The 108,078-nt window shown below is 42.9% G+C and overlaps 2 protein-coding genes across 2 annotated transcripts; one reads left to right on the top strand and one right to left on the bottom strand.

Annotated features, from left to right (window-relative positions):
- Positions 1-24,506: 24,506 nt before the first annotated feature.
- RPL15 (ribosomal protein L15) lies at positions 24,507-76,020 on the bottom strand. The gene is made up of 5 exons (XM_087398046.1): positions 75,865-76,020; positions 75,621-75,774; positions 44,208-44,420; positions 43,848-43,999; positions 24,507-24,985 (listed from the first exon to the last, which is right to left on the bottom strand). The coding sequence occupies exons 1-5, from the start codon at positions 75,922-75,924 to the stop codon at positions 24,761-24,763; spliced, it is 804 nt and encodes a 267-aa protein (XP_087254172.1). The 5' UTR covers positions 75,925-76,020; the 3' UTR covers positions 24,507-24,760.
- Positions 76,021-94,874: 18,854 nt separating this feature from the next.
- LOC147885254 (aldehyde dehydrogenase family 2 member C4-like) lies at positions 94,875-105,129 on the top strand. The gene is made up of 13 exons (XM_087397289.1): positions 94,875-95,037; positions 97,708-98,054; positions 98,266-98,415; positions 102,226-102,517; positions 102,608-102,756; positions 102,965-103,118; positions 103,238-103,467; positions 103,574-103,663; positions 103,777-103,950; positions 104,055-104,192; positions 104,317-104,454; positions 104,647-104,708; positions 104,856-105,129. Exons 1-13 carry the CDS (start codon positions 94,911-94,913, stop codon positions 105,127-105,129), a joined length of 2,325 nt encoding a protein of 774 aa, XP_087253415.1. The 5' UTR covers positions 94,875-94,910.
- The last annotated feature ends 2,949 nt before the right edge of the window (positions 105,130-108,078 follow it).

Raw genomic sequence — 108,078 nt, 5'->3', positions numbered from 1 at the left:
TCAAAGATGGGGGAGGGCAAAGGCATAGATAAAACATGGTAGAAGTGCTTGCCTCTAGTTTGTATAGCATTTAAAACAGATGCTTGAGGCAATTGCCACTAAGGCAATACTCTATTCATGTATACAAGCCTATGACTCGCAAATGTGCTTTACTCATTGGGCATGAAGAGGATGCGCCCTTTTGTGTACATTAAGATTTTTGTCTCCTAATGCATTTTACTCGCTGTTAGTTATATCATGGGAATTTTTTAACTATTACTCTTTGAGTCCCTTACTGAGAACCAAAATCTTTTAAATTAAAGATACCAAGGGAAATGGGAATCCAAGTATAATAAGATCATACCCATAAATAAATCAAACCTACAAGCATAGGGCACTTCTATCATTGTCGGACTTGTATATTGCTACACATCTTTGAGTAGGTATTAATCTCTAATGGCATTGTAATATAATATCCCCATAATATTTCAACAAATGGTTGATTTTTTTAATAAAATACTTATTAATAGAGATATGCTTTGAGTATTTGATAATGTCTGGTATGTCACTTATCAATCTAGAATCTCCATCACATGGAAAAATCAATGTTCTTGTACCAACCACACTTTAACCATGCAATCCCTTACGTCTAAAATTAAAAGATGTTATACCCCTTAGGAATAAGTGAGATATCATGAGTGAGACAGCCTATGGAAGCCATGAAGATTGGGATGTGTGTAAGATGGGAAGTGGGAGGACAAAGGTGAAGCTTGGTAAAGAGAGTGTCTATAACACAAATGAGAGGCTTAATTGAGTCAAGGAAGACCCACTAAGTTTTGCGTTCTTGTAATCCTTGAAATTGACATAATTATTTAAATTGCGACATCGCATGGGTACCTTGAATGACTTTATCTCTTGAAACTTTGGTAATATGCTAAAAATCATCTCAAATAATAGAAGATTACTACAAACCTCCAAATATGTACTCAAAGGAATGAATTGGAGTTTAGATTGAAAACACAACAAGAACTTTAATCTCCAAGCTAATAATAAGAGATTAAATTCCTCTTTAACATGACAGAATAAGGAACCACCCAAAACACAATGCCTTTAGATTAAGCTAATCCCCTAGTGCATTCAATGTAAATGACCATAAAACTAAAGTATTATGCCTTCAAAACAATTACAATACATGCATGCGGTTGACCACAACTACTATGAAAGGAGACTTATAATATTTGGATCATGTAAAATAAGGCTAACTTGTGTGAGATCTAGATTTTGAAAACAATAATGTGTCACCATCCTTGGTAGATATATTGAGAGTGCTCTCAACAGAAGTAGAACGGAAGAGGGAGAGAGAGAGAAACAGAGAGCTACACAAGTTTTTGGGGGGTGCAGAACACCCTAATCTTCTTTTTCATTCATTTATATATGTGTTTGAGTATTGTACATAACCGGGGTAACGGCACAGAACCCCCACAACCTTCCACTTAAAGGACAATGTGCCTTTAAGGGAGAACAACCAGTCAGCATACTATCCAATGCCCATTAATACACGACAATACTGAAACCGCTGACTAGGTAGACTCTTTGTCAGCATATCTACAGGGTTATCATCTGTATGAACCTTGACAAGCTCTATGCGCTTGTCCTCAAGTACCTCCTTGATGAAATGGTACCTGACCTCAATGTGTTTGGTCTTTGCATGAAAGACCGGATTCCGTGCTAGCTGAATAGCACTCATGGAATCACTATCCAATGGTACCTAACCTCAATGTGTTTGGTCTTTACATGAAATGGTACCTAACCTCAATGTGTTTGGTCTTTGCATGAAAGACCAGATTCCGTGCTAGCTGAATAGCACTCATGGAATCACTATCCAATGTCAGTACACCTGTATGAATCCCCAAACCTCCCACTAGCCGATCAAGCCATATAGCCTCCTTGCAACCCTCTGTGGCTGCAACATACTTAGCCTTTGTGGTAGACAAAGCAATGCACTTTTGTGCGGGAGACATCCACGACACTGCACCACCTGTAAAGGTGAATACATAACCAGAAGTGGATCTCCTACTATCCACATGCCCTACATAGTCTAAATCTATGTACCCAAGTACACGCATGTCTCCTTTACCAAAGCAGATGCACATCTCCTTGGTACCCTTCATGTACCTCATGATGCACTTAACTGCCTCCCACTGCCTCTTTCCTGGATTAGCCATATACCGGCTAACAACTCCCACTGCAAATGGAATGTCTGGTCTAGTAGCTATCATAGCATACATAAGACTCCCAACCACTGATGCATAAGGAACCTTGGCCATCATGGCCCTCTCCTCATCTGATTTGGGACTATCTATATGACTTAGTTTATGACTCAGTTTCACATATGGAGGCAATGGAGTACTCACTGCCTTCCCCCCCTCCGTATTGAAACATTGCAATACTTTTATAACATACTCCTTTTGTGAAAGCCAAAGGAGTTTCCTACTCCGATCACGCGTGATGCGCATACCGAGAATATGACGTGCAAGTCCCAAATCCTTCATATCAAAGGCCTCATGCAACTTGGTCTTTAATGCATCTAGCTCATAAGTATTCTTGCTAGCCAATAGCATATCATCCACATATAGTGCTAGGAGTATCAGGCTATTATCCTTAGCCCTTTTAGTGTAGAGGCAGTGATCAATTTCACTCCTTCTAAAACCTTGGGACCGAATGAAAGCATCAAACTTCTGATACCATTCTCTAGGCGCTTGCTTAAGACCATAGAGACTCTTCTTCAGCTTGCAAACTAAATGCTCTTTGCCCTTTTCTTCAAAGCCTTCCGGTTGCACCATGTAAATTTCCTCATATAGATCCCCATGCAAGTAAGCTGTCTTGACATCCATCTGCATAAGCTCCGTATCCTCTGCTGCCACTAGGCCAAGCATGCATCTAAGTGTGGTCATCTTCACAATCGAAGAGAATATCTCATCAAAGTCCACACCCTTCTCTTGCTTGAACCCTTTAGCGACCAAACGGGCCTTGTACCTAGGCACATCATCACCTGTGACCTTCATCTTGTAGACCCATTTACATGGCAATGCTTTCTTTCCATGTGGCAAAGAAACCAAGTCCTAAGTCTTATTCTTCATAAGTGAACTCATCTCTGATTGCATAGCATACTCCCACTTGCATTGATCCTCGTGCATCATAGCCTCTTTGTAGCAAGAAGGCTCCCCGCAATCAGTAAGCATCACATAGTCTACCCCTGGAACAAACCTATCAGGCAGTGTAGACACTCTAGATGATCTTCTCAAGGGCATTTGAGCTTGCTATCCCACCTGCATATCAGCCACATTTGGCTCATCATTTCCACCAATAGATGATCCATCATCTACCCTTGATTGTATGCCTATGGGAGTACTTGGTGGTACCATTTCTTACACATTTGGTGCATGGACAGCTTGTTGTCTATCAACATATGCAAGTGGATTCATGACTTGGAAAGTGATTCTCCTCATTTCCACATCCCTCATGGGTGCCTTATGCATCTTCTTCCCATTAAAGGCTACATCATGGCTGCATATGATCTTCTTTGCTTCTGGATCCCAGAGATGATAGCGCATCTCTCCACTTTCACTATAACCCAGAAAGATGCATTTCCTAGACTTAGGATCTAGCTTCTTTCGAAGCTCTTTTGGCACATGTGCATATGCCTCACACTCAAATATACGCAAATGAGAGTAAGAGGGCTTCTTGCCACTCCATGCCTCTTTAGGAATACCACCATCCAAACTCTTACTAGGTGATCTAGTGATCACATGCACTATAGTCTTCATTGCCTCAGCCCAAAAACCACCAGAAAGACTTGCATTGGAAAGCATGCATTGCAACCTTTCTTGAATGGTACGGTTCATCTTTTCTGCAACTAGATTTTGCTCTGGAGTATGAGGGGATGTGAGCTCCCTCTTAATTCCACATGTATCACAAAAATGTTGGAAGTCATGAGAGAGATACTCTCTACCATTGTCAGTCCGTAGGCATTTAAGCGTTCTACCTAACTGATTCTCAACCAAGGCCAGCCATTTCTAAAATACCTGGAACACATCACTCTTCCGAGCTACTCTTCCGAGCTATAGCATAAGCCCACACTTTCCTAGTTGCATCATCAATGAATGTCACATAGTATTCAGCCCCGCCTAATGACTGTGTAGGCATGGGACCACATACGTCTGAATGCACCAAATCAAGCTTTTCAAACTCTTTCTTTCCCCTTCTTTTATGGGCTGATTTAGTCTGCTTCCCATCAAAACAGTGCTCACAAAATTCAAAATCAGAGAAACTTAAATGTGGTACATAACCCAAACGCCATAAGAGTTTCATCCCATTTTGGCTCATATGGCCCAACTGGCAATGCCATAAAGAAGTGCTTGGCTGCTCAGTTATTACAACAACATGATCAAACACCCCTGATACATGTAAGGGATACAAAGTCCCACACTTGGCACCCCTGGCCAAAAGCATACAGCCCTTCTGAATTTTCCAACTCCTAGAACCAAAGATGGTCTGAAAACCAACATCATCTAGCTGACCCATTGAAATGAGACTCTTGGTCAGCTTAGGCACATGTCTCACATTTTTCAAAATAAATGCAGACCCATTTGTAAAAGAAAACTTTATGTCACCTACTCCCACTATGCCACATGCATAGTCATTTCCAAGATGCACACGACCTGTCTTTCCACTGTCATAAGTGGAGAACCATTCCCTATGGGGAGTAACATGGAAGGAAGCACCAGAATCCAAAATCCAGTCTTGGGAATATGCATCATCTGAAGTGGTAAGCAACTCTGCAGATAAACTAGACATGAAGAGAATGTCATTGTCACTATCATATGTGACTGCATTGATCTCCTCGATCTTCACTCTTCCTTTGTCCTCCCTTGGATCTTCCTTCTAATTTGCACCCCAATTTGCATTCTTTTTCTTGTCCTTTTGCTCTCTTTTAAGCTTGTAGCAATCCTTTTTCATGTGGCCCTTCTTGCCACAATAGTGACACTCAATGTTCCGTGCCCTGGACTTGCTACGGGACTTCCCTCTTTCTTGAAACTTCCCCCTAGACTATGATCTACTGCCCCTTTGCACATTTAAGGCTGCATCCTGCTTGTTGCCTTCCATTGACTTCTGTCTAATCTCCTCGGCCAACAAGCTACCAACCACATCATCAAAGTTCAATACTCCACCAGGTGTAGAGTTACTGATAGCAGTATGGAAAGTATCCCATGAGGATGGTAATGAGCATAAGAGAAATATTGCCCTCATTTCCGCATCAAAATTTAGCTTTTGAGCTTGAAGCTGACTGAAAATGATATCAAATTCATTTAAGTGCAAAGCTATGGATACTCCCTCCTTCATGTGCAGCTCAAACAATCTCTTCATGAGATAGACTTTGTTTGAGGCAGTCTCTTTCTCATATGTAGCACACAGCTTTTTCCATAAAGCTTCCGTAGTCTTTTCAGTGACTACTGTGAAATAAACTGTCTAAGATGAAGTCTAACGGTAGACTTTGCCAATGCATCCAACTCATTCCATTCATCTGTGGACATAGCTGCAGGCTTAGCTGCAATCCCTTGCAAGGGTTTTATCTGCTTCTTTTGAATAAGCACATCCCTTAGCTGTTCTTTTCACAAAGAAAAGTTTGTCCCATGAAACTTTTAAATGCTAAAAAACTCCTTTTCAGACATGGAAGAGGATGCCATGATGCAAGTAAAGCAAAATCCCAAATGCTAGTGCCTGTAAGAGAGAATCACACTGAAATACCAGGTGCACCCAAATGTGTATGTCACAATAGAGTGAAATATCACCAAAACTCAAAGCTCAAAGCATCAAAAGATACAGCTGAATCATGTGCATGTACTATGCATCCATATGAGCAAATCTGGCCTAAAAGAAAATGCCAACTGCAATGGCAATCCAAAATGCCAATAAGTGCCAAATGGCTCAAGCATAAACATCGTCCATGGGCATATGCATCAATAATATCTCATCCAAGAGAGCATAACACTATCAGTGCATCACCTGCAATGTGTCAAATGGTTGTCCCTCAGCATAAAATAGCATCCATATGCAAAGCGTCCATAAAAATAGGGCAATCTGGGCTTGTCAGTGCATCCAATAAGGATTGCAATGCATCCAAATGGCCTATAAATCATCCACTACAACCCAATGCACACCATGAATGAGCGCACATGGCTCAAACTGCAACCAGAGTGATCTGCATAAGGTATGCTCGAGAAATCATGGTCCCACGGCAATGGCCGCTATTGAAAATAGAACCTGAGATGCCTCAAAACATGGGCGCCATTGCATAATCGCACTCAGCAAGACAATCTGCAAATATCTCTCTTCTACTAGAACTCCAAAATCCCAACCGATGAGTGAGAAATGGGAGTCAACACTTATCCACTGCCATGTGGCATAAATCTAAGGTTTCAAAACCTTAGAATGAAAAATGCATAACAGAGAGACGAAATCAAATACACAGACATCTATAACTATGAAAATCCTCCATCGAATCACGTAAGAATTGACAGGTAGGGGTTTTTAGGCATCCGGAATGCAATGGGACAGACGGTTTTGGAAACCGTGGTCTCAATCACTAGGTCCAACACACGGACTGAAAAACGTTTTTGAAAACAAAGCTGTTTGTAAACTCCACCGGAGTGCGAATTATGAGCAACATGGATGACAGCTATCTTTATGTACTCTAGTTAGTGGCTCAATTAGTATGCCACCTTAGTTAGCTGAGTTTGGTTTGAGACCCACATATAGGGTTCACCTATTCTTTGGTACTATGAGAGTTCTTTTGGCTTTCACAACTAAGAAGAGAAGAACTGTTTTCAGCCTCAACCTTTGTGTATATTCCCCCATTGTGTATGTGAGAAAGCTGCAAGTAAGACTCCTTCCTTCTCTCCCACTCTCTTCACATGTTATCAGAGCTCGATTCGTGGTAAGGAGCTCAAGAAAGCAAACCAAGTTCACGGTGTCCTAGTAAGAGGATCAATGTTGCTTTCCTTTTTTTCGAGTTTGGGAGCAAATCTCTGCAGGTAGCACATCCGAAAAGTGCAAGAGTGCACTATCTCAGATTGGGACACCCTTCGCGGTGTTGGTGGCGGAAATTGTTTTTTTGATTCAAGGTCATTTCGGGGCTTGCTTTGGTGGCAGAAGTTTTTCGTAGGCACTCAAAAAAGTGTCGTGTTTTTGCTGTGCGACCACTGTTCTGCAGGTTGATGAAAAGTTATCACAGATATCACATCGTATGCCTATGCGCAAAGATACTGGGAGTGATAGAATCATTCTTATTGCCTGTTGATGCATAATTGTCACTAGAAAGTGACTATGTGGTCAAATACCACTCTCGTCAGTTTTGCACATTTGCCCTTGTGAGGCAGAAGTTGTGTTTTTTTGCAGTGACAGAATATTTTGCAGTGTTCTGTAATGGCGTTTGATGCTCGTTCACAGATTGTCACCGAAAAGCTTGACAAGAACAACTTCCAAGCATGGAAGTTTAGAATGACGAATTTCCTTAAGGGAAAAGGCTATTGGGAGTTCATTACTGGAGCTGAACAAGAACCAGTTATTCCTAATGTTCCCAATAAACAGGAGTTGCAGGCATTTAAAGGTTGGCATGAAAGAGCCAGAAAAGTTATGTACTGGCTGTCTATCAGTATTTCAAATTCTATGATTGTGCATATTTAGGATGCAAGCACGCCGAAGGAGGCATGGGATACTTTGACAAAAATGTATAGCAGAAATACGCAAGCTAGGAAAATGTAGCTCAAGCACGAGTTGCATAATGTGCAGAGAGAAAATATGAGCATCAATGGCTACCACATGAAGGTAAAGAAGATTGCAGATGCACTTGCTTCTATTGGGTCGCCAGTGGAAGATGATGATTTAGTTTCTATGACCTTAAATGGTCTAGGAAAGGATTATGCACAATTCCAGACATCCATTGCCATCCGTGAGAATTTTCTTGATTTTGAGGAGTTGATTGCTCTTCTAATTTCTAAAGAGTAGAGAAATAGTGGTGCATCTTCTTCAGGAGGAACTTCAAAAGAAGTTGTCTTCTACTCAAATGCTGGAAGAGGTAGAGGTAGAGGTAGAGCAGGCCCATTTGGAGACCGTGGCAGAAATCAAAATATGCAGCAAATTCAAGAAAACCAGCCCTATGGAGGAGGACGTGGTAACTTTAGAGGTAGGGGGAGCCAAAGAGGTCGTGGTGGATGGCAGAGAGGCCAAAATGCAAACAGCAATGTTGAATGCTACTACTGTGGTAAAATGGGTCATATGGTTAAAGACTGCTATAAAAAGCAAAATGACATCATGATTGGAAAATTGCAGCAAGGCAATTATGCATCCTCTAGTAGACAGGGTGATGACATAAATGAGCATCTATTTATGGTGCAGCACATGACCAATTCTGTGACAAGTGTAGAAGAAAGCAATGATGTGTGGTATGTTGGATCAGGTGCGTCAAACCACATGACAGGTCATGCAGAATGAATGCAAGATGCAAGGAAAATGGAAAGACCAGGATTTGTGGGGACTGGTGATGATACTGTACATCCTATTGTGTAGATTGGTAAAATTCCTTTGTCTATGCAGGATGGAAAAAAGAAATACTTGTCTGATGTATTTCATGTCCCGAATATCACCAAGAACCTAGTTTCTGTTGGTCAAATGGTTGAGCAGGGCGTACAGGTCAGATTTAATCCTCATGGATGCTTTGTTGAGGATATGAAAAATAAAGGTCGCTTGATAGCAAAAGGGAAGAAGAAGGGCAGGATGTTTACGTTGGATGCAGACATGCCTGAATTGAGTGTAGCAATGTTTGCACATGGGAGCGGTGTAGTTGCAGATATTGATATCTGGCATAAACGCATTGGTCATGTTAATGTATAGCGACTTAAATTAATGCAGGCCTAAAATATTGTTGCAGGATTGTCGAAGTTCAAGGTTGCAGAAATGCATAAGGTATGTGAAGCCTGTTAATTTGGAAAACAGGCAAGGAAACCATTTCCTAGACATGTTCAAGAGAGTAGGAGGCCATTGGAATTAATCCACTCTGATGTGTGGACGACTAAAGCTGGATCTATTGGAGGCTGTCATTATTTTGTCACTTTTATTAATGACTACAGCAGAAAAGTTTGGGTGTATTTTATGAAAAAGAAAAGAGAAGTGTTTGGGCATTTCAAAGCTTTTAAAGCTATGGTTGAAAAAGAAATAGGCCTACAAATAAAATGCCTAAGGTCAGATGGAGGGGGAGAGTACCTCTCAAATGAGTTTGCAAGTTTCCTGCAGGAGCATGGCATAAAGCAACAATATTCATGCAGTCATACCCCACAACAAAATGGACTTGTAGAAAGGAAAAACAGGCATATTGGAGAGGTATCTCGTGCCATGCTTAACGAAAAAGACCTGCCAGATTATTATTGGGCTGAAGCAGTTGCTACAGTAGTCTACATAATGAACAGGTTTCCCACTGCAGCAATACATGGCATGACGCCAGAGGAGAGGTATACTGGTAGGAAACCAGATATTTCTCATATGAAAGTTTTTGGTTGCATTGCCTATGTTCATGTGCTCGATGAGTTGAGATCCAAGTTGGATCCAAAAGCTGAGAAGTGCATCTTTATTGGTTATTCTCTATAGCAAAAAGGGTATAGATGCTATAACCCTTCTACTCATAAGTTTACAGTGAGCAGAGATGTTTTTGATGAGATGAGCAGCTGGTATAAACTAGTAAATGTGATTGATGATATAGATGCACAAAATGGTAATGCTGCACAGAATTCATAGTAGCAATCACAAAATATTAGTAGACTTGTAGTGTCCTCTAGCAGTGGTTCACATACTTCGCCATGGATAGGCAGATTGAGATCAGGAGGATCTCCTCAAAGCAATGCAGATAGTGGTATGCAAGTATCACGAAAAGGAAAAGAGAAAGTAGATCAGACCATGGTTGATGTGAATGCAGGTCACTCTTATGTGGATGGTCAATCCAGTGGCGCAGAACAGAGCCTTGATGATGAGTTGGGTATTCCTTCTATTGTTACACCTAGAGTAAGGAAGACAAGGGATGTTTTGAGAGCACCTGGTAGTGAGCCTATTTTGCGCAGGTCTACCAGAGCTAGGTATCCTGTGGATAGGCTGAAATATGTTGGATTTATAGCCATTCACTATGCCTATATGGTCAAAGTGATACATGAACTAGAACCCACTTCTTTTGAGCAAGCCATGGGAAAAGAAAAATGGGAGAAAGCCATGGAAGCAAGCCATGGGAAGAGAAAAATGGGAGAAAAGAAATGGATGCCTTGGAAGCAAATGCTACATGGGATTTGGTGCCTTTGCCTAAAGACAAGAATGCAATTGGCTGCAAGTGGGTTTATAAGGTGAAGCACAATGCAAATGGTTCTGTGAACAGATACAAGGCAAGATTAGTTGTCAAGGGGTATGCACAGACATATGGCATTGATTATGAAGAAACATTCAGTTCAGTTACAAGGATGGCAACCGTAAGAGCAGTCATTGCTACGGCTGCATCAAAGGAATGGTCTTTACATCAGATGGATGTAAAGAATGCTTTCTTGCATGGTGATTTGCAAGAAGAGGTCTATATGGAGCAACGACCAGGTTATGTTCATGCTGTTCATCCTGTTGTTTGCAGGTTGAAGAAAGCCTTGTATGGCTTGAAGCAAGCACCCAGAGCATGGTTTGACAAGATAGGATAGTATCTTGTCACTATTGGCTTTCAGATTTCCAAGATAGATTTCTCACTTTATGTGAGAAAAACAGAGAAAGGCATTATGTTGCTTGTCATTTATGTTGATGATTTGATCATCACAGGTGATAATGATGAAGATATCTTTCATGTGAAAATGCTATTGAAGTAGAAGTTTGAGATGAAGGATTTGGGAGAGCTGTGTTACTTCTTGGGCATTGAGGTGATTAGATCCACAAGTGGGTTATGGCACTTGCAGAGGCAGTATGGATTGGACATGTTGTCCAAATATGGGATGACAGGCTGTAAGCCTATTTCAGTTCCTTTGGAGCAGAATGTGAAGTTGAGCACAGATGTAGGTGAGCTTCTGGAAGACCCTACTATATACAGACGCATAGTAGGAAGTTTGATTTATATGACTATTACCAGGCCATATTTGAGCTATGTTGTTGGGTTGGTAAGTTTGTTTATGCAGGTTCCAAGGAAATCGCATTTGGATGCGGCTAGATGCATACTGAGGAATGTGAAGTCCACATTGTAGTATGGACTATTTTATGAGACTGGGGTTCAGATACAGTTGCATGGATACACTGATGCTGATTGGGCTCGTAGTATTTTTTATAGACGATCTACCAGTGGATATGTGTTCTCTTTTAGGAGTGCTGTAGTCACTTGGAGCAGTAAGAAACAACCTACAGTTGCCTTGTCCAGCACAGAGGCTGAGTACAGGGGTGCAGCAATGGCTGCATGTGAGGCAACTTGGTTGCATAAGCTACTTTATGATATGTATCAGTACAGATGGGCCAGTTTTCATTTATTGTGACAACATGAGCAGTATACACTTGGCAAATAACCCAGTCTATCATGCTAGAACAAAGCACATTGAGGTGCATTATCACTATGTGCGGGAGAAGGTTCTAGTAGGTTTGATTGATCTAGTTTATGTCAGCACAGAGGATCAGGTAGCTAACATATTCATGAAGGCATTGGGTGCAGAGAAGCTGCGCAAGTTCAGAGACCTGCTTGGTGGTGTAGGAATTGGGATTGAGCTTGAGGGGGAGTGTTGAGATATCGAGCTCCATTCGTGATATGCCAGGGTGACCGTTGTGCATTTATGTCACCAACTTGTTATCTGTAGATGCGGTTGGTACACTGCCCATGAATAATAGCTGAATGACCGCTATCTTTATGTACTCTAGTTAGTGGCTCAGTTAGTATGCCACCTTAGTTAGTTGAGTTTGGTTTGAGACCCACATATAGGGTTCACCTATTCTTTTGTACTATGAGAGTTCTTTTGGCTTTCACAACTAAGAAGAGGAAAACTGTTTTCAGCCTCCACCTTTGTGTATATTCCCCCATTGTGTATGTGAGAAAGCTGTAAGTGAGACTCCTTTCTTCTCTCCCACTCTCTTCACAATTTCTTGGGCGGCAACATACCACCCAACAAAAATTATACTTATCCTTGGCTGCAACAACCAGTAGTAACCAAATGTTAAGAGAAAGGGATATGCCGAGGTATGCATTGCTTTCCAATAGAACTTATGTCGCATGTCTAGCCACAATTATACCCATCCTTGGCTGCAACCAATTGTAATCAAATGTTAAGAGAAAGGGATATGGCGATGTATGCATTGCATTCCAATAGAACTTGTGGCAGGTCTACCCAAGTAAAAGTTAAATACACTAAATTCAACTTCAAGATGCATGGATCACGACATGGTAGCAACATTCCAATAAAGCCACAGTGGGAATGCCATAGGAAAAGGATGCTTGCATGCAAGCAGCTAAGGTGTACAACAACCAAAGCAAAGAGAAGGGTGCAAATCCTTGGCCAACATATGCAACAATGCCATACTCATGAAGACTTGCATGGTAGAGAAGAAGTATGCTCAAGAATAGCTCATAGATACCATGTATAAAAAGAAGGTTTTGACGTTAAGAGAGGCATGATGGGATCCCTATAATGTATGAACCCGATAGGGTGTGGCTTTGCATTATGTACTTTTGGTTATATAAAATGGTCAAAGACTAGTGGTCGCAAGAGTAATAGATATCCCTAGAGCATCCTATGTGCATGCTCGTGCTCATAGTGTTTATGGTCGTCAAATGTCTATGGGAAATTTGTGACCAAAGGATAAACAAGAGGACCTAATGGGCACAAGGGCAAGTGAATGCATGGATGACACTTGGCACGATGCTAAGTTTGGGGATTTCAGGGGTCAACAAGATGACTCTAGAAATTGTGTATTCAGATTATGTGCACATTTTGAGGGTAGAAGTTCATAGAGCACATGAATCCCCCCAAAAAAAGTAGGCTTTAAGAAAGTACATCAAGTTAAAAGGGCACATGTATCCCATAAAGAGTAGGTTTTAAGAAAGTGCAAGCAATAGGATCCACGACATATGGAAGCAATAAGATGGAGGCATTGGATAAACAAGTGCAAAAGATGGTAAGCATTGCAAAAGGTCAAAAACATAGTAAATGCATGCAAGAGATTGTAACTATTCCAAATTTTGAACTTTGGAAAAGAAAACACGAGTACTATATCAAATAAGTAGCTTGGAGAGATTGATTTGATTTTGTAGTTTTGGAATTTAAAATACATTATAAATTTGATAAAGCTACAAAAATCAAAAGGAAAAAAAATTTGATAGCTATAGAAGGTTACTTATATATTGTGTTTCTTGCACAAAATTATGCTTCTATCCCAAATAAAGCATAGGCATCCTCAAAGGTGACCTTCGATTGTTAGGACTATTGGAACATCTAGTTTTAATTTTGCATGAAAAATATGGTAAACATCCAATTTTAATTTTGCATGAAAAATATGGTAAACATCTTATGAAAAGCTAGATTTCAAGCGCAATTGGCAAATGGACCATCTTGCCTTGTTAAGAGATAACTATGTTTCAAATTTCACAATTTGTTAGAATTTTATTGCTAATCTATTGGAAGTATTCTCTAAAGGAGTCCATGAAGGATCTTGATATTAACAAAAAAGGGAGCTCATTTTGGGGCCTTTTGGCCAAAATGGAAAATGACTCTCAACCAATAGCAAGAGGACCAACGTAACGTTGAGGACATTAGAAAAAATAGAAAAAAAACAAAAATGTCTGAACAAGAAATAATATTTTGTGTAAACAATTGTCAATTACTGATAAAAAAATATTTTCAAGATACTGAGAGGATTCTAAGTTTGACAACGTTTTATTTGAAAAAGATCATGGACCAGAATGTGGTTTTCCTCCCAAACTGGTCTTCCCACTCCCTCCATCCCTCTCTCTCTCTCTCTCTCTCTCTCTCTCTCTCACACACACACACACACACACACACACACACACACACAACCTCTTTCTATTCCTCACTCCTTTCTCAAACTAGTCTTCCCATTCGCTCTCTCTCTCTCTCTCTCTCTCTCTCCATCGCTTGCTCTTGCATCGATTAGCATGTTGAGTTGTACTTTCTGAAATGTGTGTTCCTTTCTAAACTTATTCCCTCACTTGTATTTCTCTACTTTCATCCACTCTTGTCCTTTGAGATTTTAGATGTTTTAGCTCTTAATTGGATTGTCTTTTGGCATTTTCTAGTGGCAACGGGAAATCACAATAGTACATCCTTGTATGAAATGTTGTGTTGATCTAGCTATCGAGGACCAAAGTTTATTTTCAACTTATTTCAACACGAGTGCTTTCCTTCGCAACCTGTTTCTTTGAGTTTAGAAATGCTCCAAACTGGTTGCCTTATTTTGATTTTTGGATGCTTTGGTTTATGGTTGGATTGTCTTTGACAAGCAAAGAAGGAGCTGGTGGTGAGGACAGCTTGAAACGCCAAAAAATTCTAGGTGCCTCATACTTTACCTTGGCTCTCATCATAAATGAGAATAGAACTTTCATTTTGGCTATAAGGCTTGAAATGGAGTGTTGATCATAGTGCCATAAATTAGGATATAACTTCTGGTCTTTGTATTGTCCATTTGTTTCTTTGAATTTTTAGGTATTCGAGACTTAGATTGCGCTATTGATATGTTGCTTTAAATTTTCAGGTGTTAGCATCTTAGGAATAGATAAACTTCTTTAAGTTTTCAATGGCTCTTTATCGAATTTGTAAAAAATGTTGTATCGCTCAAAGTGGCAAGGATGAAGATATAAATGTGAGCCCCTTACCTCACCAACCTGTCTTCTATTTCTTCTATAGAAATTGCCAACAAAATCACTCTTGAAGGTCACTGGCAAACATTGAGTATATCAATGGAGGTTGGGTGTTAATGCAACCCAATAGGAGAAGGAAAAGACAATCCGACAATAAATTTTTGACATCTTGGAAGGGTAAGAGTGAAACATTTTAGAACCATGGATGGGGAAAAAGCAAAATTGGAAATATTGATTCACCATGTGTACATATATAAGAGCTTGTCTTGTTGGATCATCCAAAGTATCTTCCACAACATAGACCAAATTGTAAGTGACTTCTTTGAGAGTTTGTACAACATACTCAATATTTTTTTATTTTTTATTGTCTCACTCGTTCTTTTCTTTTCCTTCAAATATATACACTTCATATTATGAGCAATGGCAACCGACAGAATGCATTTTAGGATTCATGGATGTGATACATGGATCTATCGGGGAAATATAATATGCAGGTAGATCTACAATGCATCTTGCCCAATCAGGCATCTATTGCTATGGTCGTTATTACTAATTACTTGGACAAGGCTAGCACACATGGTGTGTTGAAAAAACTAGACCTCCCAGCATGGAACACCATTGATTGGTTGATTCCTCAAGCTAATATGATAGAGAGCTATAGAGCCAAATTGTTTACAGAAATACAACGTTCCTTACAGCCAAGAATTGTAACTAGAATATGTAGAATAAACATTTGCGTGCCAATCACAGTCTTTGTTGAGCTAATAAGTCATTTGGTAATTAAAGTTTGTAAAACAATGCTCAATTATAAGGCCAATGGCACAGAAGATACTTGAAACTTCTTGGATGATGGTTGGGATAGGATAACATCCAACTTAGTAAACTATGAGGTCTTTCTTATCTCAACAACTCAAATACATGATTGCAACATATAATTTTAGGTTTTCCTTTTATTGTAAGCGGAGTAGGTTGATTGGAAATAAACTTATTCTTTTAGAACTCGTTTGGTCTGGACAACAAAGCAATTGACATTACGGTTAATGAGAATGGAAACTTGAAGAGTGTTATATCACTCAGACAAAAATGTACACTTGCACAATTGCACCACGACATTCACATGGAGACTAAAGGACGTGTTTCAGTAGGATTTGCATTCGTGCTCAAGAGTACAGTTTCTGAGTAGACATTTTGGATAAATGTTTCCATCACACCATAAGTTGATATGCTGTAAGCCTCCTCTCCTCATGTTCTCTCTTTGCATGCCACCTACATACTATCATTTTAGAAGTGGCACGCAATATGAAGATGGTGTTGTCGTCTCTTGTTGGCTTGTTTTGTAGTGTTGTGATTGGGTGTTGGGCGCTACCATTTTGAGAGCAATGTTTTTCCATTGCTTTGCAATCTCATCACCTTTTCATAAAGCAAAGAGTTGATGATGGTGGGAGCTTTGGAAAGTTAAAAAAAAAACAAGGCTATGGCAAGATTAGGTATGGTGTTGTGACAGAAAAGCTAAACAAATCGTTGAGGGGGTTGCAAAATCATTGGGAGAAAGACGTGGCTTGTAGGAGCATTGAATGCAAAAGCTCGTGGGCTACTAAGTATTGAATATAGAAGAATGTCTTTATTCTTTTATCCTCTGACATGTTTACAGTACTTGTGTGCATTTTATTGAGTATTTTATTATTTCTACATCTTTTGAATGAACAAAAAATAATAAATTGTAAATTAACTAGATTATTTCATGGCTCATTATTAGGATTATCACAAGTGAGGCATAATTTTTCATGTGATTTTGGGAGAATTTGCAATTCTCTCTTCTAGGCATCTTTACTTGCACACTCTTTCTCCCAATTTTTTATTTGAACTAATTGTGATTTTGGATGAGATTGAGATTGAGGATCAAAGAGACACAGAGATTGATACCAACAATCGAAGAGAAAATTTCGAGATTCTACTTCTCTGATGAGATATCAAAGACAAATGAACAAGGACTTCTTTCAAATCAAAGTGCAAGACTTTTGCAACAAGTATCATGTTGGAGAGAGAATGAGAATAAGATACCTACCTCTGGATTATTTGAGATTCAGAACAAGAACATGATTGTGTATGAAAATAAGAACAATGATTTTAAGGTTGGACACAGGGGTGGTGGGGTGGTACTTTATCCCTCGTAATTGGAGTTTTCCCTGCTTGAGCAAAATTGTTTTTTAGATCTAACGTAGAAAATGCAAATGCTGTCTAATCTTCAAATTTTTGATATTCTATGTTCTTTGAAAGTTATTGCATTCCACAATTTTAACCTCACAAGATCTATCACAGCAAGGTTATGGATTTTGTGAGGTGGGTAGTTGTCATGAATTGTTCTTGCAACCTTTTTTTGTGAAGATTGTTGTTGCTAAATTTATCACCTAAAATCAAAATTATGTGTTCCTATAGTCCAAACAATTGGAGGGAATTTTTAAAGGTCATCTATGCTTTCAATTTACACAAAGCAAACTTATTATTTTGTGCAAATGTGCCAAAAATAAGTAATCTACTTTAATAAAAAAATTTCTTTAATGCACTCTAATGCCACCAAATTGGTGGGTTTAGAGCAAATTCTCATGTTTGGATATAGAATCCAAGCCCCCCAAAGAAAGGTTTTTATGAGTGGTGGTGCAACGTTTTACAATTAGACATTGTGGCCATAGCACAAGGGCGGTGTAGTAGGGAAAGTTATGAAAACGCTAGCAAATAAGATTTTTCTTAGAGGTTGAGGAGTTTTTGGAGGGAGGGTTAAGGGTTTTGCAGGTTCCACTTAATCAATAGTGCTCCAATTTGTCAATTTTGTGGAGCTCCTACAAGTATGGAAGAACACTACAACAAAGATCCATTTTGGGCTCATCGTAAGTTGGAAGGCCTCCCTTCATAACATGGAAATGTGACCTTACATGGTATTAGACTTGTTTTGATGATTCTCCTTGTGTGGTGCTGACACATGGTTGGTGTTCAGACCTTGGGGATGGATTGTACTATGATGTCAATGATGCCCCACGCCTAACCAAAAAGTGGTGTATGCTCTCTAAGCAATTTTAATGATTGGTGCAAGGATGGCAGTCTATGGCAGATTATAGGTGCCTCTCTATGGGATCTTGATAGCCTACGATAGCATGCTTGCCTCCACAGTCCACACAATCCGCTTTTGAAGTAGCTGCACACCCACGGCTCAACAACCAGCACCTCTACGGTCTACCCCCCTTGGAAAATGGACTTACAGGTACTGCATTGGTCAACCTTTGCCATCATTTCCATGCACATTCAGTGAGACTGCGCCGCCCTCCTCTCCAATCTCGTGGTCCTCCACGGTGTCATTGATTACAGGTTCTTCGTCTTTTTTATTGCAAACCCACCACCACCCCCTCCTCTTCTTAATCCACATCCTGCCCCTCTTTGATCTTTACCTCTTAATTTTTTCCTCCTTTATTCCCCTTCACCCACCCCCTCCCTGTTCCTTCTCTAATTTTATGTCTAAATTCCCCCCTCTCAATATTAACCCCCCTTAAAAACTCCCTTAATTATTTATATTTACCCCCAGCTCACTCTCTCTCCCATTTCTTGCTCTCACTGTTGCTCTCTCTCTCGACTAAACTCACTTACCCACCCCCACCCCCCTCCCCATCCCCGACTCTCGCTCCTCCCATTTTTTCCCTCTTAAAGACTCCCTCTCCCTACTTTTCCCTTCTTTCCGTATCTATTCAATTTCTACATATCTTTTTATAATTCTTTTTATTTTCATACCTTTTATATTTATTATTATTATCCTAAAACTTTTTTTAAAATCTTTTCTCTAATTTTTAGTTTATTATTCCAATTTATTCACAATTATCTCTATCCTAAACCTCCTAATGTTACCCCCCCAAACCCCTCTAACTTTTACTCCTATTCTCTTGCCCGACTCCCTCAACTACATACCCTATTAAAACCCCCTACAAACCACCACACTTACCCATCTACTTACCCTTACTACCCCCCCCACAACCCCTACTGTATGTGCTCTCCTCCCACCCCGTACTGATCGCTGCCCCCTTGCCTGCATATTGCTCTAACTCCCTCGCAGTCACCTGCTCCATGATTGTTTATGCGCGTCTCTCCCGTCCCTCACTGGCTCGCCTAGATACTGCTGCTCTTAAAGTACCCCGTCGCCACTCCCTTATGTGAGTACTTCGCTGCATGCTTGCCTCCACAGTCCACACATTATGCTTTTGAAGCAACTACACGCCTGCGGCTTAACCACCAGTACCTCTACGGTCTACCCCCTTGGAAAATGGGCTTATAGGTACTGCATTGGTCAACCTTTGCCATCATTTCCATGCATATTCAGCGAGATTGCGCCGCCCTTCTCTCTAATCTCATGGTGTTCCACGATGTCATTTATTACAGGTTCTTCGTCTTTTTTATTGCAAACCCCCCACCACCCCCTCCTCTTCTTAATCTGCATCCCGCCCCTCTTTGATCTTTACCTCTTAATTTTTTCCTCCTTTATTTCCCTTCACCCACCCCCTCCCTCTTCCTTCTGTAACTTTATGTCTAAATTCCCTACTCTTAATATACCCGCCCCCTTAAAAACTCCCTTAATTATTTATATTTACCCCCATTCTTTAAAACATTATTTTTGGCTTACCTTTATTTGTTTACTTATTTCTATATTATCCATTTCTAACCCCCCTTTTTCATTTAAATTCTTTTCTTCTCAATTACCCATATAATTACACTTCCATCTTCATTATTTCAAATCCCCTCCACATCTTTTTACATTAATTAATCCCTTTTCCCCCCCATTATTTGTACATTAAGTCCCCACCCTCCTTTTATCCCCCTTTTTTCTATAAATTTGTATTATTTTTCCCTCTATTTTTAACTCAATTTGGCTTGGTTATTTAAAACTACACCTCCCAGCATCACTACTCCTCCTCCACACTTCTTCCATACACCCCTCCCTTCCATACTCTTCTCACTTACCCACCCTTCTAATAAGTTTTAATATTTTCTTCTTAGTAACCTCCCAACTCATTTCTCTACCCAAACAAATTTGTTTTTACATTAAGCTTGATAAGTGTATGGCCAAGTGCTAATTTTATTGTGACTCTGATAACAAGGGAGGGGTTTTTATGACACCTGTCTTCCCAACTAAAGTTAAAACTGGTTCTTACTGTTTTGCTTGTTGGATGGTGGCAGGTAGGCAGACTCCCCTCTTCAATAAAAATGATGCTTGCCAAGACTTATCCAAGCTCAACTCCTATACAGTTTCCACAAAGTCATTTCTACAAAATGGCCCAGTGCTGGTTTCCTTTATAAACAGGGATTCACCGACTTGTACAAACTTTTCTGTAAATGCAATTAGTCCTATTCCATTGTCTAGCTTTGCTCTTTTGTCTTTTCACTATGCAAAGGGGTGTTGTCAAATCTTCCACACACACACACACACACACACACACACACACACATGTACCTATACACAACACGCACATAGGTGCAAAAACTCACACAAAGAAAGTTGAGGGCTCCGCTCATCCAAAAAACACACACATTCTCCACCTAGAGGATCTAACAAGGCAAGTCAAATGAGAGTCACCCTAGCACATGGGCAAGACATGGCTTTGTCCAACAATGGAGGGAGAGAGAAGGGAGGGATAAAATTGTGCTCAATGTTAGGCAAACAATTCCTATGATGAAAAAATAAAGGACTGAGTTAGTATGGCACGTAATCCAAATACTTAACTAAATTGAAGAAGAAATAAGAAACTTAGGTGTAGGGTTATTGATCGATGTAGAAGTGCCAATTGCTTAAAGCATTCAACTGAGTTCATTGTTTTCATGTTGTACAGTCACACCCATACTCAAACAAAACAATTTTATCATAATAATACTTGTGGGCCTCCATTGAATCTTGCCTTAGCACTACAAATCCTAAGCATCAATATTTATAAAAATGCACCTAGAGCACCTACACATGAATCTCAAAAGAAGGATAGCAGAGATATGAGGCTAGTACTTTATGTTGTCTCATTAAACTAGATTTGTGGGTTTACAAGTCTACACACCTCACAAGCATAAATTTAGTTTCTAACATCAAATATTCACTTAAACCCTATCAAGTTTAATTATGACCACTCTCTCTTTAATGCAAAAGTCTATAGTTGCACAATCTTATAACACTTCAATTGCATAGTTGAAGTATTACAACATGTGCAACAATGGAGGGAGAGAGAAGGGAGGGAGGAAATTGTGCTCAATGTTCGGCAAACAAATCCTATGATGAAAAAATAAGGGACTGAATTAGTATGGCACGTAATCAAAATACTTCACCAAATTGAAGGAGAAATAAGAAACTTCGGTGTAGGGTTATTGAACGATGTGACGTGCCAATTGCTTGAAGCATTCAACTCATTTCATTGTTTTCATGTTGTACACTCACACCCATACTCAAACAAAACTATTTTATCGTATAATACTTGTGGGCCTCCATTGAATATTCCCTTAGCACTGCAAATCATAAGCATCAATATTAATGAAAATGCATCTAGAGCACCTACACATGAATCTCAAAAGAAGGATAGCAGAGATATGAAATTGGTACTTTATGATGTCTCATTATACTAGATTTGTGGATTTACAAGTCTACACAACTCGCAAGCATGAATTTAGTTTCTAACATCAAATATTCACTTATACCCTATCAAGACTAATTACAACCACTCTCTCTTCAATGCAAAAGTCTATAGTTGCACAATGTTATAACACATCAATTGCATAGTTGAAGTATTATTACAACATTGTGCAACTATATATATAGATGTGTGTGTGTGTGTGTGCACGCATCCGCATGCACACACACACACACACACGCACACACACACATCAATATGTATATATATAGGTATATATGTATATGTATATGTATATGGATATGCACACACACACACACGCGCACACACATATCAATATGTATATATATATAGGTATAGATGTATATGTATATGTATATGGATATGCACACACACACACACACACACACACACACACACACACGCACATGCGTGTGCGTGTGTGTGTGCATATCCATATACATATACATATACATATATACCTATATATATATATATATACACATATACATATATATATATATATACACATATACATATACATATATACCTATATATATACATATTGATGTGTGTGTTATTTTCTTATTTAGCAGACCTACTATTCCCAAAATTGTTGGAACTAATTGGCTTGCATGCAATACATGTGCTATAGCTATTAAGACTATGTTTATTCTTCTCAATTCGCACTTTATGTTCACATATATGAGTTCTCGAATAGGAAAATGAAATAATACAAATTTGATCAATACCTATCAACCACATGCTTAGAAAGCTTTTAAAGGAGAAGAATACTGCTGTGTGGAGTAAAGCTTGCCCTTATGCAATCATTTGAAACACTCAAAGATGGATAGCATTAGGTCAATGTGTCCACAAGAATGTCTCACAAAGGTGATTATTCAAAACCTAATTCTAACGGTAGGATTACTATGAAGAGAGTACCCTACATAAGACTCTTGACTCCAATCACCTTGCATTTTAAATAGAGCTACATTGTGGCTATCAACCCTAGCAACCAATATTGCAACCTTGTGTAGGCTATTTCAATTATTTTTCTAAAGGTGTTTGAATCCTTCATGGCTTTCACTTCATGTGCTTTCTTTCCTTTTGCATGATCACATAATTGTCTTCCACTAGCCTCTCCTCAATCATCCCACATCATCGTAGTTAATCTCGTCACACCATCTCACCACCTATGATCATATCCACTCATGTTTGTCTAACACATTGAAGAGCAATACAGAGAGAAAATGGACAATTAGGGCATATGGATCTTTAAGCAATTCAGAGATACCTAATTATTTTTAATCTTTCCAGCACATCCAAGAGGAATAAAGAGAAAAAACGAACACTGAGGGCATACATATCTTTGAACAATTTAGAGGCATACATATCTTTGAACAATATATATATATAGAGAGAGAGAGGGGAGAGAGAGGGAGGGGGGATGTGTGTGTGTGTGTATGTATAAATGTGTATAGTCTCAAGTCTTTGGTGCCTCTAAATTGTTCAAAGATATGTATGCCCTATATATATATAGAGAGAGAGAGGGGAGAGAGAGGGGAGGGATGTGTACACACACACACACACACACACACACACACATGTACACATCCGTCCCTCCCCCCCTCTCTCTCTCTCTCTCTATCTATAATAATTTATAGATAGAGAGAGAGAGAGAGAGAGGGGGGGAGGGACGGATGTGTACATGTGTGTGTGTGTGTGTGTATAGATAGAGAGAGAGAGAGGGGGGGAGGGACGGATGTGTACATGTGTGTGTGTGTGTGTGTGTGTGTATAGATAGAGAGAGAGAGAGAGAGAGAGAGGGGGGGAGGGACGGATGTGTACATGTGTGTGTGTGTGTGTGTGTGTGTATAGATAAAGAGAGAGAGAGAGAGAGAGGGGGAGGGACGGATGTGTACATGTGTGTGTGTGTATTATATAATAAAGGGAGAGAGAGAGAGGGGGGGAAGGTGTGTGTGTGTGTGTGTGTAGATATATAGATAGATATATATACATTTTTCAATGTATATAGGAACATACTCCCTCAACTTTATTTTATTCCTATTTGTTTTGGGCCATGTAAGCTAATTAACTTATGTTTGTCCATGGATTAATTAATTTAGTTGTGCGCCACATTAGTCAAGAGGGTAGGATTCAAGCCCACAATGTTATTTTACCCACATCTAAGTCCTACCACTAAGCTATAAAGTGAAGAGCCTACCTATTGCTAGCTAAAATATTATGAAAGGTCCCTCTTCCCCCTCTCCCTTTAGTAATTGCCATCTTCTTTAGCCACCTTCAAATGGTCCTATTCCCCCTCCCGGTTTAGCAAGTGCCTTCTTTTTTAATATGCCCCCTTCGTAAGTGGTCCCTCTTAATTGAAACTCCTCCTTCCCCCCTTTATCCCTTAGCTTAGTCATGCCCTTTCCCTCTTCCTTTTCACCCCTCTTCTCTTCTCCACAACTAATTAATGGAAATTTCTTATTTTTCAATGTCAAGGGGGACATACATACACCTTGGTAAAACTAGAATATATCCAATCTTATAGATTAAATTTTTTATGAAGCAAGCAAAAGAGATGAGAACTCAAGATTCCACTCCTATTGTGTGATTTGTTCTTATTTGCAAAATAGTTCACTAGATCTCATGCCACTTTTATCGTAGAATTATGACAAAAGTGCTTCACAAAGTTTCCACGAGCTTTTTGCTTGATGTATAAATTGAGGAAAAAGGTGTGGCTGTATGCTATTACCACCTAATGCAAAGTCATGTAGCTCAAAACAGGACAACCAGAAACTTTCAAGTGACGTACAACAGTAGACAGGATTATAAAATTAACATATGCTTCCATAAAGATACAACCAGACAAATCTTCGCAGTGGTAGGACCAAATGGCTTGCAAAGCAGAAGTACTTAAACATACAACCATGTTACAGATGAGAGGACAAAAGAACAGAGCATTCAGAAACAAATCATCAAGTAAATCCATCTTCTTGAATGAAGACTTGCTTTTAACAGCTCTTCCTCGACTTCAAGCATCTGTGACGCAAGCCGATAAACGTGGGAGTCTTGAAGAATGGGCTTCTTAACCAAACACTCTCCTTGTGGATGCAAAGAGGTCAATGGATGCCAATGCTACTGCTGATACCCTCGAACCACTTCAAACACTGGCCAACCCACCAAAGAGTTGTACACAAGGCAAAGGGGACATCTATTATACAGATGGAGGCTCCGAAGATGCCTCCCTTGGTCCAAACTTCTTCGCAAAATACTCAGCTGCACGGACTTGATTTTTAGCCACTGATGGTTTGACCCACTTTTTACGCCCAGGAACTGTTATCAATGTGCAACCTGCTGCTTCCAATTTCTCCTTTGCAGACCCTGAAAAAGCTCCAGCCTTCAAAGATAGTTTTGCGCTCAATTCTCCATCACCAAGTATCTGAAGAAAACAAAACAACATGATGAGCAAAAGCTAAAAAATGTCAAGTTTGTTAAAGAACTATTGTAACAGGAAAATGCAGTAGACAAATATATACCTAGATGAATCCAGGAACATTCCCAAACTCATCCTCTAAAAACACAACATAGTGCAGTTTCAATCTCACGATAGTCACTCATAAGATTGAAAACCATGAACTCCATCACGCATAGCAGGGACTAGCTACTATGACATCCCCACTGACGTCATCAGCGCCCAACAGTGGATGTAGACCATAGTATAAAAGTATGCTCTCACACATACAAATCCACACACCCACACATACTTGAGCATCCATTTATACAAAGTCTTCGTACTGAGTTTCTGTCGGCAGTCCGGAGGTGAAGGGCAAACTCAGCCATGATGAAGGCTAGCACTAAAGGAGAAGGCTAATCAAAAAGTAGTCCAAATCTCTAAACTACAACTGCTTGTGAAGTCTAAACGATTTCATTTTAGTCTCTCCCAAACGAGCATCTAAATCTAAATCTAGCTGATAGGGCAACGCAGTAGACAAAACCTAAAAAATGTTTATTGCAACCTTGAACTACATCTAATTGAATATACAGATGTTTACACAAATCCAGGAACATCCCCAAACTCCTTTAGTAAAACCAAGCCTTTTGGTTTCAATTTAGCCGCCAAGAAGGCATCAACTATTAATTATTAGCTGTTAATTTAGATCATACAAAAAAAAATACACATTTTAGCAGTTTATCCCCTAACTCTATAAGAAGTACAGGGCAGCACAAAACATTGCGATGAATTGGCTGTTCCCTGTTTATTTAGTTCATGCATGAGGAGTGAAAGGACAAGGATATCGAGGATGGAGCTTGACCTTAATGCTCTTGTTCTCCTGTCTGAAACAGTATCTAAAGCGGCTGATGGCAGTTCTATATTGAAGTGCTTGCAGTCCCCGTATTCATAACGATAGCAACGAGGACTAGCTCCTTCCCAGGAAAAGGGGATCTTGCTAATCAGTGTAGATTTACTAAGTTTTGCAATTTCTTGCTGTAAATCTTTTGTATTATTTTACAAAGTAAACAACCCATTGTCTTGAGACCATTAAAGAGGTTGATATGATGGAGATAACATACAGAAAACATTGTGTAAGGGCTCTTATGAATATTAGCAATTTACACTTTGGAGGTTGCTCAGACCATTCAGCAGAACAGGATTGTTCCTTTATGCTATTCAGACCACAATGAACTCGTCTGGGGCTCTTTGAACAAATCTAGCTCACAATGTTAGTTTATGCTTGCATGTCCTAATGGTTGGTATTGTGTTTCAACTCCCACCAGCATATTCGCACGTCAATGCTGTCCAGGTTGCTCTTTCAAACACTTGAAAGAGTAGGTGGCTGTGCCTCATGGCTATCTTTGCTTCAAGCTATCTAAATGTAGGTGGCCCCCCAGCTATCTAAATGTAGGAAGCTGTGCCTTCGTGGTTTTCTTTGCTTCAAGTTAAGCTTTCCCTTTCTGGAGGATTCCGGTCATAAGTCTGCATCAATGCTGCGCTGCTCTACACTATGTATCGCTGCAGTATTGGCAATCTTCGTCTAATTTTTCCTGCAGTCAACATTGTTCCTTACATCAATATTTGATTGTATTTGCAGGCGAACTCCTAACACTATTTTGATTGCATCTACAGGTTACTCCTATGGCTTCACGACGCACAAAATGACCTCATATTCTTTATCTGTGAGAGGAAAACCAACACAATAATCAGGACATATGGAACCCGTAGCTGCATGAACAGAGGATCAATGTCACAGCAGCCTCCACTGTTAGAGGTCAGTACCCACCTGTGAGCCCCCAATATGAGGAGGATAAGGGGCAGTAGACTAGGGTAGTCTCAGGTAGGAAAGCAAGGGGATCTAGGAGTGCACAGGCCCCAGTGTGAGGCTCCTCTGAACCACCTCAGGATGCTGAAAACGCAGCAGAATACCCCCACCTAAGGCATCTATTTATCATAGTCAGCCTTGGGGGGGCTGATCTGGGAAGATTTGCCAACGATGCAGCTTCTGGCCAGCCACAGAGTCTGAAATCATGGGTCTACAGACAGGGTCACCTGCAGCAGAGTTCATATGCAGAGTGTGAGCAGAAGACCTGATACCATCAGTAGATTTCAGTTTGCTTCATTAAATGTTGGCAGTAGGAACTCCAGCATATGTGCTGAAGACTTTGTGGTTATCTTGAGCTCACAGGAACAGCAGCAGCCAGGTCAAAAAACTCAAGAGTCAATTTTTTGGTCAAATGTCAACGCGTCTACTTTTTTGGGTCAACTTTGACCTGTTTTGGCCAACTTCATCAACAGTTGGCGTAGACCTGTCGACCAGGACGATCAGTCTGACCCAGATCCGTTCCCAGCCTACAAAACGCCCCAAACCAGCCCAGGAGCAGTCTTCAGCCAACAGTTCAGCCACAGCCCCAACCATATCAAGTCCTCAGTCTGGACAGCAGCAGGGAGAACACGCAGAGAAGCAGCCTGCCTCTCTCCATCTCCATCCTCACAGGAAGTCTCCCCCTTCGTTCCAGACTTTGCCTATGGGGACTGGGCAGCGGTTGTATTTAGCCTTTTGGCTGAGCAATAAAATACTCTCTTCAGGGGGGGAGGGCTGTTGCCCATTCTCACTCTCTCACAGCAAAGCATATGAGTATTATGTGCAACTTTCTCTTTGCAGTCCATTCATTCCGCTCAGAAGATAATAGGCTAGTAGAGAGAGAGGGAGAGTTAGTCATCTCACCTATTACACTAGTCTTATAAATCCTTGCAGTCTTAAGTGCTGCAGAGCTGCTAGCAAAGGCAGCCATGCCATGGGTTGTGGATGCCCGTGACAACCAGAAAGCCCATACAGTGGTCTTATCTCAAGAATCTAGATTGGCTCGATGGAAACTAACATAGTAGTATAGTACAAAAGACAAGAATACTACTCCTTGGGAGTAAACTTTGCAGGTCTTATAGTAGAGCGCATCATCCATCATCATGACTGCGACTACATTTTGTTGAAGACCTTGTCTGTGGCAGGCTCCTCTATGCAGAGGGGTATTACGAGAGCCTCTGTCGGTGACTCACTGACTGGTTGATGTGTCCACACACACACACACACAAGAATGTAATTGTTCGCAGAAATCAAAATCTGGTTTATAGGACCTGTTAAGGTGGAGGTTTTCTTGCTACAGCCCTGAGCCAACGCTCCCCGCACAGCGCAAAATAAGGACAATGTATGCCAAGAATCACACAGTGCTATTTCAAATCTCAGTTCTTTCCTTAATGTATACACTGTGAGAAAGAGAGAGAGCAACAGTGAGAGCAAGAAACGGGAGAGAGAGTGAGCTGAAAGCTTAGTTGCAATAGAATGAGAGTAAGAGAGTAATACAACTGAAGGAGTGAGATAAGGTTTTGTCCTAGTGACAAAACCTTAGTAGTCACTAACCATAGTTAGTGGACTGACTGCGGTTAGGGGGAAAAACCTCTTAAAGAGGGAAAAGTGCCCCTAACTAGCTTATTAAATTACATTGGTCACTACTGAACTATATCTATAATTCTAACACCCCCCTGCAGTGCCAATGTCATGTACAAGGATGATTAATCACCAAATGAATATAAGTTCAGGGCACTGCGAAATGCCTCAAACTTTTCACGTGGAAGTGCTTTGGTGAAAATATCTGCAACATTGTCATGTGTGGACACAAAGATCATATTGATCTCTCCTGCATGCAACTTCTCTCTGACATAGAGATAGTGAACCTCAATGTGCTTCGTGCCAGCATGAAACACTGGATTCTTCGCCACTGCAATGGCACTCTGACTATCAGTGAGAATTGGAGAAGGACCCTCCAATGACACATGAAGATCAGCAAATAGACGACGCAGCCAGACACATTTAACTGTTGCTGTGAGAGCTGCCCTCTACTCAGCTTCACATGATGAGGTAGCCACTGTAGATTGTTTCTTGCTCAACCAGGAAATGCAAGCTTTACCCAAAAAGAAACAATTGCCACTAGTGGACTGCCTAGTGTCATAATCACTAGCCCAATCTGAATCACTGTAGGCATGCATCTGCAAGTCACCCCCCCTGGGAAATAACAAGCCAAAAGACTTTGTGCCCTGCAAATAACGGAAGATGCGCTTAACTGCCTGCCAATGCATAGTTTTTGGGCTGTGCATATACCTGCTCACTTGAGATACTGCAAACTGAATATCAGGTCCAGTGTTGCAGAGATAAATAAGGCATCCAACAGCCTGACTGTAAAATGTCGCATCAACTGATTCTCCTACATCATGCATTGTGAGTTTCAGCCCCGGCTCCATGGGAGTGGCTATGGGCTTACAATCATGCATGTTAAATCTGTCCAAGAGTTTCTGCATATACTTGCACTAAGACATAACAGTGCCACGTCTCTCTTGAGAGAACTGGATCCCCAAATAAAAGTGAAGCAGCCCCAAATCTGACATGTCAAAGTTAGTCGCAAATCAACTTTGAAATCTGCAATATTATCTTCATTGGACCCTATGAGTAGTAAGTCATCAACATAAAGAATGATGACTAAAATTTCCCCCCCATCCTTCTTGATGTAGAGGGTGCTCTCAGTAGGACTATTGTGCAGCCCCTTGCTGGTCAAAAAGGCATGAATCTTGGCATACCATGCACGAGGGGCTTGTTTCAGCCCATACAAAGCTTTATTTAGCTTGCATACCTAAAGTGCATTTTCTGAAATTTCAAAGCCTGGAGGTTGTTTGACATAAACCTCTTCCAACAAGTCTCCATTTAGGAAGGCTGTTTTAATGTCCAACTGATGAACATTCCACTCAAAATGTGCAACCATTGCAATAACAGATCGGATGGTGGTCATCCAGGATGTAGGAGCAAAAGTCTCCTCATAATCTATGCCCTTTTTCTGAGCATAGCCTTTGGCAACCAGCCTTGCCTTGTATCTATCAATGGAGCCATCTGGCTTCCGTTTCACCTTGAAAACCCATCGTGTACCAATGGCATGTTTACCTGGTGGCAAGTCTACGACATCCCAAGTCTGATTTTTCTGAATGGACTGCAATTCATCGTGCATGGCATTCATCCAATGCACATTGTCCTTTGCTTCTTCGAATGTTGCAGGCTGCTCCTCATCGAGAAGAGTACCTGCATATGCTGATTCCACTGAATTAGTACCTTCCATGTGCCTTACTGCACTACGAGTCCTGCCAGGTAATGGAGCGTCAATCTTACTCTCCCTGAGAGTCTGTAACATCCAATTTGGGACTGTTTTTGCTGCATGTATGTCTGCAATTTCTTGCTGAACCACTTGTTCCACTGCCTGTGGAGGTGGCAAGACATCCTGTGGCTGAACTGGAGCATCGGGAGGTGGCTGTAAATTCTCATTTGCATCAGAAATATCAGCAGGGGAACCCAAGGCAATGGGTAGCAACCCCTCAAAAACATCCTTTGAAGAAGAAGGCATATGAAATTCAGCCTGAGTGTGAGCTGAATTTTCTGCAAATATCACATCTCTACTGACAATGATCTTGCGTGTAGCAAGACTGTAGAGACGGTACCCCTTGCTTTCTGCACTGTACCCAACAAATATGCACTTAATTGCCTTATCTGACAACTTATGCCGAAATTCAACTGACACATGAGCATATGCAAGGCATCCAAAGACACGGAAATGATCCACTGAAGGCTTTCTCCCATTCCAGACTTCATAGGGAGTTTTTGTTTTCAAAGCCTTAGTGGGAGACTGATTTAAGATGTAGTTGGCACATATTAGACCTTCAAGACAAAATTTGTGAGGCATGTGTTTGCTTTTCAGCATACATCTCTCCATCTCCATAAGAGTTCTATTTTTCCTCTCAGCTTTGCCATTTTGCTGAGGGGTCAGCCTCACTGTGAGCTGATGCACAATACCCTTGCCTTTCAGAAAAGCATCAAAATCTGCAGATAAGTATTCCCCACCTCTATCTGTGCGCAATGTTTGTATCTTGAGTCCAGATTCATTTTTAACCATGGCTGAAAAGTGTTTAAACACCATGAATACTTCTGATTTGCGCTTCAGCCCAAAGACCCAAGTGAAATTGGAGTAATCATCAATAAAAGTAACAAAGTAGAGATGACCACCAAATGATGGAGTCCTCATGGACCACAGACATCACTGTGTATAAGCTGTAATTTTCGGACAGCTTTGACTGAACCATCCTTTTTGAAGGGGAATCTATGCATCTTGCCTAAAATGCACCCTTCACAGGCATGTGGAGGAGGTATCTCAAGAGGTGGCAATGCATCAACCATAGAGTGCTTCTGAAGTGTCATCAAGCTGTTGTAATGCATGTGGCCATATCTGGCATGCCATAATTCTGCATTCTGCATGGTAGCAGTAGGAGTAGAAATTGCAAGAGCATGGGCTGCTCTTTTCTCAAAAAGATCAAGCTGAAAAAGCCCACGAAACAGAGCACCAGATAATCTCAAGGCATAATCATTTTCTCTGTCTCGGACAGTACATTTGTCATCCTCAAAGATGACCTGAAATCCAGCCCTGTTAAGAGTGGACACTGAAAGGAGATTCTTGGTGATACCAGGCACATACAAGACATGTGAAAGTCTGAAAACTGAGCCATCAATGGCGGTAAGCTCAACTTCTCTTGTACCACGAACTGAATATGACGAGTTGTTGGCACAAGTGACTTTCTTACCAACGGGAGGTGGATGCAAGGAAGTGAAGAGACACTTCCTAGAAGTGATATGCTTGGAGGCACCGCTGTTAAAATACCATGTATTCAGTGTTTCATTGACACTGAAAGCTGATGCATCCGTGGAAGGATCACAACTGCAAGTCAAAGCATATGTATCATCATTACAAGTGGCTGTACTATCCCGAGCATCCGGAGCAGCCAGCCTAGAATCTGAAATGCAAGATAAAAAGGCATAATCCTGTCCAACAAAGTTGGCTGCAGCATCCCCACTGTCAGATGCATGAGGAGCTGAATCTGAAACAGCCATACCGGAGCTGTTTTTCTTCTCTTTTGCAAGCCTTTTCCTGCATTCTGCAATGTGATGACCTGGCTTTTTGCAGTAATGACAAAAACCCTTCTTCTAGGGCTTACTTGCATCATTCTTAGCCTTTTGTGAAGGCTGTCCTGACCCACTGGAAGGCTGATTTACTGATGTCTTTGCCTGTCCCTTTCCTTTTGACTGAAGCTTTGAGAGCATAGCTTGTTCACCTGCACGTGAAGCCAAGTTTTTCCTGGTCTGCTCTTTCTGAAGCAGAAGCCCTATCAACTCATGAAAAGTGAGAGGATTTGCACCCCCCCTCAATGATAAGTTCAGCGAGGTATGAAAGCTGAGATAAGTCTCATGAAGAGAATTCAGAGTGGTGGTAATCATCTCTAAATCAGGAATAATCTCATCAATGTTCAATAATTGCTCTCTGAGATCCTGTAGCTTTGTGAGGTGGACGGACATGGAGTCACCCTCTTCCATATGTGTATTACTTAACTCTCTTTTCAAGAAAGATACCCTTGCATCATTCCGAGCTGCATACATGCTTTCTAAGATATCCCACGCTGCCTTCGAGGTCTTAGACGACCAGATATGTGGAATGATAAATCTTTTCACTGAGAGAGAGATGCATGACAAAGCTAAGGCATCCCGTGAATCCCATCTCTTTTGTTCTGGAGTGGTGGCTACAGCTGCACCAACAACCTGCCCTGCAACTGCACCCTGTGCACGACCTCTTCCTCCTCCTTGCTCGGGAGGGGTATTAGGTGCCATACCTGCTGGTCGGATCTCATCCCCATTCACATAATCCCACAAATTACGAGAAATCAGAATATTGCGTACCATAAAACTCCAGAGGGAGTAGTTGGTACCATCCAACTTGTCTTCCTGTGAAAGACCACCGAACTAGAAATCATTCTGATTTTGCTAGGCCATATCTGAGAAAGAGATTACAGCAAATACAAAACTGAATTCCCTTGCTGGGAATGAAATGCACAACTCCCAAAAAACACAGCCAAGCACTGGCTGAAAATGCAACTTAGATTTCTGCAATTTCTCTGTCAAAAATCTGTCAAAGCATCAAAACTCTCCCAAAATCTGCCAAAAGTGCTACAAAACACTTACAGAAAGGCAGTGTGAATTGAAATCTCCAAAATTGATCTCCCAACACAAAAGCCCCAAAATAGGCCAAAAATTGCAACCAGAAAGGGGCAAATTGATCCAAAGCCCCAAATGTTGCAAGAATTGCGCTTTGTCTGCAAAAGCCCCGAATTTCACTACGAAATTGCAATGTAATCACAAAATCCCCAAATTTCTGCAAGAAATTGTACTGCAAAACTGAAAGCCCCAAATTTCAAGCTTGAAATTGCAGCCAGAAAGGGGCAAAAGCATAGAAAGCCCCAAATTTTGCAATTTCAGCAAAAAGCCCCAAAATTTTGGGCTAAACCTCTGAATCTGCCTGCAATGTCTGCTTCACAAGCAACTACGAACCCGAAAATACCCAAATGACTGCAAAAGAACCTTGCAAGTAGAACCCTGCTCAAAAGTCCTGCATAAATGCGAATTTCCAAGCCCACCTTCAAACTGTACGGCAATTTGTACGCTAATGTACGAAAGATGCTTGAAACTAACTGCAGGTGTACGGCACCACACGTGTGGTACGGTCAACGATGTACAGCTGGCGACAACGACGAAGTGTACGGCTTGTACGGCTCTGCTGTACAGCGCAGTGCGGATGTGCAGATCGTGGAGCTCGAGCACATCTGCACGGTCGAAACAGCGTACCAAGCGTTGGTATGGTTCTCACTGTTTTGCTTCTTGGATGGTGGCAGGTAGGCAGACTCCCCTCTTCAATAAAAATGATGCTTGCCAAGCTTGACTTGTCCAAGCTCAACTCCTATACAGTTTCCACAAAGTCATTTCTACAAAATGGCCCAGTGCTGGTTTCCTTTATAAACAGGGATTCACCAACTTGTACAAACTTTTATGTTAATGCAATTAGTCCTATTCCATTGTCTAACTTCGCTCTTTTGTCTTTTCACTATGCAAAAAGGTGTTGTCAAATCTTAAGACCACACATAGGTCATTTCCCTTGCAACTTTGGACGGTTGCACATAGTGTCATTAAGGCCTTTTTGGCTTCTTGACTCCCTTCTTTAACTTGTTCTTTATTTGTTTTATTTTTTCTAATAAACATCTTTCTAATCCTTCTCTTGTCCTTGCAGAATTATTCATCGGATGTCACACTCCAAATCCAAAACTCTCAACTGCTCACCCCTAATTTCGGCTCCCACCTCCCAAGCAAAACATTTAAGTCATCATGGCTTTTGGCCTTTTGACTCCTTTCATTACACTTACCTTGTTGGTTTTTTCCTTTTTATATATAGAACTCTTCTAACCTAGATTGTTGTCATAATTGTCCACTACCTTTGCTTGCCTTAAATTACTATAACCACAACTTACCCTTATTTCTATTAAACCAATTTGCTTCCATATTGCTTATGTACCACACTCAAGTACTTCTCTTCCATTCCCTTTCCATTACTTCAAATTGCACTTCTCAATACTTCTTTTTCTCTTTGGGTAGACAGTAGGTCATCACATTATGTGATGACCTACTGTCTCACCTAGGCTTAGTTGCAATAGAATGAGAGTAAGAGAGTAATACAACTGAAGGAGTGAGATAAGGTTTTGTCCTAGTGACAAAACCTTGGTAGTCACTAACCATAGTTAGTGGACTAACTACGGTTACGGGGAAAAACCTCTTAAAGAAGGAAAAGTGCCCCTAACTAGCTTATTAAATTACATTGGTCATTGCTGAATTATATCTATAATTCTAACATACGCAAGAGCATACAGAGAGATGCAGACAGTTATTGAACTATGCTCATGAGAGTAGAACAGTAAATATATATTGATCCAAAGATAGACAAAACCATGTACAAAGGTGTGGTACACAGGTGCTGCCTAGATGTGGACCCGTCACTACAACAACTGTTCTCTACCTCCTCATGGCGTCTTCAAAACAGTCAACCTGCATGCTCTCCTAGAGCCAGCAAACAGTCGTCCTTGCTGCTCCGGTGGAGGACAGCCAATGGTGAGGCCCTGTTTGCTCCCGATCCTTGATGCATCTGACCCTGCAGTGTACTGCTCTTCACCCTTCATACGATCTGCATGCTGGACTACCTGTTGTGTCGCCGCATCTGCTGCTCCGAAATGATGCGCAATGTGAGGCTCACCCACAATGGTTGCTGGCTGCCTCCCTGCTGCTCACCTAGGTAGCCTTCAGTGAGGCACAAAGTGTGAATAAGACCTGACTCTCGCGGCCTTTTATAGAGGGCTGGATGCTCTGCCAACTCCCCTGACCAGTCTGCAGACTGGCCCACCGACCCATATTTGTAGGAGCAATGAGCAAAAAAAGCAAGTACATGAGTCGATGAAGATAAGCCGTCACGTCAACTAACTTAAGAAAAGAAAGTACAATGTACTTGAAGGTAGACCCTAGGACTAAGTGTCCTAGGTGTCACATAGGACTAAATGTCCTATGTGGCATAAAAGGCACTAAAGTACTAGAGTGCCTATTACTATGCCTACAAGGCACATACCAGGGCCCATAGGGCATCACTAGAACCGGGAGAAGATGGCCTACAAACCCCCCTCCATGGTATGGGCTGAAGTATTCTGGAAACGTCTCAGAATACCTGGTATTTTCTAGTCATGGTGGCACATGTTCATCCAAAAGGATATAGCCACCTATGAATGTATAAGGTATGTCAGATCATGTAACAAAGGGAACCAAGTGTAAAGCCTATCGGAAGACTGGTAAGTGAACCCTGATCACCATAGAAGAGGGCTAAATCTTGAGTGCCTCTGAGATATCTGAAGACTCTCTTCACTGCCTGCCAATGCTGTGAACTTATCAGCACTAAAAAATCAGATCCACTCCCACGGACATAAAGAGTGGGCTCTGTGGGGCTATTCTGAAAACCAAGGGATAGTAAGTGTGCGTGAATTTTGGCATACCATGCCCTGGGTGCCTGCTTCAAACCATAAAGGGCTTTTCTAAGCCGGCATACCTTGTTTTCAGAATTAACAACCTCAAAGCCAAGAGGTTGTGTTGCATAAACTTCTTCTTGTAGATCCCCATGAAGAAAAGCAATCTTGATGTCAAGCTGGTGCACTTGCCAATGGTGATGGGTTGCAATGGCAATGACACATCTAATAGTAGTAATCCTGGATGTGGGAGCAAAGGTCTCCTCAAAGTCAATGCCTTGTTGTTGGGCATACCCTTTTGCAACAAGACGGGCTTTGTGTCGATCTATACTGCCATCAGATTTCCTTTTTAATTTAAAGACCCACTGGGTACCAACGGCATGCTTGCCCAGAGGGAGATCTACTAATTCCCATGTGTCATTTTTGGCAATGGATTGTAACTCAGCTCTCATTGCATCCATCCACTCTTTGCTGTCAAAAGCATCTTTATGGCACAAAGGCTCTTCATTGCAAGCTGTAGCAATGAGTGCAAACTCAAGAAAGTGACCATGCATTTGTCTATTCCCTGATCTTGTCCGGGCAGTAAAGGGCTGATCTTGTTTGTTGTCCGTCAATGTATCAAGAAGCCATCTGGGAACTTGCCTTTGCTGTCTATTGACAGCTCTTTCTTCAATCATTGCATCATGAATAGTGGGATCATTTTGTGTTGAAAGAAAAACCTGCAAATCAGCATGGGGTATAGGCTGATCATTGCTTGTTGGAGGGTCTGCAAGAGGCTCATGTTGCTGGTCAAAGTCCCCCTCTGAGGAAGGAAGAGGTAACCAAGAGTCAAAGGCATCAAACATGTCAGCTTCTAGCTTAGCTTTGCAGTCCACAAGACGAGAAGCCGAATGTTCAGCAAAGATTACATCTCTACTCATAATAATCTTCCCAATATTTGGTTGGTATAACCTATACCCTCTGCTCTCCTGGCTGTAACCAATAAATATGCATTTGATTGCCTTGTCATCAAGCTTATGTCTCAGCTGAGATGGTACATGAACATATGCAAGAGACCCAAAAACTCTCATGTGTGAAAGTGAAGGCTTCCTGCCTTTCCATGCTTCATAAGCTGTAAGAGTCTTCAATGCCCTTGTAGGTGATCTATTCAGCACATAGTTGGCACACATCACTGAATCAAGCCAAAATTTATTGGGCAAGGACTTGGCCTTAAGCATGCATCTGGCCATCTCCATAGTGGACCTGTTCTTCCTCTCAGCAATAGGATTATGCTGAGGAGTGTGAGGAGTAGTGCATGAGTGAATAATGCCCTGTGAAGACAAAAATGCATCAAACTCCTTTGACATATACTCTCCCCCCCTGTCTGTGTTGAGGGTGACAAGCTTGCATCCTGATTCATTCTCAACCATATTCAGCCACCTCTGAAAGCATGAGAACACTTCAGATTTGGCTTTTAAAGCATATACCCAGCAATATCTTGTGAAGTCATCAATGAGAGTCATGAAATATTTGTACCCCCCAATGGCATTTGTCCTCATTGGGCCACAGACATCACTGTGCACTAGCTGCAATTTCCTTTGTGAGAGTTTAAGACAATTCTTTTGAAAAGGAAACCGATGCATCTTACCCAAAAGACAACCCTCACACACATCTTTGGAAACTGTGTGAGTTTGAGGTACATCATTTGCCATGTCCTATGAATGTAACATTGCAAGAGCTCTATAATTGAGATGACCCATTCTCTCATGCCAAAGATGAGTTTCAACAAGCTGTGAATCTGAAATAGCAAATGCTTCAATAGAGAGTGCAACTGAGTGATCATCAAGGTGATAAAGCCCCTTTTTCATCAAAGTTCCAGTGAGAACTATGGCATTGTCATCACGAAGATCATATACTAGGCATCTGTATCCATCAAAAATCACTCTGAAACCTGAAGTGGCAATTGCTGAAATTGAAATCAAGTTGAAAAAGAACATTAGTCAAAGTGACAGGATGGCTTGTAATGGATGTGAGCTGCACATCTCTAATTCCTTTTACAACATAGGAGGCATTGTTAGCGCATGTGACAGTTTCCCCACGAGGTGCATCAGCTAAGGAATCAAACAACTATCTGCAAGATGTGACGTGCTTGGAAGCACCACTATCAAAATACCAAGACTTAGCATCATTAGCAGTAAATAATGCATCAGCTTGGGAGGGATCAAAGGAGCAGTGGACAGCCCATGCCCAATCATCCTGGAGAGCATGTGCATGTGAGGCATCTGTTGGCTCGTGGGATTCAATTGCATGTGAGGCATTAACTATCAATCCTACTTTCTTTTTCTCCAAAGCAATTCGCTTCCTGCATTCTGAAATTTCATGCCCAGGCTTGCGACAATAGTTGCATCTTTTCTTCTTTGACTTATCTACTATATTTTTAGTTGCATTGGAGAAATTGCCACTGTTAGGCCCATTTTTAGGCTTGCCCATAGGCTTGGAAGCCTTGCCTCTTCCTGTCTACTGTGAAGCAAATGCATGGTCAAGAATAATAGCTTGTCTATTACGACTTTGCTCTTTCTGCAAAAGCAAAGTGACAAGCTGATCAAAAGAGTAGTGATCTGGATCACCCATGGCCACTAATCGAAGGGTTGTGGCAAACCCTTGATATGTATCTGGCAGTCCATTCAATGTGGTACTGACAAGCTGAGAATTTGGCACCACCTCATCAATATTGGCAAGTTGTTCCATGAGATCCTTGACCTTTGTCAGGTATGCATCCATAGAATCACCTTCATTATGCAACATGTGCCTCATTGCGAATCTGATAAAGAGAAGCCAATTTGTCCCAAGCATCCTTTGCTATCCTGCAAGACCAGATGTGTGGAATAATGATTCTCTTGCAATAAGGCAATACAGAAATGTGCATTTGCATCTCTTGCATCCCATCTTGACTGTTCTTGAGTTGGAGGAGCAGCAACAGGGGTGCTAGAGGATAAAACATCAGGAGGAGTACCCTCTGCAGAGGGACCAGCAGTAGGGGCCCCACTAAAGCATTGGCTGGCCTCAGATCAACCCCAGAAACAATATTCCAAAAGTGCCTTGCAACAAGAATATGTTTCATGAGATAAGACCACATCAGATAGTTGGTCCCATCCAATTTATCATCCTCACGAAGAATGCCAAATAAGTCGTGATTGTTCCCAGCCATTGTTGTACTAATAGAAATGCACTGACAAAGTGACCAAAGGATAGCCTCACGGCTTTAAACTGCAAAAATATGTCTTACTGTCCCAAATACCTCTGAGCCAACGATAGAGATTTCCAGGAGGCTTCACTGTGCCTTTTCTTGCTCAGATGATAAAATAGAGAGAGCAAATAGACTGTAAATATGTGCAGCAAGGTATAGAAACAGAGTTACCAGCTGAAATTGAGCTCCCAACACAAAAGCCCCAAATTTTGTTGGCCTGAGCCATGACGTGGCACAATGTGACAGTCCTGAACCTGAATTTTACTGAAAACTTCAATTTTAAGAAGGATTTCAGTTGTCAACCTTGTCCAAAATGTTGTATTGATAGGTTGCAGGTCCAAATGTCAAAAGCCCTAAATTTTCCTGTTGGAAATTAGGGTTTGACAGTAAAAACTGTCAAAAAACAGTAAGAGACAGCAAATGTTGCTTGTAAATCAGCTTCTTGTCCCCTGAACTGAAGGCTGAGACCGAAAAGACCTCTTTAGGTAGAATATGACAGACCATGGAGCTGCTGCAGCAGGTTGAAGTGCAAAAAGCGGCTGGAGCAGAGCTGGAACAGCCCTCAGACACCTCGAAATGTGAGCATGGCTGCAAATGTCTCCTGTGGAGGGCTTTGGACAGGTCACGACAGCAGGACGCCTCCTAGGAGCAAGTACAGTATGTAGGTACAACGTACGGCATAGTAGGTACTTAGCGCAGGTACATGGCTGTATGGCAGCGCAGTGTACGAAGCAGGTACATGGCTGTATGGCGACGCATGTACGTAGTATTTGCAAGTTGTTTGTACGGGTGTCCGTACAGTCGTACGGACTGTACGGATGGAGGCGCAAGTAGATCTGAGATCTGTATGAGGTTGCGGGAGCTGGGCGCCTGGATCTGCAGCACAAAAAATGGCGATGGCCAGGGGTGCTGTAGGAGACCTCGAAAAAGCTGCAGCAGGGCCTAGAAGTAGTCGCCTCTGCTGGAAAGCAGCAATAAGGTAAGTTATGGCGACAAAAATGGCTCTGGAAGCCTTAGACAGCAGTTGAAGATCCTCGAACAGGCTGGAGATGTGACGACCAGCAGAGCAGCAGACTTGCAATGAGCAATGGAGGACTCGGGGGGCTGAGGAGAGCTGGAAGACAAAAGCAATACCCGCTCTGATACCACTGTAGGAGTGATGAGCAAAAAAAGCAAGTATAGGAGTCGATGGAGATAAGCGGTCACGTCAACTAACTTGAAGAAAAGAAAGTACAATGTACTTGAAGGTAGACCCTAGAACTAAGTGTCCTAGGTGTCATGGCATAAAAGGTACTAAAGTACTAGAGTGCCTATTACTATGCCTACAAGGCACATACCAGGGCCCATAGGGCATCACTAGGACCGGGAGAAGATCCTACGAAATGCAGAAATGCTCTCTTAGGAGACGTAACCTCCTAGAGCTTATGGTTAAATTTAGCTAGACCTAGACACAAGTGGCTCCTTTTGCTGCACCTTACTGCCATGTGGCAGCCATACAGTCTGCGCCAGCTTCTGGCTCTGCCGAACCTGCATATCTGCTCCAACCTGCAACTGTCTGCTGCGCAGCTGCCTGCAGATATGTTCCAGGTGCAGCACTGCACCCCATCCCAGATCTGCCCCTGTGGCAGCCCCTTTCTTGCCCCACATGGCATCTATCTAAGCTGCTGGTGTACCTCCCTTGTCATCCTCCTTTAGGGCCTCACAGGTGGGGGGTGACACTACAAGGACTAGCTCATTCTTCTAGCATCACCTAGTGCAGCATGTCAGCCTGCAGCCTCTGCAACCATCAGGCCCTTCAGCCACCACAGCGTTTCCATATTGAGTGCTTATGGTCCTCGGCCATCAGCCATAGCAGGCGACCCCTAACATCTACGGCCAGATCCAATGCTTGGTTGAGGAACCAAATGTTTTATTCAGCCCTCTTCATTGCCGAAATCCTTCAAATGTATTGAGTGGCTCATTTGGTGATTGTCAAGGTCAACACATTATAGATAGTAGCTAGAAAACGGTGCAGGTTCCCCCTTAGCTGGTTCCCTGATCCCAATTCTACTATACCCAGATGATGTGGTCCTACTCTTACCTTTGACAGGGCTCCAGTGGAGATTGTTGCATCCTATGCTTGTTTGAGGGTCCCCTTCTCACACCGATCTTCACAATGCAACCAGCCATGCAGGCCCATTTTAGCAAATGATATTGCCGCACTAGCCAAGCTCAAGCATCAGTGCTTTCGATCACATTTCCAGGACCCAAGAACCAAGTCTCTTCCCTTTGAGTCGCTTGTCCATCCAGCAAGGATGTAATGTGGGACCTTTGAGGAGACAAATCCATCGGAGACAGACTGGTCCTACATAGAAAGACTACAAGTTTCCTTGATCAGATTATCTCGAGCAAGCCATCGGTCCCACACCATGATCTGCTAGTAGAGTTTGGGGTTAGCCCTCTACAGCTTGATGCAATATTTCAAGCGGTCATTTATATCGCACTGGAGGCAAAGGAGGATCAGCAGAGCTGGTATACTTGAACACACAGAATGTTTGCAAGCTTGGAACTGAATATGGACAGACTGCCACATTCTAGTATAGCCCCCATCCATTCCACTCACGTATCACGAGGTCATGAAAGAGGATTTATTACAGCTCCACAAGTACAAAACTTGGCTGGTGCCCCTAAGCCTTCGTTAAAGCTCAGCTTCTACAGAGATCATCGCTTGCAGATTTCAAAGAAAGGGTTCACTGAGCCATCGGGCTACACTCAAATCTATCTCACATGCACTAAGGATCTCAATCAAGCAATTCCGGGTATCATCTTGCAGGCTACCGGTTGAGAGAGGGCACACAGAGGGCATTCCACGTGAGAAGCAGATCTGCACTTTATCTGATATGCAAGAGATAGGCATATATAGCTGACCAATTGGTCAACCGCAAGGGACTTTCCCTTGTTGTCCTTTGTTTGGGCTTCTCTCTCGCAAGCAACAACACGATGTATTTATTTTTCTCCTTAGAGATATCAGCCTTGGGTATGGTCGCCCATTTAGTGGCCCCACCTCTTAGCTTTCATTGTATCTGGTTTTTTCAATCTCATAGACCCTTCGGTCTTTCAAAATGTTCATATTTCTTTCAGTGCAACAGCTATAAGTGTGATGTGATGTAGATTATACGTGTTCAGTCTCTCTCTCTCTCTCCCCCCCCCCCTCCCCTTAGCTAGCATCATGCTTGCGCACCAAGTAGTTAGGACAGGCATAAAGAGTGAGAGAGATGTGTAAGCTTCATGCATGTTACAAGGGAGCAATTGTTCCACTGTTGCAGATCAGGAAGACTTTATTTGTGAGGGTTTGGGAGGGAAAACTAGATATTAGATTAACTCCTTGGGTTTGGGTTAAATAATCCTACTTCAGTCGAAAAAGGAGAAAGTTCCAAAACAACACAATCTCAGGTTTCCCAAGTGAGTCGTGAGTGCAATCCCATTATGGAAGAGATGCTTGCTTGTGTCTGGCATTATGGGAGTTCGACCACTTGGCATCCATAGTCAGTTGTATCACATTACGATGGATATAGCATCAGGCGTTTTTCCCTATGTCCTTTTTTTGAATATTTTCATTTCTCAGTATCAAAGTAACAAACACTCTGCAAGTTAAAGATACCTATGGATGTTGTGCTAGATCACAAGAGTGCTATATTTGGCTCTAATACCATGTTACGGAAAAGAGCCTGCTTCCTGTCACAAATTCTCTCAGCGGTATACACTAAATAAAGCCTCACACTTTCCCCCATTTCACTCGACACAAGTGTACTGTTGATGGACCACAAATTGTAGATTGCAGAAGAGACAGAGGCAGAAAAGAACTCAGTAATTGTCATTCCCAAATGTTCCTTCCAAACTATATGAGCTGAATCAACATTAAGATAGCTTTGAGAAGACCCGAATTACCATGGGGCATGACGTTGCTTGCATCTTTACAATTGATCTAAGGGTGGTCTATTCAGAATGCTTCCATATCTGAAACCCAAACGTAAGGGCCCATTGATTTGACATGACAAATGTGTAAAATAACTTTCACGAGGCATGATTACAGGTATACTGTATATTCATGTCAGGCATACATGGAGAGCTATAGGGCGGACACAAGATGGTTGCAAAAAAACTTGCATTACGGCTCATGCCTAGAATCAGTGCTTTACCATGTGATTGAATGGGCCAGCTTATGGCTTCGTTCATTCAGCCAAGAGGACCAAGCTTGGAGCAGCAAGGCCGACCGTCTTGATTCTAACCATATAACCATTAGAATAATATAAAAAATGGAGGTTCTATACATTGATCCATCTCATCTTTGGAAGGATGCTACACATATTGATGATGGCAAAGTAGCTAGTTAGTTTATGCTTGACAGTTGATTCACAGTAAACTTGAGGATGGATGTATCATGATAGGTACTCTGCTGTTTATTTGTGACGCTCTAGAGGTACAAGGCAGACTCAACAACAATGAAGAGCTGCACTAGAAGCCCAGGCAATGAGCCAGTCCTTATTTCTGCTGTGTTCTCAGCTACAAAGTTTAAAAAGACACTTCGCTCATATCTTTCCCCAATCCTAGCTCATAGTCGTTCAGAAAAGCCATTACCTTCAGACGCAATTTTCTATCTCTTCCAGAAGGATTAATTATGCGTTTACTCTTCAGGGACTCCAAGGAAACTTCCTCGCCTTCTTGAAATCCTGCACTTGCAATATCTGAAAGGTTCACTGCAACATATTTGGGCAGCCCTGCAGACATGCCTGTTACAAGGTCCACCGGATGGTTGGAAAACAGATCGCTGGTTTAGTTTGAAATTAAAGTTTGTAGCAGGTTCCCCTCTACCATTTGCTTACATGAACGTAGAGCCTTGCACTACCCAAATATGTGAAAGAAAGGGTGCTGCAATAGCCCCCGAAAAGAAAGCATATGACAATTAATGCCACATCTACTTCAGTACAAAATGAATACCTCCTGCAATGCCCCTCAACTTAGGTAGACGCCGGTACAAAGGCATTTGACCTCCCTCAAATCCTGGGCGGACTCCAGGACCTGACCTTGACTTTTGCCCTCGCATACCAAATCCACAACTCGCACCTTGCCCAGCAGCAATACCTCGTCCCTTTCTCTTTTGCCTTTTACGAGAACCCGGTTGAGGACCTAAATTCCCCAAATGAAATCTTTCTGTTCATGCATAACCATCAAGTATAAAAAATTACCTTTTAGCCTCTCTCTCTCTCTCTCTCTTCCTTTACACACACACACCTACCTTCATAAGACCAGTCTTACAAATTAATTTTTGTGCAAGATGATCTCCGAATGAATTATGAAGAAACTTGTACTTTAAGGGTAGATGACACCATACTTAAAAGGATATAAAAGGGGAAGCTCAATCAAAAAATTGGAGAGTTCTTCAGCATGGCAAGGTGGGAAAGGAAGCTCAGAAAAGGAATGGAAGGAACCCATTTTAGCGAGCAACATGGTGAGTAAAGAGGACTCTGCAGGGATATCTAAGGGGAAGTAGGGATTCGCGAGCAACATGGTGAGCACACTGATGGCTTTATCATTTGTCATGATTTGTTAAGTAGAGCCTTCTAACAAATGCGGGTTTGCAGCTCCTTTTGTTTGTGGTGTGCCATCTGAAAACATTACTTAATTACTATTTGAGAATAAGGTGTTGATATAAGATTGCATAATCATAATATGATTGAGTGTTAGTGAGATGGGTCCAATGCAAATTCCAAACAGCCTTGTCGGTTTCAGGCCCATCCTAAGCTGTAGTGCTGTTGAATAAGTTTTATGTGTGCACATGTTTCAAAGCCTACTTTTTCATTCTTCTACTTTGCCACCATTTTACCATTTTCATCATTTGAGAATCTAAAAATTTGTTCTTGTGTGATTGCAACATGGAAACAACCCAAGGATTTAGCTTAAAAAGGTCCATTAGACAGGGATGTCTTCTCGCCCCTCTTCTTTTTGCTATAGCAGCAGATGCTTTGGGCTGGCTGCTTCAGTTGAGGTTGGAAAGGACAACTGCAAGAACAAAACAGGGAAACAACCCAAGCATTTAGCTTAAAAAAGGTCCATTAGACAGGGATGACTTCTCGCCCCTCTTCTTTTGGCTACAGCAGCAGATGCATTGGGGTGGCTGCTTCAGGGTGAGGTTAGAAAGGACAACTTAAAAGGGATTTGACTACCTTCTAGCAAGCAGCTTTTGTCTCAGCGATTTACGGATGACACAAATTTAACCCCAAGGAAAACTACTCAGGATGTGAAGGGAGTCCTTAAATGCTTGGACATCTTCTGCAGAGCTTCTGTGATATGTAATAAATCACTCAAAAACAAGGTGCAGAACACTGAATGGAAAGGATCAGGAGGCTCTCAATCAATTGGGCTGTCACAAAATCCCCAATGGAACCACTTTCAAGTTACTGGGGATCCCGATGGGATTTCAAGTTACAATGAAGGACAGGTTGTTAGAATTATTATTATAATTCAGCAGTGACCAATGTAATGTAATAAGTAGGTTAGGGGCACTTTTCCCTCGTTTAGAGGTTTTTTCCCCTAACCACAGTTAGTTCACTAACTACGGTTAGTGAAGGATAAGGTATTGTCACTTAGACAAAACCCATCCCACTTCTTGTATTAGACACTTCTTCTATTGCAAGTACTACGTTCAGCTCTCTTGCTTCCTGCTCTCTCACTCTCTCGTTTCTAACATTTGGTATCAGAGCATCTGCTTCTCTCCCCGGACTTCTGCCATTGTCCGTGTGTGAGAGTGCTCTTAGATCCTGAGCTCCTGCTTTCTGGACTAGCTCCCGCAAGCTTCAGCTCAAGCGTGAGAAGCTACCTACCTGCGAATCATTCCATACAGCCATAGTTGGCTGTTCCGTGCAGCTCGTTGGCTGTTCCGTACAGCTCTCGTACCAACAACTCCCGTACCAGTGCAATCGTTCGTACACCCAGCGTCGCTTCAGTCGTACTGTTTGCCGCCGTACATAACGTACATGTCCTGAGCCACTCGCCCGTACAATAGGCACCACATTCTTTCCGTACCGTAGGAGTTACCCGTCCATACACATATGCTCAAGCAGCCGTACAAAGTCCGTATGCTGTACGGATTTTGAACCTGCCATCAGTACAACACCTGCGCTGGCTGTCCGTACAGTCCTGCATCAGCCAGCCGTACAAAGCCATACAGTCCTGTGTCAGCCAACCGCACGTCCGTACACCACCACCAGCAAGTGCCTCCGTACAACAGCAACAGCAACCGTACACCCGTACAGCAAGAACGGTACATCCGTACAACAGCAGCCCGTATAATTGTACGGACTGTCAGTAGTATCGTTGCTGTCCGTACAGGATACATATGTTTTTGTTGATTCCTACAGTTCTGTTCTAGCAGTTTTTGTTTTGGAGCAGATTTTCTTTGTCAAGCATTTTTGTAGTGAGCCATTGTTTGGCTGTGGATTCAAGCAGGTGCATTTTGGGATTGAGGGTGTGCTCAATTGCGCACATAGGCCATAGAATTTGGTTCTTTTTGCAGATAAATTGCAAATTGGGGCTTTCAGTCAATTTGCCCCTTTTTGAGTTGCAATTTCTTGCAAAAATTTGGGGCTTTTTGCTTTACACAGCAATTTCTTGCATTTTTGGGGCTTTCAAGCAATTTGCCCTCTTTTGGATGCAATTTCCTTGAAGAAATTGGGGCTTTTAGCATTCTGATGCAATTTGGCAGTGTACAAGCATTTTGGGACTGTTGCAGGTAATTTTGGACTCATTTTGAGTGACATTGCAGACATTGGCAAATTCTGCAGTGTTTTTTGGAAGTTTTTGAGAGCATTTGCAGGACAAATTGAAGTGCATTTTAAGCCTTTGATAGGCTGTGACAATATTTGTCACTGAGGGCAAATTTTCTTTGGTAGATTTTATTTGTGCATCTTACATCCCAGGAAGGGATTTTACTTGTTCAGTTTGCTGTATTTCTGAGTTTATCCGGCAAAAATGGCACAGAGCAACTCAAATGAGGTGTTCGGGGTTCTTACACAAGAGGATAAGTTGGATGGCACCAACTACTCCTTGTGGAGTTTCATGGTTTGCAATATCTTAGATGGCAGAAATCTTTGGGATTATGTCAATGCAGATGAAGAAAAACCAGATACAACACCTATACCTGTACCTCCTATAGCTGGAGGCAGGGGTAGAGGTACAAATACAGCACAGGTGATTGGAGCAGCCGCTCCAGGAGCACCCACAGCAGAGTAAAAAAGATGGGACTCTACAGATAAGCTCTTTCAATAATTTCTCTTTCTGTCAAGAGATTCATTATACCTCATATTCGGTCATGCAAGACATCTATGGCAGCTTAGGTAATACTGGAGAGCATGTTTGTAGCAAGAAACGATGCTAGAGTTTCCTTTCTAAAGCGAGAACTTTCCCATACACATATGGAGGAGGGAGATTCCATGAATTCTCACCTCACGAAGCTTCAGGATCTCAGGGAACAATTGCTGAACATTGATGAAGTCATCCCGGATTCAGAGATGATCTCCACCACTCTGAACTCTCTTCCTAAGTCCTATCTTGGTTTCCACACCTCGCTGAATTTGTCATTGAGGGGGGCAGCAATCCTCTCTCCTTTCACGAGTTGGTAGGACTTCTGTTGCAAGAGGAACAAACACGGAAAAATATGGCAACCCGGGCTGGCGAGCATGCTATGCTCTCTAAGTTCCCAAGGGTAAAGGGCAGCATAAGCCACATGCCCATCAGCCCACACATCAGCATAAAGCTGATTCTGGACAGCCTTCTTATAAGGCACAGGGTGATACAAACAAGCAGAAAAAGAAGGGCATCTGTCATTATTGCAAGAAGCCAGGTCATTATATTGGAGAGTGCAAGAAGCGCATAGCCAAAGAAAAGAAAAGGGATTCCGGTATGGCTGTATCAGATGCATCAGGTCCACATTGCCATGATGGAGGAGATGTTGCAGCCAACTTGATTGAAGAGCACTATGCCTTTTTGACTTGCACTTCAGATTTTTTAGTGGGTAGTTCAGATACTACAGCCACTAATGATGATGACCCATATGCTTTTTTGACTTGCAGTTACGATCCTTCAAAGGATGAATGCTCTTTCAGTGTTGATGAAACACTACACATACTTAGTATTTTGATAGTGGTGCTTCAAAGCACATCACTTCCAAGAAAAATCTGTTTGTAACTTTGAATTCTTCACCCACCAAGAAGAAGGTAACTTGTGCAAATAATTCTTCTCATTCAGTGTGTGGAGTGGGAGACATTATTCTCACATCCACTGATGGCACAGATTTCAGAATATCAGATGTACTCTATGTGCCAGGTATAAAGAAGAATTTGCTTTCAGTGTCCTCACTCAATAGAGGAGGATTTCACGTTGTTTTTTATGATGACCAGTGTGCAGTCAGAGACAAAGAAAATGAATATGCTTTGAGGTTGTCTGGCACTTTGTATCGGGGTCTTTTTCAACTTGATTTATATGAAAAAAGATCCCATCGTGCATTATCAGTTAGCACTCCCACTGCTGCGATGCACAATGCGGAGTTATGGCATGCCAGGTATGGGCACATGAGCTATGGCAGCTTAATGACACTTCAGAGGCATGATATGGTTGATGCATTACCTCCTTTGGAGTCGCCTCCTCCTTATGCATGTGAAGGTTGCATTCTTGGCAAAATGCATAGGCTTCCCTTCAAGAAGGATGGTGCAGTGAAAGCTACAAGAAAATTGCAGCTTATTCACAGTGATGTCTGTGGTCCCATGAGGACACCTACTTTTGGGAGTATCTCTATTTTGTTACATTCATAGATGACTTTACCAATTACACTTGAGTTTATGGTCTCAAGGCAAAATAAGAAGTGTTTATGCATTTCAAACACTTTGTGGCTATGGTTGAAAATGAGATAGGACTCAAGGTGCAGACACTTCGCACAGATCAAGGGGGGGAGTACATGTCTCATGAATTTGAGACATTTCTGAAAGAAAAAGGCATTATGCATCAGCTTACAGTGAGGCTTACACCTCAACAGAATGGCAAAGCTGAGCGGAAGAATCGCACCACCATGGAAATGGATAGATGCATGCTCACAAGTAAGAAGTTGCCTCACAAGTTTTGGCTGGAAGGCCTCATGTGTGCAAACTATATTTTGAATCGGGCTCCTACAAAGGCTTTGAAAACAATCACTCCCTATGAGGCATGGCATGGAAGAAAGCCTTCAGTGGACCACTTCAGAGTTTTTGGTTGTGTTGCATATGCCCACGTGCCTATGGAGTTCAGACACAAGTGTGTCAGATAAGGCACTAAAATGCATTTTTGTGGGATATAGTTCACAAAGCAAAGGCTATCGTCTCTACAATCCTGCTACACGCAACATGCCATATTCTCTGAAAATTCTGCACATACAAATGCTGAATTTCAGATTCCGGCCTCTTCAGATGACGTGTTTGAGGGGATGCTTCCTATAGCATTTGGTTCCCCCGCTGAAAATCAGAATTTACAGCAACCTCCGCCAGATCCACAAGTACAAATTCAGCCCCAGCTGAATTGGTACAACCTCAGGGTGTGGATGAAGTTGTCAGGCAAGAAATTCAAGAGATACACGCAACCAAAACAGTCCCGCATTGGTTGCTTCAAACTCTCAGGGAGAGTAGGCTTGAAGCTCCATTGCCTGGCAGAACTCGTAGTGCAGTAAGGCACATGGAGGGAGCTCATTCAGTTGAATCAGCTTATGCAAGTACTCTTCTTGATGAGGAGGAGCCTGAGACATTTGAAGAAGCAAAAGATAATGTGCATTGGATGAATGCCATGCACGATGAGTTGCAGTCCATTCATAAAAATCAAACTTGGGATGTTGTGGATTTGCCACCAGGTAAGAATGCCATAGGTACACGGTGGGTTTTCAAAGTCAAAAGAAAGCTAGATGGGTCCATTGATCGGTACAAGGCAAGGTTGGTTGCAAAAGGATATGCTCAGAAAAAGGGCATAGATTATGAGGAGACTTTTGCTCCTACATCCAGGATGACAACCATCAGGTCAGTTATAGCCATGGCTGCAAATTTTGAATGGAATGTTCATCAGTTGAACATTAAAACAGCTTTCCTTAATGGAGACTTGTTGGAAAAGGTTTATGTCAAACAACCTCCGGGCTTTGAAATTTCAAGAAATGCACTTCAGGTATGCAAGCTGAATAAAGCTTTGTATGGGCTGAAACAAGCCCCATGTGCATGGTATGCCAAAATTGATGCCTTTCTGACAGCAAGGGGCTGCACAATAGTCCAACTGAGAGCACCCTCTACATCAAGAAGGATGGGGGGGATATTCTGGTCATCATTCTTTATGTAGATGACATGTTGCTCACCGGATCAAATGAGGAAGCAATTGCAGATTTCAAGGCCCAGTTGAAAGCTACATTTGATATGTCAGACTTGGGCTTGTTACATTTCTTTTTGGGGATCCAGTTTATTTAAGAGAAATGTGGCATTGTTATGTCTCAGTCCAAGTATGTTCAAAAGCTCTTGGACAGATTCAACATGCATGATTGCAAGCCTATGTCCACTCCCATGGAGCCGGGGCTGAAGCTTACAATGCATGATGGAGGTGAATCAATTGATGTCACACTCTATAGTCAAGCTGTTGGATGCCTCATTTATCTCTGCAATACACGACCTGATATTCAGTTTTCAGTTTCTCAGGTGAGCAGGCTCAATTTCTCAGGTGAGCAAGTATATGCACAGCTCAAAGATTATGCATTGGCAGGGTGTAAAACGCATCTTTCGTTACTTGCAAGGTACAAAGTCTTTTGGCTTGATGTTTCTCAGAAGGGTGACTTGCAGATGCATGCTTACAGTGACTCAGATTAGGCTGGAGACTATGATACTAGGCAGTCACCAATGGGAATTATTTCTTTCTAGGACATGCTTGCATTTCTTGGTTGAGCAAGAAACAGTCTACAATGGCTACCTCCTCATGTGAAGCTGAGTACAGGGCAGCTTTCACAGCGACAGTTGAATGTGTTTGGCTGCGTCGTTGATTTGCTGATCTTCATCTTTCATTGGAGGGTCCTTCTCCGATTCTCACTGATAGTCAGAGTGCTATAGCAGTGGCAAAGAATCCTGTTTTCCATGCTCGCACGAAGCACATTGACGTTCGCTGTCACTATGTCAGAGAGAAGTTGCATGCAGGAGAGATCAGTATGATCTATGTGTCAACACATGACAATGTTGCAGACATCTTCACCAAACCACTTCCACGTGAAAAGTTTGAGGCATTTCGTAGTGCCCTGAACTTATATCCTTTTGGTGATTGATCATTTCCTTGTACATGACATTGGCACCGCAGGGGGGTGTTAGAATTATTATTATAATTCAGCAGTAACCAATGTAAGGTAATAAGTAGGTTAGGGGCACTTTTCCCTCATTTAGAGGTTTTTTCCCCTAACCACAGTTAGTTCACTAACTACGGTTAGTGAAGGATAAGGTTTTGTCACTTAGACAAAACCCAGCCCACTTCTTGTATTAGACAATTCTTCTATTGCAAGTACTACGTTCAGCTCTCTTGCTTCCTGCTCTCTCACTCCCTCGTTTCTAACACAGGTGGGATTTGTTCCTTAACAGCTCAAAGAAAAGTAAGAGAGATGGAGAGGGTACCAGGGAAACCTTGCATGAAGGAAATGGTGTTAAATCAGTGCTTTACCCAATATCTAGCTTCTATTTAACTTGTTGGTGCCCTTCTGAGGCTGCCGTGGAGAAGTTCATCAGAATCTGCAAGTCCTTTCTGTTAGGTAGGACACCTCCAAATGAAGAATTTCCCAGGTAAGATGGGCATTCTATACAAGACCCAAAAATGAAGGAGGCCTGGGAGTTGTTGATATCCAACATGCTGCCTACAAGATTTCAGCTTCTTGGGTCATTAAGGCAGGCACAACTTCTATTGGACAAGTTAGACCTTTTAGGGCTCCCAAGTGGAAGAACTATCCCAGACTCTCTGCCCTCTACAATCATGAACCCTGCCTGACCAAGGGAAGCTATTATGAAGATCCATTTGGAAAGCTTTTGAAGCTATTAAAGCCCACCTCAAATTCATCGGCAAGGGACCATTTATGACCTTAGACTCTCTCTGGGTCTCAGTTATCTTTAAAGAGGATTCCCTGAGCGATAGTGACCTGGTGAAAGCCAGCTAGCTCTTCGAAAAAGGGCTCAAAGTGGGGGGCATCAAGGAGTTTTCTTGTGGAAACCTTGGTTGGAAATTAGAAAGGAATCCAGGCTCTCCAATCAAGAACAAAAATTTTGGTTATGGAAGGATTGAGCTATGGGCTGGAAAGCTTCAATGAAAAGGACACGAAGGAATTCAGCTTGGTGGAACGCACTCAAATTTTCCCTCCAATGACATTGAGGAAGTCTTCAAAGTGTTGAATACTAGATGGAAAGTTTTCTTGAAGATATCATAGTCAAAGAGTGTGTTGGTGTTTCTTGGAAAAAAAAAAGAGTGTGTTGGTGTGAAGTGTTGGTGTATGTGTGTGAGTCTTGTGTGAGTGCCACGTGTCATCATGGGACTCATCCCATATGCACTAGGTGCTAGTGTGTCAATGAGTAGCCTATATAAGGCTTGTACTTCACTTGTCTTGTGATACTTAATGAATGAATGAAAGCCTTCCTTCATGTCTTCATTTGAGCATTATTTCCTCACACCCTGACTCTCTCTCTCTATCTCCCTTCACCATGTTTCCAACATGGTATAGACACCTTCCATAGCTGCCACGTCACCCTTGCCCTAACCCTACTTCGTCACCCTTGCCCAAACCCTAACTCTGCTCAGCCGCCTCTCCTATGCAGCCTGCTCATTCTCGCCTCAATTCTGACTCCTTCCTTCATCCGTTTGCTTCTATTTTTGCCTCCATAGCCACCGCTTCATCTGCTGCAGTGGCCTTCATGCAAGTTCCTTGCTTGCTGGCCGGGCCCCGGCAGCTCCTACAAGCTGCACCTACACGTGTGGAGGTTGAAAGCTAGCTGGTCGACACAGTCTTCAAGGCTCGCATGCACGTGTCGAGCTCTCCATCGCCGAACTCAAGGTCTCTGTGCTGACTCTCTCTCTATCCTCCTTCAACGGAGTCGTTGTTGAGCTGTTTTGAGCACTTCTATATTAGCTGTTTTAAACTGTGGTGACCTGCTGGAGCATTTCGAGGCATGGCTTTGCATTTGGAATACCTCCACACCTGCTGCAGCACATCAGTGCAATCATCATTTCAGAGTGCCTTGCTGAGCCGACTTTCATTTCACAGACCTATTGTTGTGTTTTGGTACCACCACACATCTGCTGAAAAACTTCAGTGTACTTTGAAGCTATTCTGCTGAGCTGCTTTACACATTTCGAGCCATATCTTTGCTGCTCTCTGATTCGGGTTCATATTTGGAGCATCTCTAGGCATTTATATCTATTCTTTTGCACACAAGGAGATTGCTGGTCCTTCATCTTAGCTTGCTGCCCGCCTTCACGAAGTCCTCTTCAATCATGACTTCCTTGTCTTCAAGTTCTATCCTCGTCTTAGCTGGTCCTTCATCTTAGTTTGCTGGCCGCCTTCACGAAGTCTCCTCTTCAATCATGACTTCCTTGTCTTCAGGTTCTATCCTCATCGAGAAGTTTAAGGGGGGAGGTTTTCCCACGTGGCAAACCAAGATGCAATTGTTGCTTATGCGTGAAGGAGTTTGGGATGTTGTAGAGGATGAGTAGGTTGAGTTACTTGATCAACAACATCAAAAGATTTGGAAGCAACAAAATGCTAAGGCTATTGCCCTCATTGGTCTTTGCTTAGCTGACTCTCTCATCCATCATGTGGATTCAAGTCGACAGCTAAGCAGATTTGGAGTTGCCTTGAGACCTTCTTTGGTAATAAAATCTCTAAAGTCTTTTTGAAGCTCAAATTTTATGATCTGAAAATGGAAGAGAGTGATGAGTTGAGTGATCATCTAGCCCGGTTTCAACCTCTTGTTCGACAACTCTTAAGTTTGAAAAGTGTCCTTGATGATGAAGATAAGATGGCCGTCCTTATGAAGAGTATGGATGGCATTTCTCGCTTTGAGCACACTCTTGACACTCTTCGTCTTGCCACTGTCACGTTTGATGATATGGTGGCCCTCCTCATTGAGAAGGATCGTCACAATAAGGAAGCCGCTCTTGCCTCTCCTATTGATCATGCATTTGCTTCCACAAGCAAATGGAAGAACAAAAAGAACATTATTTGCAGGTTTTGCAAGAGGAAAGGACACATTGAAGCCCATTGCTTCAAGAAGAAAGCCCAGGCACAAGAGAAATGTCATGCCGATCTTTTGGCTGAAGACGAAGCTGAACCTGAAGAGCCCCCCGAGGAAATACATGCAGCTACAGCAGAGGTTCAAGGCCTCTCTCTTGACGACGAGGATCCATATGACCAAGGTTGGGTTTTCTAGGCCCCTATGCTATGTGTGTTTGTGTTGAGTCAAACAAAGATTCTCATCCTTGACTTATCCCTCTAAATTGAGTGTATTTGGAGTCAATAACAGGTACTCTGCCCTGGGTTGTCCCCCAAAAATGTATGTATTGTCTTTTACTTTGGTTGATGGTATTGACCACCCAATTCAGAGTATGGGGGGATGATGAGTGATGGTTTGCCCTTGCCGGTCGTAAGCTGATTGAGAGCTCTTTGCAGTATTGCGGTGGAGGGGGGATCGGTCTGCTCTTGCGTGTTGGGTCTCACACTCTTTGGTTTGAAGGGGGCTGTTGGACATATCATAGTCAAAGAGTGTGTTGGTGTGTAGTACTAGGTGATCTAGTACTAGTCTATGTGTGTGAGTCTTGTGTGAGTGCCACGTGTCATCATGGGACTTATCCCATACGCACTAGGTGCTAATGTGTGAGTGAGTAGCCTATATAAGGCTTGTACTTCACTTGTCTTGTGATACTTGATGAATGAATGAATTATGAAAGCCTTTCCTCATGTCTTCATTTAGCATTATTTCCTCACACCCTGACTCTCTCTCTATCTCCCTTCACCATGTTTCTAACAAGTTTCAGACTCCAGAGGCAAGTGGAAAAAAGGTTCACTATAATTTGGGATAAGAGGATTCTAGAAAAGATGTCCACCTTGCTACGGTTAATCCTACACAAAGCTGTTTAACCTAACTGCAGGGGTCAGGCTATAGGTAAAGGGGATGGGATGTGCAAGAGGTGTCCTCAGCATAAAGAGGATATTTTCAACATCTTTATTGCATGTCCAAATGCTAGAAAGTTCTCGAAAGAAATTCAAATGCTAGTAGGAAAACCCATCGACTACAAAGCAATTCTTCTTTAAGATGCAAGAGAGGTCAAGCGAGACAATTGGATTCAAATCCTAGCACATGCTTTGTGGTTCACCTAGTTGGTTAGAAATAATCTTCAATTCAATGGGGTCATCATCTTAGCTTAGGATGCTTTCTTGAACTGCTTAGTAGAACAGCTCATCTTTCATGTCTTGATGTATGATCTGAGTCCTACTAAGCAGGATGTTGTATTGGATTGCTCATTTCAGGCAAAGACATCTGGAACAAGAATATTCAACTTCAATGATGTTCATGGCCAATTGCAAAAGGAATTGGAAGGCATGACAAGCTATTTGGCACTTGCAACACTGAAAAATGTTCAGCAAGTTCACTATCGCTTCCAGGTCAAGGAAGAAGTGGAATGAACTATAACGTGGTCAGGTCTTTCAGATGTGCTGGTTTCTCATCTCAAGTGATGCACTTGGGCCCTATGTTTACCCCCACATGATGTGGACTATGCTACTGCAGTTCTTTTCCTGAATGTAGTGGTCCAAAAAATGTTTTACTGACTTTTGTCACTGCTACTACCTGCATGCATGGATACAAAGGAATGACTATGTTGATATACCTTCTATTCCCTCTTGTTTCCTTGTGTTTGCTTTGGTGTTTCTTCTGTTCTAGTAACTGAAAGTACCTCTCCTTCTCAAATTCTTTCTTCTTCTTCTCCTTCTTCTTAGTATTGGGTTGGATTTGATAGCTTAGTAAACAATCGCCGGCTTCACAACTAACAAGCTCAGGATCATGAGGGATTACGGACTGAAAATTTTGCACATGGGATGGAGGTCCTGCCCTAGTCCTAGTGCAATTGTTCAACCAAGCTGTTTGTCACAGTTTTCCTCCCGCTTGGAGAACTACCACTATTGTCTCGATACACAAGTCAGGAGAACCCATGGATACCGGGAATTACCACACACTCATGATTCACCACACACTGGCTAAGATATAAGGATTAGTGCTGGAGAGAGAGATCGGTAACTTTAAGAGACACATGGGCAGCGAGCCTTAGGGCAGGCCGGGTGTTCAAAGACAACACTCTACTTTGGATCACATCTTCACTCTACGGGCCATTATGGAGGAGGCGAAGTCCAAGAAGCAAAAAGTCTACACTTGTTTCGTCGACCTTTGGAAGGCCTTTGACACTGTCCCATGGGCTCGCATGATCAAGAGGCTTCAAGAAATGCAGATCCCAACAGTTGTGATATGGGGGTGATGGGCCTATATGAGACAGTCAAAGGTAGAGTACGCACCCCAGGAGGTCTATCAGATTGGGTCGAGAGTACGACTGGAGTGAAGCAGGGATGCCCTCTCTCACCGACACTCTTTGGACTTTATATCGATGAGATCACTACCTTGATTGATAGTCTAGGAGGTGAGGGATCACTACTCATTGACCTGATGGTACAGATACTGCTATACGCTGATGACAAAGTCCTCATATCCTCCTCTGCGGCCGGTCTCCCGAAGCACCTAGAGGTGTTTTGCAGTGACAGGGACTGAAAGTCAACCTTGGCAAGACTAAGGTTATGATTTTCAACACCTCACGGGTAGTGCTTCATTAATATAGTTTCACCTACCGAGGTGAGCCCATAGAGATTGTGCAGCCCTACACATACCTTGGAGCAGTTTTCTTGGATCCAATCTTCAGGATGGTCCACACAAGCTCGACTCACATGGCCAGGGAGCTCTAGCTTGACTAGAGCGACAACGCTTTCAGGCACACCCTCACGAAGGGATGCCTCTTTGATACACTCATGAGACCGACAACCATGTATGTAGTGCCCTTCTGATGGGTAACCTTTCGGCAACAGACTGGAAGAGTTTTGAGAGATTGCAGGTAGCTATGGTCTCCCTGATGATCCGGGGTAAGCCCTGTTCCCCATCAAATTATATAGGAAGAGTTCGCCATGACACCTCTCCAGAATGATGCTATCTTTCAGACAGTGACATATATTCATAGGGTTTGGACTCTACCTAGATGGAGATTGCGGAGATTGGCACTACAATCATCACGATGACTTGCAGACAATGGGGTCAATGCAGCTTGGTATGCATGTGTTTCCAAATGGTTTGATAGCCAGGGTGTCTAGATGGATCGACTCCCACCCTTCCAGTGCAATCTGGATGTCCCATCCTCCCCGATTCCACCAGATGAGATCAACCGTATCATACAGTTAGATCTGTAACAGCTCTACACGGCATAGACTTGGGAGGGGGACCAGGTACTCCCCATCAAGATCCAATTCTATCACGATCATTTATCAGAGGACGGTTTGATCTTTAGACCCTCATACCTAGAGGATAGACGCATCTCACATGCACTGAGGATTGCCATTGGATAGATGAGAGTCTTGTCCCATCAGCTAGGGATAGAGGCAAGTAGAGCTGCTAGCATACCGAGAGAGCAACGAATATGCATACTTTGCCGGTGGAGACAGAGGAGCATGCTCTATGCAAATATCCGGCATATATGAGATTCGAGGGCGATACCATTGCCTATATCAGGAGGGGCTCGAGATTGGACCTCTCGCCTGATCCATTTTCAGGACCAGCTCTATGTCGGTCTTTATCTGATGGAGATGCAACGACATAGAGAGACTCTTTTGAGACACATTAGACAGCCTGTGCCGATAGTATAACTTGAGCCAAAGACAGATGCTGCCCAGCAAGTTGCAACACGTCACAAATTTATATGCCTTTGAGTCATCCCTGAGGCACAGTGGAGTGGAGGAGGAGATAGATGATATGAGGGCAAAGTGGACCGGGAGGAGACGGCATGGAGCAGCGGAGCAGAGAGTTGCTAGACCACGTACCATAGAGGCCCGGCCTATCACAACCTTTCTTCGAGGTGATCCCCAAAGTCGAGGGGTCACTCTTGACATGGCACGCCAAATACAAAAATCTAGAAGACCACCCCCCCCACTACGAGAGGCGATGTGACAGATACAGATCCGAGACATCCTTGACATCCTTACATCTCATAGGAGAGCCACCATGACACCTGGATATACCTTTTGAGTTTTTGAGTTTCCAGTATGCATCAATCTTGAGTTTTCAATTTTGGCTATGATTTTCTTTGTGTTTTCTTAGCGCTCTACAAGGGTCTTAGTGAACCCTTTGCTTCAGCCCACTACGACTTGTATGAGTCATACTATGATTGTACTTTTTCTTAGAGGCCTGCGAGGCCTCCCAAAGACGTTAATACATCTCTCTCTCTCTCTCTCTCTCTCTCTCTCTCTCTCTCTCTCTCTCTCTCTGCTTCTCCTCCTTCTCCATCATCATCCTCGTGGCAATAGTTCCGAGTTGGATTTTAGAGATTCATAAGTAGTGGGAGTGGGTTCTCTCTCTCTCTCTCTCTCTCTCTCTCTCTCTCTCTCTCTCTCTATCTATCTATCTATCTCCTCTCCTCTCCTCTCCTCTCCTCTCCTCTCCTCTCCTCGTCTCTTCTCTTCTCTTCTCCTCTCCTCCTTCTCCATCATCATCCTTTTGTGGTGGTAGTAGTTTCGGGTTGGAGTTTAGAGCTTAATAAGCAGTGGAAGTGGGTTCTCTCCTTCCCCCTTGACTTTCTCCCATCACAGACTTCTACACATTTGAGTCAGCCCTAGAACACAGCGGAGTAGAGGAGGAGGAGAGAGCTAACATGAGAGCAAAATGGATCAGCGAGAGAAGACCCGAAGCCGCGGAGCCAAACCCGATGTAGAGGTTTGACTAGAGCATGTATGATAGAGGTCCGGCCTATCTCAGCTCTCCTCAGAGGGGATCGCTTGAGCTGAGGAGTGACTCTTGACATGGCTCACCAGATATAGAGATCACAAAGACCACGCACCCGCTAGCGAGAGACGACTCGACAGATACAAGATACCTTCGCATCTCACCGAAGAGCCGCCATGGCACCTAGTTGTATTTTGAGTATTAATTTTGAGTTTTAAGTTTTGAGATTATTAGCATAGCACTCAGCAAGGGGCCTAGGGAGACCTTCGCCTCAGCCCACAGTGGCTTGTATGAGTTACTCTTTGATTGTGCTTTGTCTCATAGGCCCACGAGGCCTCCCAAAGACCTCTCTCTCTCTCTCACACACACACACATTTCTATAGGAGTGAGTGTGAACTTGACAAGACCAAGGTAAAGATCATTGGAAAAAAGGATAAATCAAAAAATCTTGTGTTTGATGGAAATAGGCTATAGAGATAGTAAGGAGAGCTACAAGTATCTAGGGCTAGACTTCAAAGACAATTATAAATGGAATACTTGTGTGGAAATAAGAATACTTGGAAGCCTCAAAGCTCTATTTAGACTATAGAATAAATGCAGGAAATCAAATACTTGGAACTGGAAGATCAGGAAGCTTAATCCCAATCTCTAGTCCAGCCAGTGATCTTATATGGTTGTAAATATGGGGCACCAATCTTGCAAAAAAGATGTGGAAGAAAATAGAGAGCGTTTCCACAAAGGTTTCTCATAGAAAAACTAGGCATAAGAGTTCAAACCCATACTCCACGATTCTAGCAGAGGCAGGGATGCTACCCCTTGAAGATGAAGCAATATGTCTATTAATCTCCTATACAGTAAAACTGAAAAATGTGGACAATGACAGAATTCCTTGCAGGATGATGGAAGCAGCAAAAGAGAAAGCGTGGTTTAGGAACCACACAACTGGTTAGAAAGATGGAGGTTTAGGAACCACACAACCAGTTAGAAAGATGGAGCCAGTTAGAAAGATGGAGTATTTCAAGTCAAGACCTACCTAAGAAAAAGGGAGCCGTAAGGGACAGTAAAGCAGAAAGTGGTCGATACTCTATGGAATGGATGCAACGGTAAAATGGAGGTTCTATAAAAGAAATTAATCATATGCTCACATACAATGCATAACAATTCTAATGATAGCATCTCTACGTACAAAAGGAAGGAAATAAGTAGGCTCAGAATTAGCTCACATGACTTTGAAGTAGAGACAAGCAGATGGACAGACGCCCCAAGATAGGAGGCTTTGCAAAATCTGTGATGATGGTTCTGTGAGCAGTGCAGCAAAAATGGACAGAAGAGAGAGAGAGAGAGAGAGAGCACGCCTCACACACCACACTGAGAAGGGGAGAGAGGCACAAGAGAACTGCAAGTGATCTCGGGAGAAAACCCCACTACAACTCAGAGTAAAAACTAGCGAAAACCTCTGCACAAACAGGCTGCTCGAGAGCTCTACTGGACAGCTCAACAACCTCACTGACTGACAGCACAAAGGAGTGGATGAACTGCTCCACTACCCTGCCCTAGAGCTGCTCAACAGGGCAGGTTATGGTGCTCCAAAAGGCACTGGACTGAAGTGAGCCCAGCCTCCCCTAGTTGGCCAGCCTACTAGGGCGCCCACCAGCTGCCTATAAGGGGCTGGCCTTACTGCTATATGTAGGCCGACCCACCTGTAGGGCTGTACACTTCCTATAAAGGGGCTGAACCCCATATACCTAGATGAATCCAGGAACATTCCCAAACTCATTCTCTAAAAAACAAACACAACATAGTGCAGTTTCAATCTCACGATAGTCACTCATAAGATTGAAAACCATAAACTCCATCACGCATAGCAAGGACTAGCTACTATGACATCCCCACTAACGTCATCAGCGCCCAACAGTGTGTGTACACCATAGTATAAAAATATGCTCTCACACATACACATCCACACACCCACGCATACTTGAGCATCCATTTATACAAAGTCTTCGTATTGAGTTTCTGTTGGCACTCCGGAGGTGAAGGCAGACTCAGCCATGACGAAGGCTAGCACTAAAGGAGAAGGCTGATCAAAAAGTAGTCCAAAAACTCTTCATTCAAGCTACAACTGCTTGTGAAGTCTAAACGATTTCGTTTTAGTCTCTCCCAAACGAACATCTAAATCTAGCTGATAGGGCAACGCACCATTTAAAATAGAAAGAATTATCGCAATACCAACCTAAGGAGGGGATGACACAAGCCAAAGTTCATCTAGAGCACCTATAAGGGCACATCCATGGCAGCCCAGCAGGGCAGATCTGCCCACACTGCTCCACACCCCTCCTAGTGACCTCCATGGCCTCCGTGGCGCTGTAGGACCTGCAAGAGGCATTGGAAAGCCACACAAACCTACTCTCACAGGGGCGGGCACACCCACAACACAAGCCCTCTCTCATCTACACTAACCTCGTTCACTGGGCGGGCACACCTACAAGCAAGACCCTCTCTCTCTAGGTGACATCAGTAGATGGTGACCTCTAACACCCCCTCTTAGCTCCTGGATGGAGCAGAGACGCTAGGAAGCTGGCTGTGCTGCCGTGACAACTGGAGGAATCCATCATGTGATACTCCATTGCTGAACACTACCACAAGTACTATTGAAGAAGCACCCTCTTGGCACGAACCGCCTCAACACGATCACTAGAAACCTAGAACTATTGCTCCCAGGCCACAGGTGCTAGGTACACTCCTCTAGTTTGGTAAGGGTACACTAGGTCATCTGGTACAACAATCCAACAGAAGGTACTAGAACAATAATCCTACTGATACTGCCACCGGTGCAAGGTCTGCTTCCCTGCATGGGCACATGTATCTCAGAGCTAGATAGCTCCCTCTGAAGCCACCTCTCAAGTCCAAATTGGTACACTGTTGCCAAATCAATGAGCTTCAATGCTCCAATGACAACGGGCTTATAACAACTCACAAGGATCAACCAACTCTGTCTAGGTTCCCGCACTGGCAATCTATTGACCCATCCGGATCTCCAGCAGCATCAGACACAATAGCTGCAACAGAACACTAGGAGACCTCCTCTAGATCTACCAGATCATCCAAACAGAATACAAACTCATAACATACTGACACCTGAGTCAGCGGGAACAACTCCCAGTGGCTCAAGGTCTTTAAATGACTCCATGCTCCGTGTACCTGATCGGCAGATCTTGCTGCCACAAATAAGAAAACAATCCTCTATCTGGATCCGGAAAGCCTGCTGGCACTGGGCAACGCCTGCCTCATGCTACTAGAAGGCTGGAGTATACATGGTCGTAGCAGTAACGCTATTGGCTAATTGGTATTGGTTACTGGGCCCCTCAACGTTCCTTTGGGGACACTGACGCCAGTAATGACCTTTATGGCTACATTAGTTACACGTACGGGATGCCTTAAGGGCTTCTCGTTCCTCAGCTGTCAACTACTTTCTGCCTTTTGCTTAGCTGTGAAAGCCTCAGGCTGACTCTCATAGGTATGATCGACAAAGCGCTCCTCTTGGTCAAGCACCATGGGGACCAATCAACTCATTCATCCTACCACTGGTGATCAAGGACAAATGGACATGTCCTCGGATAATATCTGCTTCCCTGTCTGGAGGATCTCCTATTGAAGCTCCTTTAACTTGTTGATGTGGTCCCGCATCAATGAGGACTTCTTGGGATCCAGCAACCGCATCTGGAATTCCAAGGAAACCCTCTTCATGGGAGACGTTTAATTATACATGCACACCAAATGCTCCCATATTCCCTTAGCCACTGTCATGTGCTTCACATGATTAATCACCTGAGGAGTACAGTTAAGAACAATGGATGATCTAACCCTTGCATTGACACGGTCCCAAAGCTAAGACAGGGTCTCAGCCTTCTTTTGCTCTAGGATGCCAAGGTCCTTCGCAAGGGGATTTGGTCTGGCAACACCTATCAAGATGAAATCTGCCAGGTCATAAGACTATAGCAGCCTCTATCATCACCCTCCAAACGCCGTAATTGACACCATTGTTGAGGAATCACAAACTTCTTAACTTATGTGCATAGATGTGCAAGCCAGTAAATAGACAATGCTTAAAAACAAATATAGAAGCAACTATATTTCCGTCCGTCCACAAAGTAGGACAGGATACAATACCAAAAGGTCCTACTACAAGCCTGACACTTCTAGATCTCTAAGCCTGCATGCTCCATCTGTTGGGGTAAAGGCACATTGCCACCCCTTTTATTAAAAGTTATGACACCTATGACTGTCTTAACTGTCTTAAGACAGTCATAGGGGAAAAACCTAATCCTAATAAAACTTAAGAGTTTGTGGTGTGGCTCATCACTTCACACCCGCACATTTGGAGTCTTCTCTCTTTCACTCTCTCCCTCTTGTACTTCTCCCACTCACCTTCCCCCTTCAACTGGTATCAAAGCCTACCCCTCCCTCTCTACCCCTGTCTACCCACTCCCCCTACCTCTTTGCCCTAGTGGCCAGCAAGGCAGCAGCGCAAGGCAGTGCGGGCTGCAGTGAGGCAGTGCGGGCAACGGCAGGGCGGCAGCGCAGGTTTGCAGCGGGGTAGTGCGGGCAGTAGCGCGATCTGCAACAGGGCAAGGCGGCGCCGAACAGCGCCAGCAGCTGCAACAGCAGCTGCTAGCTGCTACAGCTGCGAGCAGGCAAGGCGGCGCGCACGCGTGGGCGCAGGCAGCGCGAGCACAGAGGCGGCGCGCAGGTGTACGAACGTACGGTCGTCCGTACAGCCGTACGGACAGCAGTCGTCCGTACCGTACGGACCTCCGTACGGATTGCGATAGGAAGGGATCTGCGTCTATTCTCCTTCGTCAAGATCTGCAGCAAGAGAAGTACATTTTTCGGAAATCTTTTTTCTGAACCCTGCAAAAGTACAGCAGGTACACAGGTACTCTGCACAAGTACACTGGTACAAAAGTACAACAGGTACATCAGCTTTTTTTTTGGGAGAAAAAGCGAGGAGATTTGGACTTTTCCCGAGGTGCATTGTATTGCGTTAAGTACAGCAAGTACTTTTCCCGAGGTGCATTGTATTGCGTGAAGTACAGCAAGTACTTTTCCTTTATTTCCCTCCTACTTGGAGGAGGACTTGTGCACAGATATCGTGATTTATGCATCTGACAGAGGATATATGCTTTTACTGGGTTTGAATCTCAGTTTACGGGTGAGCAGATCATAGGGCTTTTGCCCAGCAGTTGATGCTTTGTATGCCTTGAGGTAGTGTGGTGCCAGAGTGCACACATTTGTCTCGATTTCCGCAATGTGGAGGTGACATTTTTCTTGCAGGTCACATTTCTTGTGTAACACTCAGAGAACCTCAGTTGAGCCACGCTTGGCCAGGGCGCATCGAGTTTACTCGGTCCCTAACTGTCCATCGTTGACAGTGCTCAAAAGGTTCCTCATTGAGTGTTTGTACGTTGGGATCTGTGTATGTCATTTCTACACAGGGCAGTATTTGCATTACACTGTTAGTTGATTTTGTCAGAGAGATTTGCACATTGTATGCCTTATCCCTCATTGTTGAGGCTGTTTTCACTTGGTACAAGTGTCAGATCAAGGGGCTTTTGCCCAAATTTTGCTTGAGATCACTTGGGTTACTGTCAGAGATCTTCGAATGCATTTTATTCCCCTGGCAGAAGGGTAATTGCTTGGGATTTATCCCATTTTCTGTTGCAGGTTTTGTGACAGGCTGAAGTGTCTGGAGCTCTTTTTTTTTCGGTAAACAAAACAGTATATACCAAGAGGTTTATGCATATTAAATCAGTGCAATACCTCATCTGAGGTGGGAGAAGTGATCAGGACAGCAGTGCAGCAGTGTTTACAGCAGTGTTTTGTGCCCTGTCAGCTGATGATGCACTGTTAAAGCACTTGTGGAGCATCTGCAGCATTCTGAAATTACTGTTTTTTTTATGCCTATTTGAGCACGGTACAGTGTGTCAGAAGATACAGTAACTGGAGAAAAATTTTTCTGTTGTGCTGCAGATTTTCTGACAGTAAAAACAGCACTATTGTGAGTGCTCCTGGCTCTTGATAGAGCAGGTTTTTTCATTTTATTCAGTCTTTTTTTGACTTACAGGAAGTCAGGTACTTTCCTTATCTGATATGGCATCAGGGGGAAGTGAATCATCAATTCTGAACATAAAGAAGTTGGAAGGGGCACACAATTATGCATTATGGGCAGAACAGTGTTTGAATGTACTTCTGTTAAAGAAGATTTCTAAGCCCATAAGGGTGAAGGGTGTCAAGCCATCTGACATGACAAATGATGACTGGGAAGAGCTTGATTTGTCCGCAAGGGCAGCTATCATGCTTACTATTTCTGATACTCTTGTGTTCAATGTTCAGGCTGAAAAGACCTCTTATGGCCTATGGCAGAGGCTAGCAGAGTTATATGCCCAAAAGAGTTCAGCCAGTAAGGTTTATTGGTTGAAGAAGCTGGTTGATCTTCGCATGAAGGAAGGTACAGCTATGACCTCACACTTGAGTGAGTTCAATGCCATCTTTACACAGCTTATTGCACAGGGATTGAACCTTGATGAGGAGTTCAAGGCTACTTTCTTGTTGTGTACCCTCCCTGAGAGTTGGGACACTTTCAAGACCACCCTGTCAAATTCGAATGTCACTCTTATGTATGCTGATGTAGAGAGCTCTCTCCTTATGGAGGAGATGAGCAGGAAGAATAATGCGAGCAGCAAGTCTTCAAATGCCTTGCAGGTACAGGATAGAGGCAGGACTCAGCAGAAGGGCAGATCTGCTAGTAAGTCCAAATCCCGCAGTCAGTCCCGTGGTAAAAAGGATATTGAATGCTTTTATTGTGGCAAGAAGGGACATGTGAAATCTAAGTGCTTCAAGTTCATATGGGATCAGAAAGCCAAAAAGGCTGAAACAAAGGATGCAGGCAGTGGAAGCAAAGGCAAAGGCAAGGCCAAGGTAGATGACTTGGATGCAGTGAATGTTGCAGCAGAGGACAGTGACAGTGACAGACATGAGGTATTATGTTCTTCTGTTGTAATTGCACATACCTTGGTTATTGATGGCCATGACATGCACACCTGGCTCTTGGATTCAGGTGCTTCTTTTCATGTTACTCCTCATAGGGAGTGGTTTACTTACTACATAGGTACTCATGGAGTTGTTCACCTTGGGAACAACTATGCATGTCAGATTGCAGGGATTGGCAGCATACAGATAGTGTTCCCTGATGGACGCACATTTATGCTTGATGGTGTTCGCCATGTGCTGCAAATCAAGAAAAATCTGATTAGCACTGGCTTATTGGATGACAGTGGTTACCACACCACATTTGGGGATTCCAAATGGGTGATTACTGATGGCCAGGGTGTAGTGGCTGAGGGTTTTAAGAGTGATACCTTGTACCCTCTTTATGTTTCCAGTGTGGGTAATCATGTTGTTGCCATAACCGAGCTGCCAAAGGTTTCATTGTGGCATAGCCGGTTGGGACACATGTCTGTTAAAGGAATGCAAGAACTGTCACGCTTGGGTTATCTGCCGTCTCTTTCTTTTTCAGATTTGCCTACTTGTGATCATTGCATATTTGGCAAGCATTCTGTGACTCCTCATAAGAGAGAACTCCCCAGAATAGAGCACCGCTTGATCTAGTGTACACTGATTTGTGTGAGATGCCACAGTTATCACTAGGGGGTGCAAAGTATTTCATTACTTTTATTGATGATGCCACACGCAGAGTGTGGATCTATTTCTTGAAGCATTAAAGCGATGCCTTAGATGCTTTCAAGAAGTTTGTCGCTCAGGTTGAGAATCGGACAGGTCGCAGGCTGAAATGCCTCAGATCCGATAATGGGGGTGAGTATGTGTCACATGCTTTTGTGCAGTTTTGCGAAGCTAAGGGCATCAAACAGGAACTCACAGCCCCTCATAATGCATCTCAAAATGGTGTAAGTGAGCGAATGAATCGAACTATTCAGGAGAAGGTTCGATGTATGTTGTCTTATGCTGCATTGCCCCATGGCTTTTGGGCAGAAGCCGTGCAAACAGCAGTTCACATTATTAACAGGTCGCCAAACAAGGCTTTGGAGTTGAAAGTGCCAGAGGAGGTGTGGTCTGGCAAGCCACCCTCATATAAGCACTTACGTGTATTTGGCTGCGAGTGCTTTGCTCATGTACGCAAAGAACTGCGCACCAAACTGGAGCCAAAGTCTATCAGATGCATCTTTATGGGTTATGGTGACAAAGGTGAAATGGGGTACAGGTTATGGGATCCCGTTAAACGGAAGATTATACGCAGCAATGATGTCATCTTTAAAGAGGATAGTGTACACAAGGAACCCGTGCAACCTGTGGAATACAGGAGGGTTATTTATGATGATGTTGGACAGCAAAGAATGCCCTTTTATATGCAGCAGCAGGCTGCTGCAGATAACCCTGTTCAAGAGGGTATACAGGCTGGAAATCAGCCAGATAATTTTGCCAATGATGCACCACTGGATATGCCAGCAGATGGGGCTGTAGAACAGCCAGATATGGTGGTACAGCCACCCGTCATACATGACGAACAGGCTGGACAGCAGCCTAATCCGGAACATTTTGTTAGGAGGAGCACCCGTGTACAACGGCCTCCTGCCAGGTTTGTTCCAGGAGCCAATAATGTGGCTGATTTTATCATGCTGACAGATTGTGGTGAGCCTTCCAGCTTCAAGGAAGCTATGGGAAGAACAGAGAAAAGGAAGTGGGAGAAAGCCATGCAGTCTGAAATGGACTCTCTACTTCAAAATGATACATGGGACTTGGTGCAGCTACCTGCACGCAGAAAGGTTTTGCCATGCAAGTGGGTTTACAAAGTCAAAGTGGATTCAAATGCTTTACCGAGGTATAAAGCCAGATTGGTTGCCAAGGGATTTAAGCAGGAGAAAGGTATTGACTTTGATGATATCTTTTCCCCTGTAGTCAAGATGACTACTTTGAGAACAGTGTTAGCTCTTGTTGCTCATGAAGACATGGATTTATGTCAGATGGATGTGAAGACTGCTTTTCTTCACGGAGATCTACATGATGAGATCTATATGAGTCAGCCAGAGGGATATGCTGTTAAAGGGAAAGAGCAGCTTGTGTGTAAGCTCAAGAGGAGCTTGTATGGACTAAAGCAAGCAACAAGAGAATGGTACAAGAAGTTTGATGCCTTTATGCAGTCCCAAGGGTATCATAGGTGTGAGACCGATCATTGCTTGTACACTAAACGGGCAAAGGATGGCAGTTTGATGCTACTCATTCTATATGTGGATGACATGCTGATTGCCAGTAAATCTCAGCTTGAGATTAGTGCTTTCAAGAAACAACTGCATAAGTCTTTTGACATGAAAGACTTGGGTGATGCAAACCATATTCTTGGCATGCGGATTACTCGTGACAGGTCCAAGGGACTTTTGTTTCTGTCACAAAAGGAGTACATTGACAAAGTACTGCAGAGGTTTAAAATGGAGGGGGGGAAGTCTATTAGTACCCCGTTGCCTCCACATTTAAAACTCAGCAGTAAGGACAGCCCCAGATCAGATGATGATAAGGCTGAGATGGCCAAGGTTCCGTATGCATCTGCAGTTGGTTCTTTGATGTATGCCATGGTTGCCACTCGTCCGGATATTGCTTTTGCGGTGGGAGTCATCAGCAGGTATATGGCAAATCTAGGCAAGCGGCACTGGGAAGCAGTGAAAGGTGTCTTGAGGTATCTCAAGGGTACCAAAGACTTGTGCATATGCTATGGTAGGCAGGATGCATTGGTGCATGGTTTTACAGATTCAGACTATGCAGGGAATGCAGATAACCGGAAATCTACTACCGGTTATATTTTCACATTTGCAGGAGGTGCTATATCATGGGTGTCTCGGTTGTAGAAATGCGTTGCACTGTCAACCACTGAAGCTGAATATGTTGCAGCCACTGAGGCTTGCAAGGAAGCAATATGGCTTACTCGGCTGGTGGGAGACTTGGGCATTACAGGAGACATGCCAGTTTTGCATTGTGATAGTCAGAGTGCTATCATGTTGGCAAAGAATCCGGTCTTTCATCAGAAGACCAAGCACATAGATGTGAAATATCATTTCATCAGGGAGGTACTGGAAGACAAGCGACTTGAGCTTGTGAAGGTGCATACTGATGATAATCTTGCAGATTTGCTCACTAAGAGCTTGCCTACAGAGCGGTTTGCACATTGCCGCCACATCATGGGATTAGGATGAGACCACTCTTATTTTATGGTCTTGTATACACTAACTGTATATTGCTGTAATTTTTATTCTTTTCTCCCCTTTAGGCATATTGGCCTTTAGGTGGGAGGTTGTTGGGGTAAAGGCACATTGCCACCCCTTTTATTAAAAGTTATGACACCTATGACTGTCTTAAGACAGTCATAGGGGGAAAAACCTAATCCTAATAAAACTTAAGAGTTTGTGGTGTGGCTCATCACTTCACACCCGCACATTTGGAGTCTTCTCTCTCTCACTCTCTCCCTCTTGTACTTCTCCCACTCACCTTCCCCCTTCACCATCTCGAGAAAATGTAGACTCTGTGTCTAGATCCCTTCCACCTTGCTGTCCGGAAACAAGCCTAGGTGGGCAGCACCTTGAGCTCAGTCTGCAGCCCTATGTCAGCCTCCTCCTCCTATGTGTAGGTCCAAGGGTGGGCTTGCTGCTGCTGCTGCTGCTGCTGCCTGCTCCCCAACTGCTGCTCCAAGTGATGAATGAATGAGGCCCAATGGCCTCTTTATATAGGCCCAAGGCCTGCTCCAAAAAACCAACCAGCAGCATCATTCTGGCCGACCAGTCTGCTGGGAAAAACCGCCCTTAAAGGGCTCTCATTACAAGGGCCCTTGGCCCACAACACTAGGGCTTTGGCCCTCCTTTCAAGGGCAGATGCCCTCCTATATATTCAGGGTCCAGCCCCCCAAACCTGCTGCAAACAGTGCGCCTCCATGTCCTAGATCCATCGCCTCTGCTCCAGGCTTGTTCCAGCTCTAGGGATCTTGCCCAAGCTCCGTACGTGTCCCTGAAACCAGCCGTACAGCAGGCGTCTGTAATCCATACAGATCTGTCATGCTTCCGCACTATCCTGGCCCTCTGACCTGCCCCATAACAGCTCTAGATGTGCTGCCCACATGACAGCCATGATGCTGTCTATGTGGCAGCTCCTTTCTCTCTTTTTCTGTGGGGTACTGCCCTAGGTCTCCCTCCCCCATGCTCTCCTCATATGGGAGCTTACAAATGGGGAGGTGACCTTTCCAACACCCCCTCTCACCGACACATCTCGGCCCAATGCCAACACGTCGATGACGATGCGCCAAAAACTCCCTAGTCGTAGTCCTCTGGAACACTTCGATGTCAAAATCTTTTCTTGGATTTTCATCCAATGGTTCCTGCTCCACCAGGTCTGATTCGGTTTCCGCACACCATCCTGGTACACAAGTCCATCTTTGGTAGCACCTCTTGGCACCACCATCTTCTGTCACGTTCCTACCTTTGAACTCAAGCAATCCAGCCGTCACGATCTTCCAGTTGTCCCCCTCATAATGAGTGAACAACTTGGAGTCTTCAGGGCACCATGCTCTGAGGGTTTGTTTCAACCCGTCCTTCCTTTGGCAAGGTCTATAACAAATGAATATTTCCAAATTGGACCATGAGCTCTTACTGAGTTCTCAAGCAGGTACTCTTCTGGCTTCAGTATTCTTTATCCATCATCTTCTAGCAATCTGCGCCCGAGATTTGAAGAAGCACAAATACTTCCCCTTCTGTCTTCGAAGAAGGCCAATTCCTTCCAATCTCGTATCACCTGAGACAAACGAAGAGCAGAGTCTCTCCACAACATGCTATAAAGGCTCAAATGCAGAATATCAAGTACATACCAGACTATTGTACTGCCTCTGTGTTTGCTCTGAAAGCCTGTGTAATCCTTTACTGTCCCCTTCTGAAGTACAGCATCCATCTGACCATGAGACCCCAGGGCCCTCCATGGAATCCACCCTCGTGTTAGTGTCAACAGCATATCACAGTAGAAGCACTACTTCTTCTGCTTCCTCTTGGAAGTGTCTTCGTCATCAGAGTCGTCTTTCTTAGACTTGCCACCGTTAGGCTTGCCCTTTCCTTTGCCAGCGTAATCCTTTGCCAACAGCGCCTTGTCATCTTTGTCATCGTTATAGAGCTTCTCTCGAGCTTCCTCATGTAGCAGTAATGGACCCAACTCCTCAAACGTCAAAGGTTTGGTCCTTTGTCCTGCTGCCACGGTTGTAACAAAGCAATAAAAAGCTAGGTAGCCTCCTCAGTACCATCAAGGCCAATTGGCATGCGTATGTCTTCTGACCAACTACCGCCAGTTGATCCCTCACCACCTTGACCTTCGTCAAGTGGCCATGTACCGTATATCTCCTTCTTCCATATGAAGATTGTAGAGTTAATGCTAAAGAAGCTAAATCTAGAAGGTGTTGTCTGTCTCGTATAGATCCTTCAGAGTGACCCATGCCTCTACTGACGTCTCGGCCATCTGGATATGTGGAAGCACAGAGTCCGTCGTAGTCCGAATGATTAATGCCAGGGCATGGGCATCTCTGTCTTCCCAAGCTTCGAGCTCCTCTCTATGTACTACCATGAGTATCTTCCCTTGCCTATCACCCATGTCCTCCGGCTTCGCCTCCTCTCCCGTTGTCAGCTTCCACAACTTCCAAGCTACTAAATGACTCCGAATCTTCACTTTTCAGATCGGGTAGTTGGATCCGTCTAGTTTCCCAGACTCTCCGAAGTTAGGGATAGTGAATGAGAGAAAACTGAAGGAGGAAGGGAGAGCAGGGCCTGAAGGGACTGTAGCGATCAACATCTCAGCTGTTTATACCATACAGCAAACTCAACCAAACTCAATATTCAGTAGACCAGAACTCTGAACGCACCTGACTGAACCTGAGTCACCCTCGTTCTCACAAGGGCACTGTCCTCTAATCGTGGAAGTCAATTCCCTAGAGCTTCTGAATCAGGGTCGTCCTTCAGCAACGTCCCTGCCTTCAGGCTCCCACACCTGTGAGCCTCCTACTTGGGCTCTGATACCATGTTAGAAATGACCCAACAGAGGGTACGCACAGCAAAGGACTGATAGTAATGCCCAGGAGCTCACACAGTATGCGTGTGGGTGAGGAATCACAAACTTCTTAACTTATGTGCATAGATGTGCAAGCCAGTAAATAGACAATGCTCAGAAACAAATATAGAAGCAACTCTTTATATTTCCGTCCCTCCACAAAGTAGGACAGGATACAGTACCAAAAGGTCCTTCTACTACAAGCCTGACACTTCTAGATCTCTGAGCCCGCATGCTCCACCTCGGGCAACCACCTCGAGCAAATGTAGACTCTCTATCTAGATCTCCCTTCCACCTTGCTGTCCGGAAGCCAGCCTAGGTGGGCAGCACCTTGAGCTCAGTCTGCAGCCATATGTCAGCCTCCTTCTCCTCCTGTGTGTAGGTCCAAGGGTGGGCTTGCTACTGCTGCTGGCTGCTCCCCAACTGCTGCTCCAAGTGATGAATGAATGAGGCCCAATGGTCTCTTTATATAGGCCCAAGGCCTGCTCCAAAAAACCGACCAGCAGCATCACTCTGGCCAACCCAAACAGGCCGACCAGTCTGCTGGAAAAAACTGCCCTTAAAGGGCTCTCATTACAAGGGCCCTTGGCCCACAACACTAGGGCTTTGGCCCTCCTTTCAAGGGTAGATGCCCTCCTATATATTCAGGGTCCAGCCCCCCCAAACCTGCTGCAAACAGTGCGCCTCCATGTCCTAGATCCATCGCAATCTGTCCCAGACTATCTTACCTCTGCTCCAGGCTTGTTCCAGCTCTAGGGCTCCTGCCCAAGCTCCATACATGTCCCTGAAACCAGCCGTACAGCAGGCGTCTTTAATCCGTACAGATCTGCCATGCTTCTGCACTATCCTGGCCCTCTGACCTGCCCATAACAGCTCTAGATGTGCTGCCCACATGACAGCCATGATGCTGTCTATGTGGCAGCCCCTTTCTCTCTTTTTCTGTGGGGTACTGCCCTAGGTCTCCCTCCCCCATGCTCTCCTCATATGGGGGCTTACAGATGGGGAGGTGACCTTTCCAGCACCCATCCAACTGCCAGTCAACCAGGAACGTGGGCAACACTAGAATTCTAGTCTTGTTCTCTGCCATCTCGGACAAAGTTGCCATGTTGAGGAGAGAACTGAACTAAAAGAGAAGGTGGATGGGATAGAAGGGTACAGAACATTGAAGAGAGGAGAGGGCTGGAGAAGAGGATGAAGGAGCTGACAGCCCAACGTACCTTCACACCTCGCTATCCGTCCCTTGGGAACACCTCCTCTCTGATCTGAAACCACCCTTCAAAGTCACCTTTGCTGGTCACCCGAACAGTCCACTCCTCGCACACGCTCCTCCTCAAAGACCCCTCTGAACAGCACCCTAATCCCCCTCTATGTGTGCTGGCTCAACACTCCCTCCGCTCCTCAGGTCTCAAGCCAACCGTGGCTCTAATACCATGTGAGAAGTGCAGCGGAAATGAACGGAAGAGAGAGAGAGAGAGAGAGAGAGAGAGAGAGAGAGAGAGAGAGAGCACGCCTCACACACACCACACTGAGAAGGAGAAAAAGGAAAGAGAGGCACAAGAGAACTGCAAGTGTTCTCTGGAGAAAACCCCACTACAACTGGGGGAAAACCGTCACAAACAGGCTGCTCGAGAGCTCCACTTGACAGCTCAACAACCTCACTGACTGACAGCACAAAGGAGTGGATGAGCTGCTCCACTACCCTGCCCTAGAACTGCTCAACAGGGCTAGCTATGCTGCTCCACAAGGCACTGGACTGAAGTGAGAAATGAAGTGAGGGGGGAGGCATATATATAGCCCAACAGGGCTAGCTACGCTGCTCAACAAGGCACTGGACTGAAGTGAGAAATGAGTGAGCTGCTGAACAGGGCTAGCTATGCTGCTCCGCAAGGCACTGGACTGAAGTGAGAAATGAAGGGAGGGGGGAGGCATATATATAGCCCAGCCTCCCCTAGTCGGCCAGCCTACTACGGCACCCACCAGCTGCCTATAGGGGGCTAACCCTACTGCCATTTGTGGGCCGACCCCCCTGTGGAGCTGCACACTGCCATATAAAGGGGCTGAACCCCCAGCCTATGGAGGGGCAAGGGCACATCCATGGCAGCCCAACAGGGCAGATCTGCCCACACTGCTCCACACCTCTCCTGGTGACCTCCATGGCCACCGTGGCACCGCATGGACCCGCAAGAGGCGCTGGAAAGCCACACAAAGCTACTCTCACGGGGGCAGGCACACCCACAACGCAAGCCCTCTCTCATCTACGCTAGCCTCACTGACTGGGCTGGCACACCCACAAGCAAGGCCCTCCCTCTCTAGGTGACATCAGGAGATGTTGACCTCTAACAAGTTCGACTAAGGATGAGCACCACTTTATGTAGCACTCTCCTCAGAGCAGATTGGAGATATTGATCTAGATGTCGATGCATAGGAGAGCGCTTAGGGGTGGGGCATTGATCACCAGTGGGGATCCTTGCGATCCTTCCTAACCCTCCGGAGACAGAGACACATAAAGAAAGTATTCTAACTACCACGGTTGGATGAGATAGCACACTTTCTCACGTCTCTTTTATCTCCCGTTTCCCCACTTTACTCTAGCGTTATATCTTTGTAATATGCAGCTTTGTATCTCCTTGTTTTCTTAGTTGGTACTCAGCAGATTCATCTACCCCAGTTTCGAATTTTGATACCAGAAGAGTTATCTTTAGAACTCTCTGGCATAGCTTTTGTATATTGGTCCCATAGATCTAGACGGGTGTCCCGTGGAGTTTAATACATGCATTTTATCTGTTAATTTGTAGGATTGGGTACACTCTAGACTTGTGAAAGGTATATATATGGGGAGGCAAAGGATAACTCCGTTCTCATGAAGCTTTTATAATGGGACTATTGAAATGAAAGACTGCGTCACAATCTTGCATATGTAAGCTACGGATTTGAGAGGGCCATCCTGTATTAATGCAACTTGAGAACAGACCTTCCTGACTAAACATCCTTAGTAAAACACGCTCCCACAAAGTGAAACTTTTTCAAAACAGCGAAACAAATTACATCGTCGTCAAGAAACGAGTGTGGTTACCGCGCGATATAATGTCCCCTTTGAGAAACTACCCCCAAACTCTAAGTTAGCAAAGCACCATTTCCACGATAAATGTAAAGATGAAAGCAAAGGCTTAGAACGAACCTACTGGCGCTTCTGCAACCGTAGAAGCATTGGCTTGCGATGCAATTGTTCTACTAGTCTGTCGAGCCGAACAGGGGGAGCAGACGCTTGGTAAGGGACGGCCCTTGGCGAGAGAGGCCTTGGAGAATGGTTCCATCCAAGTCTCGGTATCACTCTGCGATGCAAAAGGAAGCAGCGCAAAAATGAGTGGTACTAGGAACTCCACAAGAGAAAAGCAAAATCATATCGGAGAGAATGAGAAGACCTTGAGGAAGCATCGGGAGGAGAGGCCCGCGAGCGCAGCAGGTGCTGTGAGAAGCGCCATGGCAATATGCAAGGGACCTCTCGCACGCTCAGGATAAGACTAGTCTCTTTGTCTTAACTAACGAACGTAACCGTGATTTACAATACTAGGGTGCGGGAAACACGGAATGACGACATGTATTTGTCATGTACCTATCCGAGTAGAGGAATTAGTTTATGTGCTCTAAATAAACCAAAATTAGAAACTTGAAATAGCGTAGCGAGTTTCTCCTTTATGGAATTTGTAGATCTATTAAAGATTCCCTTTGTTGAAAAGTATGATTTCTTTAATTTTTCAAAGTGAAAAAAGGAAAATACTTGGCTGTAAACTAAGCAGGCAATAGCATGTCCGAGCAAATGATGTGTATGTTTAAGCGTTTCTTTCTTACGAGTACCTCAACACACAAACAGAAAAAGAAGAATTTAGAATATTCAAAAGCAAAAGTCAATAAAGAACATTAAATAATAAACATATTTATACACACACAATATACTTTATATAACCACACACAGTGTGGTGGGGAGACGGCGCGCTTCCTTTCCCAAAGAGTGAGATTATTAGCGCCAAGATTAAGTTCGCGAATATGTAAGAGACTGACATATTACTTAAATCTCAATGAGCATATTTGTATTCCAAGTCGAGCATTGAAATTCTTGTATGCACCAAGTATATACGTCTGCTTCACTTTCTAAAAAGATGCAAAAATACGTCTAAAATAGAAACAATATTAAAATACGATATTATTGAACAACAAATTATTAATCTAGCTTGTATCAAAATTTCACATATGAATTGTTGCATGTGGTGTTGGAACGACATTTTTGAGAATACATTTATGATCCCCTCTCTTGGAATGTAGATCTTCTATCATGCCATCCACATCATATATGGGTGGACTTACTTTGAAAGTTTCAACTCCATATCTAGGTGGACTTACATAGAGAACTTTGAGAGTTTCCATTGAGGGCCCCTAAATCCTTCATATCCACTCATCATGTGAACATACTTTCAACCCCGATGTATTTTCATGAAGAGAATTTTTTAGACATCATGCACTCCCTTCTCGCATCCTTCCAATCGCTCTTTTGCTACCTTACTTGTGATTTCATGGCAAATTTGTTGTTCAGTATAAGGGCAGAACCTTGATTAAAGCCCGTCATTGTCTTCCCAAAACCTAGAAAGTTGCAGGTAATTGAGTTGTGTGTATGCTTTCGGATGGCATTCTCTGTATATATGCGGAACAATATGGAATCATGGACCTATTTCATTTGTTCCTATTGATGTGCAGAAGCTATTATATTATTGTAAGAATGAGCTTAGACTAAAATCTATGAAGTCCTGCTGACAGATCCTTTCTTCAAGTGCTTCATCGGCGAGCTCTGCACGACCTTCCACTCTTCTCCAATCATATGATCATAAGATTGGCGATCCAGCAACGGAACTCCTGCTCATCCAGCTTTGCGACGCTTTCAAAGCGAAAATTCCCAAGCTTAGCTCTTGATTCCTAGCCCATCGTTGCACTGCTTTCATAATGAGTTTGCTACTTAAAGGTGTTGATTGTCTCCCTCCACCACCCATTCATCTTGTCAAAATTGCCCACCACCATCCCTCTAACAATTCATTCAGTGCAGGCTCAAACAAATTCAGGCTTTTTGTGTTCATATCAAAGACTCAAACAGTCAAAAATATCAACCAGAATGACTGGCCCTTCTAAGAAACTGTAGCTTTGTGTCTCGAAGAAGAAATCTAAAAAGTAATCCTCATTCAAGATTTAATCGATCATTGTAGCATTGTATGTAGATCTTACTCAAGAATCATTATTAAACATCTAGTTATCAATAATCGAAGCTGCCAATGTAAGCAACTAGATCGCCCTTGATAAGCTACTAAATTGTCTCTGATCATGCAACACTCTGCAATCGCAATTGTCCTTTCTTTCCATCACGGACCTAATTGCTTGCTAGAAGAACTCATCACTTTTAGAAATTCGAGCTGCAATACAAGAAGGAATTCTTATCCAATTACATGAAGCGTTCGAAGAATACGACCTTTTGCTGATTTTGTTGTGATCGATCGTAGTAGCCATCATAGACTGCCAACTTATCCTACAATTTGGTATAAATAATATGACCTTCTCATAGTGGAGCATAGGAGGCTTTCTTTGAGGTAGTGCGAGATCTAAATAGGGTGAAACACAAACTACATAGCCTTTGTAAGTTGGATAGCATGACGACCCTCAGTCCACGTCAGTTTCCAACGCCACCCCATCACGACCAAACAAACGTGTGGAAGCGTCAGAGATCTTCTTGGAAGATTGTAACCACTCTTTAGGGTGGTAATCTTGCCCGATTAGTGGCCGTTGTAAACAGGGATCAGGAATGATAAATAGAGGACAAATAGAGAGAGCACGAGTCATTATTTGGGCCTGACATTCTTGCTCCATTTGTTTCTTCTTCTCTTTACTTGCGCCTGTCAAGTTCAAGTCTAGATGTCTGTGTCGTTGACGCATCACATTGTGATCTGGGTAGTGTGTCTTTTAATTACATTCATCACGTATTTTTTGTTGAGACGCCAAGCTCTTTTTCGACACAATCCTCTCCTAGTTTTAGTCGATTCTGGTAGTTCTTTAACATCTTTGCATTCACCCTTCATAGAAGAGAACAAAATTCTGATTTACTCCCTTCCTCCCAGTAAAGTCACCTTCGGTGATAATCTGTCCCAGGTTACGTCTTTCGAATTATCTCTAGCAGACTCTAAATGTCTTGTCCACACTACAATGCTTCCGAATCAAATATTTCCAATCACTTTAGGTTGTGATTGGTTGTTAGAACATAAAGCATCCATTGATTTTAAAAATAAATGTTTAAAAATTAACAACATCACTGCTGTTCTGTGGTTTTACTATAAAACTGTGCCAAGAAATGTTGCTACAACAGTAGTTCAAGAAGATATTTTCAGACAAGCAGAAATCAAGCAACTCCTGGCCAAATTTCCTTTGGCATTTGTCGATGCAACTCCTACTACTACATTAGCCGAAGTCTCACATGAAATTCTTACTAGAAATTCACGCCCAGCTTCCATAGCTCAGAGACGCAGATCAAGTCGAGAAGTCCAAGTTCTCCGAGAACATGTCAACATGATGTTGCGAGATAAAATAATGAGCCATTCCAAACATCCCTGGACATGTGAGCCGCATCTCGTCAAAAAAGCTAATGATTCATACTGTTTCTATGTTGATTTCAAGCCCCTCAACAATGTTACAGTTCGAGATTAATATCCCCTTCCTTGTTTGGATGATATTCTTGACTCTTTGTCTCAATCCAAGTACTTCACAACTCTGGACCTCAAGTCAAGATACTGGCAAATACCTGTCAAACCAGAAGATCATCCAAAAACGGCATTTCATACTCCATTTGGCCTTTATCAGTTCAATGTGATGCCATTTGGGCTAAATAATGCTCCAAGCACCTTTCAATGTCTAATGAACTCTACGCTTCAAGATTTGATCATTCAAGGCTCAGTATTCGTCTATCTTGACAATGTGTTGATCCATACACGCACATGGGAGGAACACAAAGATGTACTTCAAAAAATTCTCCATCGTTTGCATGACTCTAATCTCCGACTCAATCCAACCAAGTACAAATGGGCTAAGCATCAACTTCGATACCTCGGGTTTCTTATTTCCAGTGATGGCTTACGACCAGATCCCTCTAAAGTCAAAGCCCTACACAACTTTCCTGTACCACACACCGTCAAGCAGCTTCAACGGTTTCTAGGGATGGCAGAATTCAGTTCACGTTTTCTCCCAGAACTAGTAGTTTACTCCGCTCCTCTACGTCAACTTTTACGAAGAGATGTCAAATTCATCCGGTCCAAAGAATGTCAGACCACTTTTGATCTGATTCGCAATCTTCTCAAAGAAGATGCATTACTCCGTCATCCAGACCTTCAACGTCCATTCGTCATTTGAACTGATGCATCGATGGATGGACTTGGAGCTGTGCTTCTTCAAGAAGATGATAATGGTAAATCTAAGGCCCATTATCTATTAAAGTTGCTCATTGCCAGATACACGCCAACAGACTTAGAATGTCTGGCAGTGGTTTGGGCAATTGGCAAGCTACATCCATATATACATGGTAATACATTTGAGGTCCAAACGGACCATGCAGCATTGACGGGATTGCTAAAGAAAAAACAAGTGCAAGGCCGCCTAGCAAGATGGGTGCTCCTCCTCTAAGACTACAATTTCAAGATAACTTATTAGCCAGGTAAGCGCAATCAAGTAGCAGATGCTTTATCATGAGCAGCAATAGCAGCAGCACAGCAAAATATCTCTCTTCTGGTAGCTGTTCGAATGCTGTTCGAACATCGCTTCCCACACTGAATTTGCATACAATGCTGTCCTCTATAGATGAAATAAAGATTGCTCAAATGGAAGATCCAAAAATGGCACAATTGTTCGTGAGAATCAATTCTCCAAATCCTCCACAAAATTTGAGAATATTAGATGATCTAATTTACTTCCACAGAACATCGTTTCAACCCTGGATCTTTGTTCTTGCAAGGTACTGAAAAAATTACTTATATGCTTTCCATGATGGTATATTTGGAGGTCATCTCGGTTTTCTAAAGGTACTTACAAAATTGAGAGCAAATTTCTACTAGCCAAACATGCGAAAATCAATACATTCGTATCTCCAGTCTTGCCCATCTTGCCAATCCTTCAAAAGCCCTATAATGAATCCAACAGGAGATATGCAGTCCATCTCAGTGACACAACCTTTCGAGCTTGTAGCATACGACATCATGGGTCCATTTCCGATCTCAGCCAATGGATACAAGTACATTATTGTACTCATAGATTATCTCACCCGTTGGGTAATCGCTCAACCCCTCAAAGCAACAAGTGCATCAGAGGTCGCAGATTTTCTCCTACAGAATTTGGAGAGAATTTGATATTTACACATGGTTGTCCTTAAAAATTATTATCAGATCAAGGAAGCAATTTTAAATCTGAAGTCATGAAGATTGTAGCGGATCCATACCATCCTGATGGAAAGGTTGAACTGCATGTTCAAACTAATGTTGGCAATGTACATTGATCCACTCAATTCCAATTAGGACACTTCATTACCATACGTGGTCACAGCATACAATACAGCCCTTCAAGAATCTACGCATATAAGTCCTTTTGAGGCACTCTTTAGCCGTCCTCCTATTTTTTCGGTAGAAATTGGCACCATAGCAACAACTCAGATCAAACATAAGGATGCACAACAATGGGCAGATTTCCTCAACAAAACACTCTCTTTCATTTGACAGAATGCTGCTGCACATCTACAAAAGGCTTAAAGCAAACAACGTTTTCTGTATAACAAAAGACATAGAAAAACACAGTATGTTCCAGGAGATCTAGTGATGATCCACTACCCATGTCGCAAAAAAGGCCTTGTTGAAAAATTTATGGAGAAATGGATTGGCCCATACAAGATACTTCATCCAGTAGGCAAAATGACCTATGACCTTCAAGATGCACAATCGGACGACCAAGTTCAAAAACAATAGCACATGTCGTCAGGATAAAAACTTTCCACGCAAGGTTTGCTCATTTTTCAAGGGGGGAAAGTCATGATGACCCTCAGTCCACTCCTCAGTCCATGTCAGTTTCCAACGCCACCCCATCACGACCAAGCAAATGCACGGAAGCTTCAGAGATCTTCTTGGAAGAGGGTAACCGCACTTTAGGGTGGTAATCTTGCCCGATTAGTGGCCGTTCTAAACAGGGATCATGAATGATAAATAGAGGACAAACAGAGAGAGCAGGGGTCATTATTTGGGCCTAACATTCTTGCTCCATTCGTGTCTTCTTCTCTTTACTTACACCTGTCAGGTTCAAGTCTAGATGTCTGTGTCATTGACGCATCACATTGTGATCTAGGTAGTGTGTCTTCTAATTACATTCATCACGATAGCAACACAATCAGGCAAACACGGGCATGCATTGCCAATAAGGCAAGGTACGTCAGCTGAAATAAAAGCACAAAGCACATGATTCTAGCAAAATCTACCTGGAAAAATTTGGCAAAGAAGCAACTTCAACAAAAAGCATCAAGTTGCGATCCATGGTTGCCGAATTGGAGCAAAATCTTGATAGTCTACACTAAATAAGCCTTGTGCTGGCCAACTAATCACTCGGAGCTTTTCTTGTGATGGCTCGATGAACTAGATTCGCGAACTTGTATAATATATAATTGTCGCCTAGTTTAGGATCGTCTAATCATAGCTGCCACATTTCGTTTTGTCCTTGAAACACATTTCTTTATCTCGTGTTCTGTTTTTTGAAGATGGAAAACATTTGCAAATCACGATTGTTTTCCTTGAAGACGCTCTTGTAGTTTAAAAGATGGTCGAAATACTCTCTATCTTATTTTCACTATCCGTCACACTCCATTGTGGAAATTAAGTCTCTATGTCAAGAAGCAACTATGTCAAGTTTTGAAAATATACTTAGTCGTCACTATTGATATGTGTTAGCATTATCTTAGTTGCACACCCAAACTGGTTCACTATGATGAATTATTAGCCCTCGAACCCTATAGCTTTGGGCTTGACTCATAATAGACTCCATTAAACTGTAAAAGTTCGAAATCGGTGATGATTGCATATTGGCTTGAAAGCCCAAACAATCACAGCCATGGTAGAATTGCTCACCAGGAGGCACATGATCTTCCATTTACTGATGTTATGGTTCGTCAAAATATGGATTGGTTGTACTAGTGCTGCTTGTCGTTTGATCGGTAGACGATGCTTTTGCTGTGAACTTCCACATACATTAGTTCACTTCCATATTCCCCTGACCAAGCTACACCTTGTTGCTCTAGGATAGTTACCTTGCGATTTGTCGAACTCGCCAACTACATACTATGCTTCGAAGCCAGGCTTGCACATTGTCTTTGTCAATCTTACCTCTCTTTCAAATGAAATCGAGTGCGCTTGATGTAATGAGCCTCAATATCAAAAGCACGGACTGACTTCTTGTAGCAAGACCCCAATCTAATGTAAACTAAAGCCTGTTAGCGTGCCATTTTTCTATTTCAATGAGGATGCCGCCTACGAAGCTAGACGAGCAGCACATTCCCTTTTGAATTTATGCAATTGTTTCTCCTGCGGATGCACCTTCTCGAGGCATATAAAAGAATCTAAGGGAGACATGCTTAGGAAACTCTATAGTAAGTGAGGTGGAAGGAGTTGTCGAGTGATGGTGCAAACGTGTGAAAATATAGATTTTTTGGCAATCAAAAGAAGATGGCATTTTGCAATAAGACAAGTCGAAAGGGAATTAAGAAACTACACTTCAAAATACCCTTCACCTGGAAAGTTCTAGTGCTTGCTTGAAGCCTTGGAATTTCAGGATGTAATCAAAACAGTAATAGCAAGTGACATAGTCGATTCTGCCAGTGATAGTGTTCCAGTGGTTTATGTAGTTCATGAATATTGAAAAAGGCAACCAGTGCATTGGGCTATTGAGGAGGGTGTTGAGCATAAAGGTGAAGGGGCTGTTGATGGGCATATTGGGCTATGTTACAAAGGCTCTGTTAGGAGCTTTGGAGGGGGAAATTGGAGTTTAAGGGTGTAGAGAAGGAGGAAGGTGGAACAGATGGCAAGCAGTAGGTGTAAGTAGGAGGTCCAATCCACCATAGCTAGAGAGGCGTTGCAGCATCACTGCTATAGAACATCCACTTACAAATTACCCGCCATCAAATCGCAGATGCACTGGCTTACCTCCATTTTGCTACTTCTCCATGCATCATCCATAAAATATGAAATCCTCAAATGTTCTCCTCGATTAGCAAAAGTTTTTTGATTTTGGCATATCACGATTGCTAGCTTACCTCAAATCGCAGATGCACTGGCTTACCTCAAATCGCAAATGCACTGGCTTACCTCCATTTTGCTGCTTCTCCACGCATCATCCATAGAGATATCAAATCCTCCAACATTCTCCTCGATTAGCAAAAAGTTGTTTGACTTTGGCATATCACGATTGCTAGCACCACTCTTGGTCTCTTGATTGAAAACAGCCATAACTTCCTTGTCTCTCAATGTAAGGGTGGCAATCTCTGTCCAGGACATAAATCAAACCTGCTTTAGAGAACACGAAGCAAATTTGGAGGAATTTGCCAAGTGTTGGAGCTTCACCACCCAGCTTTTCAGATTTTATAACTAGATTTGCGGCAGCATGTACCTACTAACTGAATCCTACTATTTTATCAAAATTTTAAGAAAAAAGTTACTGAGTAAAATAGTGGACATGAGATGTGACACAGGGTCCATTAGGGCCTGAACCTCCTTGCAAATGTCAAAGGTGATGATTTATTATTGATTTTGTGATGTCCATATTTTGGAAGCTGAAGTCCAACAAATTCGTGAATAAGGCGGTACAATAACTCATCCTCATTGCATTTTATACAATATTGTCACGTGGACTACAACCATATGAATAAAGGTGTAGTCATCCTTCAATCTTGCATCCATCTTGGATTTCCTTGCTCCCTCGCCTCGATACCATGCATTAAACGAGAGGAATATTGTAAGAATTCAGATTGAAAACAAAAAATTTTGAATTGACGAGTAATTGAAAATGTTTATATTATAATATATAATATATAGTTATTATAACCACACATAGTGTGGGCGGGGAGGCGACACGCTTCGTTCTCCAAAGAGATATAATCCAAGGGAACAGACCCTTCCCTGGGTGTCGAGATAACACGAGAATATAAGCATCGAGGATAAGTCTCACGAATGAATAAAAAACTAGCATATTACCTGAATGCCAATAGTCATAATCGTAGTCAAACATCCAAAGGCAATATTCCAAAAACTTGCAATTGTGAGCCTCAGAGGATTTGCATGTGTCCCTGAGCGGGATGATTCCAACATTCTTAGATCATTCAGTAGACTCTAGATAGCCAAAAGGGACAACTATCATTAGAGGAAGTCTGAAGTAGAGTACATAACATTCTTACTCTCCACTTAGCCAGTGCTACGTGCCTCTCCAACCTTGTGAAAATGGGAGTTTGAACACTGTAGTAGTAAGTAGAGCTTTTAGGCTTGTGAGAGTAGAGCATAAGGTCATCGCAAGGCTCTCTAAAGCTTCACATACCAAGGCTATGCCATGTTGGGCTTCATCTCCAAGGACATGAGTAGATCATGTCCTAGATAAACATAGAGTAATCCCTTATAAAAGTTAAAAAAGTTTAACGTTAGATTTGAGTCACTCTATCCTTAGGTGACAGCAACTCGAGGTGTTTCTCCTCCATGATTTCGGGCCAATGTGATGCAAGTAGTAGGCGCCATAAGTTACCAATATGCGTATCCTTCATGATTTTGCGCCAATGCGAGTCAAACAGCAGGCGCCATAAGTCACTAATATGTGTATCCAATATAAAGCATTTGACCCACTTATTGATATAGCCCACAACGCTTGGATCAAATGTAGCAACATGTTCAAGCAGCGACTAAGAGTGCATTTCCGCTCTACACTCGTCAATCCTGCTTGAGCATTGACGGGCATTTCCAGCATTGGTTTCCATGAGGGTCTTCATTGCCAGCCTTTGACTAAAACCTGCAAAAGAAGATAAATGTCAGCATAGAAACCTGTAATCTCTAGCTTTGATTGGTGGGATGGAGGCTAGCCCCGAAATGCCCGCCTGGAGACACCATTTTCCCATCTCTAGTGGGGCATTCCATCACTAAATTTGAGCTCCCTCAAATCTAGGACTGCTCGTGGGAGCCTTCATAGCGTTGAGAAAAATTGACGTTTCGTGGCATTTGCGCTCTCGTAGGAACTTGCTCTAAAGTAGAGAGATTGTTGTTTGATGCAATATGCATTAACCAACGTGACTTTAGTTAGAAGTTGACGCATAGAAGGGAGCCCTAAAAGATGGTAACTGCTGTAGGTAGAGCTCCATGGAGATGCTAAGTGGTAAGCCTTGCTCCATGGAGATGCCAAGTGGTAAGCCTTATAAAGGCTTGCATCATGTTCATGATGACAAGGTGTCGCCCCATTGTCAAATTGATTGTAGTGTTAGCCTTTGGGGGATCGCCTTCAACATAGCTAAGCATAAGTATAATAGAAAGTAGCTATATAAATTAAGAAGGCCAAGTTTATGCATAAAATCTCCCTTGAAGGATGGCAGTAGATAAACGTATTGGGACAAATACCTCGTACTCAAGACTTTCCAGGATACTACGGATTCTCGACGGTGCTTGACCCAGACACATACGTTAATCCCGATGCCTTGGGAGTAATCAGTGATGGCCATTACAGAATCAGCCTCTCCTGGGGTCTTCCCTTGTCGTCTGGTCAGAATTGTTATTGCATTCGCTGAGTAGTGGCATCCGGCAAGCACATAAGCCTACCGCGATACCTTTTTTGGAACTTCGGCTCTAAATCTACGTTATGCGTTATCCCGCCAGCTCATTCTCCTCTGCTCATCTTTTTGGCATGGCACTCCACCTTGCAATGGGACTGAGTCCTCATCGTAGCTCTTTTGGAGTTCGTGTCTGATGACAAACGCTGAAATTCAAGCTATAAGTTTGATGACTAGCCCCACTTATCACGACTCAAGAGACAACTTGCAATTACTGTATGAGCGACATGACAAGGAGCCTGGCGTGATCTTCTCGTTTCATGGTCCATGACTTGTAGTACTTCGTCAGTGCTATGATAGGAAGCCTGGTGTAATCTTCTACCTGGTTTGCTTCTTCACGGTTCTTTCATTGTGCTGCTCATTGATTTCACCGCAAGGTACTATTACCTATACCGATTTCCTCCACCTCGCCATCTTGGGAGAGAGACAATGTCTCAGGAGAAGCAATAATCTAGCAAGTCTTGCCATTCAATTTCGCTCATAGCACCTCCTCTGGCAATTCGCAATCATCTTCACTGGTGACCCTGCTCATGGCAGCTCGCAGCTCCTACTCTAGCTAACTCGCAATCATTCGGTTTTGCCCGCAGCAAGTTTTATGGTTGTCCTTTATTGAGCCCACTGCAATGTACAAGTAGCGCGGCTTCTCTAAAAGGTGATGCAAATTATAACCTCGCTTAGGCAATAACCTGTTCAGAGAACACACGCTTTTGTCATGTAAATATTTGCCAAGGAACGGTACTAGATGCGTCGCTCGTACCTCCGTCGTAGCAAGTTGAATTTCAGAGGTTATCGTATGCAGTCCATCAATACGAAGAGACATGCAGATTGCCAGAATCTCGCATCAATCCATGTGGAAAAATTATTTGGAGTGTGACTGTACATGAGAAGGAATTGGATATGCGAACCCTACCTCTATTAAGCCCTCTTTATTTGGAGCCCATTCCTCTTTCTTTTCAAGCAACCCTCATAGGGTTGTTTCATTGAATATCTCTTAATTGATTGGTTAACAATATCCACCACTGGTTAGTGATGTCATTTGATTTATAGTGGCAAGTCTAGAGAGCTAGGATTGTGCCTTGGAGCCAAATAGGCCCAAGTTGTTTGGAGAATGAGGAAAAGGGAGTGGTATAAAAGGAATAGGGTTGGCCCTCCCTTCAAAAGGTGACATGTATAAAAGGTCAAGTGGTTGACTTGTTGGATACATACAAGTTTGGAATACAAGCTCCCTCTTCTCTTCCGAGAGTGTTTTTGGGTGTTCTGTTGTTTCCTTTGTAGTGCCTCTGTGTTTGCCACTCCATCCCCATTCATTCTCCTCTTCTCCTCGCCTTCTCCCTCTCTTCTCCCATCTCCCCTTTCCCTCTCTCTCATGGAAACACATTGCAACAATCCAAGAGCCACTTGAGTGGCACTTGAGGATGGCTCATGCTTTGCATTGCTCTCACAACTAGCTTGGAGTGGAGGCTCCATCGGCATTCCTTCAAGATCCCCATGACACGTGAGACACCGTCGAGACTAAACATCTTTGGTGCCATATGTAGAGGAGTTCAAGGTATGTTTTTGCATTGCACTTGCCTTCTCTCCATTGCTCATCGCTTCAAGCTTAACTTGGAGCTTTGTTAGTGGACTTGTAGGAGAGGAATAAGTGGAGAAGTGTGAGTTTAGGAAGAGAAAAGAAGAAGCTGTCATTTTCTTTTTAGAAAACATTTTGGATCACTTGAAGCTTGCTTTTCATGTTTTTTAGTGTTTTGAGTTGGTAGGAAGATAATTTGGAAGATTGCTAAGGAGTGTATGGTGCCAAAACTCACAAAAAACAACCAAGAATGAGGGATCATGCTGAAAATCAAAGCGGTTTTGAGTATTGGCAGTCACCTCTTCAAGAAATCTCTTATTTTGCATTCAAATGTTGTTTTTCTTTCTTGTTTTTTGTATAGAGTAGGTAGACTAGGTAGTTGAGCATCCCCTATCACAAAAAATCCTGAATAGAAACTTCAAAATCATAAAAAATCATAAAAAACGACTCGATAAAACTACAAGTTCCTATCTCGACGACTCATCGCCTTAGCACGGTGTCCCGCCGACCCATTGCCTTAGTCCCTATCCTGCCAACTGAGCCACCTAATACACCTAGCAACTTTATGTTATGGCAGGAGGGTTGACCCGGTGCTATAGCTCTATCCCATCGAGTCGTTGCTTTAGCTCTATCCTGTTGGGTCGTTGCTTTAGCTCTATCCCACAGGATCGTTGCTTTAGTTCTATCCTGTCGGGTCGGTGCTTTAGCTCTATCCCGCCGGTCAGTGCTTTAGCTCTATCTCGCTGGGTCGTTGTCTTAGCTCTATCTTACCGAGTTGGTGCTTTAGCTCTATCCTACCGGGTCATTGGTTTAATTCTATCTTGCTAGGTAGTGCCATAGCTCTACCCTACTAGGTCGATGTCTTATCTCTATCCCCCCTTTGGGGGGATAGCTCTGGAAACACAAAAATCAAGAAAAAGCAGGGGTATAAGTGTAATCTAGCACTTGGAAATTGGGATCTTGAGCATCAAGAAATGATAACGGGAAGCCACAAGGGGCTGCTACACCTTGACCCCATGTTGAGGTGGACTCGACCTAGAATTGGGGCCTCAATTGCACAGACTAACAAATGCACTTGAGATTAGGAAGAATCCTGTGAGCTGATGACCCAAAGCCCTCCCAGAGCATGAAGACAGTGACTCAAACAATGTTTGGTCTAGCTAGGTGCCAAGTTTCACAACTATTCAGTAAGGATCCTCAATACTTAGTGCCCAATCAGTGCATGGACCAACCCAAGTTGAGTTATCCAGCTCTAAAGATTCAATGAGCTTTACCAAAGAGATGGGTGAAAATCCCAACCTTAGAGCATCTATAGCTCCAAACTCTAGTTCAGTACATCCTCAATCACTTACTCCTTCCATAGTCCTCGGGATTCATTTGTAACATGCTAGGAAGGTTTGGGCTGAGTGACCCACCCATAAAAATGGTCAACCAATTTGTTGGGCAGACTACACAAAGCCTCAAATGCTGGCCCAACCACTGATGTCAGAAGCAATACTCAAGGAACCAAGTCCCACGATACCTACTAGCAATCAACCCCCAATGTACCAATTCTTTGATGATAGATAGTCCCATGGGGATGGATTTGGACCTAGATTCTCACAAGGGTCCCAAATACTCGAACAAGGGGATAGAGGGGTAACCTCGAAGGCCCACAATAAAGACCCTCCACCTTGGAAGCCCCTATGATTCCTCCTTGGCAACAAAACATGGGAGATGTTCCCTACCCAACAACTGCCCCTTATAGGCCTATACCTACAAGGAACATACCACTCCCTAAAGGACATCCAGTACAATGTGTTAGATCCAACCCAAGTCACAATGCAAAATGCCTAGTGGGCCTAGATCCTCCCATCCCAACCTTGTGCCATCAAATTCATCCCATGTTGAGAGATTTAAACAAATCTGTGACACCTTTGATGATATCGAGGATCTAGACAAGGTCAATGCTTTTGGCTCGAGTCTTGATGGCAAGGCTGGACAATGGTTTAGAGCCTTAAACCCCAAGGAGAAAATAAATTGGGGCACATTGTGTAAATCAATCATTGTGGGGTTTGCCCCAAGTGGTCCCAAGTGGAGCCCGATTAACCAGTTTTATGAGGTGAAGCAGAAGGAGACTGAATCCTTAAGAGACTATATTGCCAGGATTAAACATCTAAACTTGTGATGTGAACCCTAGGAGAGGATGAGTGATACACAGCTTATGCCATGCTTCCTTATAAGGCTAGGGGATGCTAAGCTGCATGATCATTTGTTTGCTATGAATCCCACAACGTTTAAGCTATGTACTAACACGGTGAAATGTCTAGGGGATAACATGAGGGAGAAGCCCCAAAAGGATAAATCCTTAGCTTCCTCTAATATGTCCCAAACAACAAACGATTCAACCTTAAAAGCAACTAAGGATGCAAGCATGATGCCCGAGGTGCTAAACATGGAAGAGTTGGCCCTCAATCTATTAAACGAGTTGGGTTAGCAATGGAAGGCAAAAACATTGAAAGATGTTCCTAGCAACCCCCATCTATTTCCACGAGGAGATTGGTGTGGGGTACGTAATGGAAACCATCCCACTAATGAGTGTCCTTGTCTTAGAGCTAGGCCAACACTCCATTGTGCCCATTGTGTTCATTGGGGAAATCATGACACATCTCAATGTCAGTACCCTAGGGTCATTCCGCAACCATGTATCAATAAAGGCTGCATCTACCATTGCTTGCACCACCCAATCCATCCAATCAGGCACAATTGGCAATACAAGGGGCCACATCAGCCAATTAAGGGCAATTTATGGAAGAAGCTCTTCACCAACAAAGATATGGGGCTAGTCAAAGACACATTAACCCCTGGTATCCCAAGGCAAGGCACTCCTCCACATACAAAACAACAAGTGATCCTACACCAACAGATCTACGGATGAGTTTGATTGCAGGGTGACTCTGATGACAAAAAAGGGGTTCGAATGAGTTTCTTGTGACCCTCAAAGCTTTTCTCTGCATTCCCTGACTAACACTACCATTAACAATCTAACTCTGAATCATCCTCTTCTCTTTATTTTGCCTTCCTCTTATTCTTATTACTTCTAGCTTAGAAGCCTTTCCTAGATTCTAGGTGCTACAACCTCTTCAATCGTAGTCCTCATTTTAAGAGTTTGTGTAATGTATTATCAAATTCCTCTAGATGGTTTGAGGATGGTTTGATGACTCAGACCAAGCGTGCTCCAAATTACATCAAAATCTTATTGGGCTAAAAGAAAAACTTCAAACAAAAGCCACAATGCTATGTAATCCTTCAATTGGACTCAAAAGAAAAGTTCCTATCAAAATAGCAAGAACAACATGGCATGTCAAAAACATAGTCTCATGAGAATTCCATACACGTCCCACTCAATTCAAATATTGGACTTTTAGAGGAGCATGATAATACATTAATACTTACCCCACTAACACTAACCCCACTAGGATCTTACATCAACCCCTACTGATAACTTTTTCCTAATAACTTACCCCTTAGATCTTTTTCTTTTTCGTTTTCCTTCTTTGAATGGTCACAAGTACTCAACTTGGCTCACTCAAACCGTGGGGTGCCAGCTCCAGAAGAATCACTCATTCATACTTCCAGCAACAATTCCATCACAAGGATCCACTACATCCCTCTACTACAATATAGCAAAAGAAGATTCAGCTCAATGCACAAGAAAGACTACTTTGCATGATCTTCATTGACAACACTCCAACAAGCATGAACATTGCACAATCTAGAGGATTGGATCAAGATCGGCGGGAAGGGGGCATGTTAACCGATTGGTTAACAATATGCCACCACTGGTTAGTGATGTCATGGATAGTGGCAAGTCCATAGAGCTAGGATTGTACCTTGGAGCCAAATAGGCACAAGTTGATTGTAAAAGAATGAGGAAAGAGAGTGGTATAAAGGGAATAGGGTTGGCCCTCCCTTCAAAAGGTGACATGTATAAAAGGCCAAGTGGTTGACTTTGGTCTTCATTGTTGGATGCACAAGTTTGGAATACAAGCTCCCTCTTCTCTCCCTCTTCTCTTCTAAGAGTGTTTTTGTGTGTTCTCTTGTTTCCTTTGTAGTGCCTTTGTGTTTGCCACTCCATCCCCATTCATTCTCCTCTTTTCCTCCCCTTCTCTCTCTCTTCTCCCATCTCCCCTTTTCCTCATTCTCTCGTGGAAACACATTGCAACAATCCAAGAGCTGCTTGAGTGACACTTGTAGATGGCTCGTGCTTTCCATTGCTCTCACAAGGAGTAGCCTGGAGTGGAGGCTCCATTAGCATTCCTTCAAGATCCCCACAACACATGAGTCATCGTTGAGACTATATAATATCTTTTTCGGAGACTTTTCCATAGCTTTGGTTCATAAAGTGTGAATGCTATTGAAATTTCCTTGTCATCCCTTTCTATTTGAGCAACCTTTGCCCTCCAATTGGGCCACCTTGGTCATCCTACTCTAGATTTGGATTAGATGCCCAAACTTCAATAAATAGACCCTGTTCAAAATCTCATCAAATGGTACAAACTTTGGTAATGGTTTGTCGCCCTTCCTACGATAATGTTTTTAAGGTAAAAGGCATTGCTCTACTTCTTCCACATCTATCTTCATATTTCTATCCAATGTGCATCTTGGTGACTCTACTTGTTTTAGCCAAAAAGATTCAAAGTATTTAAAGTTCATTAAATTTTATTGTTTCTTTATAGAGCCTCAATTGACTTGATTATATCCAAACTTTTACTTGACTGCTCAATATATTTTTACATCATATTTCTAAGATGTTTAATAAGCGTGGATTTGTGTGTCGTGTTAATGCATCATCTCTTTGTTTTAAATGTGGCTTTATGAATGCTCTCCAATCTACCATCCCCTCTAAGATAGCCACTTCTAATTCTTTCTTTTGAGAACCTTGGTTTATATTCCCAATTTAAAATATCATATCATCCACTGTCAAAACATTCCTTGACTTCGACTTGCCAGCGATAACACTAAATATGATATGATATTTCCAATTCAAAATATCATATCATCAATTGTCAAAACATTCCTTGAATTCAAATCACTCGACATAACACTAGATATTTAATCTATGTCCATGTGTGTGGCCAATTAGATGAAAATAAGCTTCCATCAAATATTTTCAAACCAACCAGCATAGAACGCAAACCAAATATATTTCTATTCTTGTATTCTCTCTAACAATTATCAACTTGTTTATGCAAGATGCGAGTTAAAATCCACGTGCATATTTGACCTTTCATATTGCTTTCATGATGGTTTTTGCCACTTGGTTACTATCGTGTTCATGCAAACTACCAATCCATACATTGCAAAAGAGTCAATATCGATGTAGTAAACATTGGGAGCAACATCACAAGCCTTAGATGTTCTTCCGTCTCTACCCCCCACTCTACTGAGAACATCATGACCATTATCACTAATATCATCAATTCCTATTAATGCATTAATTATCCCATCGATCACTTCATTTATTTTTTGTTGCGGTCCCACCTTATCATTCTCAACAAAGGCAAGTCTTCTATACCAATGAGCATGCTTGAGTCACTTGCAACACAAGGCAATTTTATTATACCAGTTAGCATGTTCGAGGCACTTGTAGCACAATACAAGTCATTTATACCAGTAGAGCATGATCAAGTCATTTGCAATGCAAGAGAAGTCTCTATATCAATGATCATATTCGAGTCACTTGCAATACAAGAAACCTCTTCATGGGTGAATAAGAGGAAAAAAACTTCAAAAGATATTAAAGTAGTAGATTATATAAACCATTAATATCGTATTTGAATAATATGAAGTAAAAATTATGAATAAGAGTAATTAATATCAATGTTTAAAAAATAATAAGTTACAATAAATTATAACTTAATTTAAAAATACTAATGTAATATTTAACTTTATCAAAAAGTTGAATTTTGAAGATTAAGAAAATAAACTGAGAATCAAACAATATTATCCAAACAATAACGAATATTAGTGAATCAAAAAGTAAGGAGTATGTACAAAATCAAAAACTAATTTAGAAATTACTAAATGAATTATAAAATCGATGTTTAAGAAAATGCACCAAAGATAACTGCATGGAGAACTGTGTGTATGGTTGCATGTTAAACATGTCATGTGTTACCATGGATTGTCCAGCTGCTCTATAGAAGAGGCATCCCAATGTGAGGCTAGTCGATGTAGCTATGGAGATAGAATCCAGAAGGTTGTGACATACGAGGGTGTCACCAACCCAAAAGAACTAACAACAATGGTGGAGGTATGCTGCAATAGAATAATCTCTGTCAAATGATACAAGGTTGCAGAAGACTACATAGTCGGTATGGACAGACCAATCCAAGGGCTAAAATATGGGGCCGAAGGTGTAGGTATGGTACACTGCTCTACTGATGAAGAGGCCCGTATAAATGATAAGGTATGGCAACCTATTGTGAGTCTGCGTGCTCAATTATCATAAGCTAAAGGTCATCTCATGTGTGTGTGGCTAAAGATCCATTGGCATGGCATGTAGCATCTGGCAAAGGCTCAAGGTGGCTAACAGTGTAAAGGCCTGAAGCCTGAAATAAAACTAAACATGCATAAGATGTCTGTGAAGCAAATGAGGTGTCGAATGCTGATGTAGGGCAGTGATCTGAAGTCGTGGATCCAACCACTGATTTGTAGGGACTAATATGAAGTCGTGGATCCAACCACCACTGATCTACATCAAGTAAGGACTATATACCACAACCATAAGTGCATGTCAAAACATTGAGTCTCCCGAGGTTGTGCTATGGCTGAACCTGATAATGTCCATTGCACTGGGGCAGGACCACACTGATGCATAGGTATCCTCGTGTTGAATGATCTACTAATCGAAAGAGGTGATGGTGATAACTAGATCTAAGGGTGGTGCAATGCGGCATGACTGAGCCGATGCTAGAATGTCTTGTAGATTGCTGTTCTGATCTGCATTGCTGATGAAAACTATGTCCAAGGTATGCTCTATGTCAGAGTTAAAAGCATCCATGATGGATGTTGGAATGGAATCATCTGAAGAGTTGAATGTACTGTGGCATAATTCTCTGCATGCGGCTAGAGATGTGAGTGCCTCGTACTAAAGACTTATTTGTTGAATAACTCCATGATCATAACTGAACTCATACTAAGTATTTGTGTATGTTATGACAGTAAATGGAGTCGGATCCATGCATGAATGTGATGGCTATACATCACGACAATTAGAATGTGCTAATGTAGATGGGACTACCTCATGCTCATGTAGATGGGTCTACCTCGTGCTAAGGGCTTACTATCAAATGTGCCTCATGCTGAGGGCTTACCTTCGAATGTGGATGATTAGAAACTTTGGGCTGATCCATGCTGACATGTGGAGAATTTGTAATCGATCTCTCAAGACCAATGAGGCTCGAGTCGACGGCATCATACATTGGTACATACCCTGTGGCAATGAATGGTCAAATAAGGTTCTCTTTCCACTCATGGATCTCATCCAGAGTCATGACTAGTGTATCATTAAGTATGTGATGATAATAACACCATGTTGGAGGCAGTCTGGTGCTCTATGCAAGAGGCTTACCCATGTACTAATGAGAGTGTCTACCCATGAGAACACTATGTGAGAGCTGCCACTAGGGGCTTATCCTAAACGGTCAAAACGAAGTCATATGAGAACAATTGTGTGCCAAGGATCAAGACTGTAATATGATGGTGACAACTATGTGTCAGGACTAGCCAAGAGGCTGTACAAAGCTGATGTGTATGTGCTCCTACCAATGCCACAAAATAGTCAATAAAAATGACGGTACATGGGTGGCATATGTGCGTGCAAGAAGAATGCAATGCCATTTCTCACACATTTTACTTTAAGGAAGTCATATGTTTATAGATTTGGTCATTGAAAATGGGGAAAAGCCCTCCTAATGAAAAACAAGTAATCATAAATAGTCTTTTTTCACACTTTACACTGAGGGAACCATTTTTCACCAATTTGGGTGTACAAAATAGGTACTATACCTTGAGTCAAAAAATCAGTATGCAAGAAACTCATACTTGATTGGATTGATCTTGTGGCACATAGATTAGATTCCACTTACATCTCTAATTGGACCATAAGTCCGTATGGTCTTGTTTTGGAGTTCTCAATGCTTGACTTTTTAAAGTCCACTACTTTTAATGTGTCATTTCTTTGCCTAGATTTTCTATACCCTATATCCAACATATCTAGCATACTTCTCCCAATGTTCTATTTGCATGTGCGTTTGCATGTGCCTACATGCATGTGTGTGTGTGTGTGTGTGCGCGCATGTGTATGTGCATGTGTGCATGTGGGTGCGTGCACGTATGTGTGTGTGTGTGTATGCGCATGCACGTGCATGCCCATGCACATGCACACTGTTATTGCATAACCATGTGGGTTAGCAGTAGTGACTGCAAGGGGTGTGCGCAGGTAGGTTAGTCACAATGGCTGACGGTTCGGGTCTTCAACGATTCCTAGCTGATATCTTGTTCTTGTACGCATGCTATTACTAGCATTCCAACTCTATTCTTTCCAGAGAGATATATGAGCTCTTGCTCTGACTTATATACATGTTACGCAATATTGTGGTGATCTTCTTCTCTTGTTATCTATGTTTTTAGTAGATGATGTGCTATGTATTCATTTGTATTTCCCTGTAGGGTCTGCGTAGTATAGTGATGCTACACATTGGTGATCACGATGCACATTCTTATGACACATGCAAGGAAAGTCGCGATCTACTAAATTACCTATCTCTGGTAGGGTGTTTTCGTGCTCATGTCGTCCTCTTTCTGCTACAATTGCAAAGGAACGTCGCATGGTCAATTGCGGGCATCGCCACGCACTCATGTAGAGGTTCAAGAGGAGATTGCAGCAGCGGTGAGGTGTCACATTCGTAAATTCCAAGATGACCTCCATCTGATGTAGACAAAACCACAACACCTCGCTTACTGTAGGGCAAGTGTGGAGATTGCTGTGAATAACCTCATTCACTGGTCTTAGGAGCGAATTCTGCACTTGCTATCCTCATAGTAAGCATGCATGTGAACACATTTGTAGGGTCCTCTTGATCCCTTGATACCAATAACACAGATACGTCGGAGGAGGAGAGACCCCGATCATGGAGACGAGATGTCTCAGGGTTCCCCTGGCGGATCCGTTCGTCGTTAGGGAACACCTTCACATTCACACTCACCACCTCATATGCACTTAGATCTGTGGGTGTGGATTTTATTGGATGGACGCAGGGTGCTGAGTGCATCCTCGTCTTCGCCAATAGTGGTTTTGGCTGCCTCACGCAACCTCTTTGGTTAGGGAGGGCCATTAGATTCTAAAGGTAGAGGACTGGTTGTTCCACCTACAGGAGGTGGATTAATGGCGGGCCAAGTTAAGTACACCAAGTTTTTGGGGGAGAAACCTGATGACCCCAATGCTCATGTCAAGTAGCTTGAGAAGGCGTATGCGGTCACCACCCGTGGTGGCACTCTGACAGGAGGCACTACTTGAATCAACCTTGGTAGGAAAGGCATCAAGGTGGCTTGCAGAGTATGCGATGGATCATTTCACCACATATGATCTTGTCTGCACCGCACGGTTTCATAAAGAGAAAACGATAGCGCAAACTCTGGAAGGACTGTGGCGGTTGGCTTAGGGAGATCAAGATGTGGAGGATTATCTAGCCCAATTTCGTCTACTTCTGCAATGTGTTCTTGTGACAGATTGGCTTGCCTAAGAAGTGCTGGAGGACTACTTCATTTCGGGGTTGTCTTGTGATGTGCGAATGACATTGGCTACACTAGATCGAGTCCAAATGGGGCTCACAGTGGTCCTAGAACAAGCGGTACAAGCGGGAGAGGTCCTGCATGACAATTGCAAGTCCTCAAAAGCCAATGCCAAGAATAAATTGGCAAAATCCAAGAAGTCAGATGATAGTGATCAAGGTTCGGAGGATGACAGTTCCGAAGAGAGACTTGAAGAAATCAGTAGTGAGGAGTCCAACTCGAAAGCGGAGAAGAAGACCCGGAAAGCTCTAAAGAAGGAAAGGTTGCTCTTAGGACTTCTGGTGATGAATCAATTGGCAAAGGTTTGAAAGGATCATGGTGCACACACTACCATAATTCGGGACATTCAGTAATGGAGTGCACGCTCAATGAGAAATGGTGTGCGATATGCTTGACCAACACCCACAACACAACGGGCTGCCACTATAACGGTCATAGGCAACGTGCAATGGGTCGATCATAGTGGCCAGCTAGGAGAGAACCAGGTGCACCAATCAATTGATTTATCAACAGCTATTCTTGCTGATGGATGGGGAGATATTTGTGCAACCATCGTGTTCAGCTGAAGAGATGGTGGCAGAGTTTGGCAACCCAGCTCGAGGTGAGTACAAGCTAAGCGCTTGCAAAGATGTTCAAGTTCATGATCTTTATCAATGGATTCTGGTAAGCACTTGCAGATGCTCAAGTTCGTGATCTTTATCGATGGATTCTAGAATCCATCTATTTGCAAGCAAAGACTTATACGATTACTCCGAGGTCTCATGGGATGATCGCGATAGCAGAGCAACGATGAGTGCCTTGGGCACATGTTTTAAAGGAGAGAATCCATGCAGAGGCATAGAGGGTGGCAATGGTGGTAGAGAAGAAACAAGCTGTGAATTCAAAGATCGGGTAGATTTTGGAAGTTATGTTTCCCTTACAATTCCTTGAAGGAATATAGCACTAGGTTTGACCCTCAAGCCAGAAGGACCTCTGCAGGATGTGGCTGAAGGCTCGTATGGTCGAGGTATGGTCAAGAGTCTACAAAACAGAGGCGTCAAGGTCCTTGGATCCCATAGGGAGTGCTTCCCTCATTGCTCCCCTTGCTCCCTCCCATGCAGTCATAGCATCAATAGGGGTGCATGACAATTTGTTTCACAGTGGGTTGTCAACAACGCAGCTCACTCTGATGCCCCCACTGGTAATTTTCGAGTGGGTACAACCATTTTGGTGGCACTTGTGTCGACTGTGGTGGGTATTTCATCACAGGAAGTCTGGTGGTTGGAGGCTCTCTAACTCAATGATCATTGGAGTAGCTCCAGCGCATAACAACAACCACGATGACAACATCCACTACAGTGGTAGCAGTGACGGAGGCAGTGCGGGTCACAACAGTAGAGGAGATCATTATGGTCTCTAAGCCTGGGGTGGTCTCTCCGACACCCTTGGCTAGATTGTTGTTGCCACTGCAACCAACGCATGTACAACTTCAATTTTGTTCACAACTACTCACTCGGCTTGCAACGCAATGTTCTGTGGGGATCGATCCCTCTAGAGTTACGGCCTTAGAGACTGAAGTTTTTCAATTACGCAGCGAGAATGAGGCCCTAAAAAGTCACAATGCGAGAATGCAATAGCTAGAAAAGCATGTTGTGGTCCTAGAAGCACAAGTGCAGGTAGCCGAAGTTCACTCAGAGGCCACACAACAGTTGCATTCGGAGTATGTTTAATTCAGGATGAGTTGTTGCGCCGATGTACTACCGATGGACTGGTTGAATAGTTGCGAGCTTTCCCTGACACGGTCAGTGTCAACATGGAGCAAATGGGTTTGCTCCTTGATGCTTTGCAAGCGTTGTGTGTTATTGCACAAGCAGGGGATGATAGCTTGATTCTTACTCAGTTCAACTAGATTCGGAAGGAGATGTTTTGTTTTCATGCATCCTTGGTGATTGGTTGTGATGTTCCTAAGTTGCACCTACCGAGGCTATGCCCAAAATGATTGTTGCACAAACGCACAAGCACATATTGAAGTCTGTCATAGGGGATGGGTATCTATTGTGGATTCGCACAATCCACCGTGAGTGCTATGTGTTATTGCATAACCATGTGGGTTAGCAGCAATAATTGCGAGGGGTATGCATGGGTAGGTTAGTCGCAACAGCTGATGGCTTTGGTCTTCAATGGTTCCTAACCGATATCTTGTTCTTGTATGCATGCTATTACTAGCATTCTGACTCTGTTCTTTCTAGACAGATATATGAGCTCTTGCTCTTAGTTATATACATGTTATGCATTATTGTGGTGACCTTCTTCTCTTGTTATCTCTATTTCCAGTAGATGATGTGCTATGTATTCATTTGTATTTCCCCATAGCGTCTGCACAATATAGTGATGCTACACATAGATGTATGTGCATACATGCACTCCATTTGCACATTTTCTCACCTAAAGGCTAGGTCAACAATCCAGCAAGGGCAAGAATTTGCAACTATGGAGATGAAAAAGCACCTACTCCACTGCCTATTTCCCTGCTTAAAGACCGTAGTTTAGCAAGGGAAACGAGGTTTCATGTACGTGTAGAAGATAATATTAAAAGACAACATACCATATATTAAGAGAGTTCCAACAATAATAGGTATGGGCTTTTTCCAAATCAAGCTCATCCTCATATGCAATATCATGTTTTGAGGCTAGGTTCATTGTTCCATTAATGTAAGATTGACGTTGAGGTTTGTTTTAATAAGTAAGAGATGGTCAAGATAGATTCATTAAGATATGCTAGGTAGAGGAAGAGTGTGAGATTATGGATCAAATTGTGCATGCATTTGTGTGTTCACACATGTGTGTCCTCGCACATGTCGTGTGCATGCGTGGCATGTGTGCATGTGTGTGTGTGTGCATGCACATGCACACATGTGTGTGAGAGCATGCATGCATGCAAGCGTGTGTGTGTGTGTGTGTGTGTGTGTGTGCATGCACGTGCACACGTGTGTGAGAGGATGCATGCATGCAAGCATGTGTGTGATTCTTTGTGTGTGTGTGTGTGTGTGTGTGTGTGTGTGTGTGTGTGTGTGTGTGTGCATGTATGTGTGAGTGCGCATGCATGTGTGTGCATGCACATGTGTGTGTGCGCATGTGCACGTGTGTGCATGTGTGTGTGTGCACATGCATACACGTGTGCGCCATGCTTGTGCATTGTGTGCGTGGATAATAGCGTGCACAAACGCATGTGCAAGTGCACAAAAATGCTTGTGTGTGTGCATGTGTGTTAAATCAAATCCTTGTGCGCGTGTGCACAAGCATGTGCATGCATGTGCATTGAATTACATCCTTAGCATACGGTATCATAAGTTGATGTCTCATAATCAATGATGAAGCTTTGAAAAATATGTCCTAATAATATATAAGGGGGGCACATGCTCTATGTACTTGCATACATTTAACCCGATACTTCTTGTATTAACTCATATGCAATTTATTTGCTTATTTTCATGGGCATTTTCGTTCGTTGTTTGCAATGCAATCACCTTCCATCATATTGTTCATGATTTTTCTGAAAGTCATGTAAATGGTAAAAGACTTAGAGATCGAACAAATGATGGTTAACCATAATCGATTAATACCTAAACTATGTGTGCCCACTCTATTTTTGTGCATGTGATGGAGTTGGAGGTTTCCAACCTTGTGGGTGACTATCAAAAGCCTAACTTGTGTTGCTAAGGGCTTTTTCAATAGTCAATGCTTTTCTTGAGATTCGAGTGTATTAATGAAAGTAATAAGTAGTAACTTGAGGGCATGAGCATATTATATACATGTGCACATGCAACTTCTTTGGTTTTCTCTTCTTGTATAAGCAAGGCAAAACCAATATTGTTGCACTTTGAGGTGCCTTTGTCTTCTACGCCTGAGGGATTTAGCGATGAGAAGGGGGATCCAATGATGAGTAAATCTTGCATAAGATATGGATTGCCCGAGGGATTTAGCGATGAGAAGGGGGATCCAATGATGAGTAAATCTTGCATAAGATATGGATTAAAGAGGTAATAGCTTCCTTCTTATAAAACTTTAAAGAATCCAAACCAATGAAGTGAAGGCTAAAGTGGCCTTCTCTTGAAACGTGCATTAAAGCGCTCCCTTTAAGCATTCCACCTTTAAAATATGTCCATGACTTGGCATTTTAATGTACACAATCTCCAAGAGCATTTGAGGGTATAACTAAAGGCTAGATCTTACATGTGCTCCTAAGTTTATAGTAGAAAAGCACATCAAATAGCCTCCAAGTCCACGAGTCTCGAGAATGCACTTTGGAGTGTTACATATCCCAAGTTTATAATCTAAGGCACATAAAGTAGCGTCCATGAGTCTGACGATAAGGCACATAAAGTAGCGTCCATGAGTCTCACGAATGCACGTTGGAGTGTTGAATGCCTTAAGAAAACGGGCTTGAATGGACAGTTTGCCATTGAAATTGCCAAGATGTCTTTTAATTTGTAGAGAGTAGCATTTTATAGGCTTCCTCAGTTTCTCCATCGTCTCTCAGTCACCTTACCTTCCTTTCACCTTACCTTCCTTTCTTCTTCTTCTTCTTCTTCTGCGTCGTCCTCCTGTGCAGTTTCGTCCTCCTCCAGCTGCTCCTTCCGGATCATCCACACACACACTCACTCCTCTCGCTTCCCAATTATGGCCTCCCCCGCAGCACCACTGTTAGGCGCCGCAACTGGTCCAGCAGTCGCCGTGAAATACACAAAGCTCTTCATCGATGGAAGCTTTGTGGATGCCATTTCCGGTAGGATTCGCGTGGCCACCTGTTTTAATTAATTTCCGCAACCGCACTCGCTCATGGGTCGATGATGGGTCCGGGCGCAACCTTGTGCAGGGAAGACTTTCGACACTTGCGACCCTCGAGCAGGCCGAGCTGAGGTGATCGCTACCGTAGCTGAAGCGGACAAGGAGGACGTGGACATTGCTGTCAAGGCAGCCCGAAAAGCATTCGACGAAGGCCCCTGGCCGCGAATGACTGGCTACGTAAGAAACCACGACCGCTCTCTATTCCCATTTTGAGCTATCGATGTGTGCATGCAGCTGTGCGTGAGCTTTTGATCGGACGCTCTCAGGGCCTCTTCTTCACCTTCCTACAACTCTCGGTCATTTTTGCTGCAACTTTTGTTGCTCAATTCATCTTCCCCTTATTGCCACTTTATTACTGGCGTGATTATGTAATGCTTCTGAGCAGGCGAGGAGTCGCATACTAGCCAAGTGGGCTGATTTGATAGAGCAGCACACAGAGGAACTGGCTGTTCTGGAGACTTTAGATAACGGAAAACCGTTCTTCGCATCCAAGTTCATTGATGTGGCCTTTTCCCTGAAAGTGCTTCGCTCTCAGGCTGGTATACTATTGCTGCACACATATTTCCATTGGTAGGGTGCAGTGTCCCCCTCTTGTTTACTAATAAGCACCCTGTCCTTGCTGTGTTGTGTATGTGTCGCATTACTTATCTGTGTATAGGTTGGGGAGACAAGATAACCGGAGATACTTTCAAGATAGACGGACCTTATCATGCCTACACCCTATACGAACCCATGGGAGTTGTTGGCGGCATCATTCCGTGGAATTTTCCCATATTGATGTTCGTGATGAAGGCCGCTCCTGCTTTGATAGCCGGAAACACCATGCTGATCAAGCCAGCCGAACAGACACCGCTTACTGCGCTGTATCTTGCAGCCCTGGCAAAAGAGGTGACTGAATGCTCTAACGCTGTACATAGTCGAATAAAGAAGCTGATCATACCAGATGCATGTTCGCCATATTACAATTCCGCTTTCTTTGTAATTAAACGTGTAGGCTGGGTTACCGTCGGGCGTGCTGAATGTTCTACCTGGATTTGGGCCTACCGCTGGTGCTGCTATCGCAAGTCATATGGATATCGATAAGGTGAGATAACCTTGCTGTTGCTGGGCTTCTAGTTTTCAAGTTTCAAAACTGGCACGGCAAGAATTCCTTGACCTACGCTGATGTTACACTTGCTTATGTTGCATATTCCACAGGTCGCTTTTACGGGATCCACTGAAGTGGGCTCATACATTATGGAGGCCGCTGCGAAAAGCAACTTGAAGCCTGTTACTTTGGAACTGGGTGGCAAATCTCCTCTCATCATTTGCAATGATGCTGATCTTGACACAGCTTTGGAGCTCGCAAATCTTGCTCTCTTTTTCAATATGGTAACTCTGGTTCAGAATTCCATTCAACTATCTATCGATATCGCGGTTGGATCTATCTACAACAATATTGTAGCTTACATTTCGATCGGTCGAACGCAATGCAGGGGCAGTGCTGCATTGCAGGGAGCAGAATATTTGTACAAGAGGGGATTTATGACGACTTCCTGAAGCGGGTAGTTGAAAAGGCAAAGAAGAGGGTCGTGGGCGATCCTTTCAGAAGTGATGTTGAGCAAGGCCCACAGGTAATGACGATCCTAGATGCGATGCAACTTCAGGGAAGAACTTCGCCGATTAATGTTCATATACAGCCGAACCAACTTGCGCTAGAATTTTATTCAAGTTTTTAGCTTAATGTTGTGGCGACAGATAGACGAGACTCAGTTTAACAAGATACTAGGCTACATTGAAAGTGGGAAGAATGAGGGCGCAACGCTCTTAACGGGGGGAAACAAAATCGGAGACACAGGCTATTACATTGAGCCAACAGTCTTTGCTGATGTACAGGTATGCAAATTTCTTCTCAAAAGCCTTGGGAAACTATATAATCGACAACGGGATGATTGTTCTAATTATGTATTATTGCAGAGATTCAGTGCCCAATTGGAACGGCATACACGCTGAATTAGTTCGTACGTTTCGCTTTTGACATGTCTAGAGTCAATCATCTTTGAAATATGTCTGTATATGCCTCCACAGGATGAGATGAAGATTGCTCGTGAGGAGATTTTCGGACCCGTGATGTCTGTCATGAAATTCAAGTAAGCAGCACTCTTTATAATGGGAAAACAGCAAGATAACAATTAATTAAAAGAACACCCGAGATCGTGAAGGCACAAGCTCAGGTTAGCTACCATAAATCCTTAGGATCCCTTACAATATTCTGTGTGTGCCTGCGTGATGATTAGAACTCTTGAGGAGGTGATCAAGCGTGCAAACGACACCCATTATGGACTCGGTGCCGGTATAATCACCAAAGACATCGATGTGGCAAACAGGCTCTCACGTTCCATTCGAGCAGGGTCTATTTACGTCAACTGCTACCATGCCTTCGATGCTTCCCTGCCTTTTGGAGGATTCAAGATGAGTGGCTTTGGAAGGGAATTTGGACTTCAGGGAGTCCTCAATTATTTACAAGTGAAGGCGGTTGTAACCCCTCTCAAAGACTCTCCTTGGCTCTAAGTAAAAGGCCTCACCTCATTTCTCTACATTATATCGTGATGGCGATGCTTCCAACATGGCCTTCTCACGTAGCGTGGCTGGGAACTGTCCTTCTTCCAGATCCAGTCAGATAAATTTCACATTGTAACGAGCGCAGCATTGACAGTTGTAACTAATCCTTGCTCTAATGATAATATGGGATCACGAACGGGCTGAAGTTAGCTCTGTCGCGTTCCGTCCTCAGTTGTCGCATGACTTTGTCTCACGATTCTTTTTTTTATATTGAAAGTGGTTTCTCTTATATGACTTAGTGCAATCGAAAAGACATCTCATACAACAAGTTCTGGAGTCGTACTCTATGTGTTTCCTTTGGCCAACAAACCAGCTAACATGGACACCTATATCCACCATAGCCTTCTAACACAACAGTACCATTCACCAAAGCCTCTGCATACCGAGCTAACCATATCTTATGTAGAGTGGCATATCTAATCAGATCCCATAGGGTAGCTTTGTCAGGCTCTAGGGCAGCTCCAAAGATAGCGGCTCCCTTGGAAATAAATTCCAGACCCAAAGCCTTAGCACACCGATTCGGAGTATACCCCAGACATTGCGAACCCATGGGCAGCCCCAGTACAAGTGGGTGAGGGACTCCACAGCTACCTTGCAGAGCTTGCACCTATCATCTGCATGGAGCCAGTGGAACATGTCCACCAATATGAAAATGACCACCTGCTATGCTCCACAAGAAGAAGATGACTTTACTGTATGGAGTGGCTTTCCAAAGTCGAGTGTATCTACCTCGCCATGCAATCTCAGGGTCCTCCCTGAGCCACCTATCGTTGGATTTCTGAAACCACCCTTCCTTATATGCTAGGAGTTTGTCTAGCGCCTTGGCAATTAGTTTGCAGAGGGGAGTGTCAGGCCCCCATTCCCACTCTTTTGGCAAGGAACCCGCAGAGGGGTGGAGGTTAGTAGGCCAGCACTTTGGGATCTGGTGAAGGATTCTATCTCATGAAGGCTCCTTCCTCTTGTGACAGCTTGTACCTTTCCACAATTGCCACTGGGGACATCCAATCCCGTTCTCCTATATCCCCGAGATCTTCCCAGTCGTGGATTCCTTTAGCATAGATTTGCCCTACAATTGTCTCATTCCCAACTGCAAAATACCCCCCACCTTGCCAGGCCGCTTGCCACCAGATGGAGAGTCTGAGAGAGTAATCTGCCTCACCAGCTAGTAGACCTTTCCAATCCAACATATAAAGACCCTCCTTCCACAAAGCCACTAGCCGGTTGAAGAAGCTTCAACACTTATTTCATTAATTTTGGAATTGTCAATGTACAAATTCATTTTTAATAGATACTTTTGGACTAGTTTATGGATAAAATTTAAGTGAAAACTCACGCTTCAAACATAAAAAACAAGGAATTTTAAAGCCCTTTTAAAGAGTGTTTTGAAGGAAATAAAATCAAAATTATAAAAATGTAACAAAGATAAGCTACACCAAAAGATAAGAAACAGTAGCAAATAAAACTAAAATTATGAAAATTAACGTAACTTCTTACATAGATTGGTACACGGTCCTGATTCATTTTTATACTTAAATTTCTATTAAAAAAATCTACTTTATGAAAATATCCTTCCAAACCCAAAAGATGACACTACCCTTTTGAAATAAAGAGTTAATTTACTTACACTATCATATTGTACTAATAATGCAAAAACTAAGAAATGTAATTCTTACATTACTCTATATTGTAGAAATCCTAGTATAATTTTTCATTTTAAAGAATCTTCATTTAAAAGTTTAACTTTTTAATAACTTTAATAAATAAAAATCATTTAAATTCATGGATAAACTATTTATGTATGCACGTGTGCGTACATATGTACATACATATGTACGTACAATAATACGCACATATGTACGTATATATATATATATATATATATATAGTCCATGCATTAGATTAATTTACCATGAGAGTCCTCTAAAATCTCCAAGACTTAATAACGGTGTTCATAAACACCTTTTAGAGTTTCGAACTCTAAAATCTCCAAGAGTTAATAACGGTGCCAATAAACACCATTCAGAGTTTCAAAAAGCAAAAATAGTATAATCTTAAAGAACTTTATAATGGTGCCAATAAACACCGTGTACGTATGTACATACGTATGTACGTACAATACTTACGTACGCACATACGTATGTATATATATATATAAGGTCCATGCATTAGATTAATTTACCATGAGAGTCCTCTAAAATCTCCAAGACTTAATAACTGTGTCAGTAAACACCTTTTAGAGTTTCAAAACTCTAAAGTCTCCAAGAGTTAATAACGGTGCCAATAAACACCATTCAAAGTTTCAAAAAGCAAAAATGATATAATCTCAAAGAACTTTATAATGGTGCCAATAAACACCTTGCAATAGCTACAAAGATTTTTTAGGCAAACACCTTCAAATGACGTATCTGATGATGGAGGAAAGAGAGGGAAATTTATTTATTTTTAATAAAAATAAATATTTTATTTTATTTTGTTTTGTTTTATCTTGGACAAGGGAGAGAGGAAGGAGAGGAGAAGGGAGAGAGAGAGAGAGAGAGAGAGAAGGGAGGAGAATGGGAAAGAGAGAGGGAGAGAAGGGAGGAGAAAGGAAACGAAGAGGGAGATGGGAAACAGAGCACAATGCGAGGGAGAGGGAGAGGGAGAGGGAGGAAGGGGAGGGGACCATGATGGGAGTGAGGAGTAGAAGGAAGAGGGAGAGAGGAAGGGAAGAGTAGAGGAGGGAGTAATAATTTTTTAACGAGGAGGAAGGCAAGAGAATGGAGAGGGAAAGAGAGGAAAGAAGAGGGGGAAGGAATGAAGGTAAGGGAAGAGCGAGGGAAGGAGAGAGAGAGATCTTTTTTTTTTTGGTTGTCGCTCATCACCGCCGCGCTGCCGCGGCAATGCAACTCTCTCTCTCTA

This window comes from Dipteris shenzhenensis, chromosome 26 (genome assembly GCF_047967505.1).
Source record: "Dipteris shenzhenensis isolate YYH24624 ecotype China chromosome 26, Dip_SZ_1.0, whole genome shotgun sequence".
In the NCBI taxonomy this organism is placed as follows: domain Eukaryota; kingdom Viridiplantae; phylum Streptophyta; class Polypodiopsida; order Gleicheniales; family Dipteridaceae; genus Dipteris; species Dipteris shenzhenensis.
This window is presented reverse-complemented; position numbering and strand designations above follow the sequence as displayed.

Excerpts from the sequence above, each read along its gene's own strand:
- RPL15 (XM_087398046.1), bottom strand. The coding sequence starts at position 75,924 with ATGGCGCTTCTCACAGCACCTGCTGCGCTCGCGGGCCTCTCCTCCCGA. Across the intron at positions 44,421-75,620 it reads GGTTGCAGAAGCGCCAGTAG|AAAGATTTCATTTGGGGAAT; the intron begins GTTCGTTCTAAG and ends ATGCATGAACAG. Across the intron at positions 44,000-44,207 it reads GTTGAGGGGCATTGCAGGAG|GCATGTCTGCAGGGCTGCCC; the intron begins GTATTCATTTTG and ends ACCTTGTAACAG.
- LOC147885254 (XM_087397289.1), top strand. The coding sequence starts at position 94,911 with ATGAAAACTATGTCCAAGGTATGCTCTATGTCAGAGTTAAAAGCATCC. Across the intron at positions 103,119-103,237 it reads AGTGCTTCGCTCTCAGGCTG|GTTGGGGAGACAAGATAACC; the intron begins GTATACTATTGC and ends ATCTGTGTATAG. Across the intron at positions 103,951-104,054 it reads TTGCTCTCTTTTTCAATATG|GGGCAGTGCTGCATTGCAGG; the intron begins GTAACTCTGGTT and ends AACGCAATGCAG.